This window comes from Dipodomys merriami, unplaced genomic scaffold (genome assembly GCF_024711535.1).
Source record: "Dipodomys merriami isolate MVZ:Mamm:240054 unplaced genomic scaffold, mDipMer1.0.p SCAF_17, whole genome shotgun sequence".
Classification (NCBI taxonomy): domain Eukaryota; kingdom Metazoa; phylum Chordata; class Mammalia; order Rodentia; family Heteromyidae; genus Dipodomys; species Dipodomys merriami.
The window spans coordinates 8,308,477-8,433,505 of record NW_027203048.1 but is presented as its reverse complement, the minus strand read 5'-3'; the positions used below and the strand labels follow the sequence as shown (position 1 = coordinate 8,433,505).

Below are 125,029 nucleotides of genomic sequence, written 5' to 3'. Positions count from 1 at the left end.
ACACACACACACACACACACACACTAGCAAAAGTAAAAAAGAACAGTATTTAGAACCCAAGATCTGGGTACTAGGTATGATCATTACTGTTGGGGTTTCATTATCTCTACATATTCTATGGGACAGACGAAGGGGAGCTATCTATCAATGTATATACCTTCCTACATGTGTGTACATGTATGCACAAATATTTGTACATTGAATACATAAAAGATACACATTTTTGTGTGTATGACAGGACTGGGGATTGAGCTCAGAGCCTCTCACCCCCACTCAGCTTTCTTGCTCATGGCTGGTGCTCTACCACTTGAATACCTCCAGTCCAGCATTTTACTGGTTAATTAGACATGGGATCTCAAAAGACTTTTCTGCCTGGGCTGGCTCTGACCTATCATCCTCCAGGTTTCAGTTTCCTGAGAAACTAGGATTACAGGTGTGAGCCACCGGTGCCAGCTAGATACATATTTGTATCCATCCTTACATTTATGTGTGTCTTTATGTTTATTTTTATTTTTTTGTGGGTCACGGGGCTTGAACTTGGCTTGGACGCTGTCCCTGCACTCTTCAGCTCAAGGTGAGTGCTCTACCGCTTGAGCCACAGCGCCACTCCCGGTTTTCTAGTGGTTTATTGGAGATAAGAGTGTCAGGGATTTTCCTGCCTGGGCTGGCTTTGAACAGTGATCCTCAGATCTCAGGCTTCTGAGTAGCCAGGATTACAGGTGTGAGCCACCGGCGCCCGGCTTTTATGTTTGTCTTTAGGTACAGTGTGGAAGAGTTTACTGGAATGAGAGGCCAGGCCTGAGGTGTCTGCTGGGGAGGGGGCTGAACCAGCAGCTAGAAGTGAAAAGGAAATCCAGTGAGAAGGTAAAAATGAGCCTGGTGCTGATGGCTCACCCCTGTAAGCCAAGCTCCTCAGGAGGCTGAGATCTGAGGATCATGGTTCAAAGCCAGCCCAGGCAGGAAAGTCTGTGAGACTCTTATCTGCAAAAACCACCAGGAAACTGAAAGTGGCACTGTGGCTCAAGTGGCAGAGCACTAGCCTTGAGCTGAAGAGCTCAGGGACAGCGCCTAGGCCCTGAGTTCAAGCCCCACGACCAACAAAAACAAAAAGGACTGGGGGGCTAATGGCTTCACAACCTAGGGCCATCTGGGAACTTCTGAAGAAAAGGAAGATAGTAATCTCCCCACTGGGACTCTCAACTGGGAGAATTTGAACCAAAGCCTGCTGGTCATTATCTTCCAGAACTGTGTGGAGTTTGTTTAAAGGAGGGAAAGGTGCCAAGGGAGTGGGAAGCAGATGTGGAGGACGGATGGAGGCTGACGCGGGAGGGAGGTGAGCCTCTCCTCTGGAGTGGCATACAGATGCAACCCTGGGTTTGCCTATTCCTCATCCCCAACCCTGACTTCCCAGTTACGTAAACTGGAAAACAACCACGACCTTGTGTGTCATCTAGTGTTGTCATCTGCAGTGGAGAGACCAGACTAATCGAATCTCACAGTGCTACCTGCAAGGAAGGTGGCCATGTCACCATTTGTTACCCATGAAGACCCTGCTTTGACAGTGGTCCAACACGTAGCTTTCCTGGTAGGTTTATACGGCAGGGATAGCAAGATGACAGTGGGCCTCTCCTGGTAGGTTCATGCAGAAGGAACGGTAAGAAGACTGAGGTTCTGAGTCATTCGTGGTGACCTCACAAGCAGGGTGGTAGATGAGCTAGGCCTGTAGGCCAAGGAGAAGGAAGGCAAAGGTAGCTGGGATGGCTTGAGGCAAGGCTGGGGAGAGGACACAGGTCCACTGAGCGGAGGACAGGAACTGTGTTCCACTGGTAGAGGATGCCAGAGGGACGCGTGGCCAGCCGTAGGTTGGAAGGGTTCTGAGTGCTCACTGTGCTACACATGTCTGTTCTTTGAGACCCATGGAGAATTTACCTCTGAGATTCCTGTCATTGAATGGAGTGGTATGCCACTGATGACCAATGTCCACTGCCAAAGTGCCACCCTCTGGCCCTGTTCCTTAGAGGATGATTCCTCAGTCAGCCAGGGTCCCTGAGTGTCTAATGGGCACAGTCCCCTGCTTTCACCCCTCTGCAGCTCTTCAAGACTCCTGACATGACAAGGAAAGAAACAACGTGAGGGGTTGAAATCTATTTAGTATGTTTAATTTCCCTTGCACTTTGCTCTGTTTCCTTTTATTGTGGTGAATTGCATATAATATAACACAACACAAAACCTACTATTTAACGTTTTTTTTTTTTTTTGGCTGGTCCTGGGGCTTGAACTCAGGGCCTGGGCACTGTCCTTGAGCCTCTTTTGCTCAAGGCTGACACTCTAACCACAAGAGCCACGGCGAAACTTACGACTTTTTCTGTTTATGTGGTAGTGAGGAATCAAACCTAGGGCTTCATGCATGCTAGACAAACACTCTACCACTAAGCCACATTCCCAGCTCTGTTTTACCCATTTTAAGCATACAATTTAGTGCCATTGGTGCATTCATCCAGCCACCATTTCCATAATCTCCAGAACTTTTTTAAAAAAATTCTGAAACTCTGTGTCCAGTGAACATTCACTTCCCTGTGCCTCTCCCCCTCCAGTGCCTGGAAAGTCCATTCTACTTTGTCTCTGTGGCTTCAATTATTCTAGATCAGTCCTCATGTAAGTAAAATCAGGAAGTATTTGTCCCTTGCGACTGGCTTATTTCACTTAGCATAATAACTTCAAGGTCCATTCAGATGGTAGCATGTGTCAGAATTTCCTTCCTTTTCAAGGCTGAGTAGTACTTCGTTGTAAATACTGTATTTCGTTTAACCATTGGTGAACATTCAGGTTGTTTCTACCTTTGGACCATTGTGGATACTGCTGCTATGAACCTTAGTATACAAATATCTGTTAGAGTCTCTGCTTCCAATCCTTTGGGATATATACATCCTCAGCAGCAGAATTGCTGGGTCATGTAATTCTGTTTTAAGTTTTTGTAGTTGTTTTTTTTTGTCCGTAGTAGGGCATGGAATCAGGGCCTAGAATCAGGGCCTGGGCTCTGTCTCTGAGCTTTTCTGCTCAAGGCTAGCACTCTACCACTTTGAGCCACAGAACCACTTCTGGTTTTTCTGGTAATAATTGGAGATAAGAGTCTTATGAACTTTCCTGCCCAGGCTGGCTTCAAACTGTGATCCTCAGATCTCAACCTCCTGAGTAACTAGGATTACAGGCATGAGCTACCAGTGCCCGGCCTCTATTTAAAGTTTTTGGAGGGCCATTATACAGTTTTCCAAGAAACTTAATGGTTCTAATTCATTGAAATTTGAAGTTAATTCCACAAGCTAATCTAGTCTGTTTAGGCTGATATTGTCCCTTAGGTTAGATCAGCCAGGAGTCCAGTGAGGCCATAGTGATGTATAGCTGAGCCCAAAGGCTCCAGTCTGAAATGATTCTGGTGTGGAGGGCAGTGGGGAAAATAGCCAGCACTGGGGCCCTCCACCTGGGGCCAAAGACATCAGAACCTGGGTCTGAACCTGTGCAGTAGCTACATGAGTGCTTCTCACTGGACATAAACCCCTTGACATGGGCCTTCTGACCCTGAAAACACAGGGTCAGACTTCTAAGGCTCCCATTGCTGTCAATCTAAGTAGCCTTACTGAATAGAAGCTTACATTTGCCCTTCTTCGCCCTGAGCATTTCAGGTTAAGAGTAACTAAGGGCTTAGCGTACTGACTTAAGAGTCAGCTGAACCTGACTTTGAAACCCTTGTCTTTGCACTTACAACCTGTGTGGTTTGGTTAGTGGGTATTTTGCTTAATTACTTTATGGTGCCGGGAATTGAACATGAGGCTTCTCAATTACTAGGTAAGGGCTCTACCACCCTGTAAGCTCCCAGACCAAGTCTTGGGTCTCAATGGAGAATGAACACATTCCAACCTACCAGAAGAGGGGATGGTGCCATCTCTGGTGGCTGGCACACAGTAGACAGTGAGCGTCTGCTCCTCTTTGAGGACAGTGTCCTATGGGCCATCGACAAAGGCATCTTATGTCCAAACCAAGCTGGGAGCACCATTTAGAGGGGTTGCAGGTGTCCGTTTGGGTGCAGAGCAACGGCACAGGAGGCCTGCGGCTCACATATCCATTGCGCCAGTCCACTGAAGGCCTCCTCGGTCCCCACAGAGACTGAGTCTGTGGAAGTGGCCAGGGGCTGGCATCGGCAGCCACTTCAATGAGGGTGACGTTGAAAACGTCCTGGATAATTAATTGCCTGGGGAGTGTGCCTTGGGATAGGAAGACGTAGGAATGGGTCGTGACAGGCTTCCTGAAGGTAACCCCGTCTTCTTATACAAAAGAGCAGCTCTGCCACCCAGGAATTAGGGGGTTCCTGTTAGGGGGTTCCTGTAATCCTCAAAGGGATGAAGATGGGGGTATGGGGACAATTAGGATGAGCTTCAACTGTGAGGGCTCCAGTGCCCCCCACAGGTGGGTTAGTGGGAGACGGGGAAGGGTGGGGGGTCCCAAGCTCTGGAACAGCGCTGAAGGGCTGCCTGGAACAGGGATGCAGTGGCGGGAGAAAGGAGCCAAGTGAGGAGGCTGGTAGTCCTAGGGAACAGAGGTGGGCAGAGGATGGTCGTGCTGGCATTAGCCAGAGATGCCCCAGCTGAAAACCTGGAGCCCCGAAGGCTATCTATGAAGGAGGCATTGAGTACACCCCCGCCCCCACTGCGAAGGGGTGCTGAGCGCAGGTGCGCCCTGCTGGAAGAGACCCTCAATGTCATTTGCTCAACCTCCTACCCCGGGAGATCTTTCCATTGCCTCCCCCCGCCCCCGGTCCCAGGTATGGGGAGCTCATCCCCCGGGGCGGCCTAGAGGGCCCTGGCGCTCCGACCTTGGCCCTGTTGCGCGCGGCGCCGAACGCCACTCGGCGACGGCACCTGGCGGGGGGCTGCGGCGCGGCGGGGCTGGCGCTGCTGTCCCCGGCCCCAGTGCTGAGGAGGCAGAGTGCAGTGGGCTCTGGTGGAGGCCGGGAGAACTGCAGGGCGAAGGCCGCCGGGGGCTCCGCGGGCTGCGGGGGGGAGGCACTTGACACCGGCCCGAGGAGAGGAGGGGCCGCTGTCCCTGCGGCCAGTGCTGGATGCGGGGACCCAGCGCAGAAGCAGCGCCAGGTAGCGGGGCGCCCCGCGGGGAGGCTGCAGCAAGGCCCCCCCGGGCTGGGCTTGGAGCCCAGGGGCCCCGAGTGGTCGGCGAGTGTGCCCACGGGGGCGGGGGGGGGTGTCCGAGCCCCGCGGCACGGGCGGGGGGCGCTGCGGGCTCCGGCCCTCCGTCTTGCAGCTTTGCGGGGACCTCCGCAGAGGCCTCGGGAAGTCGGGCCGAGGGCGCTAGGACCGGCCGCGCGCCCAGGCCGCCCTCGCCGCGTCGCCCCGGGGGCCCCCAGGCCGGAGCTGCCTCCCGGGCCGGCTCCGCAGCGCCGGGGCCCGGGCCAGCGCGGCCGCGGGGGGCGAGCGGCGGGCGGAGGCCTGCGCCCGCGGGCGGCCGGAGGGAGGGAAGGAGGAAGGCGGAGAGAAGGGGTGGGAGGGGGGGGACCCGGCGGAGGAGGCGGAGAGAGGGAGCGCGACAGCGAGCGGAGGGAGGGAGCGAGCGAGCGAGGCAGCAGGCGGGCCGGGAGGGAGGAGGGCGCGCGGGCGGCGGCGGCGGCGGCGGCGGCGGCGAGAGCAGAGGACGAGCCGGGACGCCGCGCCGCGACACCGGGGCGCGCAGCCGGGCCGGCCCGACCCGACCGGCCACACGGTAATGAGCGCCGCTGCCGGCGGCCCGGGAGGCCCGGCCCGAGGCCGGCGGGCGGGAAGGAGGGAGGCCGGGCGAGGGGCACCGCGGCGGGCAGTGCCCGGCTCGGGGGTACGCTCCTGCACCCCTGCAACTCGGCGCCCGGCGCCCTCGGGGGACAGGGGGAGCCGGGGCTGCGGGCGAGGACGGCGGGTCGGGCTGGCTGGGGTGGTGCGAGGGACTGGAGGGTTTGTTTATGTCCCCGCGGGCTCGGCAGGCGCCCCCTCCCGTCCCGCCCGCTCCCGGCCCGGACCCCTCTCCCCGCCCCCGCCCGTCTCCGGGCTCAAGTTCAAGTCTATACAATGCCACGGGGGGCCCCCTCCACCGCCGGCCTCCGCCGCGGTGCCCGGCTCGGCGGGCCCGCAGGGGCCCCGGGCCCGGCCGCCTCCGCCTTCCGGGCTCTGCCCCCGCCCCGGGGCCCGGCCTAAGGCCTGCAGCCGGGGTGCTGGAGGGCGCGGACCCCCGACCCGGAATCCTCGGCCCCCGCCGTGGCCCTCGGGGCGCGGGGGAGGGGGCGGGGGCCGGGCCCCGCGCAGGCTCCGCCGCGGCGGCAGAAAATGGCAGCCTGGCACGACCCGGCCCCCCGCCCCTCCCCCGGCTCCTGGCCCTCCTCGGCCCGGTGGGGCGGGGGACCCAGGAGGCCCCCAGGGGCGGGCCGAGGGGTGATCCGGGGGGCCAGGCTGGGGAACGCTGCGCAGCGATCCTCCTCTGGCCACCTGTGGCTGGGGGTGCTGGGCGCCAGCGGAGCTGGGAGGGGCGGCAGGGGTGGGGAGGGTGCCCACTCGGGGAGCACCCCTTCCTCTCGGGGCTGGGCGGCGGGGGGGGGGGGCGTCGCGGCTGGCTCCTCCCTGCCCCCGCTGCGGGCCGTGGGAGCGGGGCGGCGGTGGCGGCGGCGCCGCAGTGTGGGGGCGGGGCGGGGGCGAGCGAGGATCCCGAGCTCGGGCCGTTGGGGGCCGGGAAACGCGGGGGTGGGAGCCTCAAGACGGGGAACGCGGGGTGGGGACGCGGGGGTCGTCCCCTGCAGCAGCCCCCCCCACACGCACACTCACGCACGCGGACACACTCACGCACACGCACCCCCGCTGGGCCGGTGCAGACGTGTCCTTGAGAGCTTCGCATCTGCACCGTGAAGGACGAGGCCTCGTCGAAGCTGCGGACCGGGGTCTCGCGCCCCCTGGCCCCGTGCCCCCTTCCCGGAAGACCCCGAGCTCCAGAGCCACAGGCAGCCACGATCCGTGTCCCGCCCTCGCCCGGGCTTCCCTCCCCGTGCCGCCCTGACCTCCCTCCCCATCGGCGGCGCGGCCGAGCTGGCGCGGGGCCCGGGCCCGCCCCTGGCCTCCCCCAGCCCCTCTTCGCTGGGGCTCGCTGCCAAAGTGCATTTCGCTTTCCTGGAGCCGGCCTTCTTGGGGGCATCCTCTCCCCGCCCTCCTCTCCGCCGTGTTCTCCTTCCCTCCATCCCCTCAGTTCTTCCTCCCCTCTCTCTGGTGCGAGACCAGCTGGGTAGGTGTCGGCGCCCAAGGTGGGAGTAGGGTGCCACTCCCCATCTCCCAGGCCTCCCAAGGGGAGCCCCTTGTCGTTGCACCTTGACCCAAGATGGCGTCCTGCACCCAGCTGGGCAGCTCTGGCCTGCATCCACTGGAGCATGTCGCCACAGCTGCCGCCTCTGAAACCAGCAGGGCCAGGGGCCTTCTGGAGGAGCACCCTCTACCCTGTGACCCAGCTTGCCCCTCGCTGCCCAGTCCAGAGACTGCCATCAGCATCCCTGGGGACAGTTCAGTCTTCATGTTTCACTCTGGGCTGCCAGCGGCTGAACCTCCTGAGCGGGCGGGCGGCGAGGTTGGGCGGCTGTGCAGGGATCCTGGGATCAGGTGCTGCTCGCCTGTGCCTCTTCCCTCCTGGGCAGATGTGACAGCTGCAGCCTGGGGAGCTATTCCCCAGCGATGAAGGGTATTAGGACTGACCTGTGGGATTTAGGGAGCCCAGCTGGCAGGCCAACCCTCCTTGGCCTATCCCCTGTACTGGCAGGGGCCATTTCCTGGGAGTTTGCTGAGCCACTTGCCTTTGGAGAGTTGGGTCGTGAGGGTTTCTGCCAGTTTCTGGGACAAGAAGTCTGGCACCCTCTGCCTTTGGGTTTCATTGAGGTCCTGGTGAAGCTGTTGACAAGGCAAAGTGTGTGTGTGCATGCGTGTGTGTGTGTGTGTGTGTGTGTGTGTGTTTATGTGCTTATGTGCTGTGGCCATGCGTGGGCCCCAGGCCAACCTGTGTAGGGAGTCTAGGACCTGTTTGCCTCCCCTCCTGGGGCTTGCTTATCTGGCCTTGGTGTATTCTGTCCATCATTCCCTGATCAGAGTCCTTTCCTGCTGGTCCTACTGCTCTTTGGTGATTGCTTGGCTTCACTTAAGGGCCTTAAGAAATCCACTGATCCAGGCTTTCCTTGTTACCCCATCCCATGCCCAGCGGGAGCCTGCCCCTAGGAAAGGTGAATCCCTCAAGACTCCAGGAATGAGCATCCATAGTTAAAGGGCTGCCCTCCAGCACTGGAGGAGCTGAGGAGACGCCCGGTGGCCAGTGGCCATCTGTCAGGGTGTCTGCGGACAGGATTCCTCTGTGGGGTGGGGGTTGGACAGAGCTTAGAGGCCCATTCCAACTTTGAAATTCTATGGCTCTGATTCTTGGGGTGGAATTTTAGACCCAGAATAGGGGTGAAGGGGCAGTGTCCTGTTTTTGTTCATTGGTGTTGATGGGGAAGGCTTGGTGGGAGAGTGGGGGGCTGAGCCTTGGGCTGCAGGGGAGCTGTGGGGGAGGGGACACTAGGAGAGGGTTGTCGTGTCCGACTCTGCAGAGGGTGTCAAAGTTCAGCTTCCATTAAGCCTTCCCATGTGTGTCCTGAGAGTTTATGTGGAAATCCATGTGTGGGGAGGTAATTTCTGACATTTCCTTCCTGAATCCAATTTTCTGTAAACCCCTCAGTCCCTGGTGGAGATTTCACTATCATAGTCACATCCCCGTCTGCCATTGGTCCCCTCAAAAAGCCAGCCAGGAAGACAGGAGGAGCCATGAGGTCCATGTCCAGCGCCTGAGGGCAGGAGGATGTGGAGTAGGCCTGCACTCGGCTGTTCTGGGCTTCTTCAAGGGTCAGTTCCTTATCAGTCTGAAAATCCCTGTTGCTTTCCTTAACCTCCTTGGAATGCCCTATTGGGCATTTAGAGGGGCCTCCTTGGCTATCACCTGCATGGCAAGCAAGCTTGCTTGATCTTCCTGCCCTCCCATCAGCCCAGGAGGCAGGTTCATAGTTTCCTAATGCCTGCTGCTGCTGTCCCTGTATCCAGTGGCCATCGCCCACTTGTAGGCCCATTCCTTAGCTCACATTTCCCTGAGAGTGCACGTTCTTTCCCAGATCACCTTAAACCTCCTGTTTGGGGGAGCCAGGTAGAAAATAGAGTGTCAGCTGGGTGCTGGTAGCTCACACCTGTCATCCCGGTTCTTGGGAGGTTGAGATCTGAGGATCAGGGTTTGAAGCCACCCCCAGGTGGGAAAGTCTATGAGATTCTTACCTATTCTTACCTCCAGTAAACTAGTAAAAGAAAGTTGAAAGTGGAGCTGCAGCTCAAGGGGTAGAGCTCCCAACCTTGAGCAAAAAAAAAAAAGAGAAGAAAAGCTAAGGGATAGTGCCCAGGCCCTGAGTTCAATCCTCAAGACTCATAACACACACACACACACACACACACACACACACACACACACACACACACACACACACACACACACACACACACACACACACACACACACACACACACACACACACACACACACACACACGAGAAAGTAGAGTCTCAGCTACCTTGCTGTGTAGTTGCAAAACCGACCACATCTCTATTCTTGGGCCTAAATACCATCAGACTCCAGGCCTTAGAATTTCAGGTTGGAAGAGAACTGTCAGCCCTGAGAGGTGACAGTGCTTTGCAGAGTCTGAGGCAGAAGGACCACTTGTATGCCATCACATGCTTTTTCCCCTCAGCACTTCCTGCTGCCTCTAGCTTGCTGCCTCTGTTCCCTTCCACCACACACATACCACTGATAACTCAGTAGTCTCTGGCTTCTGGCAGCTGGGCCAGTGTGGAATCACTTCCACTTCCAGATTGGTGTGTTGTGGATACTGGAGGCCTAGGCTTGCCTTTTGAAGCTGGGTTTCTGCAGGGACTTTGCTGCTTCTCAACGGGGCTTTAATAATAAACCTGCAGATTCTTTTTCTCGAGTCAGGATGTTGCTATATAGCCCAGGCTGGACTTGAACTTGATCCTTCTATTCCAGCCTCACAAATGCTGGAATGACAGGCCTATACCACCATGCCCAGCTTTTATATCAATTCTGAGAGCTTGAACTCAGCTTTTTTTTTACTCAGCTTTTTTTCCCCTCAAGGCAAGCGCTTTACCACTTGAGCCACAGTTCCACTTAAGCTAATTTTTTTTTTTTTTAGTTAATTGGACATAATAATCTCCTGGACTTTACTTCCTGGGGTGGCTTCAAACTGAGTAGCTAGGATTAGAGGCATGAGCCACCAGGGCCAAACTTTTTGAGAACTTATGATCAGTCATTTGTCTTTTTAATTTGTGTGTGTGCACGCGTGTACATGCATGTGCATTTTGGAGCTTGAACTCTGACCCTGGTAGCTGCCCTTGAGCTTTTTTTTTTTTTTTGCTCAGGGCTAGTAATCTGCCTCTTGAGCCACAGCTCCATTTCTGGCTTTTTTTTTTTTTATGGTGTTTAATTGCAGATAAGAGTCTCACAGACTTTCCTGTCTGGGTTGGCTTCAAACTGTGAACCTTAGATCACAGCCTTCTGAGTAACTAGGAACACAGGCAGCAGTAACTGGCACCTGACAATTTTTTTTTTTTTTTAATTTTTCAGACAGGGTTTCACTGTGTCAAATAGTGACAAACACTGGTGTCAGGTCATCCATCTCAGCCTCCCAAATAGCTGGGACTATAGCCATACATTTCTTTTGTTGTTGTTTGTTTTTTTTGTTTGTTTGTTTGCCAGTCCTGGGGCTTGAACTTGGGGCCTGGGCTCCGTCCCTTAACTTCTCTGTGCTCAAAGCTAGCACTCTACCACTTGAACCACAGTGCCACTTTCAGTTTTTTCTGTTTATGTGGTGCTGAGGAATTGAACCCAGGGCTTCATGCATGCCAGGAGGCATACGTTTCTATACCTCACTTTGTTTGTCTTTTTGGCTATAGTATTTTTTCTTCTTTAAAAATACTCACGAGGGCTGGAAATGTGGCTCAGTAGTAGAGTGCTTGTCTACCATACATGAAGCCCTGGGTTCGATTCCTAAGTACCACATACACAGAAAATGCTGGAAGTGGCACTGGGGCTCAAGTGGTAGAATGCTAGCTTTGAGCTAAAGAAAATCAGGGACAGTGCCCAAGTCCTGAGTTCAAGCCCCAGGACCAGCAAAAGAAACAAACAGCCCACGAGCAAATTTGAGATCCATGAAGTGCCAGCCTGAGTGTCCGAGCTGCTCACACTTGACTCAGTGTGTGGGGCAGGATGGGTTGAGTGTCCTGTCTACATCGATGCCTATTTGTGTGTGCGTGATGTGCAGCGGAGCGTGAGAGACAGAACTTGCTTCCATGAGAGCAGGTTTCCAGGCTATGTAAGCGAGACCCCGGCTTCCGAGGAGCTGCTTGCTGACTGCGGGACTAGGGCAGCCACTTCAAGTGCCTCAAGAGCCACTTCTCTGTGCCTCACCTGTAACATGGGAATGAGTGCAGATTCTCCCACATGGTAGGGGAAAAAAGGGGTGCCGTGTTAGCACAGGGGCTGCTCCTGAGGGCTCTGGGAAGTCCTGTCCATCCTCCTGCGTCGTCTGTGGTATCTTGGTCAGATGAGGAAAGTGCTGACTGTGACTGAAACTCTTCAGAGGCGGCAGTCATGTCAGCACCACTGGACTATGGATCTGTTGCCCCATCACACAAATGGGTGTCAACAGGTCGTGTGTCCACCCTTAATCCTTCACGCTCCTTCTGGCTGGCTCTTCTTACTCTCATGAGTTTTGTAATGTTTCCCATCACAATTGCTTCCATCCATCACAGATTCATTTGTTGGACATTTTCTGTGAGTCCAGCTATGCAGGACGCTGAGTTTAGGAAACCCCAATTAATGAACTACAGAGTGAGGGGCTCATCCGGGGAGAAGTAAAGCACTCAGAGAGTGGGGCCACAGCATACTGGTGGGAAGGCTTCTTAGAGAAAGAGCATCTCAGCAGGGCCTTGGAGCTCAGCAGGGGGCTGGGGAAGGGCATCCTCTGGGCAGCTCCCGTGTAGGGTGGGCGCCCCTGGGGGATGCTGGGGGCCTGCCTCAGCCCTGCAAGACTCCTAAAACTTGGACCACCTGTGTGGTCCAAACGGCCCTGCTTGTGGTGGCTGGGCAGGGCAGGAGGGGGCAGGAGAGGAAGGGAAGGTGGGTTTGCAAAGGCTGGGCAGGAAGAGCAGGACAGAAGAAGGGGACAGAAGGGGCCAGCTGAACTCATTTGGTGTAGTTCTTTATGTTGCATAGATTAATGCTTAAATGACATAACCCCAGGGGGTCGTGGCAAAGAAGGGGAAAGGGCCAGAGCCAGGGGCAGGGCCAGAGGAAATTGTTATTCTTTTCCAGTGTTGGCTGCCACAGTGTGGTTGGAGGTGCATCCTCTGATGCCCCTTCCCCAGGCGCAGACATCCCAGCATCCAGAACATTCCTGCCAGGGGCGAGGAGGGAAAATGGGGGTAAAGTCAGGTTTCTGCTTCTGCCTCCTGCCTCTGCCCTGACCTTTCCTACACAGAGCTGACCAGCTGCCAGCACCCTGTGGAGCTACCTACGGTGCCCCAGGTGTGGGCACAGTGCCTGGCAGCCCTCAGCAAGGACAGCTGGGAGAACAGAGCCTGCAAAGTCAAATCTCCCTTGCTGGTCACATCACCAGCTACCAGCCTATCTGGAATGGGGTGAAGTGCAGATGACTGGGGCTTTCCTAGCTGTATCCCACGACTGGGTAATCTATTGTTCAGCAGCAGCAGAGGCTCTACATACCCATCCTAGCGGCATGGTCCTCTCTGACCCCTAAGGGCCTTATTTAGACTATAACCAGATTCCTATTTTCTTGTTTCCATAGTCATCCCTATTGATCCTGCTTCTCTCTTCCTGTTTCAAATGTCAAGGTCATTTTTAATTCTGAGCCATTTATTAGCTGCTCTAATCTGGGTTCACAGAGGGGACTGACAGAGGACATCTTTCCCAGACAGTGACTGGGGAACTGGGACTTGGGTCTTGAGATTTCATCCAGTATTCTCCTTGTTCTAGAGGACCAGAGGTTAGTACAGGAGATATTCCAGACCTAATCAATCATCTAGCTCCCAAGGGTTCCAGCCACCCTTACTTGGTTTGAAGGGTCAGTTTGGTTGTTGACTGAGCTGTTGGTTGGATGTGGACTGTGTCATTGAGAATGTCCGTAAATGTCTGTGGCCCTGGAGCGTCCTCCCCTCAACTCCCCAGAGGCCTCTGGGAGGCCCAGGCGAGTGTGCCCTGCTCTTGGCAGGCCAGGGGTGTCCTCCAGAAGGCAGAACCTGTTGGAGAAGGTGCTTGGGACAGGAGTGTCCTAAGTGATTAATTTTACAGATGCCAAAAGGATAAATGAATGTGAGTAAAGGGAAAGCTAAATAGGTTCCTCACGAGCATCTGAAATGAGGGAGTAAGGGGACCTGCTGTGACTTGCTGCATATCCGTGGGTTGGTGTTTGCTTACCCCAGATAGTGTACATAGTGGAATCTCATTTTTTGTAAAAATTCACTTTAAATAGATGCAACTAGGAAGTGGCGCTGTGGCTCAAGTGGTAGAGTGTTCACCTTGAGCTGAAGAGCTCTGAGCCCAAGCCCAGAGTTCAAGCCCACGACCGACCAAAAAAATATATATCTATATGCAAATATTCATATTCACGGACTAGTACATGCATAGAAAAAATTGTCCTAAAATGATATCGCCAACCTGTCAGCAGAGATTTTTTTCCCCTCTCATGTTTTACACTTTTGTATTCTTTGAAAAAAATGTAAGCGAACATGTTTGTTTCTTAATGACAGTAACAAAAAATAAAACCACACACACACACACACACACAAACACAGTAAAACCAGATTTTTTTTCCAGTCTTTATTTTAAGATAGCGTAAAAGTAAAACCAGACCTTATTCAGGAACTTTTGTGGTAGAACTTCAGCGTAGAACTAAGTTCTGTTCTGAACAGCCTGAGCCAGTGAGCAGCCTCAGTCTTGGAGCAGGAGGTTAGCAGACAAAAAACTGCTAAGAGTACCTGGAGACCTGTGGCTCACAACACGAATCCTAGCTACATAGGAGGCTCAGATTGGAAGAATTGCAGATCAAGCCAGCCCCCAGCAGAAAAGTCCATGAGACTCTGTCTCCAAAATAACCAGCAAAAAGCAAGGCTGGAGTCAAAACACAAGTGGTAGAGAACCAGCTTAGCAAGCAGGTCAAGCTAGAACTTGTACTAGACCAAAAAAAAAACAAGTTAAGAGGAAACTTCTGGGTAGGGGCTTTTGGCAAAGCAGACTGGTAGGATTTTTGCTGAAGGCCAGCCAGGTGACCAGACACCAGTGTGGGAGGAATTTGATGAGCTATTGCTAGTAATCCTGTATCAAGGGAAAAACCATACTTTAGAGTTTGTGGATAAGAATATGAAAAAAAGAATTACATCATTCTAGGGCTAAAGAATGGATAACTTTTTTTTTTGTCAGTTGTAAAGCTTGGACTCAGGGCCTGGGTGCTGTCCCTGAGCCAATTTTGCTCAAGGCTAGTGCTCTAGCACTTTGGGCGACAGCTCTGCTTCTGGTTTTTGAGTGGTTAATTGGAGATAAGTGTCTTAAAGGGACTTTTCTGCCCCGATTGGCTTCGAACCATGATCCTCAGGTCTCAGGCTCCTGAGTCCTTATGATTACAGGTGTGAACCACCAATCCCTGGCATCTTTTTTTTTTTTTTTTTTAATAATAGACAACTGCGTTAGAGACTGAGGTTATTGGGGGTAATCGTAAACATTTGTAGGGAGATACTTTTTTGGAAAAGGTTCTTTTCCTAGGGCAAAGATCTATGCTGGCAAGGCCTGGCTAAGAGCATAAAGTAAGCGGCTGCTTGTTGCTAGGCCCCCAGGGGATGGAAGACTCAGTTCTTACCCAGGATGGGGAAACAGATCTCTAAAGATCCTCCTGAAATACGTCAGGCTGGTAGACTGTTGTGGCCCAGATGGTTCCATGGGAGCTGGACAGCCTGAGGATGGAGTGGGCGGCCCTGCCCAGGCCTAGAGAGAGCACTTGCAGAGGCCACACTCAGGACAAAACGAATCTTAGAAGATCCACCACAGGGGAGAAGTTCTCAAGTTGTGCCATCTTTGGGCTCCTAAGCGGTGGCAGCAACCCTGATGACTTCAGGGGGGAGGTGGGGGAGGGGCAGAGAGGGATTCCTCTGTCTGCTGTGCAGCCTTGCTGTCCTCCTTCTCCAGGGTTCTGCCCCAGGCTGGTTGCTTGGCAACAGCACCCACCACTACCTAGGCCAAGAGTGTCTCTTGGAGCTTGCTTTTCCTCTGAGGCTGCCCCTGTTCATAAACACAAGTGAGAAAAGGGTCTTTGCTGCCAGAATAAGGCAGGAAGAGAACTAGATGGAGCGCAGCTTGGAGGCAGGTACAGAGCTGGTCCCAAGTAGACCAATGCCTTAGCTTCGGGCTGGTGGGATGGGAAAGAGGTGCTGACTCCCCTACAAAGATAAGCCTTTCAGCCCTGCCGGGACTCAGTTGATGCGAGTCCTCAGCAGCGTTGAACTGCAGGTTTTCATCTGTAAGTTAGGCATGAGGATCCTGTCCTCATCTGTGTTCCTGGAAACATCTGCTCTCACCTCAGGGGCCAGGAGGATGTTCTTTAAGTGGGGAGTCATTCCAGGACAGTGTAAGGAAGACCCCCAGGCAGGCCCTGTGGTGCTGCAGGACCCTACAAAAAGGAGTTGCCCTTCTTGTTACCCTTAGGACTAAGGGAGGAAAGAGTCACCTTGAGAATGACCTCTAAGTCCAGACTCTGAGTGGATGGAGGGGAGATGTCTTAGTCTTCTAGCCTTTCCATGTGATGCAGGTCCATTTTTCTGGTACCAACAGGGAATTTGGCCTTTCAGGACTAAAACCAAAAAGTGCTTGGCAAAGCCAGGATTTGGCTTCTGCCCACACAGGGTCCTCCAAGCCCTGTGCCCTCCCCCTCTTGCTGCCTGCTGGTCTCCCTGGAGCTAAACATGCAGCAGCTTCTCTTCTGGGCTCTAGGCTTGCTGGCAGGGCCAGCTCTGCCTGCAGCCCAGAGCAAGGGAAGGTCTAGACCACAGCCAGACCCGGCAGCTGGCGCAGCGAAGGCTCCTAGTGGTTTTATTATGGGCAATAATGTGGCGCTTGTTGCATGCTCTCATGGGCCCCTAACCCCACAAAACTGGTGGCGGCCTGAGGGCCCTGCCTGGTAGTAGAAGCTTAGCCGCAAAGCCCAATGGATCTAGGCAGTTGTCCAGGTCCCCTGTCAACCCCCTCTCAGCAGCCTGGTGGCACCAAGGGTGGGCCTGGCAGTGCTCTGGTTTTCTCTCCAGAGGTCTGTGGCTCCACACCCAGAAATAGTGCCCATCCATTCAATGAAAGGCCTGCTGGGTGCCAGGCACTGGCTACACACATAGGTAGGACAGGTGGGATCTGTGAGGACTGCTCACAGCCAGGGCAACTGGAATGAGGGTGTGCCCAGGCATTATTGGACTAAAGAAGGGAACCCAACCCAGAGGAAAGAATGGCAGAGTGACTTTCTAATGGGTGTGATGCTTGTACTGGTGACAGGGCATAGAGCTTAGGTCAGTGGCACACTGGCCAGACATGCCTGTATTATAGAGACAAGGGATAGGAGGCTGTAGGGGCAGGCTGTGGACAGCTGCGATGTCATCCACAGATGAGCATATGAGCCCAGCCCATACTTGTTTGTGGCACAGATGATCTGAGACATCAGTGGGGAGATGGCACAGGTGAGGCAGGATGTATGGGTAGAAGGCCAGGGTAGCAGCGCCTGTCTGGAGACAAGTCTGTTGTGTGTGTGTGTGTGTGTGTGTGTGTGTGTGTGTGTGTGTGTGTGTGGTGAAGGGCTGTTGCACTGATGGAGTGAGGGTAGTCCGTGGCAACCCTCTGGTTTCTGGCTGAGCCAGCTGCCTGGGTAGGGAGAGCAGATTGGAGTTGGGGCTAGAGGAGGAGTAGGACTTCCTCAGGGGAGGTTTCCGAGGAGCCTGAGTCAGAGACCTAGGGGGCGTGTTGTGGGCTGGATGAGAAGGGCAGCTGGGTGGTCCCTTTGGTGGCTCGAGGGAGGCTGTGGCTTAATCAAGCATGGTGTCATGCGTACTACAGCTGCTGCTGTGTGGGGACCTGCGCAGGAAATGGAGCTTCTCAGTGGTCCCTGTGAGCAGCTTCCAGGCGTAGGCCGCCTTCCTCCATTCCCGGGCTGCGTGTCTGTGGAACGTGACAGAGCTCCGCCGCCTTAGTCAGAGAGGCAAGTTTCCCGAGATAGAGGGGGCAAGCTGGGGCAGCATTTTAGGTAAACAATCAGAAAAGACATAAACACCATTTCTCTCAAATAGAAGAGTTTTGGGTATCTATCTCTTAAGTATACGCTGAAGGCTGTTCCCAAAGAATTTCTAGAAAAATGGCATGAGCCACGTCAACATGGCTAGACGTAGGCAGAGGCATGGGGCAGGGTGGCAGTTATGCCAGGGCCCCCACAGCACTGGACAGATGGTGATTTGACCCTGGCTCTGATTGCGATGATCTTGGCCAGACCACCCACCTCTCAGCCTCTGCTCCATCTACAAAGTAGACATGCTCGCACAGGCTTGTGTTGTTTGTTTGCCTCAGACATTACTTCTTGCACTTCGTGTTTTAGTACACTCATCTTTTTCAAAGGATGCTTATCCAGTTGGCCTTACAGGTGTTTGAGGATTTAAATCCCAGTCTGGCCCAGAGAGGGCATGTGTGCACACCCCGCTCTCCTTTCCTTCCTTACAGGCCCTGGGATTCCTCTGGTACTTTGCCTCCCCAGTGGCCTGGGCCGGCTGCTCCTCAGATAGTGTTGACTGCCGTGTTCCTGCAAAGGCCTTTTCATCAGGTTCTAGTGATCCCCTTCTTCTCAATTCTTTGTGCCAACCTGGGGCACTCTGGCATACTCTAAGAACACCTGCTGAGGATGGAGACAACCTCTTTTTCCTCTTCTTCCTCCTCCTCCTTTAACTCAGGGCCTGGGTGCCATGTCCCTTAGCTTTTGTGCTCAAGGCTAGGACTCTACTACTTGAACCACAACTCTACTTTTGGCTTTTTTGTTGTTGTTGCTTCATTGCAATGTATGCATCTCAGGGACTTTCCTGCCCAGGCTGGCTTTAAACCATGGTGCTTAGATCTCAGCCTCGTGAGCTGAGACTTACAGGCATGAGCTACTGGCACATTGCGAACTTCCTCTTCTTAAAAACAAGGAGGGAGAGGCTGTGGGGAGTTCAGGGCAAGGTCTGGAGACACATTCGTGGGACCTGGTCAGGACCGTGTACTAGGGGAAGGCAAGTGCAGACATTTGGTGAACCGAGGGAGGTGAGCTTGGAGGTGACTTAGGCCTGCACGTGGGATGGGATACCTGGCTCCAGACCTCAGGAGGTGATGAGGCCTCTGTGAGGGGCTCACATGCTGGCTATTGGGCTGGGTTGTGGCTCTGCAAGCTGTGACCACACCCATGAGGAGACCTGTGAAGTGTTCCTGCCTTCTGGGGAACACTAGGGGTAGGGAAGAGCTGGTTGACATAGGCCAGAAGGCCTGGACAAGCATCACACTGCCCCTGGCCAGGAGCGGAAGTGGGGACTGTCCTCAATCTGAGTGTGGAGCCCATGTTTCCGGTTTATACAGACCTGGGCTAGGCCCAGACCACAGCGTGGCCCTCAGGAAGCAGGACCTGTGTGAACTCGGGTGTGGGGGTGTAATCAAATGAAATGTATAGCATAATTAATCCACCATATCCTTAATGATATGCATAATTGTGCGGCATGGTAATTAGGTGTAAATGGTAAGCAGTTCACATAAATGTTTTTGTAATTGGTATTAATTTTGCAAAGGCAACCCAAGTTTATGTGGTTTTCTTTTCTTTCTCTGTTAGTTTTCTGGTACAGGCAGTTCGCAGCTTTTGGAGGGATTCTATTGCAAATGTTTGTTTACAGGGTAGTGTTTTGTATTTTCTCTGGGAACAATGTTGTGAATGGTTATGAGGTTCCCAAGCTGGTTTCCAAATGCCACTTTGGCCCATACAGTAGGTGAAATATGTGCGCGCTCGCGTGCGTGTGCGGGGGTGGCCTGCGGACTCCCTGCTCCAGGTGCCAGGGCCCCCCCCCCCATGCCTGCGTGTTTCACTGGACGCCTGTGTCTCTGTGTCTTTGTGCCTGTGTGTGTCTGGGTCTGATCTCATGTTTGTGTCTGTGTATCTCTGCACATGGGTGTCTGTGTGTTGATATGTGTGTGTCGATGGCTATATATACATTAGTGTGCATCTCTCTCTCTCTGTACATCTGTATGTGTGGATCTGTATACATCTCTGTCCCTATGTGCATCTGTTCTTGTCTGTCTGACTCTGGATACATCTGTGTACCTATGTGTGTACATCTGTGCTCCACAGCTGTGTGGCTGTGGAGAGACTTCCCAGGCCACAGGGCAGGTGGAAAGTCACAGCCTTGGGGAGTGACAATCATCTAGGATTGAACACCAGGTGCTCCTGGATGGAGTCTTTTGTGTATGTGTGTCTGGTACTGGGAGTAGAACCCAGAGCCTTGTGCATGCTAGGTAAGTACTCTACCCCTAGTCTGTGGATATGGTCTTAAGCCAGAGTGTAAGTTTCCTAAGACCCATTACTGGTTTTTTATCCTGAATCACCTATTTCTTTCTTCCTTTTTTGTTTTTGTCAGTCATGGTGTTGAACTCAGGGCTTAGGCACTGGAGCTAATCTGCTCACAGCTAATGCTCTACCACTGAGCCACTTCTGCTTTTCTGGTGGTTAATTGGAGATAAGAGTCTCACAGCCATTCCTGCTCAGGCTGGCTTTGAACTTGAGTGCTAGGATTACAGGCATGAGCCATCAGCTCCCAGCCACATAATATTTCTTCTTTTTTAATTTATTTTTTATTGTGAAAATATTGTACAGAGGGGTTACAATTACATGGGCAAGATAATGAGTACATTTCTTTTTTTCTTTTTTTTTTTTTTAACTGTATTTTTTTTGTCTTTTCTTTTTTGGTACTGGGGATCGAACCCAGGACGTTGCACTTGCTAGGCAAGCGCTTTGCCACTGAGCTACATCCCAGCCCATGAGTACATTTCTTATCAAGCATTGTAGCCTCCTCCTTTGTTTCCCCTTCCCATCCCTTCCCATCCTCCCCCCGCTCCCCCCTCCCCAGTACCTTCCATGTGCTAAATACTTAATGCAGATTTCTCAAATTATAAAATAGACTCATGAGGGCTGGGAAGGTGGCTCAGTGGTAGAGTGCTTGCCTTGCATGCATGAGGCCCTGGGTTCGATTCCTCAGTACCACATAAGCAAAAAGAAAAAAGCCGGAAGTGGTGCTGTGGCTCAAGTGGTAGAGTGCTAGCCTTATGCTGGGACAGCGCCCAGGCCCAGAATTCAGGCCCCACGACCAGAGCCCCCCCCCCCAAAAAAAAAATAGACTCATGAGTTGGGGCTTTTCATTTGCCCTAAGATTGAGGAATACAGACTGAGGAACTGAGGCCCACACCTGAGCCCCACAGCCAGGGGCTGTGCTGTGGTCTAGCAAAAGAGGACAAGCCATAGCAGGGCTGTTGGGGGAGGGGCCAGTGGTCCCAGGAAAAGCTGCCCAAATCCCAAATCCTGGGGAGCTTCCTCCTCTCTTGACCCCACCCACCAATGGCATGCTTTGGGCTGGAGAGAAGCAGACCAGAGCACGTGGGAAATTCTAAGAGCAGCGGCTCCTTCCTGCCACAGTGGCTGGGGAGGAGCTGAGCGCCGCCTGTAGTCTCAGGCTCTGGGTGGCTGGTTGGGGTTCATCTAGGAAGAAGGACAGAGGAGGGATGGGAGACCCGTGTCTGTGGGCATCCTGGGAGAGGGTGGCCATGGGCAAGTGAAACTGAGCCTCTAAGGCCTGCAGAGATCACACACACACACACACACACACACACACACACACACACACACACACACCAGTTCACAGGCATCCTGACACCCTCGGGATCTGCTTTTTGTTCACCTTGGCAGGAAAGCCTACAAAAGCCTACCTTGGCCTGGGCATGGTGGGCAGGGGTCCCGGAGCTCCCACAGAAGGCTTTCCACTGGTGCAGTGTCTTGTGGAGGCAGGGGTCACTCTAAGCACTGGGGACCGGGACAGGATGTTACAGCTGCTGGGAGTAGTCACCTAAAACAGAGTGGGGAGGCAGCCCCAACTGTGGTCCACAGGGGGGATGGGCGAGGAAAGTACAAGATGTGAACTCTGACCTCAGGTGTTTGAGGAAATAGACACATACATACATACAGCAAATGCTCAGTGACCACCCACAGAAAATATAAAAGACACCTGAGAGGGCCAAGGAGAAAGAGGCAGGATGGAGGGAGAAGATAGGTCAGGGTCAAGAGGAGGCTGAGCTGTGGGGCTCAAGAGGGGGCCTCCCTTTGGAGGAGAGAGGGCTATGAGCAAACAGGGTATGGGGCGAGGGGTGTCAGTTGGGGGCAATGACTGGATGTGGAAGGATGGGTCAGCTGGGGGAGTTTGGGGGCAAGGCTAGAGCAGGAGTTCAACGTGCTGCTGTCGCCAGCCATTGGCATAAGACCAGACCAGAGTTTAGATTTTTGCTGTATGAAATCATTGATTGTCATCACAAAAGAAAGGATAGCAAGACTGAAAACACCGTGGTCCACTTTATTAAGGCAGAATTTGAATTCTGTACGATTCACCCATGAAATGTGCTGTGGGCAATCTACTGGGATGGCACGTAAGGCCAGAGCAGGAACATGGCTATACCTGAAGGCAGAGAGCAACTGCCAGGAAACAACCCCAAAGAGCAGTAGGAGCCACTCCAAGTCAGGCCTGGACCCCCAGCTGCTGAGTCCAAGGGTGGGAAAAGCAGGAGCACAGAGTGTCAGAGTCCATTGGCTGTTGAGCATCTGGAAGCCGGGGCTCACTCCTGTTCAGTAGTGGACCTGATTGTTGAGGGAGTGCTTGAAACAGGAGTGATTAGTTAGCAGGGCTCACAATTGATCTCAAGGACCTCTGAGGATGGAAAAGGCCCTTTGAAGCCAAGAGCAACTGTATTAGACAGGACCTATTCAGGAGACAGGAATCACATGGTGGATTTTTGTTGTTGTTTGTGTGTTTGTGGGATTTTGTTGTTGTTGTTTTGTTTGTGATGCTGAATATTGAATCCAGGATCGGTATGTGCTAGCATGTACCCTACCATTGAGCTATACATCCTCAGTTTGAACAAGGAGGTTTAATGTAAAGACTTATTAACTACAATATGATTGGAATAACGATGATTGATTAGTTTAAAAAAAAAAAAAAGAACTCCAAAGAGTCCAGAAATAGCTGATGAGAGAACAGGTACTACCCCTGTGACTGCCACAGGGTGCCCAAGGAAGAGTCCTCTGGGGCTCTGAGTCAGACCTTAATGGGGAGGGGATAGCCGTATGTTCTCTAGGTGGTGGGGAAGTCATTGGTGCCATGTTGACAGACTTGCTAGAATCTACACTCTGGAACCTGCTAGAAATCCATCCTTTGGGGCCCCAAGGAAAGCTATTCCTGGGGAGATGTCTTGCTGGAAGCACACTGTTCCTAAGCTCCTGAAGGGGCACACTGGGAGAGGTGCTGACTTGGGGTACTGTGGACTGCTCACGCACTACTCGAGCCAGGCTCCGCAGAAGCTGTCTGCATTGCAGCAGGAGCTCTGGGACTGCATACTGTAGAACTGGATGCTGGAGATGCCTCCCTCTCCCAGTGCCTCTCCAGTGCACTCCACTGGCAAAGTTAAACATTGTGCCAGCCAGAAAAGGAGAAGTATTTAACAGGCCTATTTATATTTTCACAGAGCAGGCAATGAAGGGCAAATAGATTTCTAAGAGTCCACTCCTTTGCCTAGAGAGCTTCCATCCACACTCATTTGAATATCTTTCCAACAACAAAACAACTATATGTCTGTCAACCTTGTGCCTGTGCCCCAGTGAGGAGCCCCAATAATCAATGTGAGTCTCTGGCTATATTAATAACTTTTCCAGTTCAGTCACAGTCCCGCTGACTATCCTGTGCCCGGTGCCAATGGCTTCCACCTGTAATCATAAATACTCAGGAAGCTGAGATCTGAGGCTCATAGTTCAAACAATTCAGGAGACTTTTCTTTTTGTCAGTCATTGGGCTTGAACTCAGGGCCTGGATGCTGACCCTGAGCTTTTTTACTCAAGGCTAGTGCTCTACCACTTTATGCCACAGCATCACTTACAGTTTTCTGGTGGTTAATCGAAGATAGAATCTCATAGACTTTCTTACCTGGGCTGGCTTGGAACCATAATACTCAGATCTCAGCCTTCTGAGTAGCTAGGATTACAGGCCTAAGCCACTGGTGCCTGGCTTCCTGAGATTCTTTTTCTTTTTTTTTCCTTGCCAGTCCTGGGGCTTGAACTCAGGGCCTGGGCACTGTCCCTATGCTTCTTTTTGTTTAACCACTTGAGCCACAATGCTTCTTTCAGCTCTTTCTATTTATGTGGTACTGAGGAATCGAACCCAGATATTCTTGCATGCTAGGCAAGCACTGTACTACTAAACCACATTCCAAGCCCCACTTCCTGAGATTCTTTTTTTGGGGGGTCCGGTCGTGGGGCCTGAACTCTGGGCTTGGGCGCTGTCCCTCAGCTCTTCAGCTCAAGGCTAGCGCTCTACCACTTGAGCCACAGTGCCACTTCCGGCTTTTTTCTTTTTGCTTATGTGGTGCTGAGGAATCAAACCCAGGGCCTCAGGCATGCAAGGCAAGCACTCTACCACTGAGCTACCTTCCCAGCCCTTCTTGAGATTCTTCTCTTCAGTTAACTACCAAAAAAATGCTCGAAGTAGAGCTGTGACTCAACTAGTAGAGCACTAGCCTTGAGCAAGAAATATCAGGGACAGAGCTCAGGTCCTGAATTCAAGCCCCAGAACTGGCATTAAAAAAAAAAAAATCCAGGTGCTGATGGCTCATGCCTGTAATCCTGGCTACTCTGGAGGCTGAGATCTGAGGATTATGTTTTGAACCCAACCCGAGGCAGGGAGGTAACACTCTGGCTCAAGTGGTTGAGCACTAGCCTTGAGCACAAAGAAGCTCAGGAATAGTGCCCAGGCCCAGAGTTCAAGCCCCAGATCTGACCAAAATAATAATAATAATAATAACTAAAATTTGAAATTAACCATCACCAACTTATACGGAAAGGAGGGAAAAGATAGTGGTTATCATATATGCAAATCAGCTCATACATCAAGTGAGTAGAAAATGTGTGGAAGCATTAAAGTACTTGTATCCTCCTTTTTTCATGAGCTGCACTGGCTATCTAGCTTCCTGCTCCTATCACTTGCCAGGAGAGCTGCAGTGGGCTGTGCTCCATTGGCTCAAGATGAGCTGCTCAAACCTCCATTCCCCAAGGATCTGTACCTCAGTTGTCCTGCATTGTTGTCATTGTTGCTTCCCTTTGGCCCTGCCTTTGGCATGGAAGATCTTAAAAGCCACCCGAGACAATCTCCTGGGTTCCACGTCTCCTTCCTGGGCCCTGCTGTGTACCAACAATCCAGTTTCTCCTTAGGAAACAGCACCAGTTATTTCACTGCCAGGCACTGTGTTCAAGGTCATTCTACTTTTCTGACTATGGACTCAGAGGTCAGGGTGGTCAAGAACTCCAGGCAGATGTCTTACCTTCCAGTGGAACCATTTTGGGGTCCCCTGAAGGAAGCATTCTTCCTTAGGGGGCTAAGACTGCTCACTAGTGTCCTCAGAGGGTTTCAAAGATCAAGGGGAGAGAAAGAGGCTCCGGAGATGGCATGTGTGGAACATTCTAGAGAGCACATAGCTGTGGCCATGGACTGCCTTCTAGGGTGGGTAGCTTCAGACTTTGCTGGCGGCTGCCACAGAGCCTACCAGGAGCCGGAGGGCTGATGCACACGTGGCTTTGCAGGCTGGCTACCCAGGCCCCTGACTCCCAGGCCAGAGGAGGCTTCTCTGACCACCACAGCTACATGGCCCAGGTGGGCGTCTCCTGTGTTCGCCACGCAGCCATTGGTGTCCCTTCATGGAAGTCTGTGTGGCCCATTTTGGCTGAGAATAATTTCAGCTCCTTAACCAGTGACTATTTTGGGTACAAATCTTTTTTTTCTTCTTCTTCTTCTTCTTCTCCCTTTGCTTCTGAGGCTGCGTCATGGTAACTGTTAGTGTGAGCAGAGGAGTCTATGACTCAGTCTGCCCTGCCCCTGTGGCCGCCATTGTGGCAGCAGGTGTGCAGTGATCGTGACGCTCCTGCTGGGGGTGCCGGTGCTGGCACTGCCGTGGCTCCTGGCAGAGGCGGGGGGAGGTGAGGGGGGAGGGCGGGAATGATGTGAGAGCCACAGGTCATCACATGGTAGCTCCTGAGCTAGACAGATGGGCTCTGAAGGGGGGACAGGATGACAGGGCAGCCTGTCGCAGTGGCTCTTGGTGTTCTGTGGGCAGCTGGTGGGGTGAGTGTAAGCAATTCATCTGAAAGAGCAGCAGGATGACGGTCACATCTCACCTAAAGTGGCACTGAGACCTTCCCCCGCCCCTCCTCACCCAGCCTTAGTCTCGTGACCCAGGGAGATAGACATCTTCCTCTGCAGGATCCTGACGTCCCCTTCGGCCTTCTGCCGGCCTTAGCTTGCACCCCCTGCAGGTAATGAGGTGAGAGAAGGGCACCAGATGCTCTCCTCATCTGTGTTTCTTCTCCGGCTCAAACAGGAAACTCGGCCTCTCGGCTGGGGTCACCCTGGCACAGATCAGCAATGGTGGAGCTGCTCTTCGTGTGCTTCCTGTACCTCCCTGTTTGTGAAGCCCTGGAGGTGGATGGCCTTCAAACTCATAATCCTGTCCTGGGGCTTTTTTTTTCTTTTTTGCCAGTCCTGGGGCTTGAACTCAAGGCCTACGCGCTGTCCCTCAGCTTCTTTTTGCTCAAGGCTAGCACTGTACCACTTGAGCCACAGCACCACTTCTGGTTTTTTTTTTCTGTTTATGTGATACTGAGGAATTGAACCCAGGACTTCATGCATTCTAGGCAGCACTCTACCACTAAGCTACATTCTCAGCCTCTGCCCTGGGATGTTCTAGCTGTGCTATCTTGAAGATGTAGTTATCCTCTCTCTGCTTCCATTTCTTCTTCTGTTAAATGGATAACAGTAGCTGCTACTGTAAGTAGATGCATGAACAAATCATGCACTGGGAAGAGCATTAAATACTATGATTAGAAAGTTGTGGATGGGGCTGGGAAGGTGGCTCAGTGGTAGAGCACTTGCCTTGCATGCATGAGGCCTTGGGTTCGATTCCCCAGCACCACATAAGCAAAAAGAAAAAAAGGCAGAAGTGGCGCTATGACTCAAGTGGTAGAGCACTAGCCTTGAGCTGTAGAGCTGAGGCCCAGGCCCAGAGTTCAGGCCCCACACTGGACCCCCCCCCCAAAAAAAGAAAGTTGTGGTGCCAGCTAGATGCCAATGGTTTATGCCTATAATCTTAGCTATACAAAAGCTGAGATCTACAGAATCACAGTTTGAAGCTAGCCTTAGCAGAAAAGCCCTTAAGAGTTTTATCTCCAATTAATCAGCAAAATGCCAGTCTGGAGGTGTGGCTCAAGTGGTAGCTCTCCAACCATGAGCAAACAAAGCCAAGTAAGAGAGGCCCTTGGTGTGAGCCCTGGGACCTGGCACCAAAAAAAAAAAAAGCTGTTTTAGTGCCTACCACCTCTTCTCCTGCCCCATTGCAGTCACACCAATGAGGAAAGGTTTTGTGGCCAATCTGTGAAGTGAATGAGTCTGCTGCAGTCACGAGCTGATTATGAGACAGACAGGATGGGGTGGAAAGCCTGGCCTTTGCGTGGGATGAACCTGCGCTTGTACCTGGCTTCACCTCTTACTAGCTGTCACCTTGGGCAGCTGTGTGATCTCTCCTGTACCTCTATTGGGTCATCTGGGAAATGGGGACAAAAATAGTACCCACTTCAAAGTGTGGGGTGAAGTGTTGAGGATTCACAAGATGGGGACACTGAGGCTCTGCTCACAGGCGGGTGCATTTCCAGATCTTAGCAGGTACCAGTCCCTGTGTGAGTAACAGCCATTTGAGGCACTCCAGGAAGCCGAAAAAAGCAGAGAATCTGTGGGAGGATGAGTCACAGACTAATAATCGTTAAATTTTATTGAGTGTTTTCTCTGTGCCAGGCTCTCTCGTAAGCATTTTTAATAATTCCATTTTGATACTTACCACAACTCCCTAAGGCTAATAGTAGCATTCCCCCATTTTACAGCTGAGAAAAATGAGGCACAGTTGTGCTTTAGGAGGACTTTTGGCAGTCAGGCCAGTGGCACAGGATGGTTTCCAGGAATGGGATAAGAAGATGAGATCTGGGCTGGGAAGGTGGCTCAGTGGTAGAGTGCTTGCCTTGCATGCCTGAGGCCCTGGGTTCGATTCCTCAGCACCACATAAACAGAAAAAGCCGGAAGTGGCGCTGTGGCTCAAGCGGTAGAGCGCTCGCCTTGAGCTGAAGAGCTGAGGGACAGTGCCTAGGCCCAGAGTTCAGGCCCACGACCGGCATAAAAAAAAAAAAAAAGAAGATGAGATCTGAAGATCACAGGTTTGAAGCCAACCCAGGCAGGGAAGCTTATAAGACTCTTATCTCATTTAACTACCAAAAAATGCTGCTAGTGAGCTGGGTGCCAGTGGCTCATACCTGTAATCCCAGCTACTCAGGTGGCTGAGATATGACGATCATGGTTCAAAGCTACCCTGAGCCAGAAAGTCAGTGAGACTCTTCAGTAAACCACCAGAAAACCAGAACCGGCACTGTGGCTCAAGTGGTAGAGTGCTAGCCTTGAGCTGAAGAGCTGAGGGATAGTGCCCAAGCCCAGAGTTCAAGCCCTACAATGATTTAAAAAAATGCTATTAGTGGAGGTATGGCTCAATTGGTAGAGAACTAGCTTTGAGCAAAATTGCTAAGGAACAGCTCCCAGGTCCTGAGTTCTAGCCCTAGGATCTACATGCACACATAAACACTGATTGGTTCTGCTAGGTCACATGCTTACCATGTGTGGGAGGGTGTTGCTGAGGGCTGAGATCAGTGGGAGCACAACTCTCCAGAGAGGCCCCTCACCCGCACTTCACCTAGAGGACTGGAGATCAGGAGGTGGACGGAGGCTCTGGGGTGAGGATATTACGATTGTTTTGGTGACTGGTGGACTTATTATGGACAAGGATGATGACGTGCAAGGTGAGGCTATGACAGGATAACCTAGATGGCTATATTTGGAGCAAAGGAGGAGCTGAGACTTGAGGTGGTCTCCCCAGGGCCTAGAAAGGAAGGTGGGGATGGCATTGGGGACAGTGGCCAGGGACCCAGCTCTGGATAGGAAGGTCTTGAGGCTCCAGAAGGAGGTTTGACTTGGGGTGGGGAGGGTTGGCCTGAGGTGGGGTTGAGGGAGTCCATTGTGGTGGGGGACTGGCTGGGCTTGGAGGGAGGGATGCACTTGGAGCACTGAATATTTCCTGAGCGGCATGGTGGCAGAGAAGGAGGTACCGCCCTTATAGCTGCTGATGGAACTCCAAGGGTGTGAGGAGTGGATGGTGACACTGTGGATCTGACGGTTTCACAGAAGGGGGAATGGCTGTAGCTATCCTCATTTCTAGAGGAGGAAGTGGAAGCCAAACACTGCCGAAGGCTGCAGCGGGATATAAACCTTTTTTCCCTATGCCATTCCCTCTAAGAAGTCAAAAGTCCTAAAATCTAACAAAATTCAGAAGCTGCTTCTTGCTTCCGCCTCTTCCCGGGGGCAGCCACCCTCAGTCCTCATAACTGTTTCTTCTAGGAACTTTGCATCCCCATCTTTTGGACCCCTTTCTGTAGACGTGTTTCACTGGTTTCCTGTTTAGTAGATTCTTACATGGCCAGCCTTTTGACTCCCCAGCCATCCTCCTAAGTAGTTTTGATGGTCAGCTTACTACTAAGAGCACCCTTCTAATAGTCTTTCAAAAATGGTAATGACTTAGGTAACTATAGCCCCTCTGCACATCACCTGTATAGTAACAATAATTTTTATAGTAATAATTTTTCATGTTGATGCAAGGTGCCAGCGGCTCATACCTGTAATTGTAGCTACTCGGAAAGCTGGGATCTGAGGACTGTGAGTCCATGAGATTCTTATCTCCAGTTAACCACCAAAAAGCTAGAAGTGGAGCTGTGGCTCAATTGGTAGAGTGCTAGCCTTGAGTAAGATCAGGGGTAGCGCCCAAGCCCTTAATTTGAACCCCAGGACTAGCACATACATGCAACTGTGCAACATGCACAGGCGTGCGCACATACACACATGCTGGTACATGTATTTGTATTTGTATATAAGTAAATAATAGGCAGGATAATGGCCTCTCATTAATGGCTACATCATAATCCCCTGAAGCTGTGAATATATGACTTTATATGGCCAAAGGGACTTTGTAGACGTGATTAGATTAAGAACAGGGGGGTGAGATTATCCTGGATTATCTGGGAGGGCTATGTAACCACAAGAGTCCCTAGAAGTCAAAGAGGAAGGCCAGAGTCAGAGACAACCGAAGCTGAGAGAGAGAGTGACTTAATGGCCTCACTGCCTTTGGAGTTGGAAGCGGCCATGAGCCAAGAACAGAGGCAGCTTATAGAAGCCAGAAAAGGCAAGAAATTGGAAGAATGCAACCTTGATATGAGCCTAGTGAAGCAAACCACTATCATCTCCAACTTGCCGAATTGCAAGATAACAAATCTGGTTTGCAAGTCATTGATTTTGTGGTTCATAGAAATTTTTTATATGTGTGTATACACATAGATGCTTGCATACATATGTATGTACACATTTACATTTGTTACACCAATGATGTGTTTACACCGTTACAGCTGAGTCTTCTAGTATACTGTGATAGTTTGGTAGTTTCTTTTCACTTTTTTCCTGAAGTGTGCCTTGTTTTCTCTGTACCTATTGCTAATTCCTTCTGCCCCACTTACTGCCATTTGGGACAGTCACAGAAGGTGACAACGTTTCAGTTCCACTATTTGAGTCATGTGTTTTCTTTCGTTGGGGTGCCCTGCTTTCTAGGAGTGTGGCAAGTTGTAAATGATGTTCTATGAGTTTGTTCCTTGCCTGCTGGTTGAATACTCTGCTTTCTGGCTATTATGTCTCTTCCTCTTAGGGGCTAAGTTCAACCCATTACTTGGAGCACATCCTGAAGACAGATGTCCTTCAATAGCCATTCTGCAACTGGATTTAGATAGCAGCGTAAGCGGTCACATTGCATGGCAATGGTGACAGCTGACACCTGAGTCTGGAGTCACACTGTCTAGGTGAGCAGTGTGCCTAGAGCCCCTCTGGAGCTTTCTCTTTTTCCTCGCTACCTCTTCTGCTGGTTCTCCTGGGTCTTGGAGGACATCTTCCCTGCTTTCTGACAGCAGGGCACAAGACCTCGCACATGTGTTTTCCTTCTGCTCTCCCACTCCATGACCAAAAGAAAAAAAAGAAAGAAGACTAATCAGAGAATTCAAGTTTGTTTAGTTCCTTAAGAACTTTTTTTTCCATGTATATATGCCATATATATGCCAGTCCTGGGGCTTGAACTTAGGGCCTGGACACTGCCCTGGAGCCTTTGGGCTCAATGCTATTGCTCTACCACTTTGAGCCACAGTGCTATTTCCAGCTTTTTGGTACTAATTGGAAACAAGTCTCATGGACTTTCTTGCCTGGGCTGGCTTTGAACCATAGTCCTCAGATCTCAACCTCCTGAGTAGCTAGGATTACAGGTGTGAGCCACTGACACCTGGCAATTTCTTGAGAATTTTGAGGGTACTGGTCTTTGGTCTTCTTGTTTGCAAGGTTGGTATGAAGCCATTCGGATTCCTGATTATTCTTACATCATTTTCCTCCCCTCTTCTCTGGAAGCAGCTATAACCTTTTGTTTATCTAAGTATTCTGAAATTTCACAGCGCTATTCCTGGTGTAAGGTGCTCTCATCAATGGGGCTGAACAGTTTTTCAGTCAGGCAACTTATGGCTGTCAGTTTTGGAAAGTTCTCTGTAATTGTTTCATTGGTAATTTTTTCCCATCTGTTGTTCTTCCTATAACACCTATGCAGATGGGCAAGCCTATACCTGTTACCCAGCTTGTCTCTGTCATCTTCCAATCCTCAGGTAACTGCTAGGCTACTTTTTCTTTTCTTTTTTTCTTTTTTTTTTGCAAGTCCTGAGGCTTGAACTCAGGGCCTGGGCACTGTCCCTGAGCTTCTTTTTGCTCAAGGCTAGCACTCTACCACTTGAGGCACAACAGCTTTTTCTGTTTATGTGATACTGAGGAATCGAACCCAGAGCTTCATGCATGCTAGGCAAGCACTCTACCACTAAGCCACACTCCCATCCCATACTCTTTACTTTTAAGAGGTCAACGTTTTATATGTGATGTTTATTTTTCTATGTGTAATGTTTCACTTAATGTCCTCTAGGCTCTTCAGGTTGCTGCAGGTGACAATATTTAATTTTTTATGACTGAGTAATATTCTGTTGTGTGTATGTGTGTATATATATATATAAATTCATATATATATATATATATATATATATATATATATATATAAATTCATCCTTGATAGGTTGATTCCTTACCTTAGCTATTAAGGTTAGGACTCCAATAATCAGCACTAATAATAATCTGGGAATGCAGATGTCTCTTGGGCATGTTGATTTCCTTTGATAGTGAAACTTCTGAATCATCCCATAGCTCTTTGGTTTTTTTTGGGGGGGTTGTCATGGGGCCTGAACTCTGGGCCTGGGCACTGTCCCTTAGCTCTTCAGCTCAAGGCTAGCACTCTACCACTTGAGCCATAGCACCACTTCTGGCTTTTTTCTTTTTGCTTATGTGGTACTGAGGAATCGAACCCAGGGCCTCATGCATGCAAGGCAAGCGCTCTACCACTGAGCCACCTTCCCAACTCTCATCCCATAGTTCTGTTGCCAGTTGTCCAATGAGTTTGGTACTTCTACTAGCATGACTTTTATTTCTAAAAAATTGTTCTCTGACTATTCTTGTTTCATATCATCGTATTTTTGTTCCGTTGACATGCTATCACATTCTCTGTGCATGAAGTCTGTTACCTCCTGTTCTTTTTGTTGTTATGTTTTGTTTGGGTTTGATTTGATTTGGGTTTGGTTTGTTTGTTCGGGTCTGTATTTTCCAAGTTAGAGGCTTTCCTTGAATGTGTAGTTGTCCTTACTTGTTCTTTTTGGGTTAAGAACGAGGAACTAAGGCTGGTAGTGTTCTGTGGTACAAGTTGAGTCCCTGAGTTCAAACCTTAGTATTATGGGGAAAGAAAACCACAAACAAGCAAACAAACAAACAACCCAGAAAACAAAAAGACTAGGGGCTGTCTAGACGTGGTGGTGAATGTCTGTAATCCCAGCACCTGGGACATGGAGGTAGAAAGGTTGAGAGACTGAGGCCCACATGGTGGGACCCTGCCTCAAAATGAAAGAAAAGAACAAGGAGTAAAAGCTGATCGGAAGCTCTGTACATTGGGGGCTTGTCAACTTTCAGACCCACATTGGTGGACCTGAGCAAACCTTTTGGGTATTGGTGTCAGTGTTGGCATCCGTAGGCCTTTCTTCTTGGACTGCTGAGACTCTCTAGAAAGGTGGCAGGGTCTGGCTCCCACTGTCCTCCAGCCCAGCGGGAGCCTGTCTGCTCTCTGCCGTGCCAGGTCACTGCCATCTCCTATTTTCTGCCCCCAAGGCAATAGGAACCTCCGGGAAGGTAGGTTCGGCATCACTTTCTTCATCAGCATTTTTGTTTTCACACAGGCATCCTCTCCACCCCTAGGCCAGAGTATCTGGTGCTGTGGCAGGCACCAGGTTGGAAATTGGCTTTCACACTCTTATCTCAAATGGGGCTGTTCATCGTCAACCTTCCACATCCCCAAATCATCCTCACAGTGACCCTTCTTCTGTCCTGCCCAATCTTGTGATCTTACATCTGCTGAAATATTTGCTGCTGGGTTAGGAACGTGGTAAAATGCAGTACATGGTCGATCCCAGCTCATGTCCACAATAGGTGTTTTGTTTTGTTTTGGGATGCTGAGGATAGAAATTAAGGCCACCGAGCTACACCCCAGCCCTCCACAGCACCTTCATAAGCAACGTAGCAATGATGCTTTCCATATTGGTGATGATGCAAGACATTTTCATGATGGTATCCTTTAAGCATTTGTACATCGTTGTTCTAAACATCATGAAAAAGCTTCAGGCAGGAAAAATAAAAAACGCTGGTCAGAACGGTAGGGTTCTTGGTGAAGATCTTTTGTGGTGGTGGATTTCGTGTCCTTGCCTTCAGCCTGAGTAAGGAGGGTTCTCTTGTGCTGAGGTCAGCAGGGCCATAAGACATGGTGGGCGTCTGCTGCTGGCTTGAGGCAGTGACCCAGGTACAGGCTTCTTCCCGTGGCCCATTCCCTGGGAGAATAATGGGACTCTCAAGGCGGGTAGGGCCAGTCTGTGTCCAGGCCTGGTACTTCAGCCACCGGATGAGGCCTGTAGAGTTGAATGGCCTCACCTGGCCACATACTGGATGGTTTTAGTTGCTGCTGAGCAATTTTGAGGGCCACTTACACTGCTGAACCATTGGGCAACACAAAGGGAGCAGGATTGACCCAGATCAGCTGTTTTCTGTATGGACACTGTATATAGTTTGGATATCAGGGGCCTGGGAGGAGGAAGACACATTTCCCCTTTCCCTTCCGGGGCGTCTGCCTTCAAGGTCAATGCCCTGAGTTGTTCTGTTACTTGTGCCAGCTTCCTGCCTCTCCCACGGCTCCTCTCAGCGCTGCTGCTGGGGCAGAGGAGGTGCCCCAGGTGTCTCTGGACCTCCAACTCCTACTGCTTACTTTTGTGCCTGGTGTCCTCTTCTGGGGCCCCTGAAGGAACCCTGCTTTGTCTGCCTATCACCCTCACACATACCTTGGCTGTCTGGCATACCCCCTCTCCCAGGCCTGTGGGCTCTCTGCAGTGTGCCGGATCAGAGCTAGAAGATTAGAGCTAGAATGTGGAGATCAGCCAGCCTGGCTCTCCTCAAGTACGGATGAGGAACCAGAGGACCAGAGAAGGCCATCAGGGCCCAAACTCTAATCCGCTGGCTCTGTGTTGAATGTTGTTTCCAACCAGTCTGCTTTGGTCGGCTTCTACCTCCTGAAGGCTTTGATTTGGGATGACTGCAGATGATTGTTATCACAATTAGGGGCTGGACTCCGAGGAGAAATTACTGCCCAAGAGTGGACGAAGCCATCTGGAGCTCTGGGTGGACGAGTTCTCTGGTGGGTTCAGGAGGGTGGTTTCTGTGGAATGGTGTGAGTGGGGCGGGGCACTTAGCTTCTGAGTGAACCATGCCTTAAAAGCTTCAGGGTCAAGAAGTCAAGTTGACTCCTTGGACAGGCCCTAACCATTTGAGCCTTAGGCTCTAGCTATAAACTAGGAAAGCAGCAGAAGTGTGTCATGCGCTCTCACAGTATCTGCCATGGAGCCTCTCACTGTGTGTCCACCCTCTCAGGTACTGGACGACCTGCCTGCATTAAGCCCAGCCTGAGGCCATACAGAGGGGTGTGGGAAATAAGACGCAGCATATCTGGGGCCTTCTCTGGGGGCAGTTGTAAGGCTCCAAGTCTTCGAGCCAGACTGGGGTTTTCATTTCTGGGTTCTTCCTATCTTGGCCCTCAGGATGTCCCGCCTAGCAAAGGTTCAGCCTGGCTTTTCCCAGAGCAGAACCAGTGCGGGGCACCTACCCCCCCCCCCCACTGGGTTGGTGCTGGGGAGGGCCTACCCTGTGCCGTCTCCAGGCTCCTGGTTTTCCAGGGAGCCCTAGCTGGCGGGGGGAAGGGAGGAAAAGCCCAGGAGGGAGGGGAGCAGGGAAGCAGAAAGGGGGAACTGGAAGGGGATGGGCGGGCGGTTGTGGGTGGGCCTGATCCAGCTGCCTCCTGCTTTCCTGCCTCTGCCAATCCCCTCCCAGGCAGGCTCACACTCAGGCAGGGGCTTGGCGCTCTCCCTGGGGGTGGGATCTGGAGAACTGCCTGCTGGGGGGGGGTGATACAGCAACCCCCCCTCCAGTCATGGCTGGAGGCACAGGCTTTGTGATTTCACTGGCTTGGCCCCCACCTGGAGCAGAGAAGAAGAAAAGCCCCTAAAATTCAGCTAGGCGGTTTTGTGGGGGACCTACTCAGGCCCAACAGTTCTGAAGGGGAATGAAGTCATTTCTGGGGTTGGGGACAGCAGGGCTGGCCTCCTTCTTCAACATCCCAGCCCCCCACCCTCTGCCAGGGCCCTGGAGCCCAGCAAAGGGGCTGATGCCCAGGGCCACCTGGGTTCTGGCCTCTGCCGCTGCGTTGCAGGGCCCAGGCTCTGGTCCTAAAAGCAAGGTGACATTCATTTCACTACATCCTGTGACTGCGGCTCACTTCCTCCACGTGGCAGGAGTGCTGTGGGGGTGGGGGGTCGGGTGAGGACAGACTAGAAGGAAAATGTAGTTGGGCTGGGGGCCTCTGGGGGAGGCTGGGGTTTCCCAGGGGCCGGCTGGGGCGGGAGGGAGGGTGTGGGAAGTGTTCAAAGGGAAGAACAGCCGTGAATGAAGAGAAGGGAGGAGCAGGAGGAGGCTGGAAGTCCCAGAAGCGGCCCCCACCTCGCCACAGCACTTGGAGGCTCTGGGGACGGTCATCGCCTCCAGCTGTGCCTGCCTCAGTCTCCCGCTCCCTGGTGAGACTGGGAGGAGGAGAGAGGTCAGAGAGAAGGCCCTCCCTGGCCTGTCTGGTCCTGGGGACTCACCCCCTGGAGGGACCTGGGTCAGGGAGGCCCTGGGTCCTGGGCTCCACGCTACTGACCAGCTTTTCTTCCTCACAGGTGGAGCCACTGGGGAGCCCAAACCCCCACACAGACGAGGCAGCAGCTCACCAGAGGGCTTGACACGGGGATCTATGTTTCAGTTTTAACTCTTGCTTACAAAGACCACGATAATTCCTTCCCCGAAGCTTAGCAGCCTCTCCACCCCGCAAAGCCCCAGCCTGCCTCCCACCGCCCAGCTGCCCGCCATGCCCTCCGGCGGCCCCAGCGACACCAGCAGCTCCGCTGCCGAGCGAGAGGAAGACAGAAAGGTGAGTAGCACATCACTCATCTCTTCCGGGACCCTGTGGTGAGAGTCACGGGGGGGGGGGTCCCACTCTTACAATGAGGGGGAGGCTGGCACATCATTCTGCCCTCACTCCAAGCTGGTGGAATGCCTCTGGCTTCTTGACTTTGGTGACAGAGAAGCAGAGACCTAGAGATGGTAAACTCTGGTGGTGGAACAGGAATTTGAGCCAAGAGGTCCAGCTCCAGGACCCTGACTCAAACTACCTTGGTGTTTGTTGGCACAGGCTGGACCCTGGGTCTGTGCAGATGGGAGGGGTCGGCCTTCTTTGTTTCAGCGCTGCCTCTGTCTCCCTGCTGTTCAGGTAGCTTCCTGGGGTGCTAAAGCCATGCAGTGATCGGCCCATCACACACACACACACACACACACACACACACACATACACACGCGTGCGCACGCACACACACACACCCCTGGGGTGCTAAAGCCATGCAGTGATCGGCCCATCTCACACACACACACACACACACACACACGCACACACACACACGCACACACACACACACACACAGCTACCTGCTGCTTTTGGTGCTTAGGGCCAGGCCACAGGCACTGGGGGCCCTTGGAGAGGGTGACACTCCGCCCTCCGCTCCAGGCTCCCAGAGACCTCTGCATCATCTTTGATGCCCCCTTGAGAAGTGAGCTCTTCACCCTTCAGCCAAACTTCTAATTGGGCTTACGTCCCTCAAAAGGGATTTTATCAGATGGTGGGAATCCCTTTAGGTCCCTAAATGCTACCTGAGGACCTTCCAAGCTAGGACCACCCATAGGGAGAGCTGCCTCTAACTCCAGCACTTGGACTCTGTTTCCCTCTGAAGGAGGAGTCAGCTCCCACGGAAGCTGTGACAGCACTCTCTGCAGTCCCTGTCTCCCCACCCCAGCCCTGGGAGGGGTGAGGTACTGCCTTGTCTGGGAGAGCAGAGCCTGTTCATGAGACCAGGGTGTTCAGCAGACACCAGGGCCCTGAGTGCTGTGGCGCCCCACTCCATGCCACGGACCTTACGGCACGGCCCTTAGAAGCCCTCCAGATGCTCAGCTTCTTTCCCAGCCCGCTCCTTCTTGGAGCAGGTCTCTGTGTTCTGGGTACCTTCCACCCATTGTTCCATTTGTCTTGGGAACACCCTGAGACAAATGGGGTAAGACAGATGGCCCTGGTTTTCAGCAGGGGACTCAAAGCACAGCCACACAGTGGTAGATACAGACAAGAGCCTCCCTCACCTCCTGGATCTGAGCCCTTCCCCAGGTCCCGTGTGGAGTCCTACTGTGAATGGCCACCCATCCCAGGTGTGCACAGAGTCCAGCCTGTGAGGGAGGGTGAGGAGCGGACACAGTGGGCAGAGCACGCTGAGCACCCTGTGCCTGGGCCCTGGTCCAGGATGCCTACGGCTCCAAGTCTGCCTCCTTCTTTCTGTCCAGGTTAGCCCACAGGTTTTCTGGGCTGCTCTTGGCTCAGGACTTGATCAGGGAGAGACTCAGACCTGGGGCTACCATGCCCAGGACATCTGCAGCTTCTTGTGTGTCTGGTGGTACCTGAGGCCATAGTGATTTCCCTTCCTTCCTGGCTTTGTTTCCCTGTACGACTGGTTTTCTCTGGATCTTCCCTACCTAGAGTCCCACATCCCTACTGGTGCTACCCACCGTCACCTTGTCACACTGGTGGTTACTAGTCGGCCATTCCCATAGCTGGGACAAACTCCCCGCTCCGTGACTGCACTGTGACACCCCCTCCACCAGCAACAGGTCAGGCTCTGGATTGTGAGAGTCAGAGTAGAGAAGGAGCACTGCACAAGGATGCAGAAGGCCCAGGCCCCAAGCCCAAGGAAACTTCTTTCTGGAAATGTAACTTCAGGCCATCTGGGCTGTGTTTGCTCAGCTGGAAAATGGGAAGAGTAACTCTAGCCTTGCCTGTTGTACAGGCGGCAGTGCAGGTCAGATGAGGTCACAGGCATGGACTCACGGGCATAGAAGTGCCCTGCAGACAGCAAAGTCTGGTCCAATTATGAGGGATTACGACTACTATTATTATCTACCCATAGTAACTGCTCTGGCTCAAGGGGCAACAAACACACACCCAGCCCAGATCCCAGAGCTGATAGCGTATATTCGTGTTGGAAGAGGTGGTGATGCCAGGACCAGGGCCAGCAGGCCTCCTCCCCAGCCACCCACACCCGTAGTGTGCATGTTGGCTCACCTGATACACCTCTAGCACCCTAGTCTGTTTCCAGTAGTACCAGGGAGCTGCCCTGCAATCAATGAAAGCCAGGCCTGGGGCAGGGACACTACCTAGCTGCAGACAGGGCAGGCAGAGGACAGTGCAGCCTAGGAAGCTACAGGGGGAACTGGCACAAAGGAGCTGTCTGATGAGTCCCAGGGTAGGGATGTAGTTACCTGCTGGCGACACTAGCTCACCTTACCTGCTCTTCTAGCCTTGCCCTGTAGGCTCTGGGCCCCAGTTGAGGCTGGGCTGTTTCTGGTGGCCCTTGGCCTGATTTCTCTGGGAAAGCCCTTTCCTCACTGCACTTGGGATTACGGCTTGCAGTGGATCAGTGGTGATCAAGTGTGATCCTCAGCCCAGCCACATCCATAACTGAGAAGGCATTGGAACTGTGAAACTCAGGACTGTGTGCCTTTTTGTTTGTTTGTTTTTTAGGTAGGGTCTTACTCTGAAGCCTAGACTGGCCTTGAATTTGCAGCCTTCCTGCCTGGGCATCTACAGGCATGTGACATCACACCCTGCTGGAGCCATATCTTGAGCAGCTCCCAGGGGATTCTGTCACTGGTAACCCCAGTGACCACTGATGGGGGGGAGGGGATATTGTCACTCTTTCCTTGCTGTGAAACCCTAGAGCTCAGGAAGGACTCCATAGATAGTATAGAGAGGAAAATGGAGTGGTTCAAACCTCTGCATGGAGCCAGGGTCAGGAAGGTGGGGTACAAAGATCAGAATAGGTAGGGGTGATCTGTGGGTGAGGGTGCCTAGCAACAGCCCCTCCCTCCTGCCATTCATGTAGCTGACAGGACAGCACAGCATGGGGAGGCTGAGTGCTGGGGCTGAGGCTGGGGCTGGGGCTGGACCAGGCAGGTGGTACACGTGGCCATGGCAGAGGAAGGGTACGCTGGGAGGTAAACACTTACAGAGGGAATGGAGGAGGGACCAAGAGCCTCAGGCGACATCCCCTCCCCCATCTCAATGATTCCCTTTCCTCTGGCCTTGGAAACAATGGTCAAGATGGCATTCATTGAACACTGTCTGTTGGACATTATATACATATTATTTTATGAACTCTTCCAATTAAGGTCCTGGTGTTTTTCATTGTTCTTTCTTAGTAAGGACGAAACCAAAGCTTAGAGAGGTTAAGGCACTTGCCTGAAGTCACAGAGCCAGTAGGTGGTAGTGTAAGGGTTGAACCCTAGGCAGATTGTACTATTGGCTTCTGTGTTCTTTAGTCTGTCTCCCACATGAAGAGGAATGGAGTAAAGAGCCCTCCCAGTATGATGCTCTGTGGGCCTGCTCGTGTTTCCCCAGCTGCACGTTTACAAGTGTTTATTTAGACAAAAGCTGAGGTGGTTGAAAGCCTGGTCCTCTGTAACAGTGCTCTTGCCCCAGGATGGATGCTGAGGACACTTCATCCCAGCATGACCACTGCAGATGTACACACACACACACACACACACACACACACACACACACACACACACACACACACACACACTTCATCCCAGCATGACCACTGCAGATGTACACACACACACACACACACACACACACACACACACTTCATCCCAGCATGACCACTGCAGATGTACACACACACACACACACACACACACACACACACACACACTCTAGACCGATCGATCTCTTCAGTGAAGGCACTACAGTGGACATGGCTTCTTGCCCTTCCTCCCTCCTTCTTCGACACATTGCTTCTTTTTTCTTCTCTTCCTCCCTCCATCCCTCCCTTCCTTTTTTCAGATTTAGATGCCTTTCCATACACATGGCTCATAATAGGGCTCCACAAATCTGCTGGAGGAACTGAATGACTTTCCTAGGAGATCTAGTAAAGGATAGGCTGGGGCGGGGGGGGGGGGGGGGGGGGGAGCTTTCACATAGCCCTGTGCTTCAGCAGAGAGATTTGTGCTGGCCAGTGTGTGTGTGTGTGTGTGTGTGTGTGTGTGTGTGTGTGTGTGTGTGTGTGTAAGTGTATGTCTGCGTATATGTACTCTGTGCCTCTGGCCAGGCCTGGGTCCCTTCCCTTTCCCTCCCTCCCTTCCCCTCCCCTTCCTTCCCTTCCCCTTTGCTCTACCCTCCAAACCCAGCCCAGAGGCCTGGCAAGTGCTGGTCTCCCTTGAGCTCTGAGTACTTCCTCTGTGCTGGCCCATAAGCTCAAGGGCATCCTTGGATGAGTTCCTCACAGGATTCAGGAACATATAACATTCCAGGGAGCACTCTGCCTACTGCACTCACATGTCCCCACATGGGCACTTAGCACTGGCTAGTCACTGTAGAATCATTTAAAGAGAATCCTTTTTTCTTTCTTTCTTTCTTTCTTTCTTTCTTTCTTTCTTTCTTTCTTTCTTTCTTTCTTTCTTTCTTTTCTTTTCTTTTCTTTTCTTTTCTTTTTTTTTTGTCGATGTGGGTCTTGAACTCTGGGCCTGGGCGCTATCCCTCAGCTCTTCAGCTCAAGGCTAGTGCTCTATTACTTGAGCCACAGCACCACTTCCGGTTTTCTGAGTGGTTTATTGGAGATAACAGTCTCATGGACTTTTGTGCTTGGGCTGGCTTTGAACTGTGATCTTCAGATCTCAGCCTCCTGAGTAGCTAGGATTACAGGCGTGAGCCACTGATGCCGGCTAAAGAGAATCCTTTAAAGGACATTTGAGAAGTTACAGAGGAAGTGCTTCTCCCTGTGCACTCTGGGAGCACAGAGCACACAGTGGCAGGGCAGCTGACAGGCGCTCAGGCATGCCCAGCCCACCCAAGCTGACCCAGACCATGGCTTTGGGGCTTCAGATTGTTGGAAACTCTCTCAGTTAGATGTTGTTTTGTCGTCAGATGTCAAGTGCAGTTAGCCATGCAGTCAATATGGTCTTGGGTGCGGTCAGCTGGGCTCTGGAGACAGACCTGCCTTTGAATCTGCACTCCGGTGACTCAGCAGTGTGAGTGCCCAGCACAGAATGACCCCTGATGGGCCTGAGAGGTTTAAAAGAGATGGTGCTTGTCAGAATTCAGGGATCTGGTATGTAAGAAGTTAGCTGTGTGCTTTATTTTAATAAATGGCCCACCACTTACCTATCTGTCTATCTGCCTGCCTCTCTGCCCACCTACCTTCCTCTGTGCCTGCACCTCTAGGGTCCAGGCCACTGCAGCCCCTCGTATTGCAGGTCTGGGAGAAGCCCAGGGAGGGTGTCCTGGTGTGGTTTGGAGGCCACTTGGAAGCCAGCTGGTAGAGGAAGCTTTTCTCTTCGGTCCTAAGATCCAAGAGGCCTGAGGTCCCTGTGCCCTGTGCTCCTGCTGCAGGCAGGAGCTGTGGGGGCCTCTGAGGGTCTGCATGAGAGGCTAGGGCTGGGACCATTAATCCTGCTCTGAATGGCTGCAGGTTTGAACCTGGCCCAGTGGAGAAGATGGGGGTTTCTTGGAACCACGTCATGGGGTAAGGTGGGGGGTAAAGATAGGAGAGGGGTGGGAAGTTGGACTCAGCTGCTTATAAAGGAGCTGGAGCTGGAGTGGTGTCCTAGACAGTTCGGAAACAGGCCTTTCCTCTCAGGCAGCCCTGAGCTGGGCCCAGGAAGCATGGTCCTGCCCACTAGCTGCCTCTGCGAGAGCCCCAGGGCAATGAGGGGTATTTCCTGTCCACCTTCACATGTGCCAGGCAGAAGGGCTTGCAGAGCAGTGAGCTCCTTTAATGCTCACCTCAATGCAGGAGGTGACTGCTGTCATTATCCCATTTTACAGAGGAGGAACCCGGGCTTAAAGAAGTTGGGAACTTGACTACAGTCGTGTGGCTAGAGAATTTTTTTTTTTTTTTTTTTTTTTTTTGGGGGGGTCGGTCATGGGGCTTGAACTCTGGGCCTGAGCGCTGTCCCTCAGCTCTTCAGCTCAAGGCGAGCGCTCTACCACTTTAGCTACAGCGCCACTTCCGGTTTTCTGGTGGTTTATTGGAGATAAGAGTCTCACGGTCTCTCCTGCCCGGGCTGGCTTTGAACCACGATCCTCAGATCTCAGCCTCCTGAGTAGCTAGGATTACAGGCGTGAACCACCAGCGCCCGGCTTGGCTAGAGAATTTTTATCTACACTCTTCCTCTCTGTGAAGCCAGCAGTGTAGTCAGGGTGGGCTACTGGAGCAGACAGGAGTAGGCTCGGTGCCCAGAGAGCTTGCCGCCCACAGGGCAGTGGGCATGCTCCACACTAGCCCTGAGCATGGCATCAGCTGTAGCTTTTCCACATGTCTCTCCCTCTAGACTAAATTTTGTTTGCTGGCCTTTGTGTCCACTACACAGGAGGTGCTCAGTTGTTTTTTTATGTCCACCCCTGAGCTTGGCCTGGCAGTGGGGATGAGAATCAGCCTGCTGTGCCTTTGTCTTCATTTCAGAAGTGGGTAAGGGCCTGAAAAGGTTGATGGCTCGGCTGGTGAAGGCAGGCCGGAGGCCCTGAGGAGGGCCTGGGGAAGCAGGCCCAACCATTTTCAGTCTTAGTACTTATGAATCATCTGCTGTATGCAAGTATCCAGGCACTGTAAGGGACTCAGAGGGATCATTAAGACCTGGCCCCCCTCCTCCCAAAGTGGGGACTTAGGTGAGGAGAGACAGTGTCCACCATTGATCATATGAAATCAGCCAGTGTTTGCCGAATATTGAATTCTGAAATGAGTAACTGATGAGCTTTGAGAGGTGAGGCCAGAAAAGCAGCAGACTTCCTCAGTGAGTCCTAGAGCTCCTACATCTTCAGCCTCTGCCCCCTGCCTCGCCAGAGCCAGGAAGGGCCTGGATATGCATGTGAATATGTCCACATGTGTCATGTGTGCTTTGTGTGGGTCTCAGCCTGGTGCTCAGACTGCCCAGGTCAGAGCTCTGCTTGCTACAGAAGCCAATTCGTTTCACTGAATTCCACAACCACAGACAGTCCCTGGGAGGCCAGCCAGCCAGCTGGCAAAAGCTGTACATGCTTCTTGTCCCTGGGGGCCCAGGCAAGTGGCTGGCTAGATCCGGCAAGTTCATCCCCTCAACTCACACACCAACTGAGACATCTGCTCAGCGGATGCCAGGTCAGTAGCATCCGGTTTAAGAACTGAAAGGAGCACGTATGTCTTTCTGGATATCTCTGGGTGAGGGCTTGTGAGGAGGAGGGGTAAAGCTGGATCTAGGCACAGCAAGACAAGTGAGTGCATCTGTGTGCATGCACCTTCAGTACATCAGTATGTACCTTCAGCATGCATGGCCTGTGGGCTTAGGTTTTCACTGGGAGCAGCTGTGTGAGCACTTGTGTGTGTATGCTCTAGTGCAGAACATGGCATAGGCTATTATGGTAGCCTTTGGTAGGTTGCAGTGGAAAGAACCATAGGCTTAAAAGATTGAAATTTGGGCTCTGAAGCTTTTCTTCCTGACTATGATTCTGTGAGTCAGATAACCTCTCTGAGCTTCAGATTTCCCGCCTATGTAATGGAAAAATAACACCAGCTCTGCTTTCTGTAAAGCATAAGAATAAAATGGAATAACATATGTGGAAAGGCTTTGCTAATTACCCTGCACTCTACAAATGTGAGAGATTATTATCGTCATAGCCAGCTCATCCGAATGAGAAATTGTGTGTAGCTTAAAATTATCCATCCAGTGAGCTACGCCAAAATGTAGGTCAAATCCTCAGAAGTTTGGAGGGAGGCTGATGGAAACCACTTAATCTTATTGGCCACCAAGAGTGAAGGTGCTTTGAAAGCCATAAAGACTTACATAATGTAAAGTGACAATTACGTTTAAGCTTAAAAGATACATTGTAGGTTTGGCATGGAGATTTATGCCTGTAATCCCAGCACTCAAGAGACTGAGGCAGGAGGATCTCAAGCTGTAGGCCAGGGAGACCATGACAAAAATGAATGAATGAATAAATAAATAAATAGTAGCATATCTTAGTTTTCCTGTTACCAGAGACATAAAGATACAAGTAAAAGCCAGGCACTGGTGATGTACACCTGTAATCCTCAGGAGGCTGAGACCTCAAGAGTATCGGTTCAAATCCAACCTGAGCAGAAAAGTCTGTGAAACTACCTCCAGTTAGCCTACAAATAAAGCTGGACTGGAGGTGTGGCCCAGTGGTAGAGCACCAACTACGGTTGAAAATGCTGAGGCTCTTATGTTTAAGCCCTAGTACTAGTGTGCGTGCACGCATGCACACACACACACACACACACACACACACACACACACACACACACACACACACACAAGTGACCCAGAAACCTGAATGTTCATAGCTTGTGGATTTGTGTGTGTGTGCCACTTACGTGTATGGACTCAGCTGTGGACTCAGGATACGGCAGTCACTTATCCATGTGTTGTGCTGGCCCCATCAGCCTAGACATTGTGAATGCCATTGTGAAGAAGTCTCTGTTGACTGTGTGTGATGACATATACCTGCAATTTCAGCACTTGGGAGGTAGAGATAGAAGGATTACATGCTTGAGACCAGCCTAAGCTATATAGAGAGGCTCTAAAAGTCTGCCAGTTCCCTCTAGGAGCCCATGGCTTGACCAGCACAATGCTAAAATTGGAATGCTGGGTAGTAGATGCTCCAGAAGGGGTCTGTCAGGTCAGTCTAGGCTGGGGATGCGAGAAGAGTGAAAGGAACCCTAAGAATTAAGGCTGGAAAAGGGAGTCTGCTGAAAGCTCGCTGGGAAGGTGGGCCAGTCGCCTAGGCAGCTGCTTTTACACCCGCTGCAGTGCTGGCCCCTGTGTTGAGAGGAGACACAGGCAATCCAGCCAGACCCTGGGAGCGTCTTGCATCAGGGTTAAGGAGCTGATCTGCATCCTCCTGCAGGTCCCCACGATCCCTTTAGGGAAGGGTTTTAGCTCTGCAGAGTGACATAATCAGTCTTGCATTTTGGAGAGATTAGGGAACCCCAGGGTCCCACATATTTTACCACTGTGGCTCCAGCCAGATGGTGGGATCTGTCTGCACCTTGAGTGATAGCTGCACATGTAAGAAGCAAGCTGGGATTTATGCAAGGCAAGAGGGCTCAGGAGGGTGGGCTTGCCGTGCTTCTGTGAAATGTTCTCGTCAGGATATATGCAGCCAGGAGGAAGTGAGCCATCCTCAAGTGACTGTTACATGTCAGCTTTCAACCTATTACTTCACCTCATTCTTATGCCATTGCTGTAAAGTAGGTATTATTGTCCCCATTTTATGGATGAGGAAAGCAAGACACAGAAAGGTAACAGCTTGAAGTGAGTATTAAGTATACATCAGAACAAAAATCCTAACCTAGCTTTCCCTTTGCCAAACACCTATCTATCATTTCTGCCCCTCTGAAGGGCTGATTAATGCAGTCCCTTCTTGACAGATGAGGAAACCATCCTGGACTCAAATCTGTTCCCACTAAGTGTGTTATTGCTTTCCAGCTGCTCAGGTTACTTGGATCAGATTCTTCTATTTCAGAATATTAGGGATGCCTCCTAATTCAGTGCTACTTGCAGATTTGATCAGCATATTTTACATTCCTCTCCTCAGCCCATCAGCAAAGATACTGAGTAAAACAGGCCCCACGACAGATGCAAGAATGAAACACTTGACATGCCTCTTAGAGCGGCTGAGGGCACAGCCTGGCCCATCTGTTCACTCTGCTGGGCCGATAAGCCCCTAGTCTGCAGCCTGAACTGTAGGCTGGTCCACAGCAGAGCACCCCAGTCACTTTGCCCTGCACTTGTGCTCCATCTTGGAAGAGTGAATGTTGGCACAAGATAACCTGCTTCTGGGCCATGTGGAAAGGGTAGGGTCCAGACCTGAGTGTGAATCTGATCTGGTCTTTCATAGAGACTGGGAGGCCTAAGCATACTTCGCCTTCCACTGAAAGCAAGACTCAGGCCTGGCCCCTGCCCCTCTGTGTGATGCCCCCACATGCTTGGAAGCTGGCATCAGGTGGTCCGTTACCTAGAATTGAATCCTATGAGGAAGAAAAGTGTATGAGAGCCTAGAGCACGCCTGGACAGTGTGTGCCAGTGCAGCGAAGTAGCTAATGACCTGCCAGTGTGGACCAGTTGCCTGTCAGAGACCCCAGAGGCATTTCAGTGAGCCTATGGCAGCCTGGCCTTGTTTGTCCTGAAATGTCAGTGTCTTTTTTTTTTTTTTTTTCTGTGGGTCCTGGAGCTTGAACTCTGGGCTTGGGCACTACCCCTGCACTCTTCAGCTCAAGGCGAATGCTCTACCACTTGAGCCATAGCGCCACTTCCGGGTTTCTAGTTGTTTATTGGAGATAAGAGTCTCACAGACTTTCCTGCCTGGGCTGGCAGGAACTGCGATCCTCAGATCTCTGAGGATCCTCAGAGATCCGAGTAGCTAGGATTACAGGCGTGAGCTACCAGCGCCTGGCTCGTCAAATGTCTTTGTTTTCAAGTAATTGCCTTGTGATGAGTATGGGTTTTGTTGTTGTTTGTGCTGGTCCTGGGACTTGAACTTAAGGCCTAGGAGCTGTCCCTTCATTTTTTTTTTTTTTTTGGTTGTGGGCTTGGGCGCTGTCCCTGCTCTCTTCAGCTCAAGGCAAGTGCTTTACCACTTGAGCCACAGTGCCATTTCTGGTTTTCTAGTGGTTTGTTGGAGATAAGAGTCTCACAGACTTTCCTGCCCAGGCTGGCTTTGAACCTCGATCTTCAGATCTCAACCTCCTGAGTAGCTAGGATTACAGGCATGAGCCACTCAAGGCTAGTGCTTTCCCATTCGAGCCACAGCTTTACTTCCAGATTTTTGCTGATTAAATGGAGAAAAGAATCTCATAGACTTTCCTGCCCAGGCTGGCTTTGAATTATAATCCTCCATTCTCAGCCTCCTGAGTAGCTAGCTACCAGCACCTGGCTGTGACTTGTAGTTTCTTTTTACTGACCAGAGGACCTGATTAGCCTTCACATGTCTGGTGAATTCAGAATAAAAGATAGGAAATCAAATAAATTCTTCATTACAAATTTCTTTGTAATAAGTGAAGTTTGTTAATTCAAATCCCAGAATTTCGGAACAGATAGATCCTTCCAGAATCTATCCAAAGCTCTGGGATTCATTTGTAAACAGAACAGATGAGGGGACAAACCATTTGTTCACCTGAGAGATCTGAGAAGCTGGCAGAATGGACAACTCCATAACATAACTCCGTGAGCATACCTGGTTCCTGCAGTACCTAGTTAGCAGTGATCGAATCTGGCCAAAAGCAAGATTCAGTATGTCTTTGCTGATCCCATCATAGCTTTCCTATGCTGAACTGCCTTGGTAATGTTTCCCTTCCGTGTGATGCAAATGACCCTTTCTTTTCTGTGGTATGTCTGCAGGATCTCTGGAGAGCTCAAGCCAGCAGGCTGGCTCGGCCTATAGCTGGGCCTTCTAGCCCCCATGGTGCTCCTCTGACTTGTCTGACGAGCCTTTTTCCTGAGGCCCTTTGGTACTCACTGTGCTTCCTCACAGGGACAGCCTCCTCCACAGATGGCACAGAGTTCCCCCACCCCCTGTCTTGCTTTCACATCCTTTTTGGCTGGCCTCCTTAAGTGGTCCTCTTCAGACCTTCTCCAGCCCTCTTTCCTCCCTGTCATGCTGCTTTGCACTGCTCAGTGGCAGTGTTCTCAACGGCATCCATGATTACCCCTGGCCAGATCTCTGACCCGGACATCACTGCCTCAGATGACTTTGGACTGTTAGGTAGCAGCTCTCTCCTTCTGGCCTCGCAATGCCAGACTTCTCACAGTGACCTCTTCCATGCTTCTGACTGCTCTCCTCTGCTAGCACTGCCCTCTCCAGTGTGGCCACTACTACCACTGCATACCAAGACCTGGTGCCTCTGTAATCCTCGTCTTACCTCTCTTTCGTGGCATCCAGTGCTTGAGTTGCCATAGCTTCCTTGCAGACACACCTTAAATAGATGGATGTTTGGGTAGATGGTGATGCCCTTCTTGCTCTGATGTCTTCCATTGGTCAGACTCGTTTTCATTCATGTGTCCCACCATCACCTGCAAATTAATGTGGCAAACCACAAGCTATTTTGAAATCACAGAAAATGAAAGTTGAGTGGGATGTAGAAGGCCATCTCAACTGAATCTCCAGGAAACCTGATCACCCTCCCTTCTCTATCCATGGTGCCAGCATCTGTTGGTCCCTCTCTTGGGGAGAGCCCTGAAGCCATGTTCTGCTCTTGACATCATAGAGGGCATGAGGAGCAGCCCGCTGTCCTTCTGTTGGTTCAAGGTCCCTCTCTCCTTTCCCAGCTAGGTTTCTGCCAGTAATTAGTCATGCTGGAGCCTGCTGAGTCAGAAGAGCCTTGTGAGTGGTTTGTGGCCAGACTGGAGTGGTAAGGCAGGACTTTCTAGGTATATATCTCTGGGTCCCAGGAGACAAGCCCAGAGGGCCAGATCCTGCACATGTTCTGGTCCAGAACTCAGTGAGTGAGAGGGACCAAAAGGGACCAAGCTGTGGTCCCTGAGATGCTCCTGTGGGGTCATGGTGTAGGAAGGGCCACACAGCGCCACACAGCCCAGGCTCCAGCTGTACAGGAGAGCCCTACATTTTGTACAATAGTCTTCATTTCAAATATTGCATGTGTTTTAAGCAAGCATGACTAAATCCAACATTTCTTTTCATGTGATACTATTTTCACTAACAAAATTATTAAATAGCTTCCTCATTGGATGTATGTGGGTATAATGTTTTTATGTAAATTAACTCAGAAACAAATCCTTCATCAGAGCATGTGTTATGATCTTGCAGTTGAAAAAACATGGTCACTAGGGGGCTTGACACCTTCTGCTGGGACAACAGGGTCTCCCCAAAGCCCTCCAAGCTGTATTTAGATGGGGCTCAATGAGGTGGCTCCAGCTGTGCCAGCCAGGAAGAGAGTGCCAGTGATCCTGGGGGAGGGGACAGCACTGGAAGTGAAGCTGTCATGGAAGTGGACCAGGAGGAGGCCCTGGCCAACCCAGCTAGCCTGGGAGCAGGTACCTCATGGGTCAGCTCTGGCTCAAGGTGTGTCTGTGCCCACAGGAAGAAGAGCAGGAGGAAGCTCGCAGCAAGGAGGAACGCCAGGAGCCCAGCGCCACAGCACGGAAGGTGGGGAGACCTGGCCGGAAGCGCAAACACCCACCGGTGAGTGTCCTGTCTCTCACTCACCACATAAGTCCATGTGACAGACACTTGAAAGCAGTGGCACTGCAGGACCCTAGAGACCACACCAGCTCCAAGCTCCCTCCAGCTCCTCTGTCTTTAAAGTACGCACATTCCTCTGTTTTCCACGTTAACAACTAGAGGCCCTCAGGACCAGGAGACTTGGTGGATGGGTATTGGAGCTGAGATTTCAACTAGGCCTCTGACTCTCAGCCTCCTTTTAGAGGAGACAACAAGAGAGCCCGTCAGACTCCCTAGTCTGGACTGCGAGCATACTCTCCCCTCCTGCTTCCCCCTTCCCCCTCCCACAAGCAGACCACCCCTTGCAGAACCACACACCTGCCCTGGGCCTCAGCCCCCACCTGGGCACCTGCTCACAGAGAAGGGCAGAGATGCAGGCTGACCTGTAGGGAACCAGATGCTGGTGAAGTCCTGCAGGGGTGGCCAGCCCACAAGCTGGGGACTCCTGGGGTCTGTGCAGCTGAGCGATCTGGGGTGAGCTCAGGGACAAGGCTGTAGGCCTCCTTGCTCCTGAACCTTGGAGACAGCTGGTTCCTTTCTTTTAGCCCCTTCCAGCTGAGAATGGTAAACTTGGAGCTAGAAGGCGAGGGGGAGCCTGGACTGGGGATTTGTAATTCAGTCCTTCAAGGAAATGTTCTCAGCGGGGCAGGGAGCCCAGGCTTTCCCAGCAGAGGTAGGGAGGTGGGCTGCAGAGGGGCTGGAGCGCACAGCTGCCCATTCCGCTTGAAAATGCGAAGCAGGGAGCCAAAGTTAGACGACTTCACTGGTAAGAAATTTGAAACATTTTCAGATTAAAGTGAGCACAGATATTTTATGGCCTGGAGTGAAAAATTCACAAGACAACGAAAGGACAAAGTGGGACTTCAAAAGAATTTCTGGTTTGCGGCAGGACTGTTCTGGCAGGAGGCGGTGGGCGTGGGAGCCCAGCTAGAGAGGAGAGGGGTCCCATATGACTCCATGTGCGCCCCACCCTCCTGAGGCTGGGGCCTGGGCTCTGCAGAGCCAGCTCCCTTTCCCCTGATTTAGTTGCTGGGGACCAGAGCCGCCACCTGTAGCAAATAAAGACTCGGTGACCCTTTGACTCCAATTTGTAAGTCTCTCCAGTCAGAGGGAAGGCACGGCATGGGGATGGGGGTGGGGAGAGAAGGTCTGTAGTCAGCGGACAAGAGAAATGGCCAGCAGATGGCCAGCAAGAGAGAAGGAGGGCTTCACAGAGTGGAAGTGGACCAAGGAGGGTTATGTTTGGGGACTCCACAAGATCTGGGTGAGAATTTCAGCTCCACAACTCTCCTGCACGTGCTGGGGACAGGCACAGCCGGAACCTTTGGTTCTCTTCTGCATCTTTAGAGGTGAGAAGGATGCTGTAATGAAACAGCAGGATGGGTTCAATCCCCACCACTGGGCCTGCACCCAGCTAAATCTTTCCTCTTAAGAAAGCATGGCAGCCGGGCGCTGGTGGCTCACGCCTGTAATCCTAGCTACTCAGGAGGCTGAGATCTGAGGATCACGGTTCAAAGCCAGCCCGGGCAAGAGAGACCTTGAGACTCCTATCTCCAATAAACCACCAGAAAACCGGAAGTGGCGCTGTAGCTCAAGTGGTAGAGCGCTCGCCTTGAGCTGAAGAGCTGAGGGACAGCGCCCAAGCCCAGAGTTCAAGCCCCACGACCGACCAAAAAAAAAAAAAAAAAAAAAAAAAGAAAGCATGGCAGGGCTGGGAAGGTGGCTCAGTGGTAGAGCGCTTGCCTTGCATGCATGAGGCCCTGGGTTCGATTCCTCAGAACCACATAAACAGAAAAAGCCAGAAGTGGCTCGGTAGCTCAAGTGATAGAGTGCTAGCCTTGAGCTAAAGAGCTGAGGGACAGCGCCCAGGCCCAGAGTTCAGGCCTCACAACCGACAAAAAAAAAAAAGAAAGAAAGAAAGAAAGCATGGCAGACACAGTTTGGGAGAGGAAACCGTGCCTGTGTTGACCATTTTCCAGCTACATGTCCTTGAGCCAGTTACTTCTCAATGCCATTTCTTCATTGGTAAAAGAGGGCTGCTAATATTAACTAGCTTCCTACCTTCAGGGCTGGCTAGCTAATGAACCCCGGCCATTGTAGGGGTCCAGGTCACAATCTGGGATACAAGTGTTAGGGGTGAGGCCCAGCATCAGCCTCTGGTAGCTCTGATAGGAGACACCTTACATTCTGTGCAAGTTGCAGCCTGGATGTGGTCTAAGGTCTTGTCCTCAGTGACGCCTGCCGTTGCCTGGACTCTCAGGCAATTCCCTGGGGACCAGGGAGGAAGCTGCCTGACCCAGATGGTGGCAGGGACACCCTGCATGCTGCAAGGACAGAGAGATGGCCCAGAGAAAGACAGCACCACCCTTGGTGGCATTTCTGCTGCATCTAGGGGAAGTTCATGGTCCCAGCCTGGCACTTGTAGGGCCAGCACTGGTCCCTACCCCTCCCCTGTAAGAGCGCAGCCTGCTGGAAGGCACCCTTGGGACTTGCTACAGCTGTGGCCCTGGGAACAGATTACCAGGGAGCATTAAAGCATCTGAATACTGTCCAGCTAAGATGGAGAGGGCAGGGAGCTTGGCTCCATCCTGACAGCTATAATCAGGAGAGGCCCAGGAGAAATGACACTGGCAGGAGGCAGTACTTCCTTTGTGCAAACTGCTCCATTGACAGTGGACAGGGAGGGCCAAGGTACATCACCTGCTCCTCCCTGCTCCAAAGCTACAAGATCTTTGGCTCCCTCTTGCTCCTCCCCACTTCCGCAGGGGTCTGTCCATGGGTGCTCTCCTGCTGCCTGTGACTGCACCCTCCCCAAAACCAGACTCACCACTCAGAGGCCCAGACCTGTGTACTCACTAGATCTCCCATCTCTTTTCCTCTCCTTCACATGAGGGGCAGCAGAAGCTCAAAGACTTACCTTCCCATCTGGTGTGCCAGAGAGAAGAGGCCACTCCCTCACAGTGATTACTTTACCTGACATATCTCTGTCCATGAATCTCTAAGAACTCCATTTCTTGGGAGACAATATCCAGAATATTTTATCTGGCATTACCATCTGATCGCTCCATCTTCCTCACCAGCTCCCAATACCACCTCTGTAGTTATAAAACTACATCTTCTCACCATCCCTTGAACACACCAAGCTCATCTCTCTTGCTGCTGTAGGCTGCTCTGCAGCCTTCCCTGCCCTCTACCTGCCCCAGAGCCATGACACTTCAAAGCACCTTGAAAATAAAGACCTGTTCAGCCAGGATTACCCATTTGGCCTCTCCCTGATCTGTTTGTAGAATTAATACAATTGAATTACTGAAGAATCAAAGACAAGTTACAAGCCTAGACTACAAGCATTAATGGTCTACAGACCTTACTTCTAAAACAGTGGTGGTAACTGGTCTGCATAGAACTTGAGAATTCATGTATTTCTGTGGTGCTAAGAATGGGACCTTGAGCTTAGTTCATACTCAGCGAGTACTCTACCTCCAGTCTTAGGAGTTTGTTTACCAATTTGATATTTTCCCACATCCATATATATGCCTGATGGGTTTTTTTTTTTTTTTTTTTTTGGTCGGTCGTGGGGCTTGAACTCTGGGCCTGGGCGCTGTCCTTCAGCTCTTCAGCTCAAGGTGAGCGCTCTACCACTTGAGCTACAGCGCCACTTCCGGTTTTCTGGTGGTTTATTGGAGATAGGAGTCTCACGGTCTCTCCTGCCCGGGCTGGCTTTGAACCGCGATCCTCAGATCTCAGCCTCCTGAGCAGCTAGGATTACAGGCGTGAGCCACCAGCGCCCGGCTCCTGCCTGATGGTTTTGATTTTTATCTCACTGTATAGAGAATTCTGTTTTATTTGTGTGAGTATGAGGGCTTGAACTCTGGGCCTGGGCAGACACTGTCTCTTAGTTTTTTCACTCAAGGCTGGCATTCTACCACTTGAGCCACACCTTCACTTCTGGGTTTTCGCTGGGTAACTAGAGGTAAAAGTCTTGTAGACTTTCCTATCCAGGCTGGCTTTAAACCTTGATCCTCAGATCTTAGCTTCCTGAGTAGGATTACAGGTGTCAGCCACTAGCACCTGTCTGGATAGAGAATTTTAAAATCCAAAATCAAAATCCGGCCTTGTGCCCCAGTTTGCAAAGCAGATGTAAGGGGCATCCTGTTCACTAGTTTTGATTCTTTTTTTTTTTTCTTTTTTTTTTTTAATTTAATTTAATTTTATTTGAGAACATACTGTACAGAGGGGTTACAATTACATTGGCAGGATAATGCATACATTTCTTACCAAGCATTGCAGCCTCCTCCTTTGTTTACCCTTCACCTCCCTTCCCAGCCTCCCCCCTCCCCCCCCCCACCGACATTGTAAAGCTTGCTTTGCTAGTTTTGATTCTTGTTACCATCCTTTTTGCATAAGCACTCCAGGAACCACATAGCATTCGTCTACCCTCAGTGAGACCTGAGTAAAGGTTATCTGTGCAGTCTGTTATTGCTCATAGAGGCCTGTTGCAAATGAACATGAGCCAGGTAGATGGGTCCTCAGTCTGACCATTTCCACCTTCAGAGGAAGAAACTCCAAGGTTCAGAGTGGATTCATCACTTGTATCTCAACACCTCTCAACTTCGAAGCCCATGATACTCTTTCCCCCTCACCATGCAGCCACATGGTCTAGCTGACCAGGTATCCAAAGACTCTTTGAACGCAGGATTGTTTGAAAAATTATATAGACTATTCCAAAAACATTCAAAGAAATAGACCTGAGGGAGGCCATTGACCCAAACAGTAGAGAGCCCAAGTGGGGAAGGCTGCAGTGGTCTGAGGACTAGGTGTGGGTGGGTCTGCTTAATACCAGGCAATGGCCTGGTTTCACTGCACCACTGGCTAGAGCCAGGATGCGGCCAGCAACAGGAAACAGGAAGCCAGCTGCAGGGCTGGGCGGGACTTCGGAAGGGAGCTGGAACCTGGGCCAGAGCAGGCTGGCCAGTGCCTGTGGAGGAGAGCTGGGGGCCAGTGTGGGAGGCTGAGCCTGTGTCAGAGGGGAGAAAGGGTCATCTTCCTGTTCCCCAGGTCCTGAGGACGGTGCAGGATGACAAATGAGGCTGTCTGAGACTGGTTCCTGCTGGTCAAATGCCCAGACAGCTCTGCAAAGGCTGGAGGATTTAGGGGAGGGAGTCTGCCTTTGCCCACCAGAACTGGAGGCTGAGGGTGGGCCAGGGGGCTGTGACCTGCCTTGTAGGATCCCTTACCCTGTTTACTAACTGTATGCATTTATTCATTGAGGGTTTATACCCACCAACTTCCTCCAGGGTTATTTTTGCTTAGTGGGAGCATTCTGAGGTCACCTCTTGCTAAGAATAACCCAGAAAGGGTGGGAGGAGGAGGAAGGGGCTGGAGCTGGCACTGAGCTCAGCTCATCCAAGCTGGGGCTCCATGCTGCACAGCTGTGCTCTCCTGCCCTGCCAGAGGGAATGGGAGAGGACAGAACTGCCTCACTTGGGGCAGGAGGGTATAAGCTGAGGGGCTCAGGCACCCCGTGAGAGGTCACTGAGCCCCAATAATCAGCGGATATGCTTTTCCTCAGCAATTAGGGTTTTGTATTCTGTATTAATTTCCCAGCCTAACGGACCTGTTGATGCATCTCCAGATGCAGGTGGAGCTCAGAGCCCTTGTCTCCAGATCAAAATGCTTCTGTACTAGCCTGCTGAACCATGACTGAGTGACTCAGGCACTCTTGACTTTAGGGGCAAAACTTCCTGAGCCAGGTTCTCCCATTCCTGTGCTCCAGCCCCTGGTCACACCCTGTGGTGGCTTGTCCCTTCTGTGGCCCTCTCCTGTTGGGAGGTGTGAGGAAAAGGGGACTGTGATGCAGCCCTTGTGGTTCAGGACTCCTAGCTCTTGCCTGCAGTTTCCCAGTTGGAGCCATCAAGTCAGAACCAGGGGAGTCCACTATGGAAGTGGCATGGACTTCAGCTACTGTGGGATTTTCTAGGGAAATCGTGTAGATGAATGTGGGGCTTAAAAGAAGGAAGAGCCGAGGGGAAAATGACAGGCACTGTTGAGCTTTGCTGAGCAGCATAAGGAAAGGGATGCTGCTGGGGCAAGTATGTTGTAGGGGTAGGGAGGGCAGACACGGCCTGTGAGCAGAGGGGTCTGGCTGCTGTGTGGCATAGACCTTCATTTTTAAAATGTGCCCAATCTAGGTTGGAAAGGTAGTTTGTACATGGCCTGAGGAATTTTCCTTTAAAAAAAAAAAAAAAAAAAGACAAGAGTCTGGGCTGGGTCCAGTAATCCTAACTAATCAGGAGGCTGAGCTCTGAGGATCGTGGTCCAAAGCCAGCCCAGGCAGAAAAGTATGTGAGACTCTTATCTCCAATAAACCACTAGAAAACCAAAAGTGGCGCTGTGGCTCAAGTGGTAGAGCACTAGCCTCAAGCTGAAGAGCTGAGGGACATCGCCCAGGCCCAGAGTTCAAGCTCCAACACTGACCCCCCTCCTCCCAACAACAACAAAAAAGACAGAGTCTTGCTTTGTAGTCAGGCTGCCCTTCAACTCACAATCTTCCTGCCTTGGCTTCCTGAAGTGCTTGAACTGCAGATGTGTACATCATGCCCAGCAGTTTTTGCTCTTTTTTCTTTTGGAATTGTGTGTTTATCTGAAAGATGTGATAGTGTGCAGGCGTGGAAGTGCTGCGCGGGGAACTTGCAGACTTCCACCCTGGGGTGTGAGCCAGTGCCTGGAGTTGGAGTGGAAAGAAGGTGGATAGGTCCAGAAACCAGCCCCAAGGCCTTGGGGAGTCTTTGTGAGACTAGCGAAATGGCAGGGCCAGGGCTGCTGTCCCCTGGGGAAGTTTAGGAGAGGCAGGGGTGAAAGGATATGCTACAGGCCCCAGCAGTGACACAACAGGGACAGTACAACTGTCAGAGGCTGAGGCTTCTGAAGACAGCAGATGGAGACCACTGTGGATGGCTGATTTTAGGGCTGGGTGGTAGGTAGCGCCATGGTAGAGTGCTGCCTAGCATGGAACTTGAGTTCCACCCCCAGGGCTGCCAAAATGCAAATTATATAGCTGGTCTCTTTTCTTTTTTGGGGGGGGGGGTGAGGGTGGGGACAGAGTACACTATGTAGCTTAAGCTGTTCTGAAACTTTCTTCCTGCCTCAAGCTCTGGAGTACTGGGATTACAGGTATGTAGCACCCAGACCTAGCTAGCTAAATCTTACTGTGGCAGCATTCAAGTGAAATCTCAGAGTCACCATTTTGTTTTTCAGAAAAGCCCTCTGCCTATATGCGTTCCTCTCTGACTTTCACCAGAGTCATATACCCACAAGTCTCTGCCTCACTGTCCTCCTACAGGCTCAGTGGCACCTGCATCTGCTGCTGAGTAGGCTCTGGCCAGCCCACACATTCGAGGAGCATCATTGACCCTGGCTTCCTTTCCTCAGCCCACCTGGAGAGTTGTGTGCATTTCAGCTCTCCTGCCCCGGGAAAGGCATCAGTGAACTGGAAAAGTTCCAGAGAAGGGCAGCTAAACCGATCAAGGGGAAGGCCAGGCTGCCAAGTGAGGACAGACTAAAGAGATTATGTCTCTCCAGTGTGCAGGGACAGAGGCTGAATGAGCTTAAGTCCCCCTGGGAGGGACGGGATGAGCGTGGTGCTGCGGCCTGGGGAGGACACCCCTTAGACAGTCAGAGGAAAGCTCCATTTTCCATGGGGCAGTTCCCTTTCCCCAAACCTGCCACCTCCCATGGCAGACATGGGAAATAGAAATGACTTCAAAAGCCAGGCACTGGTGCCACACCTATAATCCTAGCTACAAAGGAGATCTGAAGACCACTAGCCCAGACAGGAAAGTCCATGAGACTCTTATCTCCAATAAACTACTCAGAAAAAGCCAGAAGTGGAGCTGTGGCTCAAATGGAAAGAGCACTAGCCTTGAGAAAATAAAGCTCAAGAACAGTGCCCAAGCCCTGGGTTCAATCCCCAGGACCAGCACCACATACCCTACACTCCCCCCCCCCCCAAAAAAAAAAGGCTTCAAAAGAGACTTAGACAATTGGATCTCCTGTGTAAGTGGCTCTTTCAAATAGAGCCACCAGCTCACCCTGGAGCCCTTTGAGGTTGACTTCAAAGAGCACAGCCAGGCCTCTTCCAGGTAGACAGGTGTCCCCACTGGAGATGATCATCAGTGGGTTGGCCACTCACTAGGCATGTTTCTTCTTGCCTCCTTTGCCTTGGCTTTTGACAGCCTAGCAGAGACTTGACAGAACCCTGAGGATCCCTGTCCCGCCCCAGCACGCGTGCGCACACACACACACACACACACACACACACACACACACACACACACACACACACACACACAGAAGAAAGAATGCTCTAGAGAAGAGGAGAAAGGCACACACACACACACACACACACACTGAAGAAAGAATGGTCTAGAGAAGAGGAGAAAGGCAGCTCCATAATAAAGATAGTATGGAGGAGCAGGGGTACCCAGGTTCTAAAATGGCTTTTGGTCCCTGGTCCTACTGTCCTTGACCCCACTGCTGGCCCTTTTAGCTTTTCCTCAGGGCAGGGGAGAGGGGACTGGGAGAGGGGAGGAAATAGCAAGATCTTTGTCTGCCTACTAGCTGCAAAGCATTGGAAGTCTGACTCCATTACTCCAGGAAGGCCGAGCAGGGGGACCTTTGGGGACCTGTCTTAGGAGCGGGCATGGGGTAGGCTGCTCTGGCTCTCCCTGCTGCCACAGGCCACTTCCTGCTCTCGGGCAGAGAGCTGCCAGGGAAAGGGGGCTGCAGGAAGGGCTGGGGACAGGCAGTAGTGGCCCAGTGCCAGTGCTTTGGGGGCAGGGCTGCCCTGCTTGCTTGGACACTTGGCTGTTTCCTGAAACTAAAGTCAACCTGGAAAAATCCAGGCTGGGTGGGGGCTGAGGGGCCCGCCGGATCTGAAGAACCCGAGGGAGTGAGGAGCGGCAGGGTGAGCGGAGGGCAACTTGGTATATTTTTGTTTCCGTTGCTCCTGGCATCCATGCGAACCTTTGCCCCCACTGAGGCAGTTGGTGTCTGTTTGCCAGGCTGGGGTGAACCCCTTGTGCGGCTGTGCATGTGTGACTGTGTGTCAAGGGCCCATGCTGGCTAGATGCCAGGGTTCCCGGATGGCTGAACCCTGCCAAGGCCTTAAAGGCACAACAGCAGACCTAGAGAAGGCAGGAGGAGCTCCTGTGGCTCCTGGCAGCAGAAGAGGGGGAGGGGCGCTGTGGAGCCTCCCCTCCCCCTCTGGCCCCTGCCTGAATGAGCACTGCGCCCCAGGCACCTGGGCCCCACCTCCCTCACCACATCACCCTCACACCTTGTACGCCTGGTTTTTGGCTTTTGTGTGTAAACATACTGTAATAAAGGAACTCAAAATCACACACACACACACCACCATGGTGAACCCTTTGCCCTGCCTTGGAGGAGACTGAGGCATGGGACTGGGGGCCTGGCTCAGCAGAAGGCCCCTTCTTACTGGCTTTTCCTTAAGGCAGACGCTGCCCTCTTCTGCACACAGAGCCTGCTTTCCTTCTGGGAACCATGGGATTTGCTGGGGCTCTCCTAACTTACCCTAGAGAGAGAGTTGGTCTTCAGATGCACTCCTGTGCCCGGGTCACCTTGAAAGCTTCACCATGGAGGACATGATCAGAGGCAAGCCTTGGGGCTTGTGTCCTCAGAAGAGTGAGGACAACTCTTGCTGCCTTAGGGTTGGGATAATTAAGTTTATTTATTTGATAAGCATATGGATGCCAGGTTTTGGGCCTGGTTCTGGAGAGCTGTACGTGGACAAAAAGAAAGAGATAAATAAGGCAGAGCTTGCAATCTAAGAGGGAGAGAGCCAATAAACAAATAATTAGGTTCAGTGTGGTGAGCAGGGTAATGAGATGGGGTGAGAAGTACTGTAAACAAGTGCAGTGTGCTGTGGGCCAGGACCGAGTGACTTCTGTGGAAGACTACCCCATCCTTCAAGGCCAGGCCAGGCCAGGCCAACCAGCAGCTGTTCACACCTGCTGGTTCCATGCTAGGGGCTTTGGAAGATGGGGATGGAGGGAGGCTAAGAAATCCAAAGGCCAGGGCCTAGCACCACGCTCTGGGGGCGCAGGGGGAGGGGATGAAGAGGGGAGAATTTTTTCTTTTCTCTCTCTCTCTCTCTCTCTCTCTCTCTCTCTCTTTTTCTTTTGTGCCAGTTACTAGGGCTTGAACTCAAGGCTTGGCAATGCCCTGAGCTTTTCTGCTCAAGGTTGGAGTCGTACCACTTGAGCCACAGCTCCACTTAGAGCTTTTTTGTGGGTTAATTGGAGATAAGAGTCTCACAGACTTTCCTGCCCAGGCTAGCTCTGAACTGTGATTGTCAGATCTCATCTTCCTGCGTTGCCAAGATTACAGGCATGCACTACAGGCACCTGGCAGACAGATTTTAAAATATTCCTTAACCAAGCACCAGTGCTTACTGTTTAGTGAATAGAGTTTTTGTCTAGGATGAAAAGGTTCTAGGGTGGATGATGGTGATGGCTTGCACAAAGTGAATGTACTTAATATATACTTGAAAATAGCTAAGATAAATTCTATGTATATTCTATCACAGGGTTTTGTTGGTCTTTTTGTTTGTTTCTAAGAAAAGCTGGGTGGTTCATACCTATAATCCTACTTACTCAGGGGTTGGGAAGGTGGCTCAGTGGTAGAGCGGTTGCCTTGCATGCATAAGGCCCTGGGTTCGATTCCTCAGTACCACATAAGCAAAAAGAAAAAAGCCAGAAGTGGCGCTGTAGCTCAAGTGGTAGAGTACTAGGCTTAAGCTGAAGAGCTGAGGGACAGCGCCCAGGCCCAAGACCGGACCCAAAAAAAAAAAAATAAGCTGTCATCTGCAGCTGCTGCCAGCACCTTCTGAGGTGGCCAGAGGTGACGGGTGGAATGTGTGTGTTTCAGGAGTGTGTTGTCTCCTTTCATGGCACTGTCAAAACAAAAGAAAACAAAAACAGCTGGTCCAGCACTTTCATCTCATATGGCAGCATGGCTGAAGCCTGCTCTGAGCTCATGAGCAGAGCATTCACATGTTTAACCTAGTCCTTTTCATGAATGAAACCACTGGGAATATTTATTTTTCTGCAGTGCCAAGGATAGAACCCAGGACCTTGTGTATGCCATACAAAGTACCACTGAGCCATCTCCAGTTCTGGGTTGAGAAAATATTTATTGAGCACTGCCATATGCCCTGTTTCTATGCTAAATTACACTAGATCAAACAAGTCCCTGTGCTCCAGGAGTGATAAACTAGAGGAACAGGGTAGAGAGAGGGGAGCTACAGGGCAGCCAGTAGGCAGGTGCAGAAGACTATAGGCATGAAGGCTGGGAAGGTGACCCAGTGGTAGAGTGCTTGCCTTGCATGCATGAGGCCCTGGGTTCGATTCCTCAACAATAAGCAGAAAAAGCCGGCACTGTGGCTCAAGTGGTAGAGCTAGCGCTAGCCTTGAGCTAAAGAGCTGAGGGACAGTGCCCAGGCCCAGAGTTCAGGCTCACGGCTGATAAAAAAACAAAACAGAAAGACTGTAGGCATGAAACCCAGGGTCTTCCCCCAGGCTTCTCACTCGAGATACCATGGCTCCTTCCCAGAGACTGGACTGCTGCATTATTCTATTGCCCTCTGACCTCCTTTCCCTCCCTCCCTCTTTTCCTTCCCTCTCTATAGTAGGTGGATTTGCCCTGCCTAGCTACCCTGGTGAGCCCCAGTGCGGATCACACTTAGCATAGGGGTCCTTCTTATCTTTGACAGTGTAGGGCTTGAATCCATTATGCCCTGGCTAAGAAGATGTTCTGCTTTAGCCATGCTTTTGCCCTGGTTATATTATCATTATTATTATTTTGCCAGTCCTGGGGCTTGAACTCAGGGCCTGGGCACTATCCCTAGGCTTCTTTTGCTCGAGGCTAGCACTCTACCACTTGAGCCACAGTGCCACTTCAGACGTAGTATTGAGGAATTGAGCCCTGGGCTTCATGCATGCTAGGCAAGCATTCTACCACTGAGCCACGTACCCAGCCTCTGCCCTATTTTTGTTTGTTTGTTTGTTTTGTTTTGTTTTGTCCGTTGTGGGGCCTGAACTTTGGACCTGGGCGCTGTCCCTTAGCTCTTCAGCTCAAGGCTAGCACTCTACCACTTGAGCCACAGCGCCACTTCCGGCTTTTTTCTTATGTGGTGCTGAGGAATCGAACCCAGGGCCTCAGGCATGCAAGGCAAGCGCTCTACCACTGAGCCCCCTTCCCAGCCCCTGCCCTGGTTATTTTTAAGATAGGGTCTCACTTTTGTTTTAGTCTAGCTTGGACCATGATCCTCCTAATCCTCTTGTTTGCGCTTCTCACTGCTGCTGGTATGAGCCACCACACCCAGCTTTTGGGGATGACCATGGCAGGAGTCATCAGCTCCTTCTAATCTCTGAGCTGTGGCTAATGGGGCTCACTGGGGCAGAGGTAGGCAGTGGAGCATGGAGATGGTTGGGAAGAGAGCCTGGTGTGGACCAGTGACCATTTCAGCTGCTGAATGAACCTGTGTGGCTTTTCCCATCCACCCTGTATCCACCTAGCATACTGCCCTCCTCCTCTGAGAAAACGGTGTGTCTGAGATGACACCTGAGTTCTCCTGGCATGGCTGCGGTAGGAGTTTAACTCAGTGGGCAAAAGTGGTAGGGCCAGCTTCTGCCAAGGTTGGGTCTCAGCTGCATTCCTGGATCCTTATGCTTTGGAGCAGGTAGTGAATAGGAAGCTGAGTCCAGGGTAAAAGGAAACAAGGTGGTCCCCAGGTAGGTAGTGACAGTGGTCTTTCGCAGGTCTGCAGGGCAGCAGGTAGCTAAAGGAAGACCCAACCACAGTGAGAAATTGCTTTCACCAGGTGTAACCCACTCTCACCTCCCTGTAGTGCCATCTTAGGGGCCTGGTGCCAGCTCAGAGGGGGGTGGCTACCAGAGCGGCAGTGCACACCTCTCTTTCCCACCCAGAAGCGGGTGACGGATTCACACCAGTGAGGTATATTCTAGATCGTGCGGTGGGCCACAGGACTGGAGGCTGAGGCAGCCGCTGGCAATCTGTTCCACTTTCATTTCTGTGTCCAGCTGCCTTGGCTCCACTGGCTTCCCCTTCTCACCAGGCACTCCCTTTTCTTGCTACTGCCCATAAGCCCCCTGGCTCTGAGGAATGCCTAGGTGTGGCTTCCCTGGGAGAGCTGCTTGGAGGTTTCTCAGGTGGGAAGCCCAGCCAGGAGAGAAGAATATCTGGAAGGACACTGTGTTTGTAGGGCTTTTCTAAGGCCTTTGTCCAATTTGCCACTCCTGATCTTCCTCACCAGATAGCAGTGGGCTCAGACTTCTAGAGCACAAGCAGCCTTGGCAGTGAGGCTGAGCAAGGGGGGTGGGGGTGTATCTCAGGCTGCGCTTGCAGTGCTGTGCTGTTCTCCCCATGCTTAGACAGGCAGACCCTCAACCCGACTAGTCCATGCCAGGACACCCCTTCTAGAGACCCGCAGGTGTCAGGGTCTGCACGCACCATGGTACTCTCTGTAGCAGCAAGAAAATTGGCCCAAGTTCCCCATTGTTCAAATGAATCATGGGCATCACTTGGCAGGAGGCAGAGCCACATGCAGTAGTGTGAGTGATGCCTACTGTGCTTGTTAGGAGAGGGGGGAAGAAAGTTGCAGAAGCTATGAGTAGCCTGAGACCTTTTTATAATCACACGGTGTGGATCTGGGTGTGTGTGTGTGTGTGTGTGTGCGTGCGCGCGTGTGTGTGCGTGCGTGCGTGCATGTGCGTGTGTGTGTGCGTGCGTGTGTGTGAGAATCTGTGTGGGTAAACATGACATACATGGCTGCAAAGAAAAAGGCTAAAACAGACGCTTGACAAACAGATAATAGTGGGTTTTAGAACAGTGCGTGCATGGGTGATTTTGGAGTCAACCTATTGAAATAGGAGTTTTAACCTTTTAACACTATGTTATGCAGTTTGCATTTTTATAATATACCTGACTTTTTATTACTAATTAAGTTTATTTTAACTGAAAGATAAAGACAAAATTGTACACATCAATAGTTTACCATATGTTTTGATATATGTAGAATATCAGATTCAACATATCTAGCTTCTTAAAAATGTATCATTCATCTATGGTGAAAACATTCACAATCCAGCTTTTTGAGATATTCCATACATAGTCTTTATCTATAGACAGCTACCCTGTAGCCACTATGCTGCACCATACCAGAACCCCTCCCTCACCTGACTGGTGGTAAAGAGGAAGAGTGAGAGCAACATCATGCCCATTGGTTGCGCCTGCTCAGTCATCTTACAGGTGTACTGTCCTTCGCAAGCAGTGCCTTAGCTAGGCTTGCTGAGCCCAGTCTGCCCCTGCCTGTCGCCTTCCTGACCCGAGGCATTTTGCAGAAGAAGGGTTAACTGAGTGTAGCGTGGCACCCATGAGGGTGGCAGAGTGCTGAGTGCAGGGATCCTGCCGCTTCCAGCCCCAAGTTGAACATCTCCACTCTTCCTGGCATGTCTCAGCCACTTGTCTCCAAGGTGGCTGAGGGCGGAGAGCACCTTCCCAGCACAGCGGGCACTGGCTCTCCTGCCCTTGCTCTGTTCTTGCTCTCTCTGCAGCTGGCCTTGAGCAAGGTCTCCCAGAGGCTCAGCTGCCTCAGTTGCTTCCTGGAGAAGCTGAGATCCTGAAGAAGCTTTGCCCAGGGTGCAGCCAGGTGATTCTTTCCTTCTTAGCAGGCTTAGTCCTCAGTTCCCCAGGGGAGAAAGTGAAAAGTGTCAAGGACCTGTGGAATCCTATGCTTAGGAGGCTATGGACTGTTAGGGGACTTGAGCTGCAGGGCAAGCAGCTATGCCAGGGTTGGGCCTGGCGGAGGCTTCTGTGGGAGGCGTCCTTTGACCCTGTGGCTTTGAAAAACCAGAAGGAAAGCTGGAAGGGCACTGACCACCAAAGTGAGGCCAGCTCCCCCACCACTGATCTGGTGGCATCTTCTGAGGAGAGGACCCAGTTCGAATGAGGGATAGCATGAAGAGCATTTGCTTGGAGGGGCTGCAGAGAAGGCTTAGAAGTGGGAGAGCCTTCATGAGCTGAGGACCTTAGGGGTGGCCCTGGAGAAGTGGGACCAGGCTGGCCAACCTACTCAGCTTCTTGCCCTGTACCTTCTGCTAGAGTCCACAGAACTCTTTTAACTTCAAGGGCCAGGCCCACAATCCCTCTGATGTTGAAAGCAAACGTATCTGCTGGCAGTATAAGAACACAGGTTCTTGGACAGAGGATGCAGAACTTCCACCAAAACTTTGGAGGGTCCTTGATCCAAAACAGGTGAAGATCACAGGTGAAGATCTAATCCTCCCCTGTGTGTCTCTCATCCTTTTTCCAGGTGGAAAGCAGTGACACACCCAAGGATCCTGCCGTGCCCTCCAAGTCCCCGTCCACGGCCCAGGACTCAGGCCCCTCAGAGCTGTTACCGAATGGGGACTTGGAGAAGCGGAGTGAGCCCCAGCCAGAGGAGGGGAGCCCCGCTGGGGGGCAGAAGGGAGGGGCCCCAGCTGAGGGAGAAGGTGCAGCTGAGACCCCACCTGAGGCCTCCAGAGCAGTGGAGAACGGCTGCTGTGCACCCAAAGAGGGCCGAGGAGCCCCCGCGGAAGAGGGTGAGTCCACACAGGTCCAGGAGGGTGAGCTGGGGTGGGAAGTCTACTTGCCAAGGCTATGGCCTAGAAGCAGCCTGCTGAATGCAGCCTCTACACATTTATTTGGTTCACATAATGTTTTAGATATTAAAAAAAAAAATAGTTGCCAGTACTTTAAAAATCAAGAATTTTTACATGAAAATCTGGAAGTTTGGCTTTACATGGAGTGGGGGGAAAGCCTGCTCTGGCAATAGTGGGTTTGCATAAAGCCAAGGATTGCTAGACTAGGACAACAGGTACCCTCCCCCCTTCCTTTTTGGCTGGTGTGTGCCTCAGTTTCCTCCCCAGCCTCCCATCTGGTCTTCTTATTCTTCAGATGCCTGCTCACCTCCTCCAGTGCAGAGGACTGCAGCTGGCTCATGGTGCTGGGAATCTGGTTGTGGCGATGAGGCTGAGGGAGCGCCCGCTAGGGCAGCCCAGCCCAGGCCTCTCCATCTGGGGACTTTTTGGCTTAGCCTCAGAATGCTGGCAAGTTGCCCACTTTTCTCTTTCAGGTTAAGCCAGAGATTTCAGGGCCAACCAAGCTGTAAACAAGTTAGTAATGAGGACAACTAGCATTTGTACAGGGCTTCGCAGTTTACACAGCACTTGCTCATACATTATCACATTTGATCCTCCCAGGGCCCTGCCAGGTTGTTTTGCATATGTGCATTTTAATTTCAAAAAGTCTTCCTTCCAAGTGTGTATGATGGCATGAGTAAATTGATTAATTGGCATCCTTGTTTTGCATGAATCCAAAACTAATATTTATGCAGAAGGGAACATTTCCAGAAAAGAGATTCCCAAACTTATTTAAAGATATCTTTCATTCATTATTCAACAAACATTTATGATGCTCCACTATGTGCAAAAGCACTTTCTGAGGCAAACAATCATATTCAAGAAGTTTTATTATCCCCATCTTAAGGGGATAATAATAAAGTTATGGCTTATAAAATGACTTGCTCACAGCCTCCAGCTCTGTAAGTGGTAGAGCCAGGATTCACTAAATCTTGCTCCTGTGCCTCTCACTCACCTCCGCTGTTCTGGAGTGGGGCTTGCCCTCCTGTTGTCTACCACACTTCATGGGAATGTTTCTCTTCCCCACAGTTGCTAATGCCAGGTGTGCAAAAGAACCAGAAGCCCATTGTCCTTCCCAAACAGACATGGTAGGCTGGGTGCTGGCGGATTACACCTGTAACCCTAGCTATTCAAGAAGCTGGGATCTGAGGGTTGTGATTTAAAGCCAGTCTAGGCAGGAAAGTCTGTAAGACTCATATCTCCAGTTAACCAGCAAAAAGCTGGAAGTGGATTTGTGGCTCAAGTGGTAGAGCACCAGCCTTAAGTGGAAAAATCTAAACAAGATCAAGAGGCAGAGTTCAAGCCACACTAGCAGTGCACGCACATGCACGCATGCACACGTGTGTGCGCGCACACACACACATACACACACAACTTCCAATCTGACTTGGTGCTCCCCTAGGGCTTCTACCTAGTTCACTTTCAGAGTGTTAGAATACTGCTAGCATGGAGACTAGGTCCAGGCAAGTCTCTCCTGACTCTAACTTCAGAGCTCCAGGGCTGCTCTTTGGCCTCAAAGGTTTATTTGCAGTTGGGAATTTCCAAGTTTGAGTTTCTGGTTGTTTTCAGGAGTTCCTGCCATCAGCCAATAGGTATTCATTAAGTACAGTTTAGTCTGTCAGGACCCCTGCCCATCTCGGGAAACAGAAGCCTGGTTCTGGTCTTCCAAGACCTCACTGTTGGCTAGGGACACCAAATACTTTAAAATGTGTGACTTTGTCTGGTGATCAGTGCTCTAAGGGTGTCCCTGGTAGGTGGGAGCAGGATACCCAGGGATGTGATAGAAGCCACAAGACTAAAGTAGGGAGTGGGTAGGGTGTGAGTGGCAGTGGGTGGCAGGTGGCCAAGGCAGGCCCTCTCAGGGGTGACCCAACAGGCCTCTGTTACTGGAAAGATCACTTTGCCGTATGGATCCCAGATGGACTGGAAGACTGGGAAGTGGGATGAAAGGTAGGAGGCCACTGCAGGCATCAGGAAAAGCATGATACTGTCATAGAACAAGGGGAGTGACACATGCCAGGGATACAAGAGATAATGAAATGGTGTCGAGACTGATTTCTGGATTAGAGACTTCCAGACATGAAGGTTCTCAAAATCTTAGGCTGAGCATGGTGGGTACAAATGCTCTTGGCCTCAGAGATCAGCTAGTGGAGTGGCTGGGATGCTAAGGTTGTTGAGGTGTTATCTAAAGAAGTGGGAGGAGACTCTGTGGGGTGCTGGGATACGGAGGCCAACCACCATTCCAGAACCAGCTGACCCAGAGTCAGCCAGCCAAAACTGGGAGGTTCAGATGAGGAAGGAGTCGAAGCCCCAGGGCAGGAAGTGACTTGGCCATGGTCTCCTTTCAGTTCCCCTCATTCTGGAGCTCTTTTCAGGGATGTTCCAGCCATCTCTCCCAGAGTCCCTATCATTAGTCCTATATAGCAAAAATGGAGGCCGTTAAGAAGCATCATCTGGTGGCCTAGACATGCTCCAAGCCAGGATCAGGAAGAGGGGATGGAGATGAGCAAAAGGCTAAGAGCCAGCACCTGGACAGGGAGGCCATGTTGGGGATGGCACCTGAATGCCTGGTGTTAACACATGGTGATCATGGTGAACGGGAGTGCAGGCTGGCTGTCACTGAGCACTGACGATGTGTGGAGGTGCCCTGAGGAGGTCCTCGTGATATCTGGGCATAGTGAGGTCTGAGAATCCTTATTCTCTTACTTCATCCTTATGATTTCCAGTTTCAGATGGGGACACCAAGGGTTCAGAAAGGTTAGATAACTTTCCAGAGATTATAGTGAAGGACAAGTGAAGGTGGTCAGCCCACTAGTGAAGCTAGTGAAGGCCAAGAAGGTGGTCAGCCCAAAGCTCCTCTCTGCTCATCTTGGGGCCTGGTACTGGGCTAGTGCCTGCCCTCTGAGGATACCTGGCCTCGGCCCAGTCACACCTTTCTCTTAAAGGCAATTTACTGTGGCTCCTGGTCGAATATACTTTCAGACCAACAGGTAAGTGTTAGAAGCTCTTTACCTCCTCTTTCCCTTAGACCTGAGATGTAGCCAGGGGTCATATTCCAGCCAGGGCCACCCTGGGACCTACCTGGGACCCTGGGTCTGCCCAGGAGCATATGGGCTGTAGAGAAACACTGAGAGAGCAGCTGACCGATGGGCTTCCGTGGCAGCCTGTTTGTGGTTTGCTGGACCAGGCTGCAGGGGGACAGTGGGAGGAGAGACAGAGAGAGGGAGTGTGTGTGTGTGTGTGTGTGTGTGTGTGTGTGTGTGTGTGTGTGTGTGTGTGTGTGTGTGTGTGTGTGTGTGTGTGTGTGTGTGTGTGTGTGTGTGTGTGTGTGTGTGTGTGTGTGTGTGTGTGTGTGTGCGCGCGCGCGCGCGCGCATGCGTGTTCACTCAAGTGGGCATGGCAATCTGTCAGGGAGAAAATTGCGGAAAGAAGCCTGTTAGAAATTGCATAAGGAAAAGTCATTCTGTTTGGGGAAGCTTGGCTGGGGGAATGGGCAGCATTACAGAATAACGCTGGAGAAGCCTTGTGAGTCAGGAGTCCCGCCACGTGACCCCAGCTCCACTTGTAAGTCATTCCACTCCCCCAGCCTCAATTTCCTCGTCTGAAAAATGTAGGGGCTGGACAAGTACTCAATCACCAGTTCTTTTCAGCGCTGGTTTCCTTCCCTTCTAATGAATAAATGACTACCCGTAAATGGAATCATGCCACGGAGGGTCCCAGGAGGCTGAGGCGTGCAGCTGAGGGCCCTGTCCCACCTGCAGCCCCCAGATGCGGACGCCCGCCCGCGGCAGAGCCGGCCCAGCCGGATCCAGGGCAGGCGCCCCCTCCTGGCAGCCCAGGCCTGGCCGGGCCCAGCGCCCGTGACCGAGGGGGAAGGGGCCGGGCCAGCAAGGGCGGAGGGGGAACCCCCGAGAAGTGTGGGGAGCCGGCTGTGGTAGGAGAGAGGAGGGAGAGGTGGGAGGAGGAGGAGGGGGAGGGGAAGAGACTGAGACCAGGGCAAAGCGCACCTTAGGAGGCGGGTCACGTACGCCGCGCTGGCCAGTGCGTGGCTCTCCCACCCACGCACTGCGTGACAGACACCGTGCTCGACACGCCCCCTCGCCGGGCCACGCCCCCTCGCCGGGCCCACGGGGCGGCCCGCAGGGGCTCGGCCTTCCCGCCGCCTCCCTAGCTGCTGTCACCCAGGCCCGGGAGCCCTGGGGCATTTGCAGGGCCACCCAGGCCAGGTCTGCGGAGAGGGACGGAAACACCCCCACCACAACCACCTCAGGCTGAGGATTCGGAGCCATAAATGCTGCGGTGGTTTCCGCCCCAGAGCTGGGAGACAAGCAGGGGCTGTTTTTTCCGTTTGAGGCCCTTTGTCTCCCCTCCCCACCCCTCAAACTACCAGGAGCCAGCCCCAGGAACCTCCTTGATTTGGGCCCAAGCTCAATACTTGGCTTCAGAGGGGGGAATTTGGTTCACCCCTCACCTTCTCAGGGTGGGCAGGCCATCAACCAAACGCTCGCCAGAGCCACCCAACTGCAGCTGTATTGATCCCCCAAAGGGCCTCTGCAGTGTGGGGACCAGAGGCTCTGCAGGGGGGCGAGGGAGAACAGGCTGCAGCCTCGCCTCTCCACACCACAAGTCCTGAAGCCCAGACAAGGCTCTTTCCGAAGGATGGGGCTGTGGGAACTGGTGCTCCCAGCCAGCCGTCCCTTCCTGAAACGAATCTGCACAGGAACTTGGGAGACACTAAGGACAGGGGAGCAGGAAATGCCGCGTGTCAAGGATCTCCGGGAAGGAGAAGAGCACCAGCATTTAGTGTGTGAGCAGCCCTGCCCTACACACTCTGTGCTCCCCCAGCCCAGAGATTTTAGAACATTTATCCAACTTGTTTCTGTGAGGAAACAGGCGAGGTTAGGGAGGTCACCCTGAGCCTGCCGAAATCCAAACACAAGCTTTCAGGATTAGAGGCTGAGCTTAGGGCCTTGACAGCAGGTCAGAATGGAAGGCAGTGATAGGGCCATGCTATTGAGAATTGCAGGAGGACTTTGTAAACACTGATTAGCTGGAATCTTGTTCTGGGGTACCTTTCTTACCACACGAAGAAGCAAAGGTTCCCTCTGAGGGCAGAGAAGGGAGCACCTTCTCTGAGTACCTGAGACAGTCAGTGGGCCAGAGACCACAGCCCAGATTTGTCCCAGCATTGAAACCTGAACCCAGTTTGCCATCCCCCTGTTTCTCTCTCTGTTTCTGCTCCAGGCCTCACACTTGAGTCCTTTGGGGCTAGCACAGTGCCTGCCTGGCACATGGCATGTCATCATGGATGACACTTAACCCAGATGCTAGGAGGACCCTGTTCCCAGTGCATGCCAGGGCCCCGGCTTCAGTGCGCCCCTTAGCTACTTACAACTGTGCCAAAAGTCCCCTTGTTCTTCCCTCTTCACAGGCAAAGAACAGAAGGAGACCAACATCGAAACCATGAAAATGGAGGCAAGTGTTTTCCTCACCCTGTGGGGCTCTGTGGATCCTGATTCTAGAAGAAAGCCACCTCTGACGGACTGTGGCGAGTGTGTGTGTGTGAGGGGGGCCGGAGGGTGGGGTCCCCACCCCTTCTTTGATATCCCTCTGTGAAAGGGAGAGGAAGTGGGGGTGGAGGCTGGAAGTCCCCCAGTCAGGCAGCCAGCTCATCCTCCAGAGATCACACCCCTCCCTCACAGCTTTGTCCATATGCTCCTACCAACCACACATCCCTCAGTTATTTGGCCCAGACAGGGCCTGCCAGGGCTTCCTAGCCAACCCTTTTTGGCCAGGAGCCAAATTTTCCCATTTTGTTAGAGGTGAGTGGCCCCCTCGTTTTCCCCTCCAGGAGGGGGCAAACCCTGAAAGGGCATCAGTGCCCATCTTAATGCCTGTCTGTGTCTCTGCCATCTCTCTGCCTAGGGTTCCCGGGGCCGGCTGCGGGGTGGCCTGGGCTGGGAGTCCAGCCTCCGCCAGCGGCCCATGCCGAGGCTCACCTTCCAGGCGGGGGACCCCTACTACATCAGCAAGCGCAAGCGGGACGAGTGGCTGGCACGCTGGAAAAGGGAGGTGAGGTGCCTTCTGGCCCAGGCCCCAGCTTACCCTACAGAACCGGAAAACTAAAAGTCAGCTCCAGCCACACTCTGGAACTGTTGGCAGGCTCTGGCTGAGCCTGGGTTTCCCCCTTGACTCCTATAATTTCCAGGGACATACTTGATGATCCCTAAGCAGTAGCTGGTTCATTTGTTTTCTCAACAAATATTTATGGAACACTTACTGTATACCAGGCAGTGTACTCAGCTCCTGTTCTCATAGTGTCAATACTCTGATGGGAGAAATGGGCTAGAAAACAGACAAGGGGAACCAAAAGTTCAGTGTGAGGCCAACTCTAGGCTAGGTGGTTGAGCGGCTTAGAGGAGGAGATGGCCTTTCACTTAAGTTCTAAAGCAACCAAAAAGGTGGCGGCTCTGAGATGAGTGGGGCAGGGAGAATGTTCTACACAAAGCTGACAGCATTAACAAGGTGCTGACTTGTTTGGCAGGTCCATGTCCAGTGTGCAGGGGGAAAGTAGAGTCAGGCAAGGCTGGGGAGACAAGCAGAGGTCATCCAGGGTCTCAAGGTCCTGCCCAAAGCTGGTTGCTAACTGCCCTGGGAAGCCATGGCGGCATCTGTGCAGAGGAGCCCAGTCCTTGTGGATTTGGGTGGCAACAGGGGATTCAGCTTCAGGCTGTGTCATGGAGGTGGACTCTTCAGCACTTGCTGATGGATGGGAAGGGCAGGGAACCCTAGGGGCCTGGCCTCATAATGGTTGAACCATCCACCCCGGTGGTAGGACAAAGGGAAGAAAAGCTGTGGGTGGGTGGGAATCTATGGTGTGAGGTACATGGGCCGGGTAAGAGCAGAATTTGGCATTTCAACCTCCAGTAGCCCAGGAGCTCGCCCAGCAGAGAGAATTCCAGAATCCTGTCTGTAGAAATGCCAATGTGTGGGCTGGGAAGATGGCTCAGTGGTAGAGCGCTTGCCTTGCATGCATGAGGTCGTGGGTTCGATTCCTCAGCACCACATAAGCAAAAAAGAAAAAAAAGCCGGAAGTGGCACTGTGACTCAAGTGGTAGAGCGCTAGCCTTGAGCTGAAGAGCTGAGGGACAGTGCCCAGGCCCAGAGTTCAGGCCCCACGACTGGACCCCCACCCCCCAAAAAAGAAAGAAATGCCAATGTGTGCAGGCTGGGGCCTGTGAGGGGGCCCGGGAAGATGGGAGTGTGTCCAGTGGGATGCAGACAGGCCTGGGCACTGGGCACTGGCAAGTGTGTGGGAGCTGGTGCCTTTGCTTGTGTATGCTGGGAGCCTGGTGAAAACAGCTCATGGGGCGTGAGGGACCAGCCAGGGAAGGAGGTGAAGAAGCAGACCAGACAGGGGAATCACTTCTCCAGGCACAATGGTAGGAAGAGAGTGTCTGAGAGTGCGGCAGCATTTCACCTTAGCTCCCCCTCAAGTGAGAGCTGGCTCTAGAGAAAGTTCCAAGCCAGGGGGGAGGAGTATCATTTCTGAGGTCTTGATTGTTCCCCATTCCTTCCGGATCCAGGAAGACAGAAATTACTCTTCTGGAAGAGCCTGGGAAAGGGGCAGCTTGTTCAAGGTCTGAGTGGGGAGGCCCCCAGCCTGGGTGCTGAGCACTGCCCATGGAGTGGACTATTTCTCTCCATTAACCCTTTAAGAAGCCAGAGGGAGGGGCTTTGCGTCTTACTCGCCCCCCCCCCCCCCCCCCCGTTCTTTGTGCTCTTGAGGAGCCTTGAGGCAGGCAGTGCCAGGTGTTGACTTAGACCTGGAAGGGCTCTAGAAGTTCGTGACTCTCAGACCTGGAAGCCACAATGTAGGCTGCCCTCAGTCACAATAAATAGAGGCCTTTTCCCACTTATAGGAAGCTGACATGCATCTTCTCAACTTCATTCTCTACTAAAGTTTAAATAGTGAATATTTGCTAACATACCCAGAAGCAGGAAGAGTAGTATTACATTAAAACAAAACAAAACATGTCAATGGTTATCAATAACTTTTCTAGATTCTTCCACAAATCTGCTTGGGCTGAGGGTGTGGCCTGACTAATACAGATCCTGTCTAATAAGTGCATGACCCTAAGTTCAAACTCCACTACCACCAAAAAATAAAATAAAATAAAATAAATAATCAGCTAGATTTTAGCATCTGCTTCCCTGCCCAAATAGTAAAACTTAATGGAAACATGGGAACGGTTGCTTTTTTTTTTTTTTGTCATGGGTCTTGAACTCTGGGCCTGGGCGCTATCCCTCAGCTCTTTAACTCAAGGCTAGCACTTGACCATTTGAGCCACAATACCACTTCTGGTTTTCTGGTGGTTAATTGGAGATAAGAGTCTCACAGACTTTCCTGCTCCGGCTGGCTTTGAACTGTGATCCTCAGATCTCAACCTCCTGAGTAGCTAGGATTACAGGCATGAGTCACCGGTACCTGGCTGATTTAATTTAAAAATACTGTAGGTACCTATGATTTGCAGCGTGAAGACCAACAAAATCAATTTTAGGCCAGTGGAATTATTTATTACGTCTCTTTTGCTGTACTTAATGGTGTTAGTGAAGACCTCCATGATTTCTAGTACAAGGTGTACAGCTGTCCCCCCTCTCATCTCCAACTCGAGACAGAGAGGGAGTGAGGTAGACATGGAATTAGGATTTCGGCTTCCCACTCCTAGGAGACCTGGCTCCAAATTCCACTCTGCCCTCCTGGGCACTGCCAGGAGATGGGGGTTGGGGTGGCAGGTGCAGATAACAAGAATGTTAGAGAAACACAGGTAGCTTTCAAGGTGTGTGTTATCTCCTGAGACTAAAGAGCAGTGACTGTTGCTAAGTAAGCAGCGTAATGGGGCTGCAGAGTGCATCCTCTCCCCTTCTCACCTCAGCTCTTTGACCTTGGGCCTTTTCAGAAACAGCCTCTCTTGTACTTCCTGATGTCTCTTCAGGTGCCCACTTCCTGCAGCACCCCCCTTTCAAACTTCCTTCAGGCACCTTTACAGAGCCTACTACCTGAAGCCTTCATGTCTACACACCATATAAGATAGGGGACCCACTAGAAACAGAGCACGAGGGCCTAGGCACCTGTAGCAAGTCACTGCTGGGTGTCAGTGGCTCACATCTGTAACCCTAGCTACTCAAGGCACTGAGATCTGAGAATTGTGGTTCAAAGCTAGCCCGTGCAAGGAAGTCTGTGAGACTCTTGTCTCCAATTAACCAGCAAAAAAGTTAGAAGTGGAGCTGTGCGAGAACGCACACACATGCGCACGCGCGTGCACGCACACACACACACACACACACACACACACACACACAGAGTTGTTACCTTTAGCAGGAACTTAGGCTAATTCTCTTGGTATTCATCATGAATCAGCAAGAAGATGAACTGAAATTTAAGGAAGTGAAGAAAAAAAAAAAAGGCATTTCTACAGCATGTACAAAAGTCCTGAGGCACAAATCAAACCAGCTGACCTATTCAGGAAAGGAAGTTTATGTGATAGATACAGACAGCGGAACAGTGGATACAGACAATGAGCAGTAGGAAGGAAAACTGGAAAGGCAGAGGTCCAGGTAAGCCTGAAGGTGTGGGAGCTTCCACTAGATCCCAGTCTGTTCCTGCCCCTGCTCCTAGTGGACATGACTTCTTACCTGAGAGATCTTCTTCACTCAAAATACCCTTCCTCCCAGCTTAATTTCCTTTTCCCTTGACCATGCTTGTCGATCAGACCATAGTGAGTGAAGACTACTCTTAACTTTTCCATTTAACTAAAATTACCTACCCAGACCACCCCCAACTCAAAATAAAAGGAAGACTTCGAATACCACAGAATGGAAAGAAATTTCAAATAAGTAGATGAGGAAAGTAGGACATTTCTTCTCCCTGAGCCTGACCTGGGAATTCCTGCTGGAACAGAAAGCTGCTGTCTCTCCCATCTCCCGTTCCCTTCTCCTCTTTACTAATATTCTGCTGTAATCATGACCACGCCTTGCTGCAGAACCTGCAGTGGCTCCTCACTGTCCCTCCTCCTGTCACATATCTCTGGATGTTTCTCCAAGCTTCAGCTCAACCAACCCAGTGATTTTAGGACTGAATTATAGTCCCTGGATCTTATGCCTCATTCATCTCTTCACCTGACCAGACTCTAAGCTACCACCATTTGGGGGTAATTTCTAGGATCTAGTCTCTTTCTTGGCTCTCAGCTTCAAGGAGGGAGCCTAGACTTAGTCATTAGACACTCAATACTGGATAATGAGGATAATGAATAATCTCTTGCCTGAGTATCTTCCCTTCTAGCCCTTGGTACCTGTCCTCACCCAGGCTGTCCAGCAAGAAGCAAAACCTTGGTATTCCCAACCAGCAGGGGGCGCTGTTCCCTGTTACCTTTGGAGGCACTTTGGATGCTGACTTCAGTGAGTCCCAACTCCTGGGTAGAGACTCTACTTCCGGCTTTTTTTTCTTTTTGCTTATGTGGCGCTGGGGAATCGAACCCAGGGCCTCAGGCATGCAAGGCAAGCGCTCTACCACTGAGCCACCTTCCCAGCCCTGGGTAGAGACTCTAGCATTACCTAACGTCTCCCTGAACTGAGGTCCCCCTCTGGCTGTCTTCACCTCTGCTCTGTGGGGACACAGCTACTGGCTAGTTCATTTTCTGTCTCTACCCAACTTAAATGGATGTTCCAGGGACACCTGCCCCCAGAGCTGACACTGCAGAGGCTGGCAGAGGCAGGAAAGGTGTATTTAATGAAAGAAATCATCGTTGGGCTGGAGGTGCAGTTCAGTAGAACAACTGCCCAGCAAGCATGAAGCCTGAATTCAAACCCCAATACCACCAAAATGAAAAGAAATGATCCTAATTTTAGAGATGTGGGGGTTAAAGGCAGCACACAACATTTAAAGCTTCTGTGCAGAACTAGCATATATGGAAGCATGACTGTCTTTTTTTTGGGGGGGGGTGCTGGTCCTGGGGGGTGCTGTCACTGAGCTTTCTGAATCAAGGCTAGCTCTCTACCACTTGAGCCATAGTTCCACTTTTGGCTTTCTAGTGGTTAACTGAAGAATCTCACACACTTTGCTGCCTGACCTGGCTTTGAATCATGATCCTCAGATCTCAGCTTCTTGAGTAGCTAGGATTACAGATGTGAGCCACCAGAGTCAGGCTAGCTTCATTATTTTAAAAAACTTTTTTTAATCATGTAAGTACTTCACAAATACATCCATGTTATTAAAAAAAAAAAATGTTAAGGGCTGGGAAGGTGGCTCAGTAGTAGAGTGCTTGCCTTGCATGCATGAGGCCCTGAGTTAGATTCCTCAGCACCACGTAAGCAGAAAAAGCCTGAAGTGGTGCAATGGCTCAAATGGTAGAGCGCTAGCCCTGAGCTGAAGAGCTGAGGGACAGCGCCCAGGCCGAGTTCAGGCCCCACGACCAAAAAAAGGAAAAAGAAAAAACTTTAGAACTATTTGATACTATCAGATTGTACATACATCACAAGTTTTCCTGTTCATCTGAATGTAAATACACAGTTTGGCTTCAGTTGTTTTTTTTTTAACTGTTACATGGACTGTAGTTTCATTTTATGGTTTGGTTTTTTTATTTACAATACATCTAGCCAATTTAGCCACATAATTACTATTTTATATTCTACCATTTGGATTATCTATGGTTGTATTCAACCAGCTTCTGGTGAGTGGACATTATATTATTGATTATGCTTGATCTCTGGGCATAATGGCCCATGCTTGCTCATGCTTCTTGGTGAATCTGTGTTTTTGTAAGATAGATACTAAGAAGGATGAGCTGGGCGCTGGTGGCTCACGCCTGTAATCCTAGCTACTCAGGAGGCTGAGATCTGAAGGTCACGGTTCAAAGCCAGCCGGGGCAGAAAAGTCCGTGAGACTCTTATCTCCAATAAACCACTTGAAAACCTGAAGTGGTGCTGTGGCTCAAATGGTAGAGCGCTTGCTTTGAGCTGAAGAGCATAGGGACAGCACCAAGCCCAAAGTTCAAGCCCCACGACCGACAAAAAAGGATAACTGCTAGTCCAATGGAATATGCTTTTTCTATTTTATAAAATGTGGCAAATTGCTTTCTACAAAGGGCAGCAACAATTTATGTTCCAGAAACAGAGTACAAGGGGACTTTTACCTTTGCCAGCCTCAATATTTTGGCTAAAAAAAAAAAAGTAGGAGAAAAGGTGTCTTGTTATGATTCTAATAGGCTTTTCCCAGATAATAAGGGAGGTTGAGTGTCTTTTTATATGTTTATCAATCATTTGTGCTGCTGTTGCTTTAGGAAGCTTAACAAAGCTGCCTCCCCTGGCTTTACAACTGAGGCTTTCTTTCAGGTCTGGAAAGAGCAGCACTAGGAAGGTGTGGAAGGTCACCTCCTGCCGTGTCATATTCCTCAGAATGAGCCATTGCTCAGTACCTCCAAGCTCCCAAGTTTGCAGGGACTTTGAGAAGGAGATAAATTGGGTGTGATCACTTGAGCTATGGAACAGTAGACCAATAAGGACTAAAAACAAATTAGGAAGCCAGTGGGTGAGTCTAGACCAGACCATTCCTTACTTATTTGCCATACCTGAACCTTTTCAGGGTATCTCAAAACTAACATCACCCTCCCAGGAGAAAGGAACACTTGGAACTGGCACAACAAAGTTTACTTTACCAAGAGGCTGACTATGTTTTAAAGGTGTCCAGTGATAGCCTGAAATCAGGAATAACTTCCAGGGCTGGCCTGGGCACTAGGCTGTGAAGATGGTCACAGAGGGACTCCCGAGCATCCTGTAAGTAGATGGTTATTGGCACACTGGAGAGTTTACCAGTTTAGGGGTTACAGAATGAAACTGGAGGTTTAAATCCTAGGCTGAAACTCCAGAAGTTCCACATCAGGTCTGACCACTAGCCCCTAGGTACCTCACACATATGCACCAAACAAAGAGACTTAGTGGCAGGATGTCAACGGCTGTTCAGAAGGCTGAGATCTGAGTATCATGGTTCAAAGCCAGTCCAGGCAGGAAAGTCTATGAGATTCTTGTCTTCAATTAACCACCAAAAAACCTAGAAGTGGAGCTGTGTCAAGTAGTAGAGTGCTATCCTTCAGCTAAGGGACTGAGTTCAAATCCCAATGCTGGCAGAAAAAGAAAGAGAAAGAAAAAAAGGAGGGCGGGGGAGAAAGAAGGGAGGAGGGAGGGAGAAAGGGAAAGGAGAGAGAGAAGGTAAAAGGGCAGAGAGAAGGGTTTCTTACCTGCCATGGGAATGCCATGGGAAGAATGTACTAAAGCCCCGCTTCAGCCAGGCTCCTGGTGCAGTCCCACACAATTCAGTACACAAGTAAGTAGGGATAGTGTAAATCTGCAGAGTTCAGTCCCAGTTGGGCCCAGTTGACCATTACTGGTCCTTGTTTTAGGTTTCAGAGAAGATGTTATCCTTGAGATTATTCTTGCCAGGTGGCAGGCAGATCCTGATGAAGCTCTGTAGCTTCTCAGGAGTAACTTTGGTCCCTTGTCATAGGATGTTATACAGATCGGTCCTGACCTTCCTAGAATACAAGGTGACTGGAAAGAGAATAGCTTACTGCAAAGACAGATGCAAAATGGAGGCAGGAATGCTAAGCTTTTCTTCGGCTGTTTAATTCATAAAACAAATGCAGCTTCTAAGCACCTCTTACAAGAGCAGCCCCCATCACTTTTTTAGTAGCAAAAAAAAAGTATGTGGGGGAGGCTCTGTAGTAATGCAGCCTGCTGTGGCTGCCTGAGCTAGAGGAGGGGTTGGACTTTACTAAGATCCTACCTTCAGGCACCATGCTGAGAGCATTAACTTTACCACAATCCTAAAACTGTTCTCTGCATTTATCATTATTATTATTTACTTGGTTTTAGTCCTAGAGGGTGAACCAAGACCTCATGTATACTAGACACAAAGTTCTCCCACTGACCTATATACTCAGCTTCTGTAAGAGATATTGTAGGGGATGGGAAAATGTGGCTTAGTGGTAGAGTGCTTGCCTAGCATACATGAAGCCCTAAGTTCCATTCTTCAGTGCCACACAAACAGAAAAAGCCGGAAGTGTCACTGTGGTTCAAGTGGTAGAGTGCTTAGCCTTGAGCAAAAGCAGCTCAGGGACAGTGCCCAGGCCTTGCATTTGAGCCTAAGGACTGACAAAAATACACACACACACATTGTAGGAAGTTGGATGCTGGTGGCTCCCACCTATAATCCTACTCAGGAGGCTGAGATCTGAAGATCAAGGTTCAAAGCCATCCAGGGCAGGAAAGTCCCTGAGACTCTTTATCTCCAGTTAACTACTCAGAAAAAGCTGGAAGTGGCACCGTGGCTCTAGTGGTAGAACACTAGCCTTGAGCAAAACAAGCTCAAGGGTAGTGCCCAGTCATTGAGTTCAAACTCTAAGACCTGCATGTGTGCGCGTACACACACACACACACACACACACACACACACACACACACACACACACACACACACACACACACACACACACACACACACACACACACACACACACACACACACACACACACACACACACACACACACACACACACACACACACACACACGAAACACTGTAGGAAAGTGAGAATCTATTGGGCCAAACCTGGTTCTCAAACTGCTCTGTTTGGGGCTGGGAATGTGGCCTCCTGGTAGAGTGCTTGCCTAGTATGCACGAAGCCCTAGGTTCAATTCCTCAGTGCCACATAAACAAAAAACTGGAAGTGGAGCTGTGGCTCAGGGACAGTTCCCAGACCCTGAGTTCTAGCCCTAGGACTGGCAAAAGAAAGCAAAAACAAACTATCAAACTGCTCTGTTTTGCAGCCAGGTGATGCACTGGGATAATTAAAGAATATGGCTAAAGAAGGAGCTGAGTGGGGCTGGGAAGGTGGCTCAGTGGCAGAGCGCTTGCCTTGCATGCAGCATGAGGCCCTGGGTTTGATTCCTCAGCACCACATAAGCAGAAAAAAAAAAAACGGAAGTGGCACTGTGGCTCAAGTGGTAGAGCTCTAGCCTTGAGCTGAAGAGCTGAGGAACAGCACCCAGGCCAGAGTTCAGGCCCCACAACCGACAAAAAAAAAAAAAAAAAAGGAGCTGGTAGATCAGAACTCATTTGCCACACCTGAATTTCTGCAAGGTGCCTCCAAGCTGGTCCTCCTGTTTTCTCTCAGTGGGTTTAGAAGAACAACACTCCAGACAACCATCCTTCCCAGGCTCCTGGGCTGCCATTGTCCAGGCTGACCCTCTTGCTCACCTTCCTGGGGCTCTTCAGCCTCATAACCTGTTCTCCCAGCACCACTCTCTTGTCCCTTTACTTGCTGTTTTCCTGAGACTGTATGTCTCTTGGTGTGAAACTGGATTAAGAGAATGTTAGAATGAGATTCAGGAGGCCTGGCTTCCGGTCTCAGCTTCTGCCTGATTAATCAATTTGAGGAACTCTTTCTTCAGTCAGCACTTCAGTTTCCTGGTTTGTAATGTGACAGAAATAGGCTAGATAACTGCAGGGGTTCTCAAATCTTTCAAAGGGGGACCAGAGTCATGATCTGTAGCTTGCTTTGTCGCCAGTATTCCCAGTATTACTACATAAATCCTAAGTTTAAAATGTGAGACAATCCTCAGCTCTTACATATATACTTATCCTAGGAGCTCAAGTGGTAGAGCAACAGTGGTAAACAAAAAAGCTGAGTGAAGCCAGATGCGGGTGGCTCACACCTGTAATTCTAGCTACTCAGGAGATCAAGGATTGTGGTTTGAAGCCTGGGCAGGGAAGTCATCCATGAAACTCTTTTTTTTTTTGGTCCGGTCGTGGGGCCTGAACTCCGGGCCTGGGCGCTGTCCCTCAGCTCTTCAGCTCAAGGTTAGCGCTCTACCACTTGAGCCACAGCACCACTTCTGGCTTTTTTTCTTTATGCTTATATGGTGCTGAGGAATTGAACCCAGGGCCTCAGGCATGCAAGGCAAGCGCTCTACCACTGAGCCACCTTCCCAGCCCTCAACTATGAAACTCTTATCTCCAAGTAACCGCCAGGAAACTGGCAGTGGAGCTTGGCTCAAAGTGGTAGAGTCCTAGCCTTGAGCAGAAAAGCTCTGGGATAGCACTCAAGCCCTGATTTCAAGCCCCATGCCTCACTGAAAAAAAAAAAAAAAAAAAAAAAGCCAGGCGCCGGTTGGCTCATGCCTGTAATCCTAGCTACTCAGGGGGCTGAGATCTGAGGATCTTAGTTCAAAGGCAGCCCAGGCAGGAAAGTCCTTGAGACTTATCTCCAATAAGTCACCAGAAAACCAGAAGTGGTGTTGTGGCTCAAGTGGTAGAGCACTAGCCTTGAGCTGAAGAACTGAGGGACAGCACCTAGACCCCGAATTCAAGCCCCACAACTGGGATGGGGCAGGGCGGGGGTGAGGGGTATGTGTGAAAGGATCAGTCACATCCATGCTAGGGGACCACTCGGAGGCAGGCAGGCACAGGAAAAAGATTATTACTAGGTTTATTAGAAGAGCCATATTTCCCCCGGAGAGAGAGCGCATGGCAGCTCCGCTATCTAGGTAGCAGCAGGGTCTGGGGTTAGGAAGTGAGGTAGATGGGAGTTCAGGTTGGTCTGGGTGGAGAGAGGGAGGGGCCAGCAGGTCTGGGTAGAGCTGAGAACCAAAGGTTGGCATAATGCTTACAGCTGCAGGGAAGTAAAGAAAAAGCTGAACTAGAGCACCAGGCCCTGAGTTCAAACTCCTTTTTTTTTTTTTTTTTTTTCAAAAGAATTCACAGGGCACTGGTGGCTCATTCCTGTAATCCTAGCTACCCAAGAAACTGAGATCTAAGGACTGCAGTTCAAAGCCAGCCCAGGCAAGAACATCTAGGAGACTCTTACCTATCTTCAGTTAAACACTAAAACACCAAAAGTAGAGCTGTGGCTCTAGTGGTAGAATGCTAAGCTTAAGCACAAAAGATCTGGGACAGTGCCCAGGCTCTGAGTTCAATCAAGCCCTAGGATTGGTGCATGCGTGTGCGCACACACAGACACACAGACACACACACACAAAGAACTAATGAGGGGCTGGGAAGGTGGCTCAGTGGTAAGAGTGCTTACCTTGCATGCATGAGGCCCTGAGTTCGATTCCTCAGCACCACATAAGCAGAAAGAGCCAGAAGCGGCGCTGTGGTTCAAGTGGTAGAGTGCTAGCCTTAAGCTGAAGAGCTGAGGGACAGTGCCCAGGCCCAGAGTTCAGGCCCCACAACCGGCAAAAAAACAAAACAAAACAAAACAAAAAACCAAAGAACTAATGAAACAACTTTCAGAAAAGTTTCCATTCAGTACTTCTCTCCTCCACCTCATTACTGTCTCTACTTTTGTTATTGCATACCCAGATAAGAAAGGTAGAACAAGGACTGGGGGTGCAAGGACCTGGTTCAATTCAAAGAAGGAAGAACTTGAGGCTATCAGGAGAAAGGTGATACTGAAAAGTGTGCCCTATTCTGTGCCTCTCCCAATCCTGACAGTCTTCCATGATGGCCCTTAGTTCAAGAAGTATCCATTCTGGGGCTGGAAAGGTGGCTCAGTGGTAGAGTGCTTGCCTTGCATGCAGGAGGCCCTGGGTTCGATTCCTCAGCACCACATAAGCAGAAAAAGCCAGAAGCAGCTCTGTGGCTCAAGTGGTAGGACACTAGCCTTGAGCTGAAGAGCTGAGGGACAGCGCCCAGGCCCAGAGTTCAGGCCCCACAACTGACAAAAACAAAACAAATAAATGAAAATCCCTATGGCTGGCATATCCATGGCCTTGGTCAGCTGAGATCTGCCCCTCACTAGTAGTTTTCTGTACAAGACTCACATAATCATCCATTTGTTATTCCAAACTTGTGGAACTTACATTTAGCAGATACTAGGTGCTTAGCTACTAAGGAAATGGACTAAAAGGCTGAGCTCCACCCTTCCCTGTGGGCCTGATTTGAATAAAAACTGCTGCTCCTTGCTTAGGGATTTTTTGGAAGCTGGCAGACTGGCTGAGGGAAAGCCACTTCCCTCCCCTCCCCCCTCCTCCCCCCCCAGGACATGCTATACCTAGGGAGAGACACTAGGCGGTCCTGACTGGAACACCCAGTTCCAGAACAGCAGTCCCCCTTCTGGAGACCCTAGAAGAAGGGTGTGGAAGGGATAGGAAGGCAGGTGGTCAAAGAAATTTCCTCAGGTTTGGAGTCTAGAGTTGTTCCAAGTAGATTCTATGAATATAAGGTCAACTTCTAGCTGTATTCCCTTTTTTTTTTTTTTTGGGGGGGGGGGGTCCGGTCGTGGGCCTGAACTCTGAGCCTGGGCGCTGTCCCTCAGCTCTTCAGCTCAAGGCTAGCATTCTACCACTTGAGCCACAGCGCCACTTCCGGCTTTTTTTTTTTTTTTTTTTTTTGCTTATGGGTGCTGAGGAATCAAACCCAGGGCCTCAAGCATGCAAGGCAAGCGCTCTACCACTGAGCCACCTTCCCAGCCCCCATCTAGCTGTATTCCAGTAGCTGTTTTCTCTGGGGCTGACCACAGAAGGTGGAGTGCTCAGTATTCCCTCTTCTTTAATCCAGATCACTGGCTAAAGGGCCCTCAGGGCTGTCCAGGCATTGTGGAACAGGAGTATAGGAGTCACTCTCTGACACTATGAAGGAACCAATACTCTGGATGAGGCAGCTCTTGGCCCTTACTGAATATTTACTTAAACACACCCTCTACTGTGCTGGTAGACACCATCGATGTCCCACAGGCCCGCATTGCCTTGTGGGAGGAGGCAGCAATGCTGTCTACAAGTCATGGTGTCAGGCAGTGTGTACTTGCTCCTGGTCCCAAGAGCAGAACACAATGCAAGAGGACTAGGAAGGCCCGGTGCTGGTGGCTCACACCTACAATCCTAGCTAATCTCAAGGCTGAGATATGAGGATTGTGGTTTGAAGCCAGCTCAGGCTGGAAAATCCCTGAGACTCTTATCTTTAATAAACTACTCTGAAAAAGCTTGGCACTGGGACTGAAGTGGTAGAGCACTAGCCTTGAGCAAAAGAAGTTCAAGGACAGAGCCTAGGCTCGGAGTTCAAGCCCCATCACCACCAAAAAAAAAAGAAAAGAAAATAGAGAACCAAGAAGCCTTCCCAAAGCTTTCCAGACTTGGTCTGCTTTTCGAATAACACTACGTGTAATGAGGAGGGATGCAGATGGGAAAAAGAATCACTCATGGCACGGAGGAGACTTGAAGCTGCTGGGTTGTTAGAAGAACAAGAGATCCAGTAATAAGGTGCAAAGACTGGGAGAGATGTGTAGGAAGAGAGAAAAGCTGAAGGAAGGTGGTCATTGGGGCTTTCCTGCCCTATGAGAAATTAAGGTTTGAGGTGCATCCGGGAGCAGGAGTGTGAGACAACCAGGTAACATCAGGAAGCTCATTCTGGCCACACTGTAAGGGCGTTCAGAGAGCAGATGCAGACATGAGAAAACTGCTAGAACTTGTCCAGGTTGGGGAATGGGGAGGAGAAACGTGCCCCGCATTTGCAGGCTTAGATAAGAAACATTGGAGGAAGGGCAGGTTCAGGGCCGGAAGCTGGAGGTGAACTTGATGAGTAGTGCTTTTCATTTTAGGAAAATCCTGTTCAACCATCTTTCCCCTTGCTTTCCTTTGGTTCCTGAGGCTTGTCTCTAAACATCTGCCTTCCCCAAAGCCATGAAGATTTTCTTAGCGAGCCAGGGCTTCAGTTAGGTTTTAGATCTATTGCTTTTATTCCAGTCTGGACCATGGGTGTCCACAAGGAGAGAGGATCATAGGCAGCTCAAAGTAGGCATCAGCTCAGATTCCCCATGTGGACAGAAGGGCACAGGAAGTAGGACAGGACCAGGAAAGACAGACTCATGTGCTTCTGGGACCTCATATGCATGTCAAGCCCTCATCCTTTCGGCCCCTGCCCACACCAACTGTATACATATGCTTGTGTTGCCACTAGCATTTCAAGATGCCAGATAGCTCTTCTTCTCTTCCTCTGTATCAGTGAATGGTGGGCAGTAACAAATATGTTTACTTTCACTTCTAGCTCAGCTAATTTGCACAAAAATAAGAATGACAACTCAGTCTTCTATATGTTTCAATCCAGATAGTTTGCAGTTTTGAAGGGGCAAAATCAGAAAGTAAAACTGAGTTGAAGATGCTATTGAAGTAAGGAGGCCAGGTCTGGCCGGCGCCATATTGGCCACATGGTAGATGGTAGGGTCTGGCATCTTGTCTACATGATGGGGGAAGGAACCCCCACCCCCATCACCTGCCTCCCAGGTAATGGGCGTGCCTGGACCCCTGGAGGCAGGGGCAGGCACTTGGCTGATAGGTTACTGAGTCTGTCAGTCCAGTGCCTGGGACTGGGAATTTCCTGAGGATCTGCCCCTGAGCCGACCTATTTAAGCCCGGACCAGCCTAGCCATGAGGCTTCCATGCCACGTGTGTCACTGTGATCCTGTCCTGTATCCTGTCACCTAGATCGTCTCCAGTCACCATGGAGTCCCAATTTATGAGAATTCAGTGTTGAGCAGGGTATTCAGGTATGAAGCTGAAGCAGGAGGATCACTTGAGCCCAGGAGATGAGACCAGCTTGGGAAACAGTGAGAGACTAACTTTAAAAGAAAAAAAAGAAAATCAGTGTGTCTTAAAAAATGGGTCTGAGCTGGGCGCCGGTGGCTCAGGCCTGTAATCCTAGCTACTCAGGAGGCTGAGATCTGAGGATCACAGTTCAAAGCCAGCCCAGGCAGGAAAATCCGTGAAACTCTTTTATCCAGTAAATCACCAAAAACCTGGAAGTGTGTGCCTCAAGTTATAGCGCATTCGCCTTGAGCTGAAGAGCTCAGGGACAGTGCCCAGGCCCAGAGTTCAAGCCCCAAGACTAACCAAAAAAAAAAAAAAAGGTGGGTCTGAACTTTACCCTCAACTATCTGAACCAAACAAAGCTGGAAGTGAAGCAGTGGCTCAGGTGGTAGAGTGCTAGCCTTGAGCAAAAGAAGTTCAGGGATAGCACTGAACCTGGCCCTGGGGCCCTGGCTAGACCTGCTATAGTTCTGGGCTTACTAAAGTTTGAGAACCATCAAGCTTCATCTGATTAGAAGCAAACCTAACAGGGAAGACATTCCTCCAAACAGTTTTGTGTAAACATCAGGACTTGGGCTGAATTCATCACTTGGGGAATTCAGTGAAAGTACACAGCTTGGTTAAAGGTCTCAAGCTGCATGAATCTAAGGTACTAGCCAGGTTGTAGCTCTCAGTTTCAGAGCCTGGGGGGTGGGAAGACCGGAAAGGACTGGGGCAGGAATTTAAATTTTCCCTTTTGGATGGAGATGGCTGACAATCCTGCTGTTTTCAGTTTAGGCAGTTCTCCTCTGCAGAGCCCCTCCCACTCTTCTTCACAACCTGAAACTTGAGAGGGTCTGCATGCCTGAATCTGAATGGTGGTCCCTTTGGCCTCCCCCGCCCCCATCCCACCCCGCCCCTTTTGACTCGTGCAGCCTGGAGAACTGGGGTGGAGTTGGGGTGGGAAGAGGGGATTAAGATGACTGGGTTCCTTTTCATCCACTTCTCCCTGCCCTTCCCCAGCTACTTTTTGGCTGGACCTAGGTCTTGAAATCAGGGCCTGGGTGCTGTCCCTAAATGTCTCTTGCTCAAGGCTAGCACTCTACCACTTGAACCACAGCTCACTTCCGGCGTTTTACTGGTTAATCAGAGATGAGAGTTTCAGACTTTTCTGCCCAAAATGGCTTTGAACCTGTCCTCAAATCTCATCCTCTCGAGTAGCTAGGATTACTGCTAGTTCCTCCTCTCCCCCCACCCCACCCCGAATCCTGACCTCCCCTGATCTTTTTTTTTTTTTGTCAGTCGTGGGGCTTGAACTCTGGGCCTGGGCGCTGTCCCTCAGCTCTTCAGCTCAAGATTAAGGCTCTACTGCCTGAGTCACAGTGCCACTTCTGGTTTTTGAGTAGTTTATTGGAGATAAGACTCTCACGGACTTTTCTGCTCCAGCTGGCTTTGAACTGTGATTCTCAGATCTCAGATTCTCAGATTCTCAGCCTCCTCATTAGCTAGGATTACAGGCGTGAGCTACCAGCGCCTGGCCCTCCCCTGATCTTAACTGTAACATTTAGTAGATCCCTGTCATCCCATTAGGAAAGGAGATCTAGAAAGGTCTTGTCATCTCTGAAACATCTGGCCCAGTCAGCGGCCCCTCACCCCCTCTACAGTGTCTTATCTGCCCCCTGCCTAGCCTTCCCCCTCCCCCCACAGGTAGAGCAGTGGTTGGCCCGTGAGGTACTGGTGTTGCCGCCCAAAGCTGTAGGGATGGAAGGTTAGTTTCCTATAGGGAGGCAGGAGGGGTGACTCAGAGAGGATGCAGAAGCCAGGGAGGGCTAGGGGCTGCTGAGAGAGGGGTGAGGCCTGTGGGGAGACTGGCTTTCCAGTAGGCCCCCAAGGCTCCTCCTCTTGAGTGGGGACATGCTGCTGCCCTCCCTAGCAGATGACATAATGGCTGCGCCACTGCTCATTTCTTCCCTTCATGCATCACCAGGAAGTTGAGGCTGTTGTAGGTGACTCCCAGGTCTGGTCTTTCTGCCTCAATCCTCAGATCAGAAGATTTGAGTCTTCCCTCAAATCGTTCTGTCTTTACTGATCCCAGGCGCCTGTGATTTCCCTCGGCACATGTAGGAAGCGTCCCTACCACATAATTTACCATCTAATTACATGCTGTCTTGAGTGAGGGCTGTGGTTTATGTGTGGTGGGTCCTTGGTACGCAATTAGACTGAAAAACAAAACAGAGGCCCCCCTCTTCTATCATTTCCTCCTCTCTCCCGAGTCCTCCCCTAGCCTGTCCATTGCAGGTGGTCAAGACACTCAGATTCTGGGAAGTAAGTGTGCTTCAGGCAGGCTCACAGGTTGGCTCCACCAAAATGGATCTGGGTAGTGGGGGTAGGGTCCCTCAGGCCTTCAGCATTTGCTTAAATGCTGTGCCTCTTCAAGCTCAGGGATCAGAAGACAGTTCTGTCGTATCAAGGCCCAGGTTTGGGCTGGTGATGTACAGCAGACCAGGCCAGCACCTCGCGGTTGCCATGGTGACTTCTGCTTTTCTTCAGAATAAGATGGATTTCTCTTTCAGCCTGAATCATCTGCCTGGGCCGCCACTATTCTGTCCTCCCTGGGAACCAGACTTCCCAGCCCCCTACTCTCTGCTTTCTGCCACTAGGGACAGCTTGTCCAGTGCTTCAGTTTCAAATCAGGATCTGATATCAGACAACAGCATGTTCTGACATGAAAGGGGACCAGGAAATAAAGACCCAGGAGGTGGGGTGGCTCCCCAGGGACTTTTACACTGAAGTGAAGTCTCCAGATACTCTCCTTCCTCTCTTTATATCACTTGCTCCTTGGTATGGGACTGTGGCCCTGACCTTTCCCATGGTGGGCACAGTCCTCTGGAACTCTGCTTCATTCACATAGCTGGGGCTCTCTAATATAGCTGGCTGATAGCAGAATTACCCAAGGATGTTGTCAGAGAATCCTGGGTCTTACCTAAGGCCGCTGATCTACTTAAGTAGGCCCCAAAGATCCATGTTTTAAAAATCATCCTTAGGGGCTGGGAAGGTGGCTCAGTGGTAGAGTGCTTGCCTTGCATGCATGAGGCCCTGGGTTCAATTCCTCAGCACCACATAAGCAGAAAAAAAAGCCGGAAGTAGTGCTGTGGCTCAAGTGGTAGAGTGCTAGCCTTGAGCTGAAGAGCTGAGGGACAGCGCCCAGGCCCAGAGTTCAGGCCCCACGACTGGACCCAAAAATAAATAAATAAAAATAAAAATCATCCTTAAAGCCAGGTACAGGTGGGTCATGCCTATAATCCTCATTACTCAGTGTAAGGATTTAGGCGAGAAAAAAACACGCAGGCGGAGGAAAGAACATGCAGGAGGTAAAGGTGAAGAAAGGAAAGTTTATTGGGTTACATTCACTGGCGAACTCCCTGGTCAGGATCAGAGAAGTCACATAGAGTCTGGCTGTAGCAAGGTTTATATGGCCGGGGTCAGCATGTAACTTGTTTTGCGAGTTTGAACAGTTTCTGGCTGGTGAAGAACGATTGGGACAGGTAGTGTATAATTGGGACAGGTGGCGTATAAGGAAGTGGCTTTTCTCAGCTGCTTCTGCCCTCCAGCAGCCAGTAATTCAGGATGCTGAGATCTGAGGATTGTGGTTCGAAGCCTGCCTGGGAAGGAAAGTTGCTTTTTTTTTTTTTTTTTTTTTGTCAGTCATGGGGCTTCTTTTTTTTTTTTTTGGTCAGTCGTGGGGCTTGAACTCTGGGCCTGGGCGCTGTCCCTCAGCTCTTCAGCTCAAGGCGAGCGCTCTACCACTTGAGCTACAGCGCCACTTCTGGTTTTTCTGGTGGTTTATTGGAGATAGGAGTCTCACGGTCTCTCCTGCCCTGGCTGGCTTTGAACCGCGATCCTCAGATCTCAGCCTCCTGAGTAGCTAGGATTACAGGCGTGAGCCACCAGCGCCCGGCAGTCATGGGGCTTCAACTCCAGGCCTGGGTGCTGTCCCTCAGCCCTTCAGCTCAAGGTGAGTGTTCTACCACTTGAGCCACAGCACCACTTCCTGTTGGTTTTCTAGTAGTTTATTGGAGATAAGGGTCTCACAGACTTTGCTGCCCGGCCTGGCTTTAACCGTCATCCTCAGATCTCAGCCTCCTGAGTAGCTAGGATTGCAGGTGTGAGCTACTGGTGCCTGGCCAAGGAAGGACTTTTTTTTTTTTTTTTTTGTCGGTCGTGGGGCTTGAACTCTGGGCCTGGGCGCTGTCCCTCAGCTCTTCAGCTCAAGGCGAGCGCTCTACCACTTGAGCTACAGCGCCACTTCCGGTTTTCTGGTGGTTTATTGGAGATAGGAGTCTCACGGTCTCTCCTGCCCGGGCTGGCTTTGAACCGCGATCCTCAGATCTCAGCCTCCTGAGTAGCTAGGATTACAGGCGTGAGCCACCAGCGCCCGGCCAAGGAAGGACTTTTAAGACTCTTATTTCCAATGAACTATCACAAGTCCAGAAGTGGCTCAAGTGGTAGAGCACTAGCCTTGAGCAAAAAATCTCAGGGATAGGGCCCTGAGTTCAAACCCCAGGACCAACACACACCTTGAGGTGACTAAGCCCCAGTGGGTTTGGGGTTCTTCTGGCAGGGTGAGTTGAGAGGGCCTATGAGAAGAAAAGGACGCAGTGTTCTCTGCAGAGGATGAACTGGCCTTTCTGGGCTTCCAGGAGCTAGAACACCCCTGGCAGCTAAGCCTTGTCAGGAAGCCAGTATTTCCTGGTCATGTTGGTTAAACCAAGTCCTAGCTCCCACCTCTTCCCTCAGGAGAAGCTAGGAGAGAGAATGACAGGAAGGGGGGATGTTGCCATAACAACCAGTTCCAGGCAGAGGCCTCCCTTCCAGGAGCTGGTACTTCACCCCAGTCGTGGTGGTTTCCATGGAGATGAGGTACTGAGGGATAAGAGGAATATTTGCCCCACTTAGAACAGTCAGGAGCTGCCAGAAGGCAGCATATCTCTAGGTGGAAGCCTTGGACCCTGTCAACTTGGAGTCCCCCAGCATGGCCTCTGCTCTCCTGGCGCACGTCTGACACCTTCCTCTGCTTAGTTGCTCTCTCCCATGTGGCTGTCTCCTTAGCAACAAGTCCTGCTAACTCCATGCTACTGGCTCCATAGCTATTTTTAGCTTCCCTGCCAGCAGCCCAGTCTGGTCATTTGCTTGCAACCTCCATATGGATTACAAGGGAATAGGAAAATGAAGATGCGTGGCCACTTCAGGGAACTCTAGATCCAAACCTCTTAGCAACCATTAGAATTCCTGCTATGGAAAGTATCTGTCACCTAGCCTGGAACCTGGAAAGTTTGGATGAGGCTCCTGAGACCATGCTGCATTCATTTTGACAAACACTGTTTTAGTCCTCCATTATGTGCAAGATGCTTTGTCCACACTGCTTCCATATGAAGCTGCATAAGGTCCTAGCCTTCCAGAGACTTCTGATCTTGTGGAGAAGATGAGTGCAGAGTTGCTTTCTACATGGCAAAAACCTCACAGATCTAGGCAAGGCTTTACACAGTGCCAAAGAGGGGAAGAGGAGGGAGAGAAGACAGGGGAGATGAGATAAGGATGAGGGGATAGAACAACTCCGCCCAATGCGCTTTCCATGATGATGACGCTTCTGCCATCTGCAATATCCACTACAGTGGCTTTTGAACACTTAGATTGTGGCTGGTTCAACTGAGGAACTGGCTTTTAATTTTTATTTCATTTTATTTAACTTAAGTAGCCCCATGCAACTGACAACTACCTCTACTGGCAGCAAGGGCTAGAGACACCTTCTGGGTAGAAGAAACTAGTGAGTAGATGGTAAGATTTGGGCCAGTGGAAGTTGAAGGGTAAAACACTGTGAGAAGAGGGAACAGTATGAGGAATAGCAAGTGGGTAAGTAGGTGGCGGAGCGTAGACTATGGGATCTATCACGGAGGCCTCCAGGTTTGTGGGGGCCTTGAATGTCGTGCACGGTGTTGACTGCTTGGCACTGAGGCTTTTGAGCTGTAGGCAGGAGGAGGGCAGTTTTAGAACAGATATCCATCCCGAGCCTTCTGTCTAAACAAGCTCTCCTGGTCTGGTCGTGGGGCTGGTGGGGCTAGATCTGTGGCAGAAAAGATGCACTAACTTCTGGGTAAGTTGCTTTGCAGATGGCTTTCTAGGTGTATGGCTTCTCTGATTTTGAGTGAGGGACTCATGTGGTGATTGGCAGCAACATTATCTGTTCTCTTTCTGCCAGCGTGGCACTTTATGACAAAGCATGCCATGGAACGCTGAACTTTCACTTCAAGCCAGTAAGCAGCTGTGCCACCTGGATCTTGAGCAGGATACCCACTTGGCCAGGGGGTCTCATTTCAGCTCTTTGAAACTAGGAAATCACGTCTTCATTTCTTTTTTTGTCAGTCATGGGGCTTGAATTCTGGACACTTAAGGCAAGTGCTCTACCACTTGAGCCACAGCGCCATTTCCTGTTTTCTAGTGGTTATCTGGAGATAGAGTCTCCAGGACTTTCCTGCCTGGGCTGGTTTGAACTGTGATCCTCAAATCTCAGCCTCCTGAGTAGCTAGGATTACAGGTGTGAGCCACCAGCACTCGGCTACTAGAAAATCACTTCTTATCATGTTCTTCAAAGATACAGGAGAGGGGCTGGGAATGTGGCTTACTGGTAGAATGCTTGCCTAGCGTGCAGGAAGCCCTGGGTTCAATTCCTCAGTACCATATACACAGAAAAAAAAGCCAGAAGTGGCGCTGTGGCTCAAGTGTCAGAGTGCCAGGCTTGAGCAAAAAGAAGCTCAGGGACAGTGCCCAGGACCTGAGTTCAAGCCCCAGGACTGGCAAAAAACAAAAACAAAAAAGCAAAAACGAAAACAAAGACTCAGGAGAGTGACATACACTAGCCTGATAAATTTGCTGATTTCTAAGAAGACGTGTCCTGGCTACACAGATAATACTGGTCCTGCTGTTTTACTGGCAACATACTAGAAAATGTGTCACTAGAAAATGTAATTAACATAGACATTTGCTTGATGAAAACACCTCTTAAGGACACCTGACCCTTGGCCCTGATCCTGTATTCATCAGTTAGGGTGGCCTGTTGAGTCACTGTTGTTTGCCTGCTGGTCAGGAAATGCACTGTCTTTGAGGGTGCCCCTCTATCTGTCAGACTGTGCGGGAGCCTTCTTTTCCAACATCTCTTTTAAGCTCTTGACATCCACCTTATCTTCTTTTCATCCAGGAATTGCTTCTTGCAACCTTTGATAGCAATTTTGATACTTTGATAGCAACTGATAGCAATTCTTTGATAGCAGTTCCAAGAACAGGGCTTGTTTTACAGATTGCTACCATTTTTTGGTTGACTATCTTTGTATCAATCAAAAGACTAATCCCAAGAATTACCCTGGGAGGGTTTCTTTAGAAGGTCAAAAGTATCTGTGGCCTGAGGATCCCTGAGGACTGTCCAGGTTTTTTGTTCCCAACTTCCTACCCCTTACTGATCCTAGATCTTCGGGGTCTGATTCTGTCCAAGGACCTTAAAAACACAACTGTTTATATGACTCACAGTCTACAAAAGGGAATGTGGCCAAGGGAGATGGAAGATGCCTTAAGTTCCTCAGGATATACCTCTGGGTCTCAGCTTCCTTTTAAGCTGGGAAATTGTGTGTGTGGAAGAGCTGGCACTTGACTTGAATTTTAGAGGATGAAGATTAGGAAGTTTGAAAGCTGTGGAAAGAGGCTACTTTGTATGTGGACCAAGAGAAAGGGAATGGTTCTGAGAAGTTCTGGCTGTATGCCTGAAGAAACTATCACAGTCTTAAGGTGTTTAGCCACATTATGAGGGAAAAAGGGGTATCAGGCGGGAGTCATTCTGTCAGTGTCTAAGCCCAAATCAGCAACTACCTTTTGAGTGGAGACCTGAGCCTAGATGCTGAGCTGGTAGCAATGAGGCAAACAGTTCAGCAAGTCATTTTCTACTCTCAAAAGCCAGGGCAAGCTGGAAGTGTGAACTCAGGGCCTTATTTTATTTTATTTGGTGCTAGACACTGAACCAGAATCTTTGAATCCTAAGCATACACCATACCAATGAGCTATATCACAGGTTGGGGAAGTTTCTGAGAAGCCGTCCCAGTTACTTTGACTTGCTGGGGGCAGAAGAGGGTCTATAGTTTTGTATTTTTGTGCTGGTCCTGAGGTTTGGATTCTGGGCCTGGGTATTGTCTCTGAGCTTTTTTTTTTGTTGTTGGTTGTGGGGCTTGAACTCTAGGCTTGGGCGCTGTCCCTCAGCTCTTCAGCTCAAGGCAAGTGCTCTACCACTTGAGCTACAGCGCCACTTCCGGTTTTCTGGTGGTTTATTGGAGATAAGAGTTTCACGGACTAAAAAAAAAAATAGTTTCACGGACTTTCCTGCCCTGGCTGGCTTTGAACCGGGATGCTCAGATCTCAGCCTCCTAAGTAGCTAGGATTACAGGCGTGAGCCACCGGTGCCTGGCTAGTCTCTGAGCTTTTTTGTTCAATGATAGCACTCTACTACTTGAGCTACAACTCTACTTCTTGCTTTTTGGTGGTTAATTGGAGATAAGACTCTCATAGACTTTTCTTCCCTGAGCTGGCTTTGAACTGTGATCTTTAGATCTCAGACTCCAGAATAGCTAGGATTGCTACTGCCTCCTAGCTACAATTTTCATTCTTTAAAGATATGTGATCCTAGCCGGGCGCTGGTGGCTCACGCCTGTAATCCTAGCTACTCAGGAGTCTGAGATCTGAGGATCGAGGTTCAAAGCCAGCCCGGGCAGGAGAGACCATGAGACTCCTATCTCCAATAAACCACCAGAAAACCGGAAGTGGCGCTGTAGATCAAGTGGTAGAGCACTCGCCTTGAGCTGAAGAGCTTAGGGACAGTGCCCAGGCCCAGAGTTCAAGCCCCACGACCGACAAAAAAAAAAAAAAGATATGTGATCCTCAGATCTCAGCTTCCAAAGTAGCTAGGATTACACACATAAGCCACCAGCACCCAGAATTGTTTGGTTTTTGTGTTTTTTGGAGGGAGGGGCATTGTGGGGCTTGAACTCAGGGCCTAGGTGCTGTCCCTGAGCCTCTTTTACTTAAGGCTGGCACCCTACCACTTGTGCCACAGCCCTCCACTTTTAGTTTTCTGGTAGATAATTGGAGATAAGATCTCTCAGACTTTCCTGCACAGGCTTTGAACCTCCATCCTCAGGTCTCAGCCTCCTGAGTAGCTAGGATTACAGGTGTGATCTACCAGCACCCAGCTTTTTTTTTTTTTTTTTTTTTTTTTTTTTTTTTTTATGTCTCCTTTACCTTATATGTAGGTTGTAGGATGAGAAGGAACTTTGTACTCCAAGGTTTTTTGTTTGTTTTTGTGGGCCGTGGGGCCTGAACTCTGGGCCTGGCCACTGTCCCCCAGCTCTTCGGCTCAAGGCTAGCACTCTACCACTTGAGCCACATCGCCACTTCCAGTTTTGTCCGTTTATGTGGTGCTGAGGAATCAAACCCAGGGCCTCATGCATGCAAGGCAATCACTCTATCACTGAGCCATCTTCCCAGCCCAATGTACTCCCAAGTTTTATAAGAAGAAAGTCTTCCTTTTCAGCGCTTGTTTGGTCTGATGGCCCCAGAAAAAGTGAGCTGAGCCGCAGAAGAGATGGTGGGCTCCCATTTATAGCATATCTCTTGGCCTCACTAACTTATACCTGTGTTCCAGCTAGTACATCCCAGCTACTGTAGCCCAAGCCAGACACCTGAAGAGGTACCTGTCTTTGGGATGTCCTTCCAATACTCCTGAGGCTTGGTGTCATCATTTGTTTTGCAGACGAGGAAAGCAGATTTCTTGGGGGTTAAGTGGCTTGTGTCATGGTCATGTTAGAATTGGAACTCAAGTTCAGATCTTGAGCCAACAGACCTCTACTGCTGGGAGCATTCACCTTCCAGTCTTTGTTCACTTTTTTGACTCATCCTACAAACAGAAACGAAGTTAATCTTTCTAAGATACCCATTCATCTTGTCTTGTCTGGAAAACTGGCCCTTATTCTTCTCCTTTACTGAGCCTACCATCCACGTGGCTGACTCCCTCTTTGCAATCCATGCTTTAGCTTTAGTCCACTTGGGGGGGCGGGGGAGGGAGAGCTGGAGGTGATCTAGGTCTTACCTGCTCCAGCCAAGGCCCTATCTTACCCATGACAATCCAAATCCTAATCATCCTGATCTCTTTAGCCCCATTTATCACTCCTGCCACCCAACTCGGGTTGACCTCTAAGCCAGGTGCTTGATCTTTGCATGTCTCCTAGTCTAGTGGAATCTGTCTACCCCTGAGGGAAGGCCAGCAAGCACTCAGTGTTTTCTAATGCTGACTTTCACTTAATCCACTGCTGTGGAAGAGCCTGTGGGCCCATCCGCCTCCACCGCTCTTTAGGAAGGGGCTTAAATGGCGGAAGCCACCCTGGGAGGCTCAGGGAAAGTGTTTCCAGCTAGATGTCTTCTTGGCTGGGAAGGAAGACACTGGTGTAGTTTTGAAGGAAAGTCCTTACCCACAACTTAGCACACAGGAAAATGAGAAAATCAGGGAAGACCCTAAAATGAATTGGGGGGGGGGGAGGTGTCACTGGAGCCTAAGGCAGCAAGGAAGAGTTCCTTACTACAGGTGTGTGTGTGTGGGGGGGGGGTTGTGGTGTCTGACGCTTGAATTCGGCCAGGATGCCGTCCCCAAAAGCGCGAGGCTGGCGCCTGAACCGTAGCTCCACTTCTGGCTTTTTGGTGGTTAGGGCCTGAGCCTCCTGAGTCGCTAGGCTGGCTGGCGTGAGCCGCGCATTTTAAGGCACCCCTCGATCCACCTGTAGCACGGAGCGCCCCCCCCCGCCCCCGCCCCCGGTTCTGGTCGCATGGCGCTCCAGCTCCCGCGCGGTGCGCCGCCTCGCCGGCTTTCCCTGCGCTCCCGCCTCGGCTCTGAGCTGCGAGCGCCTTCTCTCTCTCTCTCTCTCTCTCTCTCTCTTTTTTAAACGTGCTTCCGTGAAACTCACTTTCTCCAACTTTCTCCCGACTCTCACGGACGGCGCGAGAAGCTGGGCTCGCGTCCCGCCAGGTCTCCCCGGTCCCCCGAGGGAGCGGCCTCCGCCCGCGCCCCCTCCCGGCCCTGCGGGTGCCCCCCGGTGCGCCCCCCCACCCCCCGCGCTCATCCGCGGAGTTGGAGTTGGGATGAGGGCAGGGCGGGCCGCAGGGAGGGGCGCTCCCTCCCCGCCGGCCGCGGGGGCGGGGCCCTGGGAACGGGCGTGGGCGGACCAGGCCCCCGGGCCCCCCGCGCCCCTCGGACCGGGTAGAGGGGTTGGCCCACCGCCAGCGTCGGAGGCCGGCCCCCTCCCCCGGCCCGCTCGCAGCCAACCAGGCCCTCCAGCGGGGCCCACGTGACCTGGAGTTCTAGACAAAGAAAATGTTCCTCCCCCCCCCCGCCGCCCCCTCCCCCTTTCTCTGGCCCCCGCCGCCCCCAGCCCCATCGCCCCCAGCCCCTCCCCCCCGGCGGGCAGCTACTTAGAGCGGCGGGGCCAGGGGCTCACACCTGAGCCGGACCGCAGAGGGGCTGCACCTGGCCTTATGGGTAGGTTCCTGGACGGAGCCCAGGGGAGGCTGGGGAAGGGGAGGCGGCCGGGCCGGTGGGAGGGTCCCCGCAGCCCTCCCGCGCTGGAACCAGAGTCAAGTATGCCTCCCCGGCCCGCCGCCGCGGCCCCGGCCCGCCGGAGTTCTGGAGCCGCCGACGTCACCGTCCCACCCACTCGTGCCCCGAAGCCCCACTCCTCACCGGGCGCCAGTGGCCCCTGGCACGCACGGGGCCGGGGGCGCCGCAGGCTGGGGAGCAGGCGGCCCGGCCCGGGGCAGCTGGCGACCAGAAGTTAGGTCGGATGGAAGCAGCCTGCGTTGAGCCGCTGGCAGTCGGGAGCCTGGCCGTGGCTGGCCGGCGGGTGTGCCCGGCCAGGGCACCGCGCTGTCCCGAGGGCCGGGCCAGGTCACGGCCTCCGGGCGGAGACAGCCTCCTCGCCGGCTGCGGGAGCCCCCTCGCAGGCGGCCCCGAGGACGCGGGGGAGCGGGGGCCCGTGCCACCCTGACGTGCGGTGACACTGCGGTGGCCCGAGGCCGCGTGGACCCGGGGCCACGGGGCGCTCAGTCCTCTGACCTTTGGCGTGGGGGAGTCGCCGGGGAGGCGGGGGCACAGCCGGAGGAGGACCTGGACGGGGAGGCCGGCGTGTGTGGAGTTGTGCCCCAGGCCAGCGGGCGAACGGGAGCCACTGGTGTGTGGGGAGGTGGTGCGGTGGCCTTTTTGGACCCAGCCCAGCCTCTCCCGGGAAGAGGAGCCTCGAGCCCCCAAAGCATGAACCCCGTTTAACCCTTTCCTTGCCTATTGTTTGCTGGGGAGAAGGGCAGAGGTAGTGAAAGTGCGCAGGAGGATGAGCCCTCCCCCGCCGTCCCCGCGCCTCTCTCCTCCGGGCTCCCGCTGCGAACCCCCTCCTCGGTGCGGGTCCCGGCGGAGGCCCCCTTTCTCCTCTGCCTGCCTGGGCCAGCCAGGCGCGTGCTCTGCAGCGAGTGGGCTGGGGATGCTGAACAGCTATCAGCAGCAGCATCTGACAAGCTGGGGGAAGTTGTGGGGGAAGAAGAATTTTCAGGAACTGCTGCTGAGGGGTGAGAGAGACAAAGGGGCTGTGGGGGAGTAATAAGAGTGGTGGCGGGCACGACTCCTTTCTAGACCTGGGAGCCCGAGAGGAACCCGCCCCGACCCACCGCTGCTTACTGTGATTGTGGTAGCGGCCTTGCCTGGCCTGCCCCCGGCATGCACCGTGCACAATCTTTAGGGCATCCTAGGGAGAAGTCTCTGCTGGATATGATGGAAGGTGGGAGCCACAGTCATGACCACCAGGCTTATCTGTGGGTGTAACTAGTGCATCTGACACAGTTGAAGATCCTGGGAGCAGAAGTGGCTTCCTGGAAGAGGGAAGGCCACGCTCCTTCCCCACCCCGCCCCACCCCCAGCCCAGCCTTGTTGAACTTTTTGGGAGGGAGGAGTTGATAGCCAATTGTTAGAAAAGGGAGAGCAAAGTCCTGGCCAGGTGAGGTCGGACTGAGAAGGGTTGCACAATACTCTCCATTCTATCCTCCCCTCCCCCAATCTTAGCTCTTTTCCCAGCTGTTTGTGGGCTGGGGCAAAGGCTGCCTTATTCTATTTCAGAATTTTTAGGATGCATTGAGTCAGGAGAGAGAACTAGGTCTTCTGTGATCTGTGTATTGGGAATTGCCCCATGAAAAAGGTTTGGTCCATTCCCTGAAGGCAAAGACTATAAAGTACAGTAGGTCATTGACTTACAAAGGCTTTTAACCTAGGATGCTTAGACATGGGGTCTGTTGGCAAGCTTTAGAAGAGTCCTTGGGAAATTCTTTGTGATACCTAAGTCAGATTCTTAAACAGGCCAGGAAAATTGACCAGTTTAGTTGGGCATCAGTGGCTCATGCCTGAAATCTTAGCTACTCAGGAGGCTAAGATCTGAGAAGGTAGCCCAGGCTGGAAGTCCGTGAGACTCTTATCGCCAATTAAGCACAAAAAAAGCCTGAAGTGGAGCTGTGACTCTAGTGGTAGAGCACACAAAAGCTCAGGGACAGCTCCCAGGCCCTGAGACCGAGCCCCAGGACCAGCACCCAAAAAAAAAAAATCCATATTCTGACTTCTGGGGACTTTGCTATTACACTCTCACATTGCTTTCTGATCACTTTATATATAAATCTTCAGGATGGGTTTGCATTCACGGCTACAAGTTCCTTGTGAAGGTTAATTGAATGGAATGCTGCAAATGGGATGGAGGGGTTCTAGATTGTAGCTCAGTGGTAGAGTTTGCTAGCATGCATGAGGCTGTGGGTTCAATTCCCAGCACCAAAAAAGGTGAGCTTTTTCTCTCTGAATCTGATATGGTAAAAATGGGTAGAGAACCTTTGAAGTTGGAGGGTGTGTGTTCTAGATTTGGTAGTGGGGTTGGGGTGAGATTAAGTAGAATGGTCCTCAGAATTTAGTTCTCATAGCCTCAGAGCCAGTGTGATACGGTGAAAGGGTGGGTGGGGACTGGGGTTTGGATCATGAGTTTGTTGGTGGGATGGCAGAGAAAGCACCTAGTCTGTGCACTCTGCAAGTAATTGAAAGCTGCTTTTAGAAGGTAACAGCACACAGAACTTTGCCTGTAACCCACATGGACTTCAGAGTGGCTTCTGAGCTCGGGGTCAGGCAGCTGCTACAGAGCTTCCCAGGGTGGGCCAGGTGCTGGAGGTGGTGTGCTCTTTAAGTCATCTGGAGACATCATAGAACTAGAAAGAATTGTGATCTGGAATCCAGAGGTTGCCTGAAGAAATTGTGAAGAAAAACATGAAAGCTTCCCTTTTACTTTTCTTTCTTTCTTTCTTTCTTTTTTGGGGTCCTGTCGTGGGGCCTGAACTCTGGGCCTGGGTGCTGTCCCTCAGCTCTTCAGCTCAAGGCTAGCACTCTACCGCTTGAGCCACAGCGCCACTTCTGGCTTTTTTCTTTTTGCTTATGTGGTGCTGAGGAATTGAACCCAGGGCCTCAGGCATGCAAGGCAAGCGCTCTACCATTTAAGCCATGCCCTCTCAATATGGCTTTATTTTTTTGGATAGCTTAGGGGTTTTTGTTGTTGTAGCTGTTGTTTTCTGCTTGGGTTGCTCAACAAATCCTCCTGATCCCTACCTCCAAGTAGTTGGAATTACAAGCATGCACACCTGCTTCTAGCTGAGAGCTCCCCCTTTTTAACTGAAGCAACATGGAAGGGGCTAGAGCCAATATCTATGCCTGCACAATGATGTGCTATTAATTTTTGGGTAGAAGTGTGGTTTCCCCGATCAAAGGATGAGCACCTGATAAGCCAACCAAAGTTGAGGAAGATTGGCCAGGGAAGGAGAGCTCCTACCAAGCTAAGAGGCTGAAATGGAGCCCTGGTGTGCTGTTTGAATTCATCTCCCACCTTCATGTTTCTCATGGTGAGCCAGTTGGGTTGACAAATGTGGGAAGAGGCTTTTACCTCCCAGTTGCTTAAGGTGAAGAGATTCTTTTGAGTTTCACATGGCCTTGCAAATTCCAGGAGGGATCAAAGTTACTCCTCCAGTCCAGTGTTTTGTTGGTTAATTGGAGACTGCTTGTGCTGGCTTTAAACTGTGATCCTCCAGCTCTCATCCTCCTGAGTAGCCAGAATTATAGGTGTGACCACCTGTGCCTCACTTCAAGGTAGTACTGACTTCTTGTTCCTTGTTTCCCAGGCTGAGAAGAAAGCCAAGGTAATTGCAGTGATGAATGCTGTGGAAGAAAACCAAGGATCTGGGGAGTCTCAGAAGGTGGAGGAAGCCAGCCCACCTGCTGTGCAGCAGCCCACGGATCCCGCATCCCCCACTGTGGCCACCACACCTGAGCCTGTGGGGGCCGATGCTGGGGACAAGAATGCCACCAAAGCAGCTGACGATGAGCCTGAGTATGAGGTGAGCAGCTCCTACCAGCCCGGTCCAGCTCTTCCCTGGGGCCTCCTCTGCCAGCTCCTCCCATCCTGCACTTGTCACTCATTGCCCCAGTTTTGCTGCTTCCCTCCATTCACATGGAACCCTCTCCTGATTGTCCTGCCCTCGCTGCCCAGGGCTCAGGAAGTCTTGGGGAGATTGGGGTTGTAGTAGGGCCTTATGACCACTGTGTAACCATTTTTACTTCTTGGGCCTTCAGGACGGCCGGGGCTTTGGCATCGGGGAGCTGGTGTGGGGGAAACTGCGAGGCTTCTCCTGGTGGCCAGGCCGCATTGTGTCCTGGTGGATGACTGGTCGGAGCCGAGCCGCTGAAGGCACTCGCTGGGTCATGTGGTTCGGAGATGGCAAGTTCTCAGTGGTGAGTTCTGCCTTTGCCTGAGTGCAGGATGTCGCTTTAGCTAGGGGAGGTCTGGAGTTGTGGTAATCATAATTAGTGGGAGCCCTGGCTCACGTGGGTGCTTGTAGAATGAATTCCTTTCCCCTGCCTTCTGGTCTTCCCCACTCTTGGTCTAGGCCCCTCCTTTGCCTGGGCTCATTTGATGCCACCAGGCCTCTGAGGGCCACTCTTGTGCCAGTAGTGAGGATGGGGTGGGGCTTGGGAGTGGAAGGAGCAGACAACACTGCCTCATCCCCCAGGTGTGTGTGGAGAAGCTGATGCCGCTGAGCTCCTTCTGCAGTGCATTCCACCAGGCCACCTACAACAAGCAGCCCATGTACCGCAAAGCCATCTATGAAGTACTGCAGGTGAGCCGGTCTCCCCGGGGTGCTGAGGAGGGAGTCAAGGCCAAGGTCATTGGTTAGCCTGGTCTGAGGCCAGGCCTTTTGGCAGTGACTGTCTCTGCTTTACTCCTTTCGACGGTCTCTCTTCTCACATGGTCTTCTCCCACCTTCTGCCCTGCCCCTGCCATCTAGCCTGTCCTAACTCTGACCTACCCCCACTTGTTGCCCTCCAGGTGGCCAGCAGCCGGGCAGGGAAACTGTTTCCAGCCTGCCATGACAACGATGAGAGTGACACTGCCAAGGCCGTGGAGGTGCAGAACAAGCAGATGATCGAATGGGCCTTGGCAGGGTTCCAGCCCTCAGGCCCCAAGGGTCTGGAGCCACCAGAAGGTAAACTTGGATGTCCAGCCCTGCCATCTGGGAAAGCCATGTTTGGCCTTCATCACTCTGGGGTCAAGGTGTGCTCTCATTGGCTCACCAGAGCCAGAAGGTTGGATGGTGGAAACCAGCTGGGGGCCAAGCTGCACCCCATCTATACATATCAGGGAGGAACTGGGGTTCTCGATCAACCTGTAAGGGTCTGGTCACCTGCTCTTCTGCTGCAGAGGAGAAGAATCCCTACAAGGAGGTTTACACGGACATGTGGGTAGAGCCTGAGGCAGCTGCCTATGCACCACCACCCCCAACCAAAAAGCCCCGCAAGAGCACAACTGAGAAGCCCAAGGTCAAGGAGATCATTGATGAGCGCACAAGAGGTGGGGCTTCCTCTGGGATGGGGCCTGCCCCAGGCGGGCGATCCCACAGCCTCTCCTGACGCGGGCTTTCCTTCTCTGCAGAACGGCTGGTGTACGAGGTGCGGCAGAAGTGCAGGAACATTGAGGGTGAGTGTTGCCTGGGAGCTGGGAGCTCCTGTCCTAGCACAGGCAGGAGAGCTGGCTGTTAGTGTGGCATGGGCATGGAGTGGTGTTGGCATAGGTTCTTTGAAAGGTAGGGTACCCAGAGGCTCTGTGACCTCAGTGCCAGGGGCTTGTCTGCCGCCTCTACCACCGCTGTTAGCTTCACACACCATTTGTCAAATGGCATGAGAGTTGGGGCACCACCCCAGTAGATCAGAAAGGGTGGCTGGCCCCTTTGGATTTGATTGACATTCTTCCTTTTCATCTCTCGCGTCTGTCTCTTGGTCGGGTGATGGTGGTCTCATGTGGGTGTCTTGAGTCAGGAAGGATTGGGTCAGGACTTGAAGACACAGCCTGGGCCCTGTGCTCACACGGGTTTCTTCTGTCCCCTGTTGCCTCTGTCTGGATACTATTTACTCTTTAAGAGACCAGTGAACTTCTGAGGTTGGGGCCAGGGCCATAGGACACCCTCTCAGGTTCCTTTTGCCATTTGGGCTGCTGCTCTGGAACCCCCTTTGACAGAGCTTGCTTGAGGCTGAGTTTTGGCCTAGGTGTGTTTGGGGGGCCGGGGGGGGGCGGTGCTCTTTGTAATGCTTATAGCACATGTGCTGTTTTGCAGACATTTGCATCTCATGTGGGAGCCTCAACGTCACTCTGGAGCACCCTCTATTCATTGGTGGAATGTGCCAGAACTGCAAGGTAGGAGTGCCTACCTTCCTTACCTCTTGGGCCCAGAGGCATCTGGCGCCTGGTATGGGGATGACAGACTCCAGTGTACTCTAGGCGAACAGGCCCTGAGGCTTCCAGGTTTCAGCTAGCTCTTGTTTACACCCTCAGAGGCCCCTGTGTGGGTAAGGCCGGGCTGGGTGACAGGTGGGTCACCACACACCCTTCAGGAGCCTCAGAACAAGCTGCTGGAGGGAATGTTCCAGCCTTCATCAGTGTCCCTTGTTTGGTTTGTCCACCTCAGGCCTGGATTATGGCCTGACCCTGGGTGGCAGAGTCCTATCTGCAGACTGAGTCCAGGCTCCAAAAGTTCAGGTTCTCAGCCCTGCCCTGGTGGCTTCTGACCCTGCATACTCTTCCTAGAACTGCTTCCTGGAGTGTGCATACCAGTATGACGATGATGGCTATCAGTCCTATTGCACCATCTGCTGTGGGGGGCGCGAGGTGCTCATGTGTGGGAACAACAACTGCTGCAGGTGAGGAGGCAGGGACGGTGTCTTCAGACCCTTCCCTGCCTGCACTGCCCCGCCCACTGTTCCAGCCCACCCCAGGCTCCACACACACACACACACACCAAGGGGCCCCTCCCTGCTTACTGGGCTTCCTTCCAGGTGCTTTTGTGTGGAGTGCGTGGATCTCTTGGTGGGGCCGGGGGCTGCCCAAGCAGCAATTAAGGAAGACCCCTGGAACTGCTACATGTGCGGGCACAAGGGCACCTATGGGCTACTGCGGCGCCGGGATGACTGGCCCTCTCGCCTCCAGATGTTCTTCGCCAATAACCACGACCAGGAATTTGTGAGTGCTGGGCCTCGAGTGCTGAGGGATGCATGGGGTGTGCAGCTGTTGCTCACTGCTGGAGAGGGGCCCAGGGTAGGGACCTGTGCCACAGCTGAGCATTTACCTGACCCCTGTACTCACGGCTTAGGACCCTCCGAAGGTTTACCCACCTGTCCCAGCTGAGAAGAGGAAGCCCATCCGGGTTCTATCTCTCTTTGATGGAATTGCTACAGGTGAGTGGCACAGGTCCCAGAAGGTGCTGGCCTCTTTATGCTTGGACAGGGAACAAGAGACAAAGAAAGAGAGAGAATGTGTGTGTGCATCTCTGTGTCTGAGTCTGTCTGGTCATGGAGTTTGATCAAAATGAAGTAAAATGAGTGTTAAGCCAGCCTGTCTGGTTTACATTGGAATATTCCTTAATCGAAGGAGATTCTGCACAGCCTTCAAAGGACAGACATGGTAAACAAAATATACACAGTTAGGGTGTGTCTTGATTATAAATAAGAGAGCTGGGATGTAGCTCAGTGGCAAAGCGCTTGCCTAGCAAGGGCAACGTCCTGGGTTTGATCCCCAGTACCAAAAAAGACAAGACAAAAAAAAAAAAATACAGTTAAAAAAAAAGTCTAAGAAACTATGAAGCTATGACATTTTGGAGTATGTCCTTTTGGACTTTTTTTCTGTATACGTGTGTAGTTATACAATCAAATGTATGGAAAAGCAAAATGTAGTAAATGTTTATAACCTAGTTTGTCATTTATTATATGATGACTACTTTTTCATAACCACTGAAGAGCTACATTCATTTGTAAGTGCTTCAGAGGATCCTACTGAGGCAAAGGATCATAATTTAACTAATCTACTATTAGATTATTGCCTGTCTTTTCATTACTGTTAGCAGTGCTGAGACAGGCATCCTTACAAGTACATCTTTACACACATGACCATTATCTTAGAAATAACCCAGGAGATGCTGGGTCACTGTGTAGGCATGATTTTTTTTTTTCTTTTTGCACATAGCTTTGCCACAATTCATTCTTCTTTCCTTTCTCTTTCTCTCCCTCTCGCTCCCTCTCCTGCTCTCCTTCTCGCACCTTCCTTCCTTCCTTCCTTCCTTCCTTCCTTCCTTCCTCTCTCTCTCTCTCTCTCTCTCTCTCTCTTTCTTTCTTTCTTTCTTTCTGTGCCAGTCTTGAGATTTGTATTCAGGGCCTAAACACTGTCTCTGAGCTTCTTTTGCTCAAGGGCTAGTGCTTATCACTGGAGCCACAGCTTCACTTACAGCTTTTTGGCAGTAGTTTATTAGAGGAAGGTAAGAGTCTCATAGACTTTCCTGTCCAGATGTCTTCAACCTGTGATCCTCAGATCTCAGCCTCCTGAGTAGCTGGGATTATAGGGCTGAGCTACTAGTGCCTGGCCAGAATTCTGATGTGTATATGGCTATCCCTCTTGACTTTACCCAGGTCGAGAAACTGTTTTGGGAACATGTGTTCATGTAGCTAGTGGGAGATACAGGCAGTCTAAGCCTGGGAAGCCTGGTCACAGGGCAAGGTGGAAGTGGCATCTCAGCCACGTTTGCCTTCTGCTCTCAGCCCAGGCCCTGTACATCTGGAGATGTTTATGTGCATAGTTTCCCAGGTTAGACCCGGGAGACTTCTTAAACAGTAGAGACGGTGCCACTCTGACCCATTTCCCTAAAGTCTCTGAATCTGTTGTGTTGTTGTTTCTCTGCCTCAGTCTGCAGCATTGATTGGGGAGAAGGAGTTTTCAGTCAGCTCAGAAGAAGTACAACAAACATGACCTTGTCTTAAAGATACTTACAATCCAAGAGTCTCTAAATTAGGAAAACAAGCTGCTTTAGTTATCACCCCCTGATTTCCTAGAGGCTGCTGGAGTTGAATTTTAGGGAGAGCAACTGGAGGATGAATAAAGATCCAGATGTAGACAATTTGTGTGTGTGTGTGTGTGAGAGTGTGAATGTATGCATGTATGTGGGTACTGGGGCTTGAACTCAGGACCTAGGTGCTGTCTCTGAGGTTTTTAGCTCAAGGCTGGCATTCTACCACTTGATTCTATACTTTCAGGGTTTTTGTTTTTTTTGTTTTGTTTTTTTCTGCTTGTTAACTGGAGGTAAGAGTCTCATGTACTTTCCTGCCTGGGCTGGCTTGAACACAGTCCTCTGGGATTACAGGCATGAGCCAGTTGACTATAGAAATTATTAAGACTTCCCTTGCCCTCCCGCCCCCCAAAAGCTAATGTCTCGTCTCTCTGAATCTTCAAACTATCTGCTCTCTAGCCAGTCGTCTCTGGATTGACATCTTCCAGGCGGGCCAAACTAGCTGTAAAACAGACCCACAGTGTCCGTCCTGGTCGTTCATATTGTTTAGTAGGGAAAGGGCTCACTGCCCTGCAGTTGATCTTTTGTGTGCCAGTTGACCAGAGGGCTCACTTGCCTAAGACCAGGTGGGAGGACAGTGGCCCAAGTGACAGCCTTCTCTCCTGGCTGGCACAGGGCTCCTGGTGCTGAAGGACTTGGGTATCCAGGTGGACCGCTACATTGCTTCGGAGGTGTGTGAGGACTCCATCACGGTGGGCATGGTGCGGCACCAGGGGAAGATCATGTACGTCGGGGACGTCCGCAGCGTCACGCAGAAGCATGTATGTCGGTGCCATGATGCAGTCTGCCTTTTCTCCCCGTCCTCTCTCCTTTCTTGTCCTGTTCTGTTTTGTCTTTCCACCTTTTCCCCAAACTCTCACCATTTTTCTTATTGACTTACTAAGGCAGTGGGTAGATTAAAAGGGAGAGTTTGGGAACTGGGGGTGCAGCTCAGTAGTGGAGCTCTTGCCTACCATGCATGAGGCTTGTGGTTTGATCCTTGGGAGGAGGAAATTGGGAGCTTGCCACTGCTGCCTGGATCCTTTGTGGTAGAGTGCTTCGCATTGGGGAGAGAGGGTCCAATCTTCCCCCACACTTTTGCTATAGTTCTTCCAGGCTTCACTTGGGGGAAGAGGGCTGTCACAGGACTTGCTTAAAGGTCCTCTCTCCTAGTAGTGTTCTGGGGTTTACCTTTGCCCTAGAGGGTCCTTACATGGTCCGGACACCGTGCCTGAAGTACACAGAGCATAGTACTTCCTACCTCAGTGGAAGGCTCCTTTAGGCTTGGGAATGGTCCAGATTGGTGTGTTTTGTTTGCTGTCCAAAAACTGAGCCCAGAAAGCTTCTGTAGCTGTCAGGTTCTCAGACCCTTTGTCTTCCTCTCTGCCTCTGTCTCTGGACAGCAGACCCATCATGTTACCTTTGTCCTCCCAGATCCAGGAGTGGGGCCCATTTGATCTGGTGATTGGAGGCAGTCCCTGCAATGATCTCTCCATTGTCAACCCAGCCCGCAAGGGACTCTATGGTAGGTGCTCTCCTCAGCCTCTCCTTCTGAGCTGGTGCTTCCGCACTGAGGTTTCCTCCTTGGATATTTCTGCCCTGGGCCAGCTCCTCCTAGTGACCCTGTCTCCCCTTGTCCTCCCCATGCCCGAGCCACACCACTGTCTGGACACAGACAGTCTAAGCTGATGGCTTTCTCTTCCGACCTCTCAGAGGGCACTGGCCGGCTCTTCTTTGAGTTCTACCGCCTCCTGCATGATGCGCGGCCCAAGGAGGGAGATGATCGCCCCTTCTTCTGGCTCTTTGAGAATGTGGTGGCCATGGGCGTTAGTGACAAGAGGGACATCTCGCGATTTCTAGAGGTATAGCCAGCAACCTTGGTTTGGCCAGCTCACTAATGGCTTCTACCTTGGACTGCTGCTTCATCCCTGTCTCGCTGCATTGTGGAGCTGGGGACTGTGCCATGTGCTTTGCAAGGGGCCTGCTTTGGAAGCTCTGGGCTTCCCAAGCAGAAAGGGAGGAAGTAGGGGTAGAGGCCCACTCAGAATGCGTGCTCTCGCTCTGTCTTAAGAGGTTGCTATGGGAGTGGGCCTCAGTTGGGGGGAGGGGCGGACTTCTGGGTTGAGAAGTTTGTGTGATGTTAGCCTAGGGGAACCTTTGAGGCATCAAATTGTTTTTGTCTGCCCTGTCCTCATTCCCTGGCACCATGATGGATGCTTTTTGTCAGGTTTTATTTCCTCCAGTGTCAGTTCCATTTCACGGGAATTCTCCCACCCAGGAAGCGTGAGCACATGCTCCCAAATCCTAGGGTCAGTAACACCACAAGTTGATATTGTGACTTTAAATGGGAGCTGGCATCTATTTGGACAGGACATACAATGGACACATACCCTGCTCCTTGGAACTTGCTTCTTAATTAAGCCTCTGGGTAGTCTAGAGCAGCCTTGTCCAAAATGGTAGCCATCAGCCATGTATAGCTATTTACATGAACAGGAAACATCCCCGCCCGCCCTCAAGTCACAAGTACAAAGTAACTCCCCATATAGCTAGTAGACCGCAGCCACTGCAGTGAGCAGTCAGGATAGTGGGTAGTTTTTCTGTCATTGCAGAACATTCAGTTGGACTACACTAGTCTAGAATGCTCCAGCGAGGGTATGTGGGATGTGGCTAAGTTTAAATCCCAGCTTTTCCCAGGGTCTTTAAGCTATCCCCAAGAGAGAGGTAAGCCTTTGAGGCCTTAAGGCTGTCAGCCAGCGCAGTTGTGGCGCTGTTTAATATTCCTCCTGTTTTACAGTCCAACCCTGTGATGATTGATGCCAAAGAAGTGTCAGCTGCACACAGGGCCCGCTACTTCTGGGGTAATCTGCCCGGTATGAACAGGTTGGTAAGAGCTTCTGGCCCCGGGGGTCAGTGGGTATAGGTGTGTCTGCAGATAGGACAGTCCAAGAAGGGCTGTAGAGTAGCTTCTGCTGGCCTCTGCTGAATGCTCGCTATTCTCCCATGTTCCTTATTCCTGGAGAAACAAAGAGGAGTTAGGTAGGGCACAGAAACTATTTGCCTCCAGAAACCAATGGTGATCTCAATAGGACCTTGAGAATTGCTTTCTTTACACAAAAGAAGAGTACTGTGTGTGCTACAGAGTTTTAGTTACTGCACTGATGGTGTCCAGAGCCAGCTAACCGTTAGGTTCTTCTGAGAAAAGCTTGTGGAAGATAGGGGATGGAGAGGGTGGTACCCACAGCCATATAAGGTTTCAGATTGTTTATCACTCATTGTTGGCTATTCATTCAAATCACACGGATATATTAAAAAAAAAGTTTTTAATATCCAGGAATGAAACAAAATGTCCTAACTTTAAGGTTTAGTGATTACATCATAGAAAAACCTTTGAAGAAGTTATTGCAAGCTATGCACCAGTGGCTCATAACTGTAATCCTCACTACTCAGGAGGTTGAGATCTTAGGATCAAGGTTTGAAGCCAATGGGGGCAGGAAAGTCCATAATACTTTTTTTTTTTTTTTTGCTAGCCATAAGGCTTGAACTCTGGGCCTGGGTGCTGTCCATGAGCTCTTCAGCTTAAGGAAAGCACTGTACCCCTTGAGCCACAGCACCACTTCCAGTCTTCTGGTGGTTAATTGGAGATAAGAGTCTCAGACTTTCCTTGCCCGGGCTGCCTTTGAACCACAATCCTCAGATCTCAGCTTCCTGAGTAGCTAGAATTATAGGTGTGAGCTACCAGCACCCAGCTAAATTAACAACAGCATTTCTTTCTTTTTTCTTTTTTATCGGTCATGGAGTTTGAACTCAGAGTCTGGGTGCTGTCCCTGAGCTTTTTTTCTTCTTTTTTTTTTTTTTGTCAGTCATGGGGCCTGAACTCTGGGCCTGGACACTGTCCCTCAGCTCTTCAGCTCAGGGCTAATGCTCTACCACTTGAGCCATAGCTCCGCTTCCAGCCTTTTCTGCTTATGTGGTGCTGAGGAATCGAACTCAGGGCCTCATGCAAGGCAAGCACTCAACCTTCCCAGCCCCACTTCTGGCTTTTTCTAAGTATCATATTGGAGATAAGAGTCTCATGGACTTTTCTGCCCTGGCTGGCTTTGAACTGTGATTCCCAGATTCAGCCTCCTGAGTACCAAGGATTACAGTAGCTAGAGAGCCACTAGCACCTGGCTCTATGAGATTCTTATCTGTAATGAACTACCAAAAAAGCCAGAAGTGATCTGGGCCCTGATGGCTTATGCCTATAATCCTAGCTGCTCAGGAGGCTGAGATCTGAGGATCATATTTCAAAGCCAGCCCAGGCAGGAAAGCCCATGAGGCTCTCATCTCCAATTAACTACCAGGAAACCGAAGTGGTGCTGTGGCTCATAGTGCTCAGGAATAGCACCCAGGCCTCTAGTTCAAGCCACATAACCACCACCATCAACAACAAAAACACCCCTGAAGTGAAGCTATGGACCAAATGTAGGGTGCCAACCTTGAGCAAAAAGTTCAGGCTGAGGACAGTACCCAGGCCCTGAGTTCAAGTTCCAGGACCAGCAACAACAACAAAACGGTTTGTAGAGATCATTGTAAACCAACTCAAGATCCATGATGGGGGCGGTCGTTCCCAGAATGTTTAAATCATAGGTTTTAAATCCCTTGGTTCATTTGTAAGTGGAAAATGTCATTTAGCTTGGCTTCAGCCATCTAACCTCCCTCTTTGCCATTCACCTCAGGTTGTAGAGCCTTCCCTAGTTCGTGCTCTTTTGCCAAACTGCTGTCTTTTGCAAGGCTTGTTAATAGGAAAGAGTTGGTTTAGAGCAGCTGACTGGAAACAGTCCCCTGCAAACCTCCTAAGATACATGTGCACATTGGAAATGTGGCTGAGCTACCATGGTCCATTGTTTTTGTGGAACCATTAACTTGAGTGTCTGCTGACAGACTGCAGTACTATGTGACTTTTTCCAACTCCAGAAGCCTAGGACTTTATTCTGGAAGGAGTAGAGATACTGCACAGGGAGGGCCCCAAGTCTCAAGATACTAAAAAATGCCATGTGTTTTGAACCCTTAAATTTTTTTCCATAGTATTGGGAACAAACCCAAGGCCTTGCACATGCTAGGCAAGCCCCTCAACTCTGAGCTACATGCCCAGCTTTTGTAGTTGTCAGTCATGGGGCTTGAACTCTGGGCCTGGGCACTGTCCCTGAGCTCCTCAGCTCAAAGCAAGTGCCCTACCACTTTGAGCCACAGCACTACTTGAGCCACAGTACCACTTCTGATTTTCTGGTGGCTAATTGGAGATAAGAATCTCATAGACTTTACTGCCTGGGCTGGCTTTGAACCACAATCCTCAGATCTCAGCCTCCTGAGTAACTAGGATTACAAGCGTGAGCCACTGGCGTTCGGCTGCCGTTGTTGTTTTGGGACTGTCTCGTGTAAATTGGCTGTGAACTCTGTCCTGCTTCAACATCCTGGCTCAGCAAAATACTTTCTAAGGAAAGATCAGCACTGAAGCTGCTGCCCCATAAGAAGTGATGTATTCAGTGTCACAGAATTGTAATCTTTGGGGTCTATACAGAACTGAAGTCTGGAGATGTCCTGTCCAGTGAATTTCATCCAGTGAATTACCAGCCCATCTAATGATCACCACAAATCAAGATACAGAATATTCTCTTACCCCCAAAACTTGCTTTCATGTTGGGACACTTAAAACTCAGCATATTTACAAATGAGACAGAATAATTGTGTTTTATTTCCTCTATACTGGCTGGTTAATACCTGCCACTTGGTAGTTTGAGGCCACTTTTGAGTTTGCCTGTAAAGGATTAAGGTCTGATTGATGTGTGTCCATGGATGGCCACAGTGTACATTGAGTTGGAAGAGGGTTATGAGGTATGTGTGTGATTGAAGCAGCTGCCGAGGGTCAGTCAGCCTTGCCTGGGGCTTATTGCTGTCCAGGTATCTCATGGACCATTTTCCTTTCTTCTGCCTCCTAGGCCGTTGGCATCCACTGTGAATGATAAACTGGAGCTGCAGGAGTGTCTGGAACATGGCAGAATAGCCAAGGTCAGCCCGGGTACCTAAGTCTTCCATGGGGCAGGAAAGAAGAGGAGGGAGGAAGAAGGGCAGAGGGTCCCACTGGACCCCTCCTGGTCTATCAGGCAGGGGATGATTCAGCCTTTAACCCTTCAACCTAGGAAGGAAGCTTTTAAGGATTCGAGGGCTAGTTATGACCTATATAAAGTGTTTTCCTTTTCTTTTTTGGCTAAGACCTATTGTGTAAGAGCCTTTAGAGCAGAGAGAAGCCCCCAATAATGCAGATTTATCTCTGGAGAAATGTCACACGTACTCTGGGTATTAGGCTCTGTGCCAGCATATTCCAGCAGTCACTAAGAGTGCATCTTTGGGCCTTGCCTTGCAAGTTACTATACCTCTGAAAGAACCGGTTCTTTGCGAGACTTAGTATGGTGGCTGGAGCTGCTGCCTCTAAGTCTGATGAGCTAGACTGGACTAAGAATGTCCAAGGTTATGTCAAGGTGGAAATAGAAGCATGGCGGGGGAGGCAGAGGCTCGTGCCTTGGCTGTGTTAATAGGGTAGTAGACATGTACTCATTCCTTGTTTCTGGTCTTCAACTTCTAGTTCAGCAAAGTGAGGACCATTACTACTCGGTCAAACTCCATAAAGCAGGGCAAGGACCAGCATTTCCCCGTCTTCATGAATGAGAAAGAGGATATCCTGTGGTGCACTGAAATGGAAAGGTACTGTGTCCATGTGCTCACGTCCTGGGCGTGTGTTCCATCTGGCTTGAGGGGGGGCTGTCTTTCTTTTTTCAATTTTTATTTTTATTGTGAAAATACTGTACAGAGGGGTTACAATTACATGGGCAAGATAATAAGTACATTTCTTATCAAGCATTGTAGCCTCCTCCTTTGTTTCCCCTTCCCACCCCTTCCCATCCTCCCCTGCCCCCTGCTGTGCTGTTTTCTAAGCTTCCATGTGTGAATAGGTTTGACCAAGGGCTGGGAAGATGGCTCAGTGGTAGAGTGCTTGCCTTGCATGCCTGAGGCCCTGGGTTCGATTCCTCAGCACCACATAAGCAAAAAGAAAAGAGCTGGAAGTGGCGCTGTGGCTCAAGTGTTAGAGGCTAACCTTGAGTTGTAGAGCTGAGGGACAGGCCCAGGCCCAGAGTTCAGGCCTACAACCGACAAAAAAACCAAAAAACAAAATAGGTTTAACCAAGTATTCCCCAACATGCCAGGCCCACAGGGAGGACTCTTGGCCATCCAGTCCCTATGCATTTTTATGTCTGGTCCCAAAACAAGAGGGGTCTGGGTTTCCAGAAGGCCTTCTGGGAAGGCTGACGCTCCTGGGGCTTCCTTCACTCCTGCCACAGGCATTGTTTGTGGGACAGGGCAGGCCTCAGCCCTTGCACCTGATGAGGTGGCCTGAACTCCCAGAGCTGAATCAGCTGCTTCTCGGGGTATGACTAGGATTTAGCCAGAGGCCAACAGGAAACCCTGAAACTTGGGAAGTCAAGCAGAAGTGTCCATTCCTGGAGAGGATCTCCTTAGGACACTGGAAGGATGTCCGTGAGTTCTGTTCAGACAGAGTAGCTGTCTGTTGCAGCTGTGGTCTAGGAGGTGTTTTGGAAACATTTTATACGACTTATGTTTGTTTCTGGTGAGTGGAAATCTGGAGGAGAGATTGCTTTAACTAACCACAGAGACTAGCACAGTGCCTGGCCCATATCCAGCTTTGCATCTTGAGGTTGAGCTTAGCAGAACGGGCTGGTGGCCCAGGTGTGGGAGGGAATGTAGAGCACACAGCGCTTCCCAGCTGCTGCGCCTGCTCCTGGTGGGTGGCCATATGGCCTCCAGGCAACCTGGCCTTAGCCTGGCCAGGTTCACCCTGTTCACTCTGCCCTTTCTCCCTTCTTGTCTGCAGGGTGTTTGGCTTCCCAGTTCACTACACGGATGTCTCCAACATGAGCCGCTTGGCGAGGCAGAGACTGCTGGGCCGGTCATGGAGCGTGCCAGTCATCCGCCACCTCTTCGCTCCACTGAAGGAATATTTTGCTTGTGTGTAAGGGACATGGGGGCAAAATGAGGTAGTGACACAAAGTTAAACAAACAAACAAAAACATAAAACACCAAGAACGTGAGGATGGAGAGAAGTATCAGCACCCAGAAGAGAAAAAGGAACTTAAAACAAAAACCACAAGAGGCAGAAATACCGGAGGGTTTTGCGTTGCGAAAAGGGTTGGACATCATCTCTTGATTTTTCAATGTTAATCTTCAGTCCTATTTAAAAAGCAACACCAAGCAAGCCCCCTCCCTTTCCCTCCCCACCTTCCTCCTTTTTTTTTGTGGGGAGGGGGTCAACCCTTTTGTTCTCTACTCTTTTCAGAGGGGCTTTCTGTTTGTTTGGGTTTTTGTTTCTTGCTGTGACTGAAATCAGAGGGTTTATTGCAGCAGAAATTGGTAACAAAAAACATAGTAAATACGTTGCAGAGGAAAGGCGGGAGAGAGGAAGAAAAGGAAATTCTATAGAAATCTATATATTGGGTATTTTTTTTGTTTTGTTTTTACTATATATCTTTTTGTTGTCTCTAGCCTGATCTGATAGGAGCACAAGTGGGGACAGAAAACAGAGACCCGCGGGCGGCCGCTTTCCCTCCCGCCCCGCAGTCTCTCCAGCACCATTCCTGGTCATGCAAAACAACCCAACTAGCAGCAGGGAGATGAGGACACCACACAGACACTTTTCTACAGTATTTCAGGTGCCTACCACACAGGAAACCTTGAAGAAAACCAGTTTCTAGAAGCCGCTGTTACCTCTTGTTTACAGTTTATATATATATGATAGATATGAGATATATATATAAAAGGTACTGTTAACTACTGTACAACCCGACTTCATAATGGTGCTTTAAAACAGCGAGATGAGTAAAAACATCAGCTTCCACCTGGCCTTATGTGCAAAGGGTTAACAACCATGGATGGGGAAAGGGGTTCAGCTCAGAGAAGGCTTCTTGTCTGCCGGGGTTTCTTTCCCCCTCTTGGTTTTTAACCAACTGAAGGAGGAGACTAGGGGAGCAGTATTGTGCTGCTTCTCCCTGCCAAAAATAAAAGGGGGTCAGCTGCGATGGTGGGGACCTGGGAGCTGAGCGTGGAGTTCATCCAGACTCATGCAATAACCATTCTAGAAGACTCCCTGGACAAAGTGGCAGGGTGAGGAGTCTTCATCCTGATTTCTCAGATTAGCCAAGTCCACGGCTCCTTGTGGTGGGATCGGAAGTCATCCAGTGTGTGGGACAGTGAGAGTCATAAACCCCACCTGGAGCGAATAAAAAAACATACAAAACGTACTGGTGCTTTCCTGTCTAAGTCGCCTTTTGTGTGTTCTTTTATGAAGCCCCCACCATCCTCCTCTGCACACGGCGGCTCCGGCCCCTGGAATGTGATGTTTTTGGTCATCTCCAAAGGCTGCAGTTTTATACTGGGAGGCTGATGACACCTTTTATTATAATTAATCTTATGGTTCTGGTTATAGTTATGTTTGTTTTGAGATTTTTTTTTTTCTTTCAGAAAACAAAAACCCAACACCCTTCCCTTTAGGTTTCAAACCAAGGTGCGGGGCGCAGGGTGCTTCTCAGTAGTGGTGGCTCTGGTGCCCTGGCCCCCACCCCTCGGGCCAGGTGGGCCACTGGGCAGCATGGTGACAAGCTGGGCGGCCAGGGAGTCCCTGAGGCCCGCCCTCCGGGCTGGTCACTCTTCTCTTCTACTTCCCCTCCTCGTGAGTCCGGTGTGTCAGGGCCGGAGGGAGGCCCGGGCAGCCTCTCTCCTTGTGTGTGTGGTTGGAGTGGTGTGTGTTTCTTTTCTAGTGTTTGGTCTGATGATAGCTGTGCTCTTACCTCGAGTTAGCAGCACCTGGGGCCCATGTGCTCGCACTTTGTTCTACTTCCTGCCGCGGCAGGCAGCCTGGCGTTGGTGGTGGGAAGAGGCTCCAGGGTGAGGGCCCAACGGGCAGAGCTTGCCTGGGTGGAGGGGGTGTAGATATGTGGCATATAGAGATATATATTTTATAATGGGAGGGGGGGGCAGCACCTCCTGGGCCTGGCAGAGCTGGGGGGGTGTGCCTTCAAGCACATGGTCCTGAGACCCCATTCCTAGAAAGATGGGGCCTGTGGAGATAGGCGCTATATAAATACATAGATAGGGTCATGTCTAAGAAATATTATGTAGTGGGGAGTGGTGAGGGGAGCAGGCTCCATTGGCTGAGCCCGAGTCCCTGCCACAGACAGGCCCCACGCCAGTCAGTCAGTCTCGCACACATGCACAGGAACCTATTTCAATTTGGACTCACACGCCAGGGGGCGCCCAGCACTTCTCCCAGGAGTCAGCCCACGAAGCTGCCCTGATGTTGCAGGTAGACCTGATTGCAGAAGTGGCTATGTGCTGAAGGCAGGAAGAGGAGGAGGTGCTTCCTCTAGCAGGCCGTGTGTTCTGTCCCTTTGCCCCTGGTGATGTCAAAGACTCTTCTGTTCAGTTACCTGTGATACTGACCTGCAACTCCAGCTCCAGGCACCGGAGTGAGTCAGCCCTCACTCCCCCTACCTATTCTCCCCAACCCAAATCAAATTGACATCCGCTGTCTGTCTTGTGGGGCTTCCATTAGAAAAAGAAAACATTCAAAAATGGGACTGTGAATCTCACAGTGAACAAAGCAAAATCATAATTAGTGACTCTGAAAACAAGGCTTTGAACTCCTTGCTCATTGCTCAGGAGTAGGCTCACAGCTGGGGCATGCCCTCTGTAGGGTCTAAAGTCCTGGGCCTGGGCCTTTCCCTCGTAGAAGGAATTGTTAAGATAAAGTTGGCTCTGTGCTGCGGCCCTGACATGGCGGGTGGGGACTGACCCCGTGCAGCTAGAGCAGCTAGGAGCTGGGACCACTTGCTCCCAGCATTGAATTCCCTGTGCTAAATGTGCTTGCCTATCCCCTGTACTCCGGTAGGGCTCCATTCTGGCCTGGAGTCTACCAGCACCATTCTGGAGGGCTGGGGGAGGGGGGGCTGCCCCAGGCAGTCCAAGGTGCTCCCTCCCCCACTGGCCAATGCCAAGGTCTTCCTGGCGCCCAGTGTGAGGACCGTCTTCATGGGCCTTCCTCTTCCAGCATTGGTGGCCCTCCCAGCCTCTGTTCATTGCTGATGTGAAGGCTTAGCCTTTCCCAGTGGTCCCTGCTCCAGCCGAACTGGGCGCGGTGCTCCCCAGGGAGCATTGGTGTGGGGACTGGCCAGAGCCTCAGCAGCTGGGGATGTGGCACACCCAAGGAACCCGTCCGCGGGTGGGGCGGCTTGCTGTGAGCTGAGAGCTGCCACAGAGGCCCTCCCCATGGCATCTTCTTAGCACCACTCTAGTGACCTGACAAGGCCTCAGGAGCTACCCCTGGGCTTGCTTCCAGTCCAGCCTGGGCTTGGTTTCCCTGGGAAAACTTGACAGCGTGTAGGGGATTCTTGCCTGGCTGAGATGCCCTTCATCCTCTTCCACCCCTGTGAGAGACTGGGAACAGGTGTTAGGTGCCCTCAAGGGAGCCTGGGCAGCTCTGGCAGAGGTCTGTGTGTGTGTGTGCTGTGGAGGAAGCTGAGGGCAGAGGCTGTGCGATGGAGAAACCCGGAAGACCTGTGGTGTCGGGGGAGTCCCAGAAGGTGTTCAGTGCAGGCTTTTCTTCCCCACAGCAGGCTCCTCTCCCCATAGAAACCCGGGTGCTGGGGACTGAGGGTGATCGCCTCCCCCTGGAGGTGCCACATAGAGCATGGTGCCAAAGAGATCGTGGCTCTCGCCCGGGGGAGGCAGCTGGGTGCTAGTGCCAGGGTCTTGAGCCTTGGCCTCCTGCCTGAGGATCCCAGCGGGACCTCACGCAGGCTGGTGCTAACCCTGTCCCAAGGGGCCGACAGGAGGCCGGGGAGCCAGCAGGGGAAGATCAGGGAAGATTTGGAGGTTGGCAGCTTGTTTTCCTCTCAGGCCTCCAGAGACTCCTTGCAGTAGGATGTTAGCAGACTCCCCTCCCGTGTCACCAGTGTGGACTGGACAGGTGGGACAGCAGGAGGAAAGGTCGACAGGGCAAGGTTCTCATGAGTGGCACCTCTCCGGTGCTGAGCCAGGCTCTGAGGGAATCTCTGTCATCTCCAGCCCACGGATCTGCAATAAGAGCAGGGAGGAAATGCTTGCGTGAATCTGAGAGATGTCCTTGTGGGATAATTGCGACGGCTGGTTTTGATTTAGGATTACCTAAGTATGTAGGAGTCGATCTTGAGTTGCCACCGTGGTTGAGCTTGGTGCAGAGTTGCTGTGGTGCTAGTGTCTTTTGAAGTTGTCACTTTCTAGGGATTCCACAAGCCGGGCCCTGAAGGCGGCTTGCTTGCTTGGCCCTGTGGAACAGCAGAGCTGAAGTTTCAGGCCAGGCCTGTGTTTTGATCCTGGAGCTGAATGGATCCTACTTGTCATCTGTGGTTTCCAGGTCTGTTGTTTCCAGCCCTGTGCCACTGTTGTCCCCTGTGACAGGGAGCTGCCTCCATTGATGGAAGGGCAGCTGTGAAGGAAGCTTGGAGTCGGGGTCCTTCTGGCCACTCCTTGCCCAGTTAGCTAGAAGGAGGCAGAGGTTGCCTTGGCCCGCCTTGTGCTGGGGCCAAAGGACCTGAGAGGAAAGCCGTGAACCTCACTGTTGTCTTTGTGTTGTGGTAGAGGAAGGCTGGGGTCTTGGGGGAAGTGTGGCTTTTTCAGATCTGTCTCTGACTATAGGCAGTGGAGTTTTGGCATATAGGTTGATAGGGGGAAAAGGAAAGTTCCTCGCTAACTTCCCCAGAAGGCCTCAGTTCCCCCAAATTCCAGTGACTGGAAACCTCTGGGCATCTGTTCCACTTGAGGGCACAGAGGGTGGTTCCCCAAACCCCATCAGAGCAGCCTCTAGCCTGTGCCTGAGGACATGAGCAAGCGTGCCGCGGTCGCATTCACGTCCCAGTCTGATTTGGTTCACAGCCCTAGAATTCAACAGACAACGATAACAACAACCAATGCTGAAATTCTTTAGAATATGCAGAGGGAGGAGGTGACTCAACAAGGTGCTAAAACATTTTATTAAAAATATATATTGTTAAATTAAGTCTGCTGTCTGGACAATGACTGTTTGTTTTGTTTTCTTGTAGTGGAGTTTAAAAGAGACTATTATTTTACTCTGATATATTATTATTAAAAAGGCATTTTAACTTTGTACTTGAAAACTAAGTGAGCGATTTCACGTGTTTTAGCTGAGGCATTGAAGTAGCGGGTGCTTACTTATTTGTGGGAAATCATGTATTCATACTGAAGAATAAACTCTGTAGCTGATTTGGTAATAACTTTTACTGTTACAGATGATTTCGCTTTGACCCCGGTGGCAGAGCACGTTTATTCCACATTCCACGCAGATAAATGCAGGACCTTCCAGACTCTTCCCTTCCAGCCCCATTTCCTTTCTCTTGTTTATCTCCTCCCCTCTCCCACTTTATTTTGGTTTGTTTTCCTGGTCCCAGCTTCCTTCACCACTGTATTTTTTTAGGGTTTTGCTTCTCTATTTATTGACAATAATAATGTACATTTCACAGTCTGGTTCTGGGACAGCCGGGAGGGGCTCGTGGGGCCCCCTCAGTCCCACCCTGCTGCCTGGTGTTCTATTGTATCTCTGTGTCCGTGATGCTCGTGACATAGCTGTTTATGAAATAATTAAAGAGGTCAATGCGTACAGCAGATGTAGAAAGTCTGTCAGTTCCGCTTTCATCACACTTTTTTTTTTTTGTGCCCAGAAGAATATAATAAAGCTCCTTTCTAATGTACTTGTGCTGGAGAACACTTGAATAAATGGACTGTTTTTGTGCAAAAAGAAAAAATGGAAAAAGCACCGTAATAATGTCCTTTTGTCCTGCGCCTCCTTTTCTGTGACATGACTGCTCACAGCCCTGCTCCCAAGAGCTGACACCCAAGTGGAGAGGAGCCAGCGTGGGGGTCAGGCAGGGCTTGGCCCCTCCCTTTCAAGACTCTGTGCAGGGCGAGAGATTAGAGTGACACCAGGTGGCTGCAAAGCCATATTGGTCCCAGAGGGAGTAACAAGTACTTTGATTGCAGAGCAAGCAGACTGTCACGATCAGGTGGCTGTGGAGGGTTTACCATGAGCACAGGTCCTCTTCCGGTTTTGCCAACACCTGCATCTAGAGAGGTGGGCATAGACAGTTTGATTGGGGAGGGACCCTGCAAGGAACAGTTCTTGAAGTGACACTGACGAGTTTCCTGGACAGAAGTGGGCTGTGGGGGGGAGGAGGCCAGTTTCAGCTCTGGATGAGGCCAGCAGGGGATGCCTGGATGAGAAGTCCAAGCCAAGGCAAGAGGCTGCACAGCCATTTGGGGTCAGGGCGGTGCTTGGCTTTCCTAGCCGCCTGGCCTGCTTCAGATCTGTCTCACAAGTGGCAGTGCCTTCTGTCCTGTAAGGTTCCCCCACACTTTGTGCTCCACCATGTTTAAAGGCACTAGCTCCCTGTCCCCATCTGGCTAAAGTGACAATCCAAATACATAAAAGGACTGGGACTATTTCAGCACACTTCAGTCTCAGGACCTTGGGTGCTCTGCCATGTGCCTCATCTCTTGGGCTTCTCCAGACCTTTCATCCCCCAGCCTCCTGGGGTTAGGGCAGGATGACCACAATGCAGTGCTGGCGACAAAGACATCATAGGGGGAAAGTAAGAAAAAGGGGAAAACTCAACTAGACTAATGGGCATTTTCATGGCACTTTTTCTTTGCTTTTTTTTCTCTTTTTTATCCTACAGTTGTTAAGTGTATATTTTACTTTAACCCTACTGTTTTCTCAGTATTTTCAGTGTTGATGTAGAAGCTTTTTTTTTTTTTCCAAATGACTGCATGGCATTTTCTTGTTAAATGTTTGTTAATATATATATATTTTAATTTTAGCTACAAATAGAGCTTCAATAAACATCTTTATGTCTTGGCTTTCCCCGATATTTTGTAAAAAAAAAAAAAAAAATCTTTTTCTTGCCATTTAAAGTAGTTTTCCAGAAAAGAGACAAATAGAGCAAAAATAGATGGATAGTGCGGTTGGTTTCTGACATTTGCCTGATTTCTTCCAAGAGGTGGGAAGACAGTGTGATTCTGTTCTGGGATTCTCCAGAACAGAAACAAGGCTGGACTATAGTTTGAGCAATTCCGAAAAAAAAAAAAAAAAAGTTATTCTAGCTTGATTTGTGGTATAGCAGAACACTTGAGACTGGGTAACTTCGAAAGAAGTTTCATTAGTTCATGGGTCTGGAGCCTAGAAGATCAAGATCAAGATGGCTCATTTGGATAGGGTCTTGTGTTGTTATAAACATGGCCATAGCAGGAGACAGCAAGAGGGGTTGTTCTTCCACAAGAAACCCACTCCAAGCAGAAAGCATGGCCACGGCCCACTCCAGGGGTTCAGCAAGGTTAACTGCTGGGTCTCTGGAGGAGCAGAGGAGGGGGAGCAACAAAGGATTGCCAGGAGTGGGCCAGGAGGGAGGCCAAGTTCACATGAGTCAGTGCAGAAGCACCCAGTAGGGGCACTATGTGGAATTCTGGGAAGCTCTGGGTGTTGGAAGAGGGGTTGTATGAGGATCAGAAAATGTACATTGCAGCCAGGTACTGGTGGCTTACACCTGTAATCCTAGATACTCAGGAGGTTGAGATCTGAGAATCATGGTTCAAAGCCAAACCCAGCAGGAAAGTCTGTAAGACTCTTAGCTTGAATTAACCACTAGAAAACCAGAAGTGGTGCTGTAGTTCAAAGTGGCAGAGTGCTCCCTTGAGCAAAAGAGTTCAGGGACAGGGCCTCGGCCCTGAGTTCAAGTCCCACAGCTGACCAAAAAAAATGTACATTGCAGGTAGGGGGCACTGGAAAACCATCTCCAAGGGGGGCTGGGGACCTGGTGTCACCCCCAAAGCTGCCTTTCTCCTTGGTGGCAGGGTGTTGGAAGTATGTAGGTTTTGTGGTACTGTCCCTTCCTGGTGGGACCCTAAGTGGTTGGGCAGCTGGTCTGGGAGGAAAGTATCAGCCTGGGTGTGTGTGTGGGAGGCCTCTGAGGGAGGAAACAGCCTTTTTTTTGGGGGGGGGGTGGCGGTTGGTTGTGGGGCTTGAACTCTGGGTGTGGGCACTGTTCCTGAGCTCTTCAGCTCAAGGCGAACACTCTACCACTTGAGCCACAGCACCACTTGTGGTTTTCTGGTGGTTCACTGGAGATGAGTCTCACAGACTTTTCTGCCTGGGCTGGCTTTGAACAGTGATGCTCAGATCTCAGCCTCCTGAGTAGCTAGGATTATAAGCGTGAGCCACTGGCACCTGGCTTGCTTATTTTTGTTTTTTTTTTAATCCCCTGCTCAAGCTGGCATTCTTACCACTTGAGCCATGTCTCCAGTTCCATCTTTTTGCTGGCTATGTGGATTTAAGCATTTCTTGGATTTGTCTGCCCAGGCTGGCTTCAAACCTTGATCTTCAGATCTCAGTCTCCTAAGTAGCTAGGATTATAAATGCATGAGCCATGGATACCCAGCTGAAACAGCAATTTCTAGAGGTTTCTAGTATTTTCTTAGAGACCATCCCACAGCCTCAAGTACATGTCATTACGTGGATCTGTGTATAGCCTCAGACCTCAAGGCAACACAGAAACTTAAATACTGTCTCCTCTCTCTCAAGAATCTGACCTCTGAAGGCTGCACCCAGGACTGGGGACTGGGTGAGGGATTCGTTGACACACATGGCCTTGCTTGACCCAAGGTTGTGGCCAAAGTCCCTGTGCAATTGGCGGGGGGCAGTGGCTGGGGTGGCCTTTCTGGGGTCACCAGGCTCCTCCACCTGCATGGAGTGTATAATGGGATCCCAGCAACCCAGTGATGCATTGCTAGCTGGTCCTGCACCCAGCTCATATCACAGCTTCACATCACCTGATCCACCCCTACCCCGCATGGCCTTTTCCAGTCTTACCTCCTTGTCCCCCAGAGTCCACGCTGCCAGTGAGTTGCTCCACTTTGTCTTGGGCTCACCTTGTTTCTCCCCCCACACTTTTCAATCCTCCCTGTCTCTCAGGCGAGGCCCTACTGCCTGCTGTCATCCATTTCCCCCTTTCTCCTGGGAGCACTTTCACAACCTCCATCTATCTTCACATGTGCACACACACATGCACTCATGCACACAGCTTCTGTGTGTGTGTTTGCACAAGCATGTGTGTGTGTGTGTGCAAGTATTGGGGCTTGAACTCAGGGCTTTGCACTCTCACTTGGCTGAGCTTTTGATACTCTTATCACTTGAGCCACACACTTCCAGCTTCTTGCTAGTTAATTAGACAAAAAGAGTCTCATGGACTTTCTGCCTGGACAGCTTTAAATCTTGATTCTCTGATTTCTGATCTTGAGTAGCTAGGATTACTGGTGTGAGCTACTGGCTCCAAGCAGTCTGATGGTTATAATCAGCCTGCATTGAGTGTTTGTTGGGCACCAGAAGTCCTTCTGGATCCTTCACTTAGCCCTCATATTAGGAACCATTATTCCATTTTACAGATGGGTACACACCCTGTCTGTGGTTTCCGAATGCACGGCATCAGCACCACTTTAGAACCCGTGTGTGCCTGACTGCCTCTCAGGAGTCTTGGTCTGATCCTCTGCGTCCCTGCGTTGGCTCCTTGTTCCTCCTCAGTGGTCTGGCGTTCTCAGGTGCCTTTCCTCAGCCTTGGCTGTCCTCCTCTACCCATCTGGCCTGGGGGGCTGATGTGCAGAGTGAGTCCCCTACTTGCTGAGACTGCATGGTGCAAAGGGGCTGCAGCTAGGGCTGGTACCTGATCTTTTTTTTTGGCCAGTCTTGGGGGCTTAAACTCATGGCCTAGGCACTGTCCCTGAGCTTCTTTTGCTCAAGGATAGCACTCTACCAATTGAGCCACAGTGCCCCTTCTGGCCTTTTCTGTTTATATGGTACTGGTGAATTGAACCCAGGGCTTCATGCATGCTAGGCAAGCACTCTACGTTAAGCCACTTCCCAGCCTGGTACCTGATCATTTTAACAGGAGTTTCACAGGTGCCAATGTGATTGAAGAGTTCAGGACCCACACTTAGTAAGTTGGCCCCAGGAAGACTGTGCATCCCCACCTGCATGGAGTCCCGGGGCCATGATGCCCAGCCTACGTGGTCCAGTCCAGGAGTGACAGGTAGGCTGCAGCTGGAGGAAAGGCAAGGCTGGCAGGATGCAGAAGGCATGTTTAAGGAGCCCAGGCCAAGCTAGGCTCTGGTGGCTTACGCCTGTAATCCTAGCTACTCAGAAAGCTGAGATCTAAGGATCAGGA

At 51.2% G+C, this 125,029-nt stretch overlaps 1 protein-coding gene across 3 annotated transcripts; it reads left to right on the top strand.

Annotated features, from left to right (window-relative positions):
* Positions 1–5,039: 5,039 nt before the first annotated feature.
* Dnmt3a (DNA methyltransferase 3 alpha) lies at positions 5,040–121,676 on the top strand. 3 transcript variants are annotated; one of them, XM_070025150.1, is made up of 23 exons: positions 5,040–5,144; positions 36,059–36,309; positions 49,567–49,668; positions 65,117–65,387; positions 70,918–70,961; positions 71,412–71,558; positions 101,421–101,636; positions 101,872–102,030; positions 102,309–102,416; positions 102,626–102,782; positions 102,998–103,147; positions 103,229–103,273; positions 103,908–103,987; positions 104,378–104,490; positions 104,626–104,809; positions 104,940–105,024; positions 107,298–107,443; positions 108,096–108,186; positions 108,375–108,523; positions 109,456–109,541; positions 112,640–112,709; positions 113,284–113,402; positions 114,589–121,676. In XM_070025150.1, exons 2-23 carry the CDS (start codon positions 36,247–36,249, stop codon positions 114,728–114,730), a joined length of 2,727 nt encoding a protein of 908 aa, XP_069881251.1. In that variant the 5' UTR covers positions 5,040–5,144; positions 36,059–36,246; the 3' UTR covers positions 114,731–121,676. The 3 variants fall into 3 exon arrangements, with proteins under 3 accessions (XP_069881251.1, XP_069881250.1, XP_069881252.1); XM_070025149.1 differs by lacking the exon at positions 5,040–5,144 and adding an exon at positions 5,646–5,766; XM_070025151.1 differs by lacking the exon at positions 5,040–5,144 and adding an exon at positions 35,899–35,914.
* Positions 121,677–125,029: the final 3,353 nt, after the last annotated feature.

What these genes read in the sequence shown, in the direction of transcription:
- Dnmt3a (XM_070025150.1), top strand. Translation starts at nt 36,247, where the DNA reads ATGCCCTCCGGCGGCCCCAGCGACACCAGCAGCTCCGCTGCCGAGCGA. An exon ending in GAGATGGCAAGTTCTCAGTG is followed by an intron (nt 102,031 to 102,308) that starts GTGAGTTCTGCC and finishes CTCATCCCCCAG; the next exon opens with GTGTGTGTGGAGAAGCTGAT. An exon ending in TGGTGCACTGAAATGGAAAG is followed by an intron (nt 113,403 to 114,588) that starts GTACTGTGTCCA and finishes TCTTGTCTGCAG; the next exon opens with GGTGTTTGGCTTCCCAGTTC.